The following is a 144179-nucleotide window of genomic DNA, read 5'->3' as shown; positions in this document are numbered from 1 at the left end:
TGTAGTCCTGTGGATGTTATGGTACAGTTGATGACCTGCTTTAAACATAATGGGTTTCCCATGATCCTGGTGCAGCACTCAGTCTAGGACTGCACCAGCTTCTTCTTGGTGGCAATGCAGAACATGTTCAACACAGTTTATGGAACATCCTGAGGAGTTCACCAAAGACACAGTAAACTCTGTGGCCTGATCCTTCTAGAGGATGGAAAAGAGCATGAGACAGAAGTGGATTCCACCTGTCTTGTTTCTGCAAGTCTTTCCCACGCTGCAGTTCTCTCAGCAACAGGACAGAAAGATGATCTCGTCTGCTGCAGGTAGGGACAGAAAGGGAAAGAATAGATGGCTTATGTGGCTAAAGACTTTGGATACCACTCTGCAACACTAACATGCCAAGCCAGAGCAGGCTTTGGCTTTTTGACTCTGTTCAACTCAGCTGAGGAGCCCTTCCGTGACTTTCAGAATGAGAAATACAGAAACGTGTTGCCTCTTTTGTTTCTGGTGAATCCCCAGTTTCCCTGGAGACTCTACCATATTACTTTTTTCCACTCCTTGACGGTAGCCCAAAGACTATGCACACCTGTCAACGCATAGTCCGTGTACTGTTGTCAGCTGGGTGTATTCTGGGTCCACTGTAGAACCAGCAGGAACTTGCTGTCTCGCACTGGGCAGCCCTGACCTCTCTTCACTGAGGCTACCCCTGCAGCCCCACCACTGCCAAAAGCTTGCCACCGACACCCGATACAACTGTATATTTTTAATGTTTTCAATGAAATGACAGTCAGAAAGACAAAGGAGGGGTGATGGAAAGGAAATCAAGCTGAACAATTCTTGGAGAAGGACTGAGGCAGACATGTAACCTTACAGTCATACTTGAGACCCAGCTTTCTCTTGCCTGTTCTTCAGTGCCGCCAGTGCTTCAGTACTGCTGTGGTCATGGGCTGACAGCCCATGGATAGTTCTTTTCTGTCAGTCTTACAATCTCGGAAGATCTGGACCTCCAGGATGCAACATGCCAGGCAGGAGGGAGCATTTTCAGCTAAAGACTGTAGTGAAATGAGGTATCTGACTAATGGCAGTGGGATAAAGTAGGACTACGGCAAGGAGCACAGATAAACCTGTGAAACAGTGCAAAGGAGAAGATGGGCAAGATGCTGTCATGGTCTTCTACTACAAAACCATTTGAGCAGAGCATCTAATCAAACATTGCAATTACATAGACACGTCCATGATAAAGTGGTATGAATTACTAATAATTTGGGATATGGTTCACAACTTAGTCCATAGAAACACTCCTATGGCCATCAGAGAGATTTTGATCAGCAGCAGTTTCTTGGTTCGGTTTGCCCAGAAGCCTAACTGTACATTATGTAAAATTCTGTATTTTACAAACAGTATTGCACTTTTGTTCCACTCCTGCACAAACTCCCAGGAACTTCTGGAACACGTTGTCTCCTATAGCACAAGGATCTGATGATATAATGCTCTGGGTTATGATGTATTTGCATGTTATTTTGCAAGCACAGTTGAGCTTGTTCTGAACTGATGGAAAGCCATGTGCTCCAGCTCCAACACTGGAATAGTAAGTCCTGCTGACAGTCAAAATTATTTAGCCCAGAGTCATCTCCTTCAAAACCACATTAACTATGGCTACGTCTCTACTAGAATTGCAACATTGCCAGGGCAGGCCCAGAGCAGAGGAGCTGATGTGTAACAATTCATACTATAAGACCAGTAGCCCACTCCCAGGTACAGTTTTGGCCCATGACTATTAGCAATCTCCCAGACAATTCCCTTGCATGACCCAAAGGTTAGCCTGGGCCAGGAACCTTTCTTCATAAGCAGCTTCAGTGCAGCCTCCTTTGTGAGATGTTCTGCGTGAGGGAACACAAGATGTGACATGTCACCTGGACTGAAGGCTGGAGAATGATCCCTGGTGGGGACTAATATAACTGGACTTTGTTCAGGAGAAAGAAGCTGTGTGCATGTCCAAAGCAATATGTCAGCATGTTGTTGGAAGGCCTCAAGCTATTGGTAGGTGAACACACCTGCATGATTCAGGCAGTTCAGGTCTCAAAGGAAGGGTGGCCATGCCAGCGGGGTGCTGTGCCTAAAATAATTACCTGGGTTATTACTGTGCTGCGTTGATGTGATGACCCTGCCCCTGTCCTGGAGATAGCTTGGTTGGCATTTAGCTCAGGTACAATGTGAGTTGTGCTCCCTGCTGCCATGTAGGATGCCCTCAGTTCTGTGGTAGGTCTCAGAAAGCACGGGAGTGGAAATACTGCATGAGCTAAATGCAAGTAACTGTGGGATAAAGCCTGTGAGGGAAGATGGGCCCAAGAAAGCTGGTTAATATTTGAAATCACCTCTTCCAAGATCAGGAACAATGCATCCTGACAAAGAGGATGTAAGGCAAAAATTCCAGGAGCCCCGTGTGGATGAACAAGGAGCTCGTGGACAAACTCAGACTCAAAAAGGAAGCCTACAGAGGGTGGAAGCAAAGAAGGTAGCCTGGGAAGGATACAGAGAAATTGTCCAAGCAGCCAGAGATCACATTAGGAAAGCTGAAGCCCTGATAGAATTAAATCTGGCCAGGGATGTCAAGGGCAACAAGAAAAGCTTCTACAGGTATGTCTGTGATGAAAGGAAGAATAGGGAAAATGTGGGCCTTCTCTGGAAGGAAATGGGAGACCTGGTCACCCGGGACACGGAAAAGGCTGAGGTACTCAATGGCTTTTTTGCCTGTCTTCACTGGCAGGCGCTCTAGCCACATTGCCCAAGTCACAGAAGGCAAAAGTAGGGACTGGGAGAATGAGGAACCACCCATGGTAGAAGACCAGGTTTGAGACCATCTAAGGAACCTAAAGGTACACAAGTCCATGGAACCTGATGAGATTCATTCACGGGTCCTGAGGGAACTGGCAGATGAAGTTGCCAAGTCACTATCCATCATATTTGAGAAGTCATGGCAGTCTAGTGAAGTTCCCACTGACTGGAAAAGAAGAAATATAACCCCCATTTTTATAAGGGGGAAAAGGGAAGACCCAAGGAACTACAGGCCAGTCAGTCTCACCTCTGTGTCTGGCAAGATCATGGGGCAGATCCTCCTGGAAGATCTAAGGCACATGGAAAATAAGGAGGTGATCGGTAACAGCCAACATGGCTTCACTAAAGGAAAATTGTGCAATTTTGTGGCCTTCTACAACAGCATTACAGTGTTTGTGGATAAGGGGAGAGCAACTAACATCATCTACCTGAACTTATGCACTGTCCCACAAGACACCCTTGTCTCTAAATTGGAGAGACATGGATTTGATGGATGGACCCCTCAGTGGATAAGGAATTGGCTGGATGACTGCACTCAAAAAGTTGCAGTTAACAGCTCGATATCCAAGTGGAGACAAGTGGTGTCGCTCAGGGGGTGGTACTGGCACCAGCTCTAACATCTTTGTTGATGATACGGACTGTGTGATTGAGTGCACTCTCAGCAAGTTTGCTGATGACACCAAGCTGTGTGGAGCGGTCAACACACTGGAGGGGAGGGATGCCATTCAGAGGAACCTGGACAGGCTTGAGAAGTGGGCCTCTAGGAACATCATGAGGTTCAAACAAGGCCAAGTGTAAGGTCCTGCATGTGGGTCAGGACAATCCCATGCACAAATACAGGCTGAGCAGAGAATGGATTGAGAACAGCCCTGAGGAGAAGGACTTGGGGGTGTTGGTGGATGAGAAGATCAACATGAGCTGGCAATATGCGCTCACAGCCCAGAAAGCCAACCGCATCCTGGGCTGCATCAAAAGAAGTGTGGCCAGCAGGCTGAGGGAGGTGACTCTGCCCCTCTACTCAGCTCTCATGAGACCCCCACCTGGAGTACTGCATCCAGCTCTGGAGCCCTCAACGTAAGAAGGACAGGGACCTGTTGGAGTGGGTCCAGAGGACGGCCACGAAGATGATCAGAAGGCTGGAGCACCTCTGCTTTGAAGACAGGCTGAGAGAGTTGGGGTTGTTCAGCCAGGAGAAGAGAAGGCTCCAGGGAGACCTTATAGTGGCCTTCCAGTATTTGTAGGGGGCCTACAGGAAAGATGGGGAGGGACTCTTTGTCAGGGAGTGTAGCAATAGGACGAGGGGTAATAGTTTTAAACTGAAAGAGGGTAGACTTAGATATTAGGAAGAAATTCTTTACTCTGAGGGGGGTGAGACACTGGAAGAGGTTTCCCGGGGAAGCTGTGGATGCCCCATCCCTGGAAGTGTTCAAGGCCCAGTTGGATGGGGCTTTGAGCAACCTGGTCTAGTGGAAGTTGTCCCTGCGCATGGCAGGGTGGGTTGGAACTAGATGATCTTCAGGATCCCTTCCAACTCTAATCATTCTATGACTTTATGATTCTAATTCTATCTTCAGCCCAGAAATTCATGCAGAAACATTTAGTCAGATTTGGTTGTGCAAAACAGACCATCCCCAGAAATCATGCTGCAGGTGTGTGTTTCCAGCACCATTTAAGCCCTACTTTTTTCTTTATCATTCTGGAATTAGTAGATCATTTAAAATTCCTGAATAAAGTTTTGGCAAATCACACATGCAATAGGACTGCTATTATATTAGTTTATTTATTTTTTTACCTTAGGAGGACAGCAGAAGTAAACCTAGGAAAATGCTAATCCTCTTGAGGAACTGACTCGTGAGCTCTTTTAGCTTGTGTTATCGTGAAAAATGTATTGGTCACAATATTAAACAATACTCAGTTGACCTCTCAGACCTGAGATATTCTGTAAGTCTTCTTCAGGATGTGCAGAATTCAGTTAGATGCAAATTTACCTTTCTCTTTACAGATATGAAAAATATCTCTTTGTACAGTAGGTTCTCTGGTAATGACCCTATGAGTCATTGTCATTTTACAAAATATACAGAAATTCAGTTTTCTTGGATAAACGTGGGAAGTAATCACACCAATTCTATCCCTTGAAACAGACATTTGTCATCTTGATTCTCTCTAGAGTCATCTATGTGAATTACTGCTTCAGAAGTGGACAGGGAAAAAATCCTTTGAGAACAGCCTCTGGTAGCACAGGCCGTGGACACTCTAGTTGGTTACATTGGTGGCAAGTGTCTTGGCAGCATAAATAGCCAAATATAAATGATTACCTGGGTAGTATTTTAATTACTTGTTTCTAAACAAGCCTAACTCCACAATATCAAAGCATTCTTATTCACATATTTCATGTTTCACCCCAAATATCCTTCACTACAGATTTCATAACTCATTACTTTTAAAATGAAGTTATTCTAGAGTGACATGGGAAGTGAATGCTGCACAAAAAAAAAAAATAATTCTGTGAGTGTTATGATGAAAGGCTTTTTCTCTTCTTGGTTCCTTTGCAAGTGTAGTACGAGACTGTAAGAATTTAATCTCATTTGCTAGGCTTTGATTGTTCTTGATTTCAAAGGCATGGATGCTCAGCTTTCCAATAGAAAGGCTATGGTTAACATGTTTGCACTTCAGTTTCTACTTTCACAAAATGAAGGCCATTAAGGATTCTCCACTTTGCAAGAATTCAGTTTTGCACAGCTAAATTGCCTAACAACTGTAGGATATGCTGTAAATTATGCTACACCATGGAAGAAACAGAAATAGAAAATAGAAATCTGCTGCTGTAGAAGATGCTATGCCATGGAAGCTGCAAAGTGGTATTATAATGCTTACAAATGCAGGGAAGAGGGAATGGGAACAGAATTGGCAGCCTGAGGGACAGGTTATCTGCAAACAGAATGTGAAGGAGAAGGACATCTTTGGGGAGTAATTTAATTCCCTGTCTGAAGATTTATACCTGCTGGTGACGCCAGCTGAATGTTTGTTCCATACGACAGTATGAGCTGTTCAACTGGAGACCTATACGATGATTTTGACATGTTTTTCATCTCATTATTTCAGATACAGACGGGATCTCGTTAATGTACACGCTGCTGTAGCAGGATGGGGATGTGCGTTTGGAATATGCCAGTTTAGGGCAATTGTATAGTGGCTGTGACAAGCACATTACTGTGGCATCACTGATAATGCTTGTCACAATAATGTGCCATCCCAGGTGGGATGTTCTGTGCTCTGTCACTGGGAATTTTCACCTGAGGCCACCAAAGGAAAACATCTCACTGCCTTGTCTGTTTTCTCTTAGAAAACAGCCATGAGCCATGGAATTCCCTATAGATTCACATAAAGGTGCATGTGGCTGCTATTCTGAATTTATTGACTGAAATATTATAATATATTGCATCAAATCCAGGACAGGTTTTTCATTAATAAAGATTTTTTTCTAATATTTAATTATATAGATTTTTTTAAAAAACACAAATTCTCAGAAAATTATAAATCAAAGTTAATGACAATGATACTGGTACCTTAATAATATCTTAGTAACTTCTCAAAGTTGTGGTAGAGTCTATGTTTTGCTGAAGAATATAAACTAATTTCTTATGATTCAGATGTCTCTGGGATAGACTATGCCATGAGAGCTGGCACAGCACTTTCTCAATTCCCGTGTAATGGAATCTCATTTGCTACCCTTCTGTGACTCTTATTATTATCTGAATCAATGAGATTGCTAATCAGATAATACAATTAATCTAATGTACAGAATTAGAATATTGTCTAGATGAGATTCAAACTCAAAACTCACTGGCAATTTAACATCTGTGCTGTTGTTTCCTCTCCTCCTGCTCTGATTTTTTGAGTCAGACCACTCCCAGAAATGTCAATACATACAAAGGAAGTGCACAAAAGTCAAGTGTGACATCCTCATGCTATTCAGAAAGTGTTGAGAAAAGATACTGGTTTATCACAGGAAGAGTATTATAAAGACATCTGTCATGATGAACATTAGTCATGTTGCCACACACATCACTCGAAGGTGTCGAAGTAACACCAGACCAGGTGCAGCGTAGAGCTCAGGGGGTGAGGCTGGATGGGGATAAACGGACAGGTGCTTTGCCCCAGTCTGTCACCTGAGGATACAACTGCAAAGGAGAGTTTTGAATTCTGTGTGAAACAAAGTCCTTCCTCAGAGTTGACACCTGAATCAAATCCCATACAGTTCAAGGTTAAGATACTGCTCAGGAGTGATACTGACCGGTGATACATAAGGTATCAAAAACACTAAAAATCGCAATTTGACTCAACTCAATCACTTTTCAGAAACCATGAAACCAAGTCACTTCATCACATGACAAATGCTGGTTCAGTTCCAGTATGGTCTGTGAAGCTGATGTCTTGTATTTCTGTGGTACCATGCTGGGGTTTCACAGTCCTTGTATGACTTATGAACCTATTTTCCCTTATTCCTGATCAATATCTTCATATTTAACTATCCTTATACTAAATGCCTCAATAGACATGCAGGCCTTAATCATAGCGCTCCAAATATCTGATTCAAGTGATAAATTCTAAAGGCTGTTTTTAATACAAGTCATTTCAGTGGACCACATCTTTTATGACCCAGACTACTACAGATGCTTCTTTTTGCACGTTGTGCCAGAGACCCCAAATATATTGCATTATGTCTGTTAAAAGCACCAGTAAACCAGCACAGAATGGATGGGGAAGTCATTAGAGGTGAGATTCACCTCAATCTCATTTAGAGATGTACGATGCAAGTTTCTCACCACCTGAAGCAGGCTTCCTTTTCAGTCAGTGGAGAGCGATGTTGTAGTGCGTGTCTGCTGTAGTCCAGCTCAGCAGGAAGAACGGGTGGATGAGGCCTTCTACTGACAGCTCAAAGCAGCCTCGTGTTTACCAGCCCTGGTCCTCATGCAGGACTTCAAACACCTGGTGTCAGCTGGAGGATCTACACAGCAGGGCTCTTACTGGAGAAACCAACCAGAGTTGCTACCTGGAGCTGGGCATGTTGGAGATCCCAAACTCCTACAAGGCACAGTGTCAATTGCTCCAAAGTGACAGAAAGAGTCTGGACTGCAGCAATCCCCTCCTCAGCTGCCATCACATTGCCAGAGTTGTGCTATTTTCACCTGTTAATCCCCACATTTTTCGTCATCAGCCTTCACACCTTGGCTCTGACCGGGCCAAAACCATCCTGGCTCTGCCTCAATCTTGTGCCCTGGCCCGGTGGGTCCCACTCGAGGACCTGAGGAGATCCCGGCTCATCTCCACCCCACGGACGTCACAGAAGGGAGCGCTCGGCTCCTGATGGAGAGGAGGATGGCGCGGGGAGTGCCCCCGCAGCCCGCCAGGACCCCGACATCCCCCAGGGCCTGCAGGCGGAGCCGGGTGGGTGGCTCCGGCCGGGCCCCGGGGCAGGGCAGTGGCTGGTGGCGGACCGAGCCCGCCCGTGCTTGCGGGGCTGTTCCCGGTGGCCGCTGGCAGCGGGGCGGGATGGCGGGGGCGGCCGCGCCGAGTTCGGGACCGTCCCGCTCCCGGCGCGGAGCGCTCGCCTCCGCCGTGAGCGCCTAAAATGTTCCTGGCATGCGAGGCCAGGGGAGATGCAGTGAGGAGCGGGGCACTTTTCCAACAGCTCCTCTGCCGAGAGAGCCAGTGGCACGGCGCGGCTCCGCAAGCCCGCCGCTCTCTTCGCCTTCCTCCAGCAGCCCGACCGCCATGCAGCGAGGCAGGGTAAGGGGCTGCGGGCCGGGCAGCGGGGAGCTCCCCGACCGGGGGGGCTCCGGGGCGCGGCGGCTGTGTGTGTGGGGGGGGGGGGGGGCGCCCGGTCCCAGCCCCGCTGACGGCGGCGTCGTTGCAGGTGCGGGAGGCGCTGCTGTGCGCGGCGCTGCTGTGCGCGGCGCTGCTCCCGCTGCGCCCGGAGGCCGTCAAGGTGCCGAAGCGGCCGGCGCGGACCCGAACCTGCGGCGAGCGGCCCGAGGAGCTGTTGGAGCAGCTGTACGGGCGGCTGGCGGCGGGAATGCTCAGCGCCTTCCACCACACCCTGCAGCCCGAGCCGCCGGGCCGCCAGCAGAACGCCAGCTGCCCCGCCGGGGGGCGGCCGGCCGGCGACAAGAGGTTCCGGCTCCCCGTCAACCTGCGCAGCGCCTCGCCGTGGGCCTACAGGTGACTCCGGGGCACCGGGGGTGAGGGGGAAGAAGGAGGGAGGTGCTTGAGGGGTGGCTCCAGCCGCCTCAAGGGGCGAAACGGTGCCGGGGTGGCGGCGGGCTGACGGGAGCCGGTTGCCCCGTGTGGGACCCTCTGTGCCACCGCGCCGTGGCCTGGAGGCGCCGCTGCTGAGGGACGGCTGCGGCAGCCAGCAGCAGCCGGACGGAAAGGTGTTAAAGTATACGTCTAAATAAGCAGGTATGAGGTAAATATGTTAAAAAAAAACAACCCACACCCCACCCTTGTGTGAGGTGCACGTCTAACGGTCAGAAAGAGGAGTGAAAAATGAACGAGGCGGAGCAAGCTGTGAGACGGGGCGCACGCACACACTCACACACACACTCACACACCCACCCACCCCCACACACACCCCCCCACACACACCCCCACACCCACACACCCACACCCACACACACACACACCCCTGCCCAGGATTACAGACCAGCCCTCACAAAGTCCCTTCGGCAGATTGGCTTCCCCGAGATGTGGCTCCAGACACAGTGCTCGCCGGTTTCTAAAACGCGTGAAAGTACAGCGTGTGTTCTGGTTACATACCTGCACAGCCATATCTTCACGTAACCCGCTACAAACGCTCCCGGGGGCTTGCTGTCCGGTTTGCTGTGGGAGCGCAGGCAGGGAATGAGTACCGTAATTTTCTACATCTGTGTTTTCAACCTACGCTTTGCAACACCACCACCCCCACCACCCCCCGAGGTGGAACAGGGGCTGACAGACTATTTTTAAGGGGGCATAAAAATAACTAAGTAAAGGCTGGTTAATACACAAAAAAAAAGGGTCTGCACTTCTGTAGGGAACTCTGGAAAAGTTTGGAAACCACTGATCTAGAACACTAAAACCAGCGTGTGATCACATGCTCACTATCAAGTCTTCTGGTAGTTTTTTCTGAATAAGACTGACAGAATTGCATTCTCTGTTTTCAGCTTTCAGTAAAGACACTGCAGACAATGGGAAACTAAAACATGCACAAACATAAAAGGAACTGGCTTTCTCGCTACTTCCTGTGCATTACCCTTCCTATATACCGTGATGCAGTTACTGTGTATTGAGCAAACTTAAATATCTCCTTGTTAGTGGTCTCCAATAAACATTCATTTTGTGGCATGGTTTTTGCCTACTCTTAGTTTAAGTAATCCTACTGAGAGAAAAATGGTTTATTTGCTCAATAAGCCTTTCATAAACACAGTATTTTTAGAAATAGTATTTTTAGTAATACATTTTCTGTGAGCAGACTGAGGATTTTGTAAGCTACTTAAGCGTGCAAAAAGCAAGTACAATGAACAGAACACCTACCATTAGGCTCACATATTTTTATGTTGGACTTGCCGAATACTAGTGCTATCAGAAAATTTTTCTCCTGGTCTTCCATGCTCACATCTTGTTGGGCAGGTACTTATTTTCAGTTGGAGCTCTTTATAGTCTTACTTCTTAACAGAGAACCAGCTGCTATTTGGGGCCCGGCTTACAAAAATTTGTTAAGAAATCCACTGTACTTTTCATCAAAATGTTTTCAAACAGATCACTAGCCATTCACGTACAAGTGACTTGATGACATCTCCAAGCTAGAAATTTTAAAAGATAGTGAAAAAAAAGGTATTACACTGTCAAAGGCAGAATCTAAAATTTTCTTTAGGGGGAAATTGTTTCTCTAGGGTGCGGAGGCCTGAGTACACAGTCTAGTTAACCCATCTCGTCTACAGCTTTTTTTCTCAATCCCATTTTTACTGTATTATTAGTGTACAGTGAGACAGCAACAGACATTGCAAGATGTGTAATGAAAGTGTACAATATAAAATTGCTCATTATGAACAGTACAGTGCCAGTGCTATTACAACCTGCTATTTCATAGATCTTGAAGCTGGCTAAAAGCATTATGGAGATCTGGTCTGATCCATGATGTTCACCTGGTTACCCTGGAAGCAACCTCATGAGTTGCTCCCCTTTACTCGTCTTGCCAGGATTCATTGCTGTGTCCTGAACTGCCTTTGAATCACCAGAGTTGTTCTAGTAGTGAATGCCCAGAAAGAAATTCACTGTGGGCAGACCCCATCTTATACACCCTGATAGGACACCCCTCAAAGCATGAATTTGACTATTTGAAACTTGAATCAAGATCCCTGCCCTGTTTCAGCATGTCTCACAGACATCTTGCTGTCCAACTTCTTTTCTGCCCCTAAAGAGTTACAGCACAATTGATTTCTGCTTTGTGCACAAAGGATCTTTTTTTCTTTTTGACCTGCATTTTAATGTCTGAGATACCTCATGCTGTTCTATGTCTTCAGTGGTGTTGCAGCATTTCCCATTGTTACCATCTGCAGATTTCATTAACATACTGTTTATACTCCCTATTCCAGGTCATTAATAATAAAGATATTAAGTCTGGCTCTACTTGCCTTCCCCTGCATATCTCCCTAGGCACCTGTTCCCAGCTGTTTAACACTGCTTCTTGTAATTCTTCTGCTCACAGGACCATGCAGTTCAAGTCAACTGATTTTTTTCATATCAGCATTTGTAAGAAAGACAAGTATTACTTAGAGATCTGTGTATAACGTTCACGCCAGTGCATCGCATATATCCAAGTTTGTCATTCTATTTAGTGTGGAAGAATTAGGTTTGATTGGCTCAAAGTACAGATGATCCCTTGTTTCCTTGTCTTTGTTCTGTGCTTACTATTTATTTTCTATTACTTGGTCTTTAATTTGGTTATACAAAAATCAAGACTTACATCATTTTTGGCTTGCTACAACCCAGAGATACAGGAGTTGCACGTGGATTGCACCACAGATCCATCTGGTCCACGATCCTGCTGCTGGCAGCAATCAACAGTTGGTATTTGAGGCAAAAGTTAGGGAAAAAATATTAGTTCATCTGCCTGATACTGAAATTCCATCCTGATGGCCACAGGAGATCAGTATATAACTCAGGGCACAAAGTTTAATCACAAGAATCTCTCTTTGCAGAGCTATAAAGAGACAGCAGAGTTCCCTGAAGTCAGTTGAGTGGAGTGAAATCTTGAGCATACTGGATTTGCTCAGCACTTCAGGAACTTGGTCTAAGAACTATCCAGATTTTTTAAAAAATAGACCCAGCACCAGAAACTTTGCTGTGAAATCATCATGCCCTGAAATCATCAGGCTGACTGTGTGCCAGTTTGTGACATCTATCCGGGAGCTGCTTGTCCTTCTTAGAAGTATTACATGGACAGTCAATGAAGTCCAGAAAGCTTGCTTGTACAAGGACGTACTGGCACGGGCCATGGTCCTTGAATACTGCTATGATTCATGGCTGCTTCACAAGAATTAGTGATACGGGTTGTCTGACCACCTACAGATCCCTGCCGACAGTGCAGGATGGGTGCTGCTGGTTAAATTTTACAGTAGCTGTAAGCATGGTGAATCTTTACCAATGCAAGTGCAGCTCCAGAGATGCATGCACAAGTTGCTCTTGGACAAGAGCCATTAGAAAAAGGATTAATTTAAAATGCATGCCTAAATGTTTGCAGGGTCTGATCATAAAGCCCAGAGTAATGGTTGAAAAATCTGATCCCACTAAAGTCAACAGCACGTTTACAGGTAGTCTTGATTTGTTATTCCATTGATGGTGCTGCAGAGCACAAGTGCCATTCGTGAATTGGCTGTATGCATCAGCTCTATTTTTATTCTCTGTTGTCTTAAGGTTATAATGGCATTCATAGCTAGTTTGTAGGAATACATTCAGATTCTTCTGCAAACACGCTTCTGAACAAATTTAGCAAAAAATTTTTATGTGTATTCAAGAAGTCATTCCTGTTTCTGAATTTCCAGATATCATGGCTTCTGTGTCTGTCTCAGGGGGGGCTAATCCTGCATTTACTAAGGGTTCATTTACAGAGATTCAACTTTTATTGTCAGCATTGATCTGATCATGAAATCCCATGTCAGCTAGTCCCTCTCTCAAACATTGTCCAGCTTGGTTTTTTGGCTTTACCAGTTTCAGTTTATAAGCATCCTTGGTTTAGTGCTCATCTACATAAAATCTTAGTAAAACTAATACAGGCAAGTTGGTCCTTATTGATAAAAGCCAAGCTTGTCTGCAGTGCTTTTGAAAAAAGTCATACAAGAGGGCTTTCCTTTAAACAAAACTCCAATGATTTTCAAGAACCTTATCCAAGACCTTTTCCAGGATTTAACATTACCATGTGGTACAGTGTGCATATCCCAAAGATGCAGCTGAGGCAAAAAATACAAGGGGATGCAGAACTACTGTCCTTTTTATTTGAGTACGTTTGTACAACTCTTCATAAAATCACTGTTAGCACTAGGCTATTTTACACAAGCTCTGTACTTACTACTTGTATATAAAACAAACTAAGCATAATGTGAACAAAAGAACACCTGCTATACAGAAATAAATGTCTTGCCAAGAGGGGAAAAAAAGTTGTTAGCTCTTAATCCTGTAAGTATTTCAGAGTGCGAAGTAAAGGGATGATGATCTGCTTATTAGACTTCTGATAACATCCAGCTGTTAGCCAAGTGCTAACAGTGATTTTCTGAAGAGTCAGCTGTATCTGCCTGCCCCAGCACAGCATCTGACCCACTGGATTTAGAAGCTTGGAAACTATGAAGTGATAATATTGTTAAAAATACTAAATAGGAAAGTTGCAATACAGGACAAGACAGATTAAGTCTTTGCAAGAGTTTTACTTCTGACAGAAATTTTTCTCATGAGTTTCCAGGCTTAGTACATAAACGGCAGGAAGTTTGTTTTTCACTGGGACCTCTCAAAGCACTCGTAAGGTCATAAGGAAAAGCAGCCTAGAACTAGTCACACTTCATTAGCAGTTCCAGTTCAGTACAAACCTGCTTCTTGTTCCAACAGATCGACACGCGGCATAGCTCACTGCTCCTGTCATTTTTAAATCAGGAGCACTGGCTAGGCAGAGCTAGCCTACATACCGGTAACCTGAGTTCACAGGACAAGGGCAACTCTCATCAAAATACCTGAGCTGCCCAGTTTGCAGCAGTGGCCGCAGCAAATGACACAAGGATGCAGGGGACACTTGGGTGCCAATGGAAAGTTGCACTTCTCTGGTTCTCCACCACTCTTCCCAGCTGCTTCTGTTGTATCCACCCCAGTTAGGTGAATCTTTCACCGTTTATAGAAAAGAGTCAGTGGGAACTCAGAGTGTGTGTTTTATCAAGTTAATTAACATGATCAAACATCTGTTTCCCTGTTCTAGGAGAAGACATAAAACCATGACTTGTAGTGCTTAGAGTAATGGAGATGCATCAAACTACAGCAACTGAGGCTGTGGTCATTACATGCACAGAGTGATTATGTCACCTCTCCTATGAAGACAGGCTGAGAGAGTTGGGGTTGTTCAGCCAGAAGAGAAGGCTCCAGGGAGACCTTATAGCAGCTTTCCAGTATCTGAAAGGGGCCTACAAGAAAGCTGGAGAGGGACATTTTACAAGGCTATGTCGTGATAGGATGAGGGGTAATGGCTTCAAACTGGAACAGGGTAGATTTAGATTAGCTATCGGGAAGAAATTTTTCACTATGAAGGTGGTGAGGCACTGGGAACAAATTGCCCAGAGCAGCTGTGGATGCCCCACCCCTAGAGGTGTTCAAGGCCCAGTTGGATGGGGCTTTGAGCAGCCTTGTCTAGTGGAAGGTGTCCCTGCCCATGGCAGGGGGATTGGAACTAGCCGATCTTTAAGGTCGCTTCCATCCTAAACCATTCTGTGATTCTATGATAAAACAGAGGAAGCAGGTCACACAACTGCATTTATACAGCTAGGTTACTGGTGTTGGCAGTTCAGACTGATATCAGGCTGGATTGCTTAGAACAATGAACATGAGCCTTTAGGTATATGGGTTTTCTTAACAGGTTTGAGCTGAAGATGCAGAACCTTGGATACGGATCCAAAGCTTAGTGACATTTGAGTTCAGCATTTAATTTCAGGAGTCATTACTTAGAGTCTTCAGCCTTCAAGTTCCAATCTGGATGCAAAAGCACATCTGTATTTTGGATCCATCTTTGGGTGTGGATCCTCTCTGATTCCTTCCAATCCTCACATGATTGGAGTAGGGGTATCTACAGCAAACATAGCAATACAAGAGTTTTTTTCTATAGAAAGTAGAAAACCACACCGTCCTTCCCCCAGAAAACCTCATTTATACCTGACTTTTGCCACATGGGAATTTGGAGGGGAAGCTTGTTGTAGACCACAATTCCAGTGACAGTGTTCTCTTGTTATTAGTGAATACTCTAATGTTTGCATCCAGAAGCATGTTCATGCTTTCCAGTAACATCATAAACCAGGTGCTAGAGATAATACAGTAGAGGAAATACCAATGACTTGACATATGGTGTGTTTAACAATCCACCACTGAAATTATTCACACTTGAGTTTGAAATGGGAATGTATCACGGGAGAAAAGCCTGTATTGCACTTTCTTCTCTTCTTCTGGCTACCAGACATTTTATTTCACATGGGTGTGAGATCCTGTAACATGAAGGTATTTCCTGGGGAAAGTAAGCAAGTATAAATGGGACAGACAAGCTTTGCAAAAAATATCTGCGACATCACAGATATCTGGCTATGAGAGAACTGGTGAGATTTTTCTGTGAGGAAAACAAATTCCTTAAAAAGACAAAGAATTCCGATGATGTGGCTGTTGGGGAAAAAACATAAAGTCTCTTTTCTTTGATGATAGAATAATCAAGTTTGTGCTTAGCTAAAGCTGTGATTCCAGATTTGTTTTAACCTTATAAACTGGTGTTGCTTCTCCTGAAAGGGAAGCTCCCTTCTGCCCCCACCTACAGCTGCTTGTTCACACTGGCTTGTTTGTGTAGGGCTCTGTGTATATGTGGCAAGACAGCTGAAGGACCAAAATCCAGCTTTTGATGAGGTTACTTTTGAGTTGGATGAATTCCCCAATCTATCCTGTGACCAGAAGAACATTAGCATCAACCCAGGGGCGGAGGCAAGAGGGAGAGCCAGGCTGCCTGTTTTGGCAAGCGCAGATTGTGTTGACTAGAAGTGACTGTGTAATCACAGCTCAAGGCAGACTTACACTGCCTCTTCCACAGCTGAAACCTCATCTCACCGACCACCTGAAAAGATAAAAGGTTAACGCTTTGATACCCAGAGAAGTGGTACAGACCCTGATGGGGTTCTGGGAAACAGAATTTAGGAATCACTTTAAGTCCATGGTGTTTTTCAAAATTGGTTATTTTGAAAACTTCTGTGGGAAGCGGGGCATTGTATACTCAGTTTGTATCATTCCGTAGATAATTATATTGATGACAGGTATTTAATTTGTTCATTTTTCTTATGTAGTTGCCCCACTTCATCTACTGTGTGGTGGTCCTATCCTGATCCCAAGTAGAGGATGGTTTAAAACCCAGTGCAAGAACTTTTACTGGTTTTGCAGCACTTCACAGTAAACATTACAGGCTTGAACATTCACTCTCATATCAAATTTTTAACTGTTAGGCTTTTAGCTTCAGCTGCTGTAATTTACCATCCAAATGGAGGAAATGATTGATTTAATTTGCAAGAAAAAAATGCTCCTTTGCACTGTTAGGAAGACTTACCAAGTAGAGAGATGGTGAAATACTGCAACAGAACCTCTGCGCAGGCTGGGGATCTCCTCTGGAGGTTTCTATGAACAGGCTGGACAAACATGGGCAAATACATCTGAGCTTGCCTCGTGGAGGCATTTTGACTAGATGACCTCCCAAATGTGTCTTCATGCTCTCTGCGTGCCAGTAAAAGCCTGTAGGATACATCTGCTGTGCACCGTGTGTAGGTGTAACCATCTATGGTGTGAAAGGAGGAGCTGGGGGAAAAGGCAGAAAAGGGTTTTCTGTTAGCTGACAGATGGGCAATTGCTTCTGATAATGTATGTGAGGTCAGCATCGTCCCAGAGCGGGGACGGGCTCTGTGGGAGGAGCACCGAGAGGCAGCTGGCAGTGTTTCTGGGCTGGACACTTCTCCAGCCAAAGAGCCGTCATCCCTCTCCAGCTAGACATGCAGCCAATGCTGAAGCAGGAGTAGTTTTCTAACTGTGTGAGAGGAGAAGGTGATCTGGAGGAGTCTTACACGTACAAATAGGACAGCTGGCATAGGTATTAAACATATTAAAAACCTGTCTTTTTCTTGAGGTGCAAACATGTTTTCTAGAATAATGACACAGAGTTGTAATGATGTATGAGTTACGGCCATCCCCAGCAATTACTTCCAGTATAAACAGGAAAAGTGGGTAAAGAACAAAGCAACAAATACATCACCACCACAATAAGCAGCATGGCTACACACTCCAGTATGTCTAATCCACTGTGTACTTAGTATTTTATTTAAAAAAAAACAGACTTTATCAGCTTTTACTCTCTTTGCTACAAATATAAAAAAACCAATGGCTATAGGTCATCCAGGATCTGTATGACTTGAGACCATAGTATCACATCTTTGTTTCTGCATCCAACAATATCCAGAAAGGAATGTTGGAACTTAGACTGTGTTGGTCCAATCTGTACTTAGGTTACCACCTCTCCAGCTCCTGCTAATCAGGAATTCCCAGGGACAGGGCATTAATAAGCAAAAAGAAAGGATCAAACAACAAACTGTAAGACAACAAAAAAGAGAGGCTATACTATTGAAGCTTTGAGGCAATGCTTTACTTTAAGATGTAGCAGGAGAGGGCAGAAAAAACATTAACTTCGCAGTTTATCTCAGTGTGGACATGCGAATGTTACTCTTCTCTGGTTAGAGGAAGAAACAGTGGAAGTGAATTAGAGAAAGAAATATAGAGTTCTGCTTTCAAGAGGAAGGCATCTCTATAACCCCAAGTATACTAGGGAGCAAAAACTATTGCAGAAATAATAGTGCAATGTAATTCTATTTAAATTATAAAATTTTGAAACATCATGTCATAGCTTCAACAATAACAATGTTAACAAGGATTTGTACCAATTTTTGAAGAATGTAAGGCAAATCAAAAGTTTGGAAATGCCCAAGTGTCCTTTTTAATGCTTTATTTACCCATTCAGTCAAAAATGCAAAACTTAGTCTGCTTAAACCCCTGACTCTCACATTTTAGAAAACCAGTCAGTTCATACTTCAGCGTGCACTGTAGGACCTGATTAGTTCTGCAAGTTCTTCGTGTTTTTTCTTTACACTTTACAAATAAGAAGCCAGGTAGCAGCAGTTACAGCTGTTTTTCCCTGGCAAAGCAATCAAAAACATTATATAAAAGTTTACGGTCAAATCACATTATAATAATGTTTTCCAGGTGAATATACCTGTTTTTAGAGACACTAATGAATCTTTATTATTTGCCTCCTTATAGAATTTCATATGATCCCACAAGATACCCTAAATACATTCCTGAAGCATACTGTCTGTGCAAAGGCTGCCTCATGGGGATCTTTGGCGAGGAGAATTTTCACTTCCGCAGCACCCCCGTGTACATGCCAACAGTCATCCTCCGTCGCACGTCGTCATGTGCTGGGGGCCGTTACGTCTACACAGAAGATTATGTCACTATCCCAGTGGGCTGCACTTGTGTACCTGAGCAAGAAAAAGAGATGGAAAGCGTAAATTCCAGCATAGATAAGCAAGAAATGAAGTTGCTGGTAAGCCAGAACAAGCCATCATCAGAATGAAGAACGTATAAAGAGTCACGTTAACAGTATTAACAGTATTAACATCATCATTTCACCACCTCAGGAAACTGCACCACAGCAGCAAACACATCAACATACCCTCTTTTTCTCCTTGCAGTTATTTCAGTTATAAGATTGAAACTTCTGTCCAATCGCTCAGATCATTAGAGATGACAATTCATATTAAGAACTTCTTTAGTTCATGTAGGTATTTGTTGCAAATTCCAGTGTAGCTTTTTTTTTTGTTAGAGCAGAACATTTTATCCTTGCTTATTCACGGTAAATTTTAGAAGACGATGCAACTGTAAGACATGGTAGCTATTACTATAGCAGACTACTGGTCGTTGATATTTTTAAGGAGTCTCTTATACTCTGCTTTTAAATAATCTTATATAAAAATCACATAGCTGCCATACATGTGCCAAATCAGCAGTTAAAAGGATAATTTCTCAGGCTGAGAGCGCCGTCCTTTATATTGCATATGTCAACCCCAAGTAGTATTCTTGGCCATTACATCTTTTATATGCTACAGCAAGGAAACCTTCACTGAATTTGAGTCATTCATGAGACAATATTCTATGAGTCTGCTATTTTTAAACTTGCCAAATTGCTAAGGGTACAAAAGTGTTGGGAAAAAAGCATGCTAGAATATTGTAAAACTGCAGTGGACTTTTCTGATGTGGACTAAGTCTAATTGCACAGAAATATCAATTAGGAAAAACAGTTTGGATCCCAAGAATTCTGTATTAGATTTCTTTCATCATTAACCATTTAACTGTTTCTTGTGACAAAACTGTGTTCTGTGCAGTTGAAAGGACAAAATCTTTTCCATGTTAGGAGAGATTCCCCGTTAAAAAAAAAAACAGTGTGAAGGGTAGGTTTCATCTTAGGTACACTGCAGATGAGTAAACAGGCTAGGTCTTAACTTCTAGATGCTACAGAGATCACTGAGGTTGCTAAATCCAACTGATTTATACAATTAATTAATTACTAATTATTATAATTAGTTGTTACTCATTTTTCTGTATGCTACATGTAACAGACAATAACCTGCAAAGATGCTAGTCTGCCAAAGAGCAGTCTTCCATCTTTGCAGCTTACAGGGACTTGATGGCAAGCCCTAATCAGAAACCCTAGATGATACACAAAAAACTTGCATTTCCAGAACAAGGGACTGAAAGTTGACTCAGTCTAGTGAATGATAATCAGGAATAACCAGGCATATCTTTGTTATGGTTCAAGAAACCCACAACAATGTATTATCATTTATACAATTATTCTATCACCCAATGACCCCGCCCCACCTGGGGAGGGGAATCAGGAAGAAACAAGAAAACCCAGGGGTTGAAATATAAGCAGATTTAATAGAAAAAGATTAGATAATTAGCATTAGTAGCACTAAAGAACCAATATTGATCCTGATACCAATATAAAATATATGAAGAGTATACTCAGCCAATTCTATCAGTAGGAAGCTGTGCACTCCCAGCGATGGAGACCAAGTGTTGGACACTGTGAGCACTACGGCTTCATGAGGAAGGGGTCCAGCACTGGGGCAAGAAGTTCTCTGGATCACAGCCATTAAGGGAGAGAGTGCATTTCGCAGCAAACTTTCTAATTTATATTGAATGTGATGTTCATGGTGTGAAATAATCCTGTTGGGCAGCTTGTGTCCAGTGCCTGGGTCTTGCTCCTACTCATCCCTTGCATCTGGCAAGCTCAAAAGCTTTCATCTGGCAAGCTCAAAAGCACTGAGACCTTGAAACCCACACACCATAGCTGGCTACAAATAAATATTTTCACAAATTCAGACACTAGAGTCTTCTAAAAATGCAGTCTTCCTAAGCATTAAAAGAGAAATTAGTCCTGTGTCGCTCAAACCAGGACAACCTTGCATGACCGTAACTCCTCGGAGGGCCACAGTCACCAAAGTTGGTAAGTCTCTGAATGAACAGCAGAGAATATCATTTACAGTTGAAGGATCATGACTGCAATATCATTAATAAAAAGAATAAACACTGTATGCAGCAATGTATTTGAGAATCTCAATCTATAGCGGAGAAAGTCCCTACACTAAGCAAACGCACACTCCTTTGGAGTGTCATTGGATGAAGAACAGAAAGACTATGAGCTAAAAAGAGTTAATGAGTTAAATAGAGAATGAAAATCATATGACCGCTCCTTGTCTTGGTGCATAATTATTGACTGTGCTCTTTATGACTCAGTCTAGTGTAACAGTATTTTTATAGTGCAATCTGTATAGCTTCTTACAAAGCCTAAAACAACCTTAAAACTCCAGAAACCAATAAAAGATTCCCATCACAACATCAGATTGAAGTTTATAACCACATTTCTTGTGCAGATGCTTTTCCACACTTAGACTTGTTTTTAGATCTTTGTTCCCTCAAATTGTGATGATTTTGTCTCAAGGGGATTCTCAAAGGATGGTTCAAAGAAGGTCATAAAATGTTGATACTACTCAGAGAACAGCTAATTGCCTAGCTCCTGCCAGCGATGAATAGCAGTTGTCTGTTCCCTGGAGAATGTAAATACTTGCAGCAATTACAGCCACTTTTCCTTCCTCCTAATGTGGAAGAACTTCTCACCCTCTGAGAAAAGGGAAATGGTAATCAAAGACAGACGGGCTCAAAAGGGAAGCAGACCCGCAAAACTGGAGAAGCACTGTATTAGATGATGCTTCAGTAGTCAAAGATCTTACAGTTTCAATATTAAATTGTGGGTTTTTTTCTCCACATACACACACTTCAGACAGGGTGAAGTTCTACCTTCAGACTCCACAGCATAGAAAGCAAAGTCTTCACAGTAAAAGGCAGTAAAACAACAACAACAAACTCCCAACCTGCACAGCCCTTAACACTTAGTAGAAAGGCCACCAGCTAAAGCTCTGGCTGAACACTGCCCTCCACCAAAACTCATCTGTCTGCCCACACACTTTTGTTTTACAAATTTGTCTGCAGCAAATTAGTTACTAGAGCACATGGGTTTATTTGCATGATGGGGGAGAAAAAAATCTCACTTTTTGTTGCAACTCTCTCATCCCGTAGGCATAAATCATGGAGTCACTTTGAGGTATTCAAATAACTAGAGCATGTTCTGGGAATTCCTGGAAGTCGCAGGCTAAGATCAGGTAAATGGAACACAAATTGGTTTCGCCAATCCAGAAAAAACAGATGCTTTAGCTTACATATAGCTTCAGGGATTGGATGACTGAAAGGAAAGTGTTAGAGAGAGCTGCAAAACCTCAGTGGACCAATAGATGATGTATGTTGGCAACCTCCTTCTTGTCATACTGCAACAAGTGCAGAAAGCTTCCTATGGTTACAGGCAACCTCATGTTATCATCTTACTCAGAAGCCCATTTTCCTTTTTTAATCCTCACCCTCTTCTGTGACAGACTTTTTAGCTGAGCCAGTTTGCTTCCTCTCCAACTTTCCAGTTAGGTGTCTCTTAAAAGCTATGTTTATGTTTCAACGTGAGCAACTGTTTGATAATAATTTGTTAGTGAACAACTGTTTGTAATACTTAACATCAAGAACTATTAGCTACACAAACATTTGTTAACCTTCAAAATATAAACCCTTCCATATATAAACCCTCTCCACATTACTCATGATGAAAAGGTTGAGTATTAAATGTAGTTCGCGTTTGTTTGGATTTTTTTTTTTTTAAAGATCATCACATCATGGATTTATATCAGTTTCACTTCAACTGTAGTGTGACATTTTCCAGCTTCTAACCCTCTGGTTACAGCTGCTGCAGCCGTGCCTTTAATTTGCATGGGGGGAGGGGAGGGTTCATTGGAGTTGCTTCAAGGCTCACAAACTGTTGACACAAGGCAGACATGAAATGCCTCATTGAACCAACTCCAGGCCCAATAAATGCAAACAATTCAAAGCTGAAACTATCTGGCAGCTGCGGCTGATTTGAGAAAATTTTTGTTGTGCCAGGAAAATCTTTTCCTTCAATGAGGTTGTCCCTGGAATACATTAGGAGCCCCAAAAGACAGAACAATATCCTTGGTAAAGAGATTATTTTCTTCTCTGTAGTATCACTTAAGATAGGTTGGAAAATTCGTATCATTCAGGAAGGTTGAGAAAAGGCTGAGATGATAGTTTTGGTTTACTAGCCAGTCATTACATGAAGGTGTTTGTCAGAACGCAGAGGTCTACAGCTGTAAGTAAACATGAAATCGCATGGGGGAAGGTGAACATTAAAGCAGCAAGGGAAAAAGGCTGTGATGTGCTTAGAAAGTATAAACACCCATTAATCTTGCCGGGATTAGGGAACAGCCATAACTACCTGGAGTAGGGCACCTGAGGGAGATCTGGTCAATCCTACGTTTTGCTGAGTAGCGGCACGAGCTACCACTCATTTTTGCTGTACTCCCATCTAAGGAGGCTGCAGGTCTGACACTGGCTGATGATGGGCTTCTGGAACCTGAACCCAGCCGCCCTGTTTCCCACCTCACTGCACAGCAATGGGGCTGTGCCCTGCAGGTAGCCAAGGGAGAGAGGCAAAACCAACCATCAGGTATTTCCCACTTGCTCTGGTACAGAGGGGCACGGGCAGCAGAAGGGAAGGCAACTGTGCAGTACCGGGATGAGCTAACAGCAGCATCAAGCTGAGAGCAACACCATTTTCAATGGGAAGTGCAGATTATATATTAATGGAAGCAATACCTTGGATTTCATGCAACAGCATTTCTAGAAATGTTTCATTTGTCATCTGGGGTGAGGCGCAGGCAGCTGCAGTCTAGTCCCTTCCACCTACAGCCATCAGCCTATGCACAAGACCCCAGGTTTCCTCTGACAAGTGCCACATTCATACCGACAGCAGGGCATTGAGATGTCCTGCTGCTGCACAGCGCCTGTTACTGCAGCCAAGAGGCTGTAGCACATACGCCTCTGCAATCATAAATGCCACTGGGAAAGCAGCATGGTGGTAATGCTTCACCACAGTCTGTTCCCATAGAAAAATCCATGTGACATGCAAAATAAAGCAAACCCATCACTACTTAACACTGAAGTTTTTTTGAATAATGCTATTACAGAAAAAAAGATTTTGCTGTCACATAATATTTCTTAAAGTCACTGTAATGGCACAAAGTACAAATTCACTACGAGTTTTTGTGACTTGAAGCCTTCTCAGAAACACAGCTACTTCCTTGGAAAGAAATACAACAAAAATAGTTTACCTCCTATCATTGATGAAGGCTGTGAATGCCACTAGTCAAGCTCTGCTTGGGCAGCTGCCTGCACTCCCCAGGCTTTTAAGAGGGAAGCCGGTGGACAACAGGCTGCTCTGTTGAGTGCATCTACACAGATTTACGTGTAAACTCATTTTCATAATCGTGAATCTTCACAGTGCCTCTTTTCAAAGCTGTCTGACCTACATGTGAGAAGTAGCAGTTGCTTGGTGAACTGAATTTCTTGGTACAACTGAATGTTGTACTTTTAGTTTTTTAAGAAAGGTGTCTGATGAGGTTAGCAAAGTTGTATTTTAATTCTGATGTTGAAAACCCAACAACACACATTTACCAAAATTAAGTAGACAGCTGAAGGAATTAATAGCAAAGCAGCAACATAGGTGAAGCTTGTATTTGAATAGCATGTTCTAATTGGGGGGGGGGGGGGGGAGGAGAAGAATATCATCACTTCTGGCAATCAATTGTACCTGTCTCACTTAAGTCTCTACATAGTTAAAGGTTCAGGAGTTACTTTGTTGTCTCCATCTGCTTGGTGTGCAAGACACTGAGGCAATAAACATAAACCAGTTTACAATTGTGAAGTATAGATTTGTGCCCATACCTGTGCATTTAACATTCTGGTTTGCTTTATTTTGAAACCAGCCACATAAAAGTAGTGGCATAGCTGCCCGGAGAACAGCTAAACCCAGCTGTATGTCACCTGTGGGCAGTCATTTTCAGGGGGGATTCTGCCTTTATTGGGCTCAGCAGCAAGGATGGCTGCTGGTTTAAAATGTGAAACTGTATCAGCTGTGGGCTCAGAGAGACCGTCGGAAGAGCCTGGTCTCCATTCTCCCTGCGAGCTCTTCCCCTGCTGCCCGTTTCTCATTAAAATGAGACAAACCCTATTACCAGTCTGATAGAAACCAAGGCATGTGAAAGAGAAAGAAAACTGGTATCATGAAACTTCAGGAAACAAAATATGGAGGGAGAGGGGGAAGGAAGCAGCAGATAAATAATGTGAGGGGGGAAAAAAGCCTTAGGAAGCGAACAGATCTCTTGGAAAGTGGGAAAGAGAGCAACAGTGGCTTGGACGGGTATTTATGAACCAGTGTTGTGTCCACCTCAGGAAGCATGATTCTCTGAGCACTGAGAGAGGATTATATTCCATTCCTGCTCATTTGTTTACTCCACCAGATGGGAAAGTCTATGTCCAAGCAGCACAAATGCACAGAAACACAAGTATTATCTTTACCTTATTAAAAGTCTTGTCTCACAAGCTTAATTAGGTAGATAGCTTAAATCCCCACCACAAAACACATTTCTTAATACTTCATGTTAGGTGCTTCATTTTGTAGACTCAGCATTTCTGTTTGTTTTTTACACAATCCAAATATATAAATATGGCACATAAAGACAAGTATTTATGTTTTGTATAGTGTATTTATAGCTGATAAAACTGATGAGTGCCTTGGAATAATTTATGAAACAGCTTTCACCCAAAAATACATCAGTAGTACAGTCAAAGGTTAGTCAAAACTGGCTTTAAAAATTTCCAGTTACCAAAAATCTCTACTATCCCAAAGAAAAGTTTTTCTAATGTATCATCTATTTTTATTGAAATTGATTGAAATATAGCACAAACCTTTTATATAAGATTTAACATTTTATACTGGAAACAGTGGGGAGTTTATCAATACATTATGTTATACCTCAGTGGTCTAACAAGATTCAATGATTTCTTAGAGGTTTCTAGTCTGCTCTGCTGCTGTCTGTGGAATAGGAGGCAAAGATAAAACTGGGCAATTGGAAAAAAAAGGACTGTTCTTGTAACTACAAACTTGACATACCAGTAAATCATCTCTACACTGATATTGAAATCTATTAAAAAGCAGGCACGGTATTTAATCAGATCCATTATGATTCAAGATTTAAGGGACTAAAATGTGTGGGTCACAAGTGTCTTGTAACCAACAGTAAGAGTTACTCAAAGTGAGAACCCACAAACACAGTCTGGAGCAGTAATGCAAGGACTGGCTGATGTATTGCATTTTTATTCAGTAATTGCTTTGTATTTCAGGTGATCTTGCCTCACTAATGTATAGGATTCTTAATGAAGTAAATCTCTCTCTAATGGGGAAATCCTTATTGTGCTTTTTTCAAGGAGACATCAGGTTATACAACCTCTGGAGATGAGCTTAAGTAGTAAATAGAAGAGCTTAGTTCTGTGGTTTTTAAATAGCTCATGATGTTTTGTTGCTCTAACACATAATCATCACAAAATAAATGTACCATACTTCTGCAGAGAGACGTTTAACAACTTACATTACTTTTTCTCTACTACAGCATACATACACAAGTTTATATGGTGGTAAGTGATGACAAAATAGATCTTATCTTTTACAAAAAGAAAGTCTGGGTTTGTGACAGGCTTTAGATAAAAGGTGAAACAATAACCACAAATTTTTAAAAAGCCAGTCTGGCAACAATAGTGGATAGTAGGTCTTATCTTACTTGGCAACTGGTAGGTAGTTCTGATTGTTATTAAAAGCAACTGCAAAGGCCTCCCCGGAAGGAGACGTATTGTCTCTTCTAGTTATCCTTTATAAAAACATCAGCCTGCTGGATAACGAATCCGAAAACATGACAATTTCAGAACAGACATCTCTCAATTATTTTACTAAGGGAGGATCTCTCAAGATTGAAAGGAGACCACTATTCATGCTCTTTCAACCATCCAGTAGCTACCAAGTCATCAATTGTGATGCAATAACAATTCTGATGTCTGTAAGGAAAGCACCAATGTGTTGTTATAAGCCAACCAGCTAAAATCACTTCAGAGAGGTCACTGAAGAGTCCTTGAATGCTAACAAAGAAGTTCCCATTATCCAGCACCTGCATTGTTTGGTCCCCATTTACCTAAAAGATAAGATACAAAGCATGGTAACTGCAAATGCTTACACATTTAAAAGAGAGAGGCTGTCACGCTGTGTTGACTAAAGCAAGAAAACAGCACTTGGAGCTGAATATTTCTATTTTCTGGCAAAAAACAGAAAGGAGCGTGACTGGAAAAGTTGTAGATCTTATCAGGATCAGTTCAGTCCGGAAGCATAGTTGACGTAACATCGAAATTCATTGGCTAAATTTCTTGAGTGTTTTGGAATAAACTTGCATATCTTCACACCAAGATGCTTTGCTGCCTGTTCCTCCATGATGGCACCTGCAGCAAAAATAATCAGTATTTGATGAGAAAAACAGAACAGAATGTTTGGGCTTTTTAAATAGCTCCTCCCAAACTCCCTCTTTAACAACTGAATCTATTAGGAAATTTAATATAAATCTGAGAGAATGGAAGACGCCCCAAGGAAATTGGGGAGAAGTTTCATAAAAACTTTGTCGGAGAAGTTTCATAAAAATAGGTAGAGGGTAAGATCAGTGCCCCTTTTATAGAAAACAGAAACTTGAACTCAATCTTCTTGCTACATGCCAAAGAAATTACATGGTAGGGAGCCATGGGAAATGCAAACAGATTACATATACTCTACCACTTAAATAAACCACAGTGCCATATTTACAGCTACACAATGAGAAATCACTTCCTTGAGCAGTATTTCTCAAACTTTGTAAACTGAAGGACCACCTATCCATTTTAGGGAAAAATATTCTGAGAACCATGCTTGTGCATGACTGCCATGTGCAATTAAACAAAGAAGTAGGCTTTCTTTGGCCATCTATTATCTTTATTTTGCCTGCTTGCTTGAATTCTCTCAAATTGTACGTATAGAGGGTTTTTGTCTTTTTTGCAAAAGTTTGCTGGATGTCTTCAGATAAACTGTAATCTTATTACAAGACAAGAAACACCATGACTAAGGCAGAAACTCATCGATTCTTAAACCAGCAAGTACGTCTTGATAAAGAAGGACCTGCAAGTACAGTTGGTAATCTCTCCAGTTTCACTGCTCTCATCACTGGTTTTTAATTCCTCCTGCTGCATTTCAGTGCCTAAGATGGGCAAGATCCAAGTGGCAGAATCCCCTCATATATTCATTCACATTACAATTTCTATGGTTGCCAGTAAGGAGAGGTAATATGAAAAAAAAAAAAAGTTGACTTTTATTTTGTTTTTCTTTTCAAGACTTAGCTAAAATCATCCCACTTTACTGAGTAAAGGCCATTCCAACCTATTTGTCATTCTTTCTACTTAGCTCACCTTAGATGCTAAGTAGTGTGTAGCAGCTGAAATCCTGCAGCTACTGACATGTTTAGAAAATCACAAATTCGTAAAGTAATTCAGTAAGACATTAACAATAAGGTGCACCTATGTTTGTCATAACCAGAATTCACTCATTGCAATTATAGAGCGACCCTTTTACAAGAAAAAAAAAAAAAAAAATCTGGAACTTTGCAGGATGATCTTAAAATTCCTCAAAAATTTAGTAAAACTTGTAATGCCATATGAAAAAAGTACTGAGTTTAACTATTAAAAACCCCATGTCTTCAGTTTATAATAAAGATTGAACAAAATATTACAATAAAAAGCTTAGGATACATATTCCTCCTTGAATTAACAATAAATTAGTATTACTGAGTTAGTATTTTTCTCACTTGAGTAAGTTTGTCTTTTGAGAGAGAGAAAAAGATGCTTATAGGTGACCTAATATTTTAATTAGTTATACCTGTGCAAAGCAGAATCTTTCCTTTTGTTAAGTATTTGATGGTCTCTGCAGTTTTTTGAAGACATTCCTCAGACAGATAGGGTGGATCTGCTATTACGATGTCAAAACTGTGTGGCAGGAGATTTTCAGGTAAGTCCAAAGGGTGGTTGTAATCATAGAAAATAAATTCTTCTCCATATACAGAAAACCTTCTGTCGTACTCCAGTATACATACTGAAAAATCTTTACCCTCCTGTTCTTTCAGTTTCTGGTACACACTTGGTGCACTAACACATGCTATCCTGAAAAAGAGACAATAACTTAGAATATTAATTTAAAAGGCAAACAACAACAAAACCCTGCAGCAGTCCTCAGAGCTGCTCTGGGAGAAGTTTTGAAACATTAGTCCCAAAAATGTCAGATATTCTTCCTCCATTTTCACCAATACTTACTTTAATAACAGAGTTCTAAGTATTAAAGCCATTACCTATTCAACGTCCGTGCTGCTCAAAGAGCTTAAGCTTAACTCCAGAGAAAATCTTGTTTCAGAACAGCAAGGAAATATACTTGAAAATTTAAAATTAAAAACAACTCCTTACAGAATAGGAAGACAACCCTGTCTTTCCATCTGTTCTACAGAAACATTGTATGAAAAAAGAATTACAAGTTATCAATATGCTCTGGACCGCTTTGTGTTTCTCAAAAAATAAAAAGATTCATAGTAAACTTTTACAAGGCAGAGCCTACAACATTCAATGAAATGCTAAATGGTCAGTATGAATTATTAATTAAATTACAGTAAAGCATTTCTGCAATATCTCAAAGAAAGATGGAGTACAATGAGTAATGAATTAAACTGCATGCTCAGTCTACATAGTAGAAACAAAATATTTACAGAAAGGACACGTTAAATCTACAATGTAATTATTAACGCCTACCTGCCACCTTTTCCAGCTGCCACAACTGCTTCGTTGGCCAGGCGTGATGCAGTTTCATCACTGTACCAAAACTGGCTCAGTTGCTGAGAAAGATAATGCACAATTACAAACAACATCAAATCTTCTGAGTGTGCTATGTACAGTTAGGTATGGTGAGTCATATTTGAAGGAAACCAAAATCCATAGCAACTCCTCAGTTCACAAACAGTAAAGCTGGAAAGCTGACTGCTTTCCCGAGAGCCTTTTTACTTCTGTAATCCAGCGACAAGCAGCAGGTAGCTTGCACTTTGTGTTTCCAAAGCATTTGCTGCAGTATCAGGAAAACCAAGTAACGCAAAATCACTGACAAGGTTAGTTCAAAACCAAAGTACAGATGCATAATATTTATGTGCTCTTGAGTTACTTTGGCTGACGAGGAAAAAGGAACTTGAAAAGTGAACAGTATAGAAGAAAATAAAGCATAAAAGTACTAAACCAGAAGAGATCAGAAGGAGAAAAAACAAACAAACAAAACCCAACCCAGAGACAAATAAAAAATCAGTTGGTCAGAAGAAAAAAAAGCAAGGCAGCCATCCACAAAACTGAAGAAATAAAACACAGAATGATGATGTGAAATGAAAGATCGCTTCATCTTGTTACGCTGTTTGCCTCAAACCCAGGTAGAATCTTCACTACCTTCACATGCCAGGCTGGAGTTAAAATTTCCAGAAGGGACAGATGCTTTATTCACTCTTTTCAGGTAGTTTCATTTTGTACGGCCCATGCACATGCAGAACAGACACCTATACCCAGTTTTAATATTAAAGCAAATATCCCTACAGTGTTACTGTCCATGAATAGTTTGATTTTGCCACTCTAGGAACTTCTCGAGTGTTCCCCTTTTTAATTGAATTTCATTATCCATCCACAAAAGAAACCCGGTAAAGGCTACTCTTCTAACTGTGCTTCATTCACTGAAGTTTCGTTTCTTACCCAGTCTTCTTCTATTGAGCCAATGGAATATTGATTAAACCCTTGGGAGGTCTTCATGCCCTCTCTCTGCTGCTGTTCCAAATAGAACTCCTGGAGGGCAGCCAACGTATGGGATGAAAGCTGGGGAATGTCATCATCATCCATTTTTCTAGACACCAACCAGAGAAAAAAAAGTTAATTATGTTAGCCCTTTTCAATGTTGAATGCTTTTAATAATAGCATACTCTTCTGAGTTAAAACAACCTCCATCAACACTGCAGACTTTGTCTAACAGCTAACTAGGAAAACCTCCTAACAAGACAAAACATATTCCCTCTACTTAGAAGCTCTTAAACCAGTGGGAGGCAGATTGGAAATAACATGTCTCCAGAGAGAATTCAGGAACAGCAGCAACACTGTTCCCTTTCTATACAAGACAGGTTTGGCTTGTATTTTTACAGGGAAGTTGTCATTACAGTTCTTGATTTCTTGAATCTGTACACCTTTTTTTTTTTTTGTATCAGCTTTCAGGAAAAACAGCTTTTGTGGATTTAGCAAATCCTATAGAAATTACTCCTTTCCCTCTCAGAAATAATGATAGCTACTGGCCATTCCTTCCCATGTTCAAAAGTCACACAATTCTGACTCAAAATGAAGTATACTAGTATTCTAGGATCAGCATCACCTGGCTTTTACTTCCACGCCATAAAAAGATTCCTCTGAATGCCAGAAACCTTCTATAAACAAAAAAAAAGTGGGCAAGAAGCTCAAGAAGATGTTTTTCTAAGATCACACTACTTGACCAAAAATTTGTGCATTTTGTGGGTAAGAACATGGACGTAACTCATATCAAAAAAGACACGGTATATACTAACGGGAAAGTCAAGACATTTTCAGAAAACTCTGTTAACTGGGTTACGCTGCACAGCACCGCTGAACCCTGCTCACCCCAGGCAGGTAAGCAGCATCTGCCCAGGGGGGGAAGCGTTGGTGTCCTTCCCAGAAGAGACAGTGCCACCTCGTGGAACGAAGGTGACGAAAACAGGAACCCAGCACGGGAAAAGGACTGGAGAAAACGAAAAAGATTCTTCTTGCAAGAAACCCATTTTCTCAGCATCTGATCTAAGAACTAGTCCACGTGCAATGACTTTAACAAAAGCCTGAAACGCAAGGAGGGCACTCCTTTGGGCAGGAGTCACCAAGAGAGCCGCGTGCTATCCGAATTGCGTGCAGCCTCAAAAGTTAAGTACAATTTGAAGTATAGGTGCTCACGGTTTTTCTTCTCCCTATTCTCTGTATTACAAGAACTCCCGAATATGTGGTCCCCTCGCCTTCCACCCTTCCCTCCATGCTGCTCACCCTTGCAGAGCTTTCAAGACATTTCCTAAAACTCAGCTTCCCCCTGCATGCTGGGAAAATGGCACCATTAACATGCCATTGCACAACAACTCATCAGTATTCACTAGAATAATTATTCTGCCTTTCCAGTGACACAGCATCCACCTACATGTGATAAGAGTAGAGCTTGTGGCTTTTCCATAGTGTCATTTATTGACTTGCTGGCTTCTCGGGCTGGGTTGGCCGAACAGGGGGTCCTTCAGAGCCTAAAGACCCACCTAGGCCATTGGCCTCATACAAGAGAATTCTGGAGTCAAGTTACCTAGTCAAAACAAAACGGCTAATTTTGCCCCTAGTTTTTCTTGAATAAACCATAAATGCTCTAAAATTATTTATTTTATTATGTCTTATTTAAATAATTTGCTACAAAATTAGCTGCAAGTTCACAAAGATAATATAGTTTCTAACAATACACAATGCTGCAATATATTTTAGGCCCTGTACAAGAACTTTTTTTCATTAGGACAGATGTTAGAAGTTTAAAATCACTTATCTCACAACTTTCTTTTTTATTAAGTGCATCATACACGTAGTAATCTGGTTTGCTATTACCCCCTAGGCAAGGATACATCTATGCTTTGACACTAAGAAACTGAAACAGATACAAACTTGCAGTTCTTAAGTCAAAAGCTGAAATTTTATGTTCAGTGAGCCCATATAAGCATTTGCAAGGACTAAATCCATGCCCATGAAATGAAACCCTCACAGATAAAATTGCTAATGAAGCATTGCCCATTGTTTCAGTAGTAAAGCACGCAGCCATAGACACCTTTTTTCTATAAATATTTTTTAGTTGACTTTTTAATAGTCTTTTCAGTTTGTAAATTAAAGCCTTAGGAACCACGCAGTAATTAACTGTGAGGTTGCAAGGAGAGGTACCTCAGAACATATGGTAGAAATACTATGTACATCTATTAAGAATACCTTCAAAATTCAAGATACTTTTCTGAACATACATATAGTGTCTACATATACTGACTTAGGTCATCAGCATGAAGACATTTTCATGCTCAAGAACTACAACTATTAAAGTGAGTTTATGTGAACAAGACTTGAAAATTCCTTTAGTTCCAGGAGAGTAGAGAGTTCTACTGTTTCAAAGCCCCTCTACACCCCTCCCAGAAAGCTCACTGCTCGCAAGTCCAGAAACAACCCCGAAAGCTTTAATGGGAAGAAGCAGAGAAACCCACAGTGCCTCTGGCACTTAGGGAACCTTTAAACTCTACTAAACCCCAAGCCCCTGAGCCCTGAGGCTCCAGCTAGCCCATCTGTTCATGCCCCAGGCCCTGGGTCCTGCCAGGAGCAGCGTGTGCCCTGCCTTCATGAAGACTCTACAAGAGCCATCCAGGGAGATGGGGTTGCATTTTAGGAATGCCCTGGGGTTCAGAGCGTTTGTAACACATACAGTACTGATACTGCCATACTACCTACATTAAACCCTTGTATTAACAGGAACACAGGGTTTAAAACTAGCAATGTGGCAGATCTTCTTTACTATTACTTCTTAGCTTGTGTTGCATTTGCACCTAATTAAAAAGCAAAGCAATAAAGAAATCGTATCTCCAAGAATAGCTCAAGAACACTGCATACAAGCTTTGTGCCACAAAACAGAATGGCCTCTGAACAAGATGGCCAAGCTGGGGGATGTCAGAAAAGCAGAACTGACAAACCTGCATGCAAACCTGAAGCAATTTTCTGATGTACTAGTGGAGTAGGGAAAGAGGGACAAGGCAGGATTTGTGGACCAGAAGCAGCTCACCTGCCACAGATCTAAGAACAGCTCCATTTCAGGAGTAAGTCTGATGAAATTTTTGTTAATGTCCAAATGGTTCAAGAGGAAAGCTGTACTAGTTCAGATCAAGGGCTGATACTGGTTATTCTTCTGTCTTGAAAACGGACAAAAGCAGCTTTCTCAGGAGCAAGATAAGGCAATATATGGGATACCTCCCCACACTATACTCTCCCAGACTTTAACCATTTTCCTCTAAGGGAGTTGTTTCTGCATCTAAGTGATTTATTCTGTGAATGCAGTTCTCTTAGAGACACTTGTCCAGTATCCCTTAAATTCACATGAAGTTTTTTAATTTATAATGTTAGCTTGTAATAAGTTTTACTTCGCAAATAACTACCCCTTGTTTCTGTGAACATGGCTACTGGCTTCATGTGATGCAAATACTTTGTGTATTGGAAGAGAAAGCAAATGGTTGAACCCTTATACACTCTCCACATGTCATTTCACAGACACCTGTAAGTTGTCCCCCTTCCCTCACTCCATAAGTTGGCTCTTTTCTGGCCTAAAGGGTCTTAACTCACTCCATTGACTGGTTGACAAAAGTCCCCAGGCACATTTGCTCATCCTTGTTAACTGCTTCTAATGTACCTTTTTAGAGATGAGACTAGAAGTCTATACAGTATCTAAGATATGCGTGATCACACATTCATGCTGTCATCTTATGATGTTTTCTGTTACAGTCAGTTTCTTTTCCTAAAAAAAAAATAAAATCTAATATTTGATGTGTTTTTCTGGCTGCCACCAAACACAGATGCTTTTGAAGAATCACATATCATAATCCCGAAGTCTCCTGCCTGAGTGGGAATGGTGTTTGATAAGAATACGATTAAATAGAATTTATGAAGAAATTTAAAAGCATCTGCCAAGAGCTCCAAGATACCAGCACATACAGAACAAAACTGAACAGCAGTTCTGGTGCCTTGATCTCAACAAAAAGCAAAGAAAATAACAAAGCTAGAAAAGGTTCAAGAAGGGTAGCGAGACATCCAAAAACTAGAATCACTTTTGCAGGGGAACAAGTATGAGAAGTAACCAAGAAGGGGTATGAGAGAGCCTGTAATCACGAGTGGCATGAACAGCATGGGAAGAGATCAACTGCTCTGTTTTCCAAGGCAAGAACTAGAAGACAACAAGTGTGAGCTGCAAGAGCCTGGTAAAAAAATAAATCAAAAAGTGCTGGTTCTTGACATGGTGTCCAGCTGAGCTACTGAGTCCCTGTTGGTGATGAAATTTCATAGTGCGTCAGAGTGAAACAAAGTTTATGGAAAAGAAACTCAGAGGATTACTAAATACATAGAAACTGCATTGGATTCAAACAGTAGGGTCTGGAGGCTGGGTGGCTACTAAAAGAGAAGGGAAGTATGACACATTTTAGCCCAATTCTCATCCCTTTTCATAAGCAGAGAGGGAGAGTCGGCTGGACCCAGAACCGTTCTCACCCTCCTACACATTACTGACCAGACACTGTCAGTGTCTGGCCAAGAAGGGCCTTTTTGCCCGTTCCCTCTTGCATTTGCTTGCTTTAAGCGCCCACTGCTGTGGGTAGGTAACCCCGGCGCCTCTCCCGCTGCGAGGGGTGGGCCCGCAAAGCGCGCTCCCGCCGAGACGGCCCCGCCGCCTCCCGGGGAGCAGCGGGGATCAGCGCCCAGCCGGCCGGCGAGAGGCTCCGCGCCGCCCCGGCGCTGCTGGGGCTTCCCCTCCCGCCGCCCGCCTCAGCAGCGCCCTCCGAGCTGCGAGCAGCGCGTCCCCGCCGCAGGGGCCGCGACACTCCCGCGCCTCCCCAGGCCCGTGGCACCGAAGGCCGCCCCGCCAGGAGCGGCCCCCCTCATGTCCACAAAGGCCCCCAGCGCGGGCCCCCCCGCTGCGGGAGACACGGACCAGCGGCAGAGCAGGCCCCGCCGCCCGTGCAGAGAGGAGCGCCGGCCGCCCCCGCAACGAGGAGAGACAAGCGGACGGACACACGCGCCCCCCGGCCGTGCTCAACGCTCCCCACACCGAGCCCGCCTCCTCGCTCCACTCACGGCCGCCGGATCCCTCCGCGCACGCGGGCCTCCCCCACCCCGCCCCAGCGCCCATTGGCTAGAACGGCCGCCACACTCTCGGGGAGGGCGGGGCGGTGGCCCCAGCGGTCCTTCCCCATTGGCTGGAATGACCGCCAGTGCGGTGGGCGGGACGAGGCGCTCCGGTGGGTTCCCGCTGACAGAGCGCCCGCGCTGAGGCGGCGCTGCGGCGACGCACCGATGGCGGCTCCGCCTGCTCCCGCCACACCCCTCCCGGCCGCTCACCTGCTCCGGCGCGCGTCTCGTCTGAGGCGGGGCCGGGGGCGCCTTCACTTCGTTGTGCCTTTCACCACTGCGATGGTTGGAGTGGCTTTGACGCGATCCGCAGAACGGTTTCCCTCTGAAACACGAGCTTCACGGAAACACACGGCCCACGCGGGGCGCCGCCGCCGCGAACTGCCCCAAGCGCTGCCGCCCGGCGCCGGTCCCTCACAGCCCGCAGCGCCGCCGCTGCCGGTTGTCGCCAGGCTCGCGCGTCCTTCCCGCCTTCCGCGGGGTTTGAAGAAGTTATCCCCACAGATGCAGAAATCTTGGATGGGACGTACCTCAACTTAGACATCCACAGGTAGTCAGTCATGTTAGACTTTGAAATCACGGCTACGTCTCGAGTCGGGTGCCAGGTGGTCACAGGCTGCCAGCTTTTGACCAGTCGAACTCCACGAACTGTTGCTTGATCTGGCCGGATCCGCACCAGTCTTCCCATTTGAATTAAGCATTATCAAGCTGGAACAAGCTCCCTTTCTTGCGTACAGACAGAAGTTGAGCTGCTTGTTAGTTTCAAAAGACAGCGAGTTTTAAAGTACTTTACTTGTTTCATTTAACTCACTGCATCTTTCCCTTTGGGCGTAACAACTTCTCATCTCCCTATTTCTCGTGTGCAGGCACAACGGATTTGCTTGGTACTTCTTGTCATCTCATATTGCCCCAAACAAAAAACTTAAGAACTTCCTCACCACCATTTTTTTTCCTTCCTTCTCTAAAAAGTCTGGTAATTTGTAAAAAGCATTTTCATAACATTGTCTTTCTATTGTTCAGTGACTCTCCTATAAACCAAATCACAGAAGGTTGCCCATCAGATTATTTATAATTAACCCAACAGCAGACGCTCCTCACATTCTCCGGAGCTTCTTCAGAGTTTCTATCAGCAATGAATCGAATAAGGAACTGCCATATTACCTACAACCTGTTGAATCTTTATCTGCTGCGACACTTCACCACAGCTGAATGGAAAATCCTGGGCTTGTGCCTACAAGGAGAGCAGAACTATTTCCTCAGACGACAGAAACACTAAATTCTGATTAAATATTTTTGCAGCACAGCTTACGTAGGCAGCAGAGAATCAAATTTTCTTGCCACCACAGGATGAAGGGATAGGCCGATTTTTCCTTCAGATCCCCCTCCTTTTTACCCCTCTCTCTCGCTCCCCCATTTAGAAACAAGGCTTTGCATGACAGCAGAGAACTGTGCGCCCTTCCATTTGGTTTTAACAGACTTGCAAGAAGTTTGGATCTGGCATGCAGTGCATTACCCCTTTGTCTTTGAAAGGTCTTGCCAAAAAACATCTTTATCCCAGCATGGAAGACTGTCCTACATGGAATGCACTCGTAGCCATTCACATTACCGCCAGTGCTGTAATTTAAAACAAAACAAAAAAAAAAAAACCCAAACACAAAACCCAAACCCTTTTCCCCACATTGCTGCAAAGTGACAGTTGCCTTACACCTACATAGTATTACTTAGTGCAGTAAGAAATCTGGCTTAGATTCTACAAAGAATTGGCACTTAAATAATTTTCCTATTTCATACATGTTCGTAAAGTATTTTAAATGACAAGTATTCTGCACAGGGCTGATAAGTAAAGGATAGAGGAGACTGTGCAGACACGTACTCTCAGTCCAGATTTCCCGGAGCAACAGTCCCCGCCGTGAGGAGCGATTTGTCCTCACCGGGAGGGTTACAGAGATCATGTAAGGGCACATGGCTGTGCGGGGGCTTGGGGGGGTGGGCAGAGCGACATTATTTAGGTTATGATATCAGACACTACTTGGCAGCAAACAGACAGCTCAAGACCTTGCTTAAGTCCATGTTACACGAAGGTTCTAGAAGGAAAGCTCAGGAGGAGGTGGAGTGGCCCTGTAGGAAGGAAAACAGGTTACCTCTTGCAATGTAACTTCTTTGGGATGTGAGGACAAACGAACCACAAATACGGGAACACCTGTGAAGCGCACCCTGCAAGAAATTTACTATTAATAATTAGGTTTTGTTTTTTTGTTTTTTTTTTTGTTTTTTTTTCAGAAAGGTATTTCTAGTTAAGCTGTCTCCCCTGTCCTTTCACTGACAGACTCGTGTCACACAGCAGTGACACCAGCATCTCCAAAACTTGAACCTGATGACATAGACTCCTGCGACTTTACTGATACATTTGCTGGTACTCTATGTCAGACCAGAGCAGGAACAGAGCATGAAACAGAGCTTTTAAAAACACAGTTCTATTCTGCTAAGTTATAGCAACTTGTTACTCATAAGGCTTTTGTGTGTTGGTAGTTTGAGGTTTTTCTTTTTATTTTATAGTCTGTTGTATTTTTTTCTGTACTAATGAAAGTCCTCTTGCTGTAGCACAAACCATAGCCATATGAAAAAGTATAATCAGTTTTAACTAATATGAAAATAATTATTAAATTCCAATTGTAGAATCTCTGCTGCTGCCATTAATTCTAAGAAATTTCTTAATAGCCCCCCCCAATTTTGTCATTTTTAGGGCTGGCAAACCATCTGCATGTTTCATTTGGAAGGCAGCCAAGCACAAAATGCTTTACAACCATACCAGAATTACTTCTAGCTAACTTCAACGTAATCCAACTTCTGAAGATGGAAAATAATAGAAGTGGAAACAACTCTACTTGCAGAACAACCTGCAACATCTCGTCTTCGTAAGAGAGGCTTTCGGTACTTTTTCTTTCAATACCAAGCTGTTCTCCTACAGACGCAGAATAAAACGTGCGTGAGAGGCCTGTGGGGTAGCTCCGTGGGCCAGGTGCATCACAGCTTCCTGAGACCTTGGGTCACATGGTAGGACAGATTATCAGTCAGCCTTTTAAAAGCTTGCAGTCATTCTCTGAATTCAAGTACAGCAGTACGTTTTCATCCTCCAAGTTTATGGACTCCCAACTCTTTCTCTATTGGAGATGCAAATCTTAGAAATATTACAGCAATACAGGATCACAGTGACTTCTTCCAATTTTGCCAGGCTTTGTGTATCCCTTGGAAGTAATTCAGGGACCACAGAGGGCTACAGACTTCAGATTGAAACGTTCCATTTAAGTGACCACTAGTCACTTAATACCATCCAGTGGTATTGACATTTTAAATGGATTTTAGAAATAATTAAAAAAAAAACAACCCACAACCCTGAAACAGAATTACCAGTATCCATACCTTTGTACATTCTAATATCCCCATTGATTTTACTATGCCATATTGCCCCTGATTTACGCCTTTCTCTCAAAAAATGCCCCGAGATACATGCTAACATACAAATTTGATGGGATCTTCTGGCCAGAACCTTCTCATGGTTGTGTTTTGCTTTCCCCCCCCAAAGATGTAAGCACTCTGCCATCACAAGAAGCAGGAAGGAAAATATATAAAATATATTTAGCAAAACCAGTAAAATTAAAGTGGAACAGAAAATGTAGTCAAGTAGCAAACATTATATACAGCAGCAGATTTTACAGTTTTTTCCTACACATACCTCGGCACTTATTTCACACACTCTTTTTAAGGAGGAAGAAAATAGAAATAAGCTAGTGTTAGAAAGAAAACTTTTTTTTTTCCCCAGGACAGTAAATGGGGTTTATCACTGTTGTTTGCTTTTGAAAGTCCAATTCAGACTATATATACCTCCAAGAAAAATAAGAGAAGGACACCACTTTCTCAGTCCCTAGAGTAAAATTACACTGTCCTCCTTTTACAGACTATACTGGTATCTTAAATAGTTACAGGATCTAGACATTATCTGGCCATCTTAAGGGATGTAGGTAACAAACATTTTAACCAAGATACAAAACAGGTATCCAATTTTTCTAGCTTTCCTGAGGCTGAGTGAATTGTTTAAATACATGTGCGCTTATCAAAATCCATGTTACAGTACATTTTTAACAGTAGTTTGTTAAGAAATCATGAAAGTGCATAACAGCCTAAAAGCAGGCAAAAAGTACTTCAGAAGAACAGTCTTTCCTTAAAGTGGCACAAGAATGTTAAGCCTTCCCCAAAGCAGTGCTGATCTTGTGTGAGGACATCAGTGATCTTCCTAAAGACTCCACAGTGTGGTGGTGGGGTTTTGGCTTTGGGGTTTTTTTTCTGAGTTACAACAATCATTTGAATGAATAAAAGACCATTAGAAGTATTGGTGCAGTTCTACAATTAAAGCAAATGTCCTGACAACTTATTAAACCAAGTTATGAACGAGGCTTTCAAATCAATACTTCTGTTGGGAGTCTAGTGATGACTTCCATCCAGTAAACGCTGAACACAGAAATTGGAAGCTGTTTGAATATGCTGCAAACCCAAACTGCATCATCCAAACCAGTAAGTTAAAGCAAATCAAACATGCACACCTTCGCGACCACGAACAGTAGGCCAGACACAGAGGGGAGGAAAAAGGGAAATACATCACACCCAAAACTCTGCCTTATTCGCAACGGCAACAGAGTATCAGAGAAATCAAATCCGGTAACATCTCATAGATGTTAAGGTGAAAGCAGTTGTTCCGTGAGATTCAAATAGAGATGGGAGAAAAAGTAGTAAAGAGTTATGCATCAGTCACAGTGGGTAACTTCAGTGTTCTATTCTGAGACGTAGATTTGTCTGGAACGTTTCCCAAAATAAAGATTTTATTATTTAATTAACAAAACTCACACCAGTAGTATCGCATTTCATACAATTCCAAAATAGAACTCTTCCCCCCCCCAAAAAAACCTGTGCTGATGGAACGGCAGACTTTTACTAATCCTTGTCAGGATGACAGGGGTTACCAATTTATGGAATAATACTTGTATTAGGGATTTCTTAGACTAGCTTATTTTTTTTTCTCCAAATAAAGTTGCAAACTTTTTACTATCTCCCTCTCCTCCTCCCCTCTTCTAGTTCCTGTACGACCTCCTCCACGGTTGACCTGCCAGACAAATTCCACTTGGAAGGCTGAGCTTTCCTACCTTTCTGCTCGTAATACATGGCAAATCAATGCAGGGGAAAAAGCCCACCTCCAATTCCACCACTCAGGATTGAAGCAAATGAAAGTTTCATAAAGGCAAAATTGATGGGTTTGGCATACACTTACACAAACAAGTGTGAATAAAGACTTTGTACCCAAATCATTCAAGTTTATTCCAGACCTCATATTTAAGGTAAAGCAGAATAGTTCAATCTTCTACATGAAAGGCTCTTGGATACGCTGCTGTTAATCTTACCATCTGCTTTCAGGAATTTGCTCAAAATTACCTTAAATGTTTCTGTCCTTCACCAAAATGCTCACTGAACTAAACCAGGCCAAAATAAATACATAATTGCAGTAATTTTACTTCTGAAACCAGTAAAATTCTAGTGACGCATATGGCCAAGATGTATAGCAAGCTGTCACCACCATAATTGTTGCGTAGTTTTACTTTCAGAATTTGTGAAGCTTCCCCCCCTCCCTTTTTTTTTTTTAAAGATGTGAGTGCATGAAAAAGGAGAAATAAAAACTAGCTGTAGTTTATCCAAATGTAATTGAAACGAGCTGTCCTTTATCCAAATGCAATTGTATTATAGCACATTAGGAACTGCTGCCTTTAACTGAACTTTTCTGACATACATGAAGTGACATACTGTTGGATGTCCCATACATGGGAAGAGATTACAAGCCTGGAGAACATTTCCGTGCTAGATATCATCAGAAGGTGTTTAGATTAAATCTACAAAAAAAAAAAAAAAATTGAGACCCAGAAATCAGTATTCCTTCTGGGTAGACAAACACCACCAATAATAGTGACCTGAAAAGTCACCATTAAACTTTTTTTTTGAGGATGGGGGAAAAGATTAAATTGATTATATATTCACAGCCACTTCTGGTAATTGCAGTCGAGTGTGAGATACTCCTGTCGCACACCTAATCACATTGTTTTTTTTTTTCTGTTGATGGACAAACTCCTGCCCTAAGTCATGTAAATTAAAGTTACCCCATCAACTTTAACTGAATTACTGCATGCATTCACAGTAGCCAAAGAGCACAACGTGTAGCCTGAGGTTTCATAACGTTCCTATTTTTGTTTCTACCATAAGGAGATAAAACAAATTCTATTTCAGAGATGCAACAGAGGTGAGATTTTCGGAAAATATTTAAAAAGAATACACACAAATCACACATGGCCAAAACAAAATAATAAAAGTCTTTAGTGGAAAACAATTTTATCCTCCTCCTGCTTATGGATCTTAATAATACAGAAAGTGTTCATTTCAAAATTGAAAATTCAGTTGTGATAAGGCTTGATTACACAGCCATTTCCCAAGTCTTATTGCAACAAATTGTGAAGTATTTCTACGCAACTTTGCATCATCTTCAACTGTACAGGTAAAACAATACTTGAAATCAACTAGCACTTCAATCCCTGTGTTTTTAATAGATAAACTCAACATAGTACTGAATTATACATTTAAAATATTTACACACTTGACCAACAGCAGTACTAGCATTTATTGCCTTAAAACTGCATGTTCACTGCATGGAGCTTCCTTATTTTGCACAAAGGGGACAAATAAAAAAGGATAATATTTTTTTCCTAATTATCAACTCTAGAATGGTTCAACGGGAGATTGAAACGTGCTGGGGAATGCTATTAGAAATTATTTTATCAATTTCAAGTATCAAGCTGTAATAGATTGGAAAAATCACATGGGTGGTACCTTTCCCTTGAGGTTGTAAGGGTCTTCCAAATCTTTTCTAAGAATGGCTTAAAAGGGAAAAAAAAAAGGAAAAGCAGGAAAGGGAAAGGGAAGAAATGGAAAAGCAGAATCTACTTTAATTCACTGAGGAGAAGGGAAAGCCAGGGATATCTTATATCTCAGCTGCTAGGGCCCCAAGAAAGCTCATACTGAAAAAAGGGTCTTGTAAGACAGCTAAGAGCTGAAGGCTCTAGAGCAAACCACACTTTGTGATTTGCTTCATGATTAGTGCTAGAAAGCATTAATCTCATTTGCTGCAAAGAGGGCACAATCTATTTGTATTAAAAACAATTTGGGGGGGAGGGGGATGGCTCTTTAAGTTTTAATCAATATCATTAGGCTTTGGTTACACTGAGTGACTGGAACAACTATGGGAGAAACGGATGGTGTTCATTCCTTGCAGAAAAGTGTAAAAAAAACTAAAACCAAACCAAACAAAAAACCCTACCACCACAAGTGGCACTTGTCAAAAGTAGAGGCACCAAAGCCTGAATAACTAGCAACTGTCCCCTCACTGTTTAGACCAGAACCGAGGCACACTGGTGGGGAATCTTATCTTTTTTCAGAAGAAGCCACCATTTCAAATTGGCTGTAATTGAAATAACTACAATTTACAGCAAGCATTACTGTACTGCTGTAGACCACTCTTGGGGAATACTGCACCACTGCTGCCTCTACTGGGCTCTGTAATTATGAAAATCTTCTGTTTTCATTATAGTAAATCTTACACCTCACAAAACTAAAATTAAAATATTTCATATTTACATAGCATCTCAGATCCTCAACGCATTGTATAAGCATAAGCTAATCCTCACAACATCCCTGTGAGGTAGGTAGGTATTACTGCTATTTTAATAACACCGTTCTAGCGACTTGCCAATGGCCACAGAGGATCCAGTGGAAAAACTGATACAAAATTAGAGGAGCCTGGCTCCTACTCCTGCGCTTATATTCATCAAGCTACTTCCATAAAAAACACCCCTTCTTATGTAATTATTTAAGCGAAACTGAAATTACTTGAAGTGTTTTACCAGAGAAATACTGCAATTTGTATTTTTTAATCGTTTCACAGATCACAAATCAGAATTTGCTTCACCTTTAAAGAATTAGACTTTAAATGGACAACTGACTGCTCTGAGCGAGCTTACTTTCTACAACTACATGGCTTAGATTTACCCAGGTAAATACTGGGGCCTTCGCGTGCACTACGCACTATCGAAGAGATGACTCTGATTCAACCCCCTCTCTTTCAACTAGTAGGATTCGGACATGCTGAGAAAACAAGTTTCTCATTCCTGAGGAAAACAGTGAGCCCTTTATCACTAAACAGTGAAACACAAACCTCTGGGCAATAAGTAGCAGATTCCAGCAGTAATTCAGTGAAGATAATTAATGCATAACGCACATGAAAGTGGAAGTTTCATGTAGTAGCAGTCCACTTCTCCCTGTCCATGTGTATCTGCGCTTTCAAGAAGGTCTTGAATTTCATGACCCAACTAGATGGTCACGCTTGCCAGCATCAAAAATGATAGGTTGAACAACAGAATATTATGCCAGCAACAGAACTAGCTATTACTATAGGGAAAGAGGTGGAAAAATGGGAAAAAAGTTACTTGGTTTCTAGTCTCAGAATGAAAACACTGGAGCAATAATCTGTTTTAACAAAAAAAGTCTACACAAATATATTTGTTCCAATTATATCATGCAGCATTTATCATTCAGTTGGAGTTGCCTTTTTTTCTTCAAACAAACCAGGTGCATTTTTAGAACCATTATTCACTTTGCACAGTGAACGGAAAAATCAATGCAGTGATACTATAAAAATTTCAGAACACTTACGTGGAGCCAACTCTCAATGTTCACTGAAAATGGTCTATGGGTCTTTCCTACGGACTTGAATGAGCTTTTGCATTTCGATTTACAGCAACTGGATGTGTAGAAGATCAGAAGATCACTGAAGGATTTTTATTTTTTTTTGGAAGAGATATAGAAGCCAAATAGTTTAGGTAGAAGCAGCCACCTAGCCAGCAGGAGTATGAATTAATAAAACTTATTGCCAGAACCTTTTGCAACAGCTTCATACATGTCACTAAGCAGAGACATCTTCTCATTTGCTCTAAAAGAAACATAAAATGGCATGGAAAGATCCCTGTTGAACATATGAGAATGGAAGAAAAATTAAGAAACAAGAAAGGAAGAATGTTGTCTGGCATAACATCAAGCAGGAAAATTACAAAAAAATCCCTTACCAGGACAGTTTCCCTTAAACATATAATATTAATTTTAAATGAATGGCAAAGAAAAGTTTTAAGCAACCTTCAAAACTAGTATTTGAAAATAAGTGTTCATACTTTAGCAAGTCTTAATAGTGAAAAGATGCTGTGCGTTTCTGCTTGTTACAACACAATGGGCCTGATTAAAAAAACAATGGGTATGCTTGTTACTTTGTCCTGAATGCTAACTCAATTTGTGCTCCCATTCATCAATCACTATATTCAAGAGGATTTCAAAATTTTAAAGTTAATAAATATTTTTAAATAGTGAGCCAACTTAAGGATTAAAAAACTGACAGCGACAGAGCTAGTTACAAAAGAAACGATGACTGAGAATACCAGTTATTCAGTCAGATCCAAAAAAATCGAAGGTATTTGCTATGATCTCTTTGAAGACTTTGGCCTAGATATTTGACATCGAGAACATCATGACAAACTAGCAGCTCCTGCTGCCACTTACGCTCCCAGACTTTAATGCCCTGCATCTGAAAAAAATGAGGTTTCAGAACTGCTACAATCCCTATCCAACGTACTAACTCAGATAAACTTCAGAAGCAGTTTCAGAAACGTAGCAAAACCCAGACAAATTTTAAAAATCAGTCATCAGAACAGTTTAAAAACAGAAGGATCTGCCAGGATCATTATCTTTTGTGCAAGAGCACAGTCAAGAAATCTTTTAAAGAAAAGCATTAGAGTTTAGAGAAAAATTGAGAGCAATACCCCTGTTTTAAAATACTATGCAAATGATCTTAGAAATAAAATACTAGCTGGGAAAGTGCTTTATCTAACAAGTTTTATGGTCACTTTTTAATGTGTAAATCTGCCCTGGCCCAGTTTTCACATAAATTAAAAAAAGAAAAGTATAATGAAGAGATGGCATTTTTGGCCTTGTGGATCTAAGCTTGAGACAGGTATGGATTTAACTAAAAAATAAAAAAGCCTTAGATCACTTATAGCACAGTATTATAGATTTATGTCTTTTAAAAATTCTGGCTATTTTGACTAATTTTGAGATGAATAGCTGAAGAATGGCACAGAGTTGCAAACATGATGCTATACACAGCCATGTAGAGGTGTATACTGTACACTTTATATAAATTCTAAAAACACATGGGAAATATTCAACAGCATAATCTAACAGAGTCTTAAACAAAAGGGCCCACTTCTGCCTCCACATATTTCCACAAAAATCAATGTTACTAGACATGCAGCATTTGCATTTGCTTCAGTTTTCTCTGGCTCACAACTGGAGACAAAGCAGGTTTTGCTTTTGTATTTGTGTGCTGCTCCCCCTTGTTGGTCCACTATACTCAGGGCACTATATTCTGCTGTCGCAATAGCTAAAGTGCTGATATAAAAAACCGAGCAAGAGCAGAGCAGCTGGGAGGGGCCTGCAGAAGTGGAACTAGAGTCAGCAAAACCAAAAAATCCCCCACAGCGTGACACATCCCAATTACCTTTCTCAACTCGAGTCAAACAAATACGGCCCTTGAGTAACAGGGTTTGATGCCCCTGTTCTCGCATAATTGTTTTAGCTAATGCCCCAACTTTAAAAAGTTTGCCAGTAATTTACACCTTTTGAGTTGTTATTGCTTAAGCAAACAGTTCAGTGTAGAAATACATTGCAGTTGCGTGCAACTTGGGTATGAATCAAAACAGATACTGAAAGTAAAACTACACATGAACCTTGCATTAGACACTCATTCCAAAATAACACGTCAACATGAAAGGCTGCAACAGGTACACAGCAGCTTAATGCCAACATCCAAAACCAACCTAAACTGAAGAGTCAAATCTTGCCTTAAATTTCTTATCTAAAGTATATGACCTTCTTTTTTTTTCTTTTAAATTAAGGCAATGAAATGGCTACAGTTCCTAAAGTTCATTTTAGGGGAACAAAAATATACACCTTTTTTTCTTCTGAACTTTAGGCAGCAGAACATAATGTAAAAACCTGCACTGCATTAAATATGCAATGTCAGGCCAATGTAGAAAAACAAAACTAAACACAAGTTAAAATACCATTTGGTTTTTCTTCCCCGTTGGAACACAAACTCAAACTTTAAGAGAGGAAAAATAAAGCTTAAAATCAGCTAAACTGTTTAGAGCTTTGTATGTATCTGCATCACACTCTAACATGATTTTGGGTAGAAAAGAAATCTGTATGTTTATCTGGCCAACTCATATTTTAAACTGCCGGGGGTGAGGGGGGCGGGGGGGGAAGGCACTGAATTTATTTTTCATTGTGCCCACATCTGTTTGCACATATATGGAAAAAATTTAAATTCAATTTTTCTGTTCATTCTGTCCCACACAAAAGTATGACAGATTGCAGCTAACACGTAATAGCAGAAGCTGATTCAAAGTTGACCTCTCCTATTCCATTGTGTTATGTTCAAACTTCCAGGCTCTCTAGAATCTGAGATGGCTGCAAAGAATCCAGAGACAGGTACAAGATTTAGTCAGCATTCAGCATTTCTCAGTGCATTTTGCAGAAAGGGTCTAAATTAGGCATAGAGTTTTGTTGTTTATTTTACACAGAGAAGTCCACCAACATTTGCCATAAATTCTTCTAAACTCTTTAAGAAGGCCATCTTCTGCTTACGGTCCAGTGTAGGAGGAGTGCTGCTTGCAGTAAGCTTGTTGAAGGCATCTGCTAACCGCTGGTAAATTACTGGATCTTGTTGAGTTGATAGCAGTGTTTCAACTAGCTCTGAATATTCAGCCTGTTAAATAAACAAGAATCTTATTGTATCTATTTTTTTTTAAAGTTAATATCTGCAACTTCTATCATCAGGACAAAATCCAGAATCAAGGCTTTGACAGAAAACTACCAGTACCTCTCCACCTGTTACCCAGTTTCATTGACTGAGGGACCAGAAGTGACTATGGACCTGCAGCCTTTCATCTACCTCTGAACCAGAGAAAGCCCTTCAATCAGATCAGGTTTTCTAGTAGGGCTAAAGGAGCCTTTAGAGCTAGGTACAGTGCACAGAGTAAGAAGAAACTTTAAGGCACACCCTTCAAAGTGTCTTCTGGCTCTTACTTAGCATAGGCTTACTCCTGCAAACCCCACTTCTCTTTCTTCACGTCTGCCCCACATTCGGCATGCCGTACCAACCATCACCTCCCACAGGTTTTCCCTTCTCTAGATTCCCTTCCCTGGGACAGAGCGCTTCGATTGCATCAGGAATAGTGTGGTGAGCCGGACTAGGGAAGTAATCATCCCCCTGTACTCGGCACTGGTGAGGCCTCACCTTGAGTACTGTGTTCAGTTTTGGGCCCCTCACTACAAGAAGGACATTGAGGTGTTGGAGCGTGTCCAGAGAAGGGCTACAAAGCTGGTGAAGGGTCTGGAGGACAAACCTTATGAGGAACGACCGAGGGATCTGGGGTTGTTTAGCCTGGAGAAGAGGAGGCTGAGGGGAGACCTTATCACCCTCTACAACTACCTGAAAGGAGGTTTTAGAGAGATGGGAGCTGACCTCTTCTCCCTGGTGACAAGTGATAGGACAAGAGGAAACGGGTTCAAGTTATGTCAGGGCAGGTTTAGATTGGATATTAGGAAGCATTTTTTCACTGAAAGGGTTATTAAACATTGGAATAGGCTGCCCAGAGAGGTGGTGGATTCACCATCCCTGGAGGTGTTTAAGAAAAGGGTAGATGAGGTGCTTAGGGACATGGTTTAGAAGTGGTGGTGTTTTTATCAGGGTAGGTTAATGGTTGGACTTGATGATCTTAAAGGTCCCTTCCAACCTCACTAATTCTATGATTCTATGATTCCTTTCTCAGTTTCCCACTTATTCTCATGCTTACTTTGACAGAAACAGAAGACAAAGTGTGTCAAACATGACTAAAAGGACAAGCAGGAGACTGTCGGGAGTTTTGAGCAAAGCAGCAAACTGACTGTAACAGGCGCCCGGCTCACCTGCGGTGGGGCTACCTGCCATGCAGCAGCACAGCTCCCGGGGACTATGGAAGCTCGTGTAGCAGGGGATGAGATGGGGCCCTAAAAGCCTGCTAGGGGCCAGGATCTGGGCTGTTATTATGGACAGACTGCTGAGGATCATCCTTGGCCCTCAGTCTATCACTGCTTGTTGTTCAGCCACACAGCCACCAATGACACTACCAAGGGGCACCTGGAGCAAGTCCAGAGTGACTCCTGAGCTCTGGGAGCAAGACAAAAGATAAGGCTGAAATACTCAATGCTTTCTGTGCCTTGATCTTCACTGACAGGTTTTCCCAGACCTTTATGATTAGAGACAGAGTTCAAGGAGGAGAGGAGCTACCAGTAGTTAAGAGGATCAACCCAGTGATCTCTTGAGAAATCTTGATGCACGCATGTTCATGAGACCTGACAGAATCTATCCAAGGGCTCAGAAAGCTGGCTCATGTCATTTACAAGGCTGCCTCTATCATCTTTGAATGACTAAGAAAATCAGGAAGCAAGTACGCCTTGGAAGCTATCTCTGGGCACGCAAAAGAGAAAAGGACTGAGAACAGCCAGCATGGATTTACCAAGGGTAAACCATGCTTTACCAACCTGTCTTCTGTGACGAAATGACTACATCTGTGTGTCCTGGTTTGAGGGGAGGAGAGCAGTGGATGCCTGATCTTAGCAAGTCTTTAGCAGTCTTGCACAGCATCCTTGTAACCAAGCTGGGATTTTATTTTCTAGATGGGTGGATTACTACACAGGTGAAAACACACCTGCATCATCAGCCTCCAAAGGATTGTGGTTAATGGCTCATATTCCACCTGGAACCTGGTTACAAGCGACACTGAGAGCTCTCATCTGGGCCTTGTCCTGTTAAGTATTTTAGTCAGTGACCTGGAGGAGGAGAGGAAATGCACTTTCCTCAAGTTTGTGAATGAAACCAAACTGGGGAGCACAGCCAACGCATTCAAGGGCAGGACTGACACTCAGAGACACCTAGTCAGGCTGGAGGAATGAATTTCATGAGGTTCCTGCCAGTTCAACAAGGACAAAGTTCTGTAGCTGAAACAGACTAACCCCCTGCAACTATACAGACTGGGAACCGACAGGTTGGGGAGCAGTTCTGCTGAATAAAGGACCTGAAGGTCCTGGTGGACAGCAGGCTAAAGTCAGCCATGTGCCTTGTCAGCAATGAACACTAGCAGTATACTGGGCTGTATTTACTATTTGTCTTTACACAGCACTTGTTAGATTAGATATCGAATAATGTGTCCAGTTTTGGGCTTCTTAACACAAGAAGGATATTGATGAACTTGAATGAGTCCAGTGGTGGGCCACCAAGACTGTCTAGCAGGTGCTGAAAGCACATGAATTATAAGGACAATAAAACATTCAACAGGCCACTCAAAGAGGCTTTGGAGTATTCATCTTGGAAGTTTTCAAGACACAGATGGAAAAAGTCCTGAGCAAACTGATCTGAATTCAGCATTGACCCCACTTTGAGCCAGGGGTTGGACTACAGATCTCCCGAGGGGCCCTTCCAACCTGAGCGATTCTATGATTTGCCAGATGCACAGTAACTAACCACTCTCCTTTAACAAATGACTGGTTTTCAGGACATAAGTGTCTACATGCCGTACCTGATGCAAACACACTAATGTGTAGAATGCTTCACCTGCTGCAGTTGTCATTTCTGTGTTGTGCTTCTGAAGTACCAGCATATCAAAGACCATCTGAAATCACAAACCAGAAGCAGTTATCGAAGTGTAAACTTAACTTTCTACTTTACCAACATTTGCTGGTGAACCTGATCGTCAATTCTGGTAATAATAATGAACATGTATTTGCAAACATCCTAGTTTGTTTTTCATTTGTTTTGCCTTTTTTTAAATTTAGGTATCAGTAATTGGATAGCCAAGTTCTTTTAGAAGTCAGGTCTTGACTTAACAGCACAAATTCACATCTCAAAGCACTGAAACCCATTGTTGACTTATACATGTTCTTCAGAGAGAAACAGCATCTTTTGTATTTTTCTCCAAAAGTTGCAGATATGCCAGAGAAATAACCAAAAAAGCCTTTGCTCTTCCAGAATAAAACAGGGAACTTTTTCCTCAAGTTTTGGAGATTCCCACAGCTCACAGAAAGCCAAAAAGGGAACAGATTAATAAGGACAGTATTATAATTTTAAGTGGAAATTTAGAGAAAAGGCAGAAAGCTATGTTAACTTAGAAAAAAATATAAAGACAAAGTCATTTAAGGTGTTTCTCATTCTCTCAGCTTGGCTGATGCATAGTTTTAATAAGCAATCCCCAGAAGTTCAAATGTCAGTTTGGTAAGAAAAGATGCCTTAAGAAAAAGAGAAGTCTTCACAAAATCAGAAGGCAAGCACACAAGTTCTCTGATTACTTTATTCCCAGTTAGCAAGAATCTGGTTGCTAACAGGTCACTCCAAAATTTGATGAGAGTGAATGATCCTAGAAGGAAAGTACTAAACATGATACTGGATTAAGAAAATGCATAATTCATTGGATACATTGAATAAATGACAGCATTTTCTTTCTAGTTCCCAATGATGCTCTTTTTTCTGCCTCTTGTTTTAGTACTCTATCCAGCCTCCAGTTCACACAATTCTGGAAGCTTCCTATTTCACAGCTTTCACAGTAAATGTAACTAATAACATTGTCAATCAGGTTCATTCTAGGGCTTGTGTGCAGAGTATGGATAAATATAAATTGCATTTTGAGAGGCTCAGGTCTTTGTTGATTGCCAATAAGTAACGTCCTGTCTCTATGCCTCCATCTTCCTTTGTACTGTAGTCCAGTATCTCCAGCCCTTCATGCTCTCTTTTTTCTTAAACCGCCAGATTTTTAGGTAACAGGCTGTTTCTTACTATATGCATGATCCTGATTAAGCTGGTCATGTATGGTCACTGTTTGGCCTCTTGATGCTGCCTGTATGCAAAAAAAAACCAAAGCAACACGAAACGCAGATGCCTTACCTTAAGAAAGTGCCTTGTTGCTAGGAAAAGGGTTGAATCTGTTTCTTGTGCTTTTGCACATTGTTCTGCTAATGGTGTTACAGCCTCCAGACAGAGCTGGCAAACCTCTGAACTCATCCTGATAATGGGTGTTAAAGAATTAAAGTCAGATTTCAATTGAATTGTGGTAAAACTTCCCAGTGGTGTCACTAGAAAATACTTTAAATGCTTGTATGTTCCAACATTTCTTTTTACTATAAAACTGTTAATTAAAAAAACAAATTAAAAAAGGGGGAAAAAGAATTTCAGCTTTGTTGCCTCCTCTTATTAGCTACACGCCTTAAGGTAACATAACCCGCTCTGACATAACATTTTCAGAAAGAGTCCCTTATGGTCAAGCTCATCTGTTTCTGACACGTGCCACAGATTAGTGAAAATGGTACTCCCATTAAGAGAGGGAGAGCCCATTGGCACCCTGACAGGAAATACTCTGGAGCCAGCCCAGTAGAACAGCAGCAGTGTTTCATATGACCAGCTGAGAAACTAATTCAGGAATGGCTTTGGGATACCAGCTGAAGGCTTATGGAGTTACACACTCTGAAGTGAAGTAATGGAGGAGGCAGGAATGGCTGCCAGAAAAAACTTACACGCTAAACCACTTAAAGGCTGCATTCAAGCAACACAAGTCAGAGGAAATTCAGCTGATACTAGAATCTCAATAGACACTGCAGTGAAACTCTCAGTCACCAGAAAGCAAGAGTTGATTACTGAAATATAATTATAGATACAAAGATTGCTAGAAAAGGAAAAAAATGCACAGAAAAATAAAATCAGATTTTTAACAGGTCCTCATAGAAGGAACTCAGATTTTTAAATGCTCCCAAGCTCTATAAAGGATACGATGACATCCCTAACTCCAACGAGTACATTAGGCTCTTAAAGAGGTCCTCTGGAAGTTGTGGAATTTTCTCTGGGAATATCTCGCAGATGAAAGTGATTAATTTGTAATATTGATTACACAGGGATGGAAACTGTCAAAAGAAAAACATGGTAATTTTAGAATCAATCACGTTACTATTGTGACATAATTTCCATCCGTACAGAGACAGGACTGACGCTTTCCACTGAAAAAGAAAAGACTCATTTAGTAGACAACTTCAGAGTCATTAGAATGCCTACAACTTTATTAACAAACACTGCAGTACAATAAAAAAAAGATTGCTAAAGCTAAACAGATAATGGTGGGAGTCTGGTATCTGCTCTATACAAATTCAAGGAGTTTTACTTCAGACACGAGCAAGTCTAGTCCTGTGGGGTAATGCCTCACAAGCATTTGAAGCACAGTAGAGGGGCTCCTAGGGTATACCCTTTGACTCAGTTTTACCTAAAATGGATGTAGCTCTCATGCTCAGTGAGCACTACCAGATGAGAAAGTATGTTAGAGGGAACAACCAAGATACACTCCAGAAGTGTTCCCCTGGTTCAAAGTAAAACATTAACACAGTACCACCCAATGAAACACTGCCACTCCATTCTTTCCTATTTTACTGTTCTACTGACAAGTTGCTGCTATGATATGAAAGCCAGCTGTATTGTGAAAATAATCAGAGTTACTGCTTGCTTCCAGATTTCTAATTTTTTTTTTTTTTTTTTTTTTTTTTACTAATATAATTGTTTATGCCTCCTATCACATTTCTGACATTAACAGAAAAAGGATTCCATGAGCTACATTTCAGGTTTGGCTAATTGTTGACCTGCACAGACTCACTTTTAGAAAAAAAAATAGATTGTTTAGGCCCTTCAAATATACATTTTTCTCAGCTTACAATACTTCTTTTCAAACGGTATCTAGAACTACAGAACAGTTATTTGCATTCTAAAAAGCCTAGAAAACTCAACTTATGGTGGTGGAATGCATATAGGAATGAATTCTAGGAATTCATTACTATAAAGATTCCATATTCTAGCAACTATGTGTAAAAACATACTTACCTTCAGCAGATCCTGGGACATTAGAGGCAGAACTAGATTAACCCCATATAAGACAACATCTGCTGCTGATACAGATCTATTTGTAGCTTGCCCAGGCTCATGTCCTCTAAATACTTCATCTGTAGAAAAGACAAAAAATGTTTTGTATAAAAGGAGGATTAAACATATTGAAGGAAGAGTCCCATTTCTTTATAATAAAGACATTTTTAAGAATAGGGCTATTCCCCTTTCCCCAAACAAAAACATGAGGCACTGTATTAAAATAGAAACTTAGTGAGTGGAGGCTGCCACATCACTCTATATTTATATTCATTAGGACTAAGCATTTCATAATCACGTGTACCAGATGGCATGCTAAAACAGAACGCTTCAGATAGACTGAGGGCTCCCTTCCATTACAGAGCATTGCATTTGTTTCTAGTGATAGCTGCTTCATGCCTGCACACATAAACAGACAGTGAGCAAAATATTACTGCATTTTTATACTTTGTATATACAATACATTTACATATGTTTACATATATTTTATAAACACAAGGAGAAAAAAATGCAAGAGTTAATGCAGAAAATTCTGTAGTTCAGACATTGCCAAGTTTTCTCCAGTTACAGGCAAGACCTACATTTCCCATCAAATGGCAGTGACCTTACTTTTACAATTCCTGCATTGAGTCAGCAACAGTATGCAGACAACTTTCAATACATTTGATCACTGAGCATTACATTTAGGTAGTATTCACATTCTTTAGTTTCATGGTAAGTATGTTACAGTGTTTTCCATGCAACTAATTTCCAATGTCTGACCTCAAAGAGAATATGTTACTTGGCACTGAGTTGTCCATTCAATGGACAAAGTCTAAACCTGGTTCTGTATTTGTGTTGTGCATGCGTGACAAAAAAAAAAAAAAAAAAATAGACAGGTGCACTGAATTTCAGAGCACAGTGTTTTCTCTTTAAAGATGTACCTCAGAAAAGCAACATCAAAACAACCAAGGCAGTTTGTTACTGAGCCTGTTTTACGTGCAAACTGCGTAAGACATGGTTAAGATCTGAATCATGCAAATATGTTTCAGCTTATTCAAAAGCAATGCAGCACAGCTAAGTTAGACATGGCAAATCATATTCAGGACTACTGCAATTTTAAGTGGCAAATATATGGAAGAAAGTAACAGGCTGGCATACAAAAAAGAACCCTTAGCTACCCCACATGCCATAAAGCATGCTCTGTGAATGAGGAATACAGAAAACCTTCAAACATGATGAGCTCAGCATTTCACAAAAGTTGGATCTTGTACTAAGAAGATAATCTATCTGTCCTCTTGCGGTAATTTAGTATTCCAATTTCTTTTTTTTTTTTTTTTTGTTATAAAACTGCTGCTACTATATGTTCAGACTTGCAACATTCAGATTTCAAGCTGTTTCATACATGCCCTATTTATTTTATGAGAGCAATAATAATTTCAGATGCTAGAATACTATGAAAAGTCCTTCCTCTGCTACTGGCATATTAAATAGTAATTTCCATATCCTGATCTAATCAGGCCTAAACTCCAGTTTTCACTTCACCTGGATTGAATGCATGCCCCACAGTGGTTTTTACAGTTTAGAACACAAGTTATATTTCAGCAATTACCAATTGCTTCATACCTGTATCACTGAAATCTATGAATTCTTTTGATAGAAGATTAGTGAGAAGCTCCATAATAAGAAGGAGATCCTGGTACTGGTCTTCTTCCGCTGTAACATCTATCCGTTGTCGACCTAGATTATTCTTGGAATACACCTGGAGCAGAGTTAAGCAGGCCTCATACAAGTTCATGGCTTTGGCCTATAAAACAATGTTAGACAATAAGAAAACTTCCACATGCTAGAAGTGCCACATTTTGTTTTAAGATGGCGTTACTTGGTTGAAGATACCTCAAGATTTTCATTTCAGTTATAGAACCACATTTGTAACAACTGCACACAAAATCATCATGGAAACAGCCACCTTAAATAGTAAGAACACTTACAGCCATATATTGATATGGTACCCGTTGAAACAGTAGAACATTACTTTTATCAATTCCTCCACCTTATCTTTTCTTTTTTGTTAAGAGTGGCTTGGGGCAGGCTGACATCTCAGTAATCTCACAAACTAGTTACCTTTGTTGGGGGACTCACTTCAGCTATCAAAGTTTGGAGCCATAATAAACTGTGCATATTCAGTTTGGAATAGGCAGGATCGCTTCTGGATGCAAAATCAAAATTGGCCAACAGTGCAAAAAAAGTAAGTGTACTGCACTGACTTGTTTTACCAGATAATATCTTGGTATTGATTATGCCTTGTTTAGGACCAAGGCAGTGTCTCTATGGTACACAATTGTCACGTAAAACAGTGCTGCAATTCTCCTAGACAAGCCTTCAGAGAAGTTTGATACAGTTAAAAAAAGTACTCAATACGGTCTGCACTCTTTTGCCACCCATGCATACAGTTAGATTAGTGATGAATTATGGCTAAATTTATTAGTATAAGAACAGTCTAGATTGTCCTGCTTTTAATCTTTGCAAGTGTATGTTTTTAAACAAAGGAATTCCTCTAACAGATGTGACCACATAGCCTTTCTTTCTCTACAGAATCTAGAAATCACTGTCTTTTATTTTGTTTAAGGGATAGCACTGCATACGCACACACATGCACATACGCACGCACACTCTTCCCCTCCCTCCCCTTTTGGTTCTATTTACCTCTCCAAGATAGCAAATTTGTTTATGTGCAACTTCAACAAACACTTCTATTATGAGATTAACAGTCTCTGGTGTGTTTTTGTATACTTCCATTAATCCAATGCAATTATTAAGGAAGTCCATTAGGAAATTGAAGAGAATTGCTACGTTATCAATCTGGGTAGCTTCAGCAATGCCACAGAGTGCTTCTAAAGTAGCAGTGATTTCCTGTTTCACTTCCTCCTCCTGACAGATCTGCTGAAAGTTTTCTTGGTTTATCACATTCAAGAATCGCTGCTGAAGTGGCTGAAGAACCTGAAAATTTTTTAGAAAAGTCACATTAAGATAAGCATACTATTACATGAGATGTGAGGTTTAACTAATTTAGCAAGTTCATGGGTTGCTTGTGGCACAGCAGTACAAGAATCAATCACTTCCAGTTTCCAACAGCTCAATTATCTTATTATCTGTCACATTAACGTAAGCTGAAGTGGTAGTGACTAGTGATTCTCATTATCCATCATCACCTGCAGGCTGGTTTCAAGAAGAGCACCTCTATAAATATTTTATGTTATTTTGTAGTCTTTAAACAAATGACAATGACTTTCTCTGGCTCACAGTATTTCATTCTCTTCCAAATTCAGTATTAGGGAAAAAAAAACCCTGTTATTACAGTTAATCAATGAAACCTTAAATTAAGATTAATGTTCACAATTATCTTTGTCATATTATGATTCTCAATAGTGCAATCTCTTTTGTAATCAGCTGTGTTTGTAACCAATTTAGAAACTTCCATAAAAATAGTTAAATGTTTTTCCCAGTTACTTCCTGTGCATTATAGTTTTACCTTCAATCACTAATTTCTCAGCTTCGCTAATAAAAGCAAGTTTCTCTCAGAAGGACAACGCTTTACACACTCACATGGTGCTCACATTTCAGCTACTTTCTAGTATTAAATATCCGAGCTTTAATGGAACCAGGGCACAAAAAGCTGGTCAAGGCTCTTCATTATGTTCCACATCAGTTTTTTACTTACTGTCATTACCATTAAGTGAATAACTGAATAATTTATAACATCACCAAATTAAAATAAAAGGAAGAAATTACAGAGTTCCAAGGGAATTTGTTAACCTTTTATAATAGTCCCTCAAGTGTACTGCTATACTGGCTGGTTCACGAATCCTCCAGACAGTTATTAGTTGTTTCTGTTTAGGTTGTGATGTTTTAAAGACAATTTTTGGCAGCTCATGGGTACCATACAACTACTGACCTTCAAAGAGAGAATAGTCTAAAAATTTACCAATATTAGATGTTCAAAATCCAAAGATTCTATACAAGTTGATTTTGTGTCACCACAAAATTCCCTAAACTTGTTTATACTACTTGCTAAAATGAAGGTAACAGAAGCATCAAAATAGCTTACCTCTGTCCAGTATTGTTGCTTTGTTTCTGTATCCATATGAGCAAAACCTCCTAAAACTAAAGCTTTCATTAGTGTTCTCTGCACAGAACTGGACAAATAGTGAAGAGGAGGGCTTCGCCTTGCAAATTGTTTAGCTAAATTCCACCAGTTTTCACACTGAATAACTAAGTTTGCCCTAGAAGAGGGAAAAACAGTTTTATTAAAGAAAAGACTTCACAAAATTGTATGAATAGAGCGCATCAGGTTGCTAGCAGTTGTCAGAAGATTTTTTTTTTAAATTTTAATTCCTTTATTCTAAGGCTAAATTGCCTTTTGACTTTCACCCTATTAACGTCCCACCTCCAAGATTTCTAAAGTATATACTCTGAAAATAGCTCAATTCATATGGAAGAAAAGCAGGGAAGTGCTTTAGTTTTACACACATAGACACACAGAGTTAATGGACATATTGCATGGATTAAAAGCTTAGTCTCATTATGTCATGATAAAATAAGCAGTTTATTCCAAAACTAGCTCCTGTGGGTTTATTTTTTTTTTAAAAGAAAATTCCTCAAGCATTTAAATCCTCAAACTTCAGAACAGTCTTTCACAACAGACTGTGAATGCATGATTGCGTGTATAATTGCGTGTCAATTCACATAAGTAAAACATTCAAGAATTTCCTGCTTCACAGTTTGTAATACCAAAGAAAACTCTGAAATTTGTCTGAATCCACCAAATCCTGGATTTTTAAAATTTTTTTTATATGTTTACACAACGCATTTTATACTGGCTTAGCCAGCATCTGAACTCTTAATCCGGAAGAACTTGTTCAACAAAAATAAACATCACCACAAAAATCCTTGCAATAAGAGTGGAGACCAGGAGAGTTTTCCTTTCTCACTGTTTAAGAGTGAGGCACAAATGTAGGGGAAGGAGAGTGCACTTCTAAACAATAATAAAAATTAGATTATGTTTTGTCAATCTAGGTCTCACTCCTCACTTTGTCAGACATTTTTTTTTTTCATTTATAGTATGTTACTAAAGTAATTTGACTTACAGAGACATGAATATGAAGTGCCCTATATCTGGATTACTTTGGCCAAAAAAAATTTAAAGGAAGCAAAAGAAATTTTTTGTCTTCCAGAGGTATAGCAACTTACCGCTCTCTCCTTTCCACTAATGTTACTAGCAGTTGTACAGTATCATTTGCAAGGTCCTGCTCTGAACTCCACACTGCCAGGTTACTGATCACTTTTTCTAAAAGGTAACCCACAATCCACTGGGAACCCTCTGTATCAGCACCAAATGCTGTACTAAATGGCAGACTTATCTATAAGAAAAGCATTAAAATGAGTGAGTTTTACAGAAGCCAGAACCCCAAAGTGTATGGCAATCAGTCAGCAAATTCTTTTCAGGCTGTCACTTCTTCCCTACTTAAAATACACAAATGTTACACAGACAAAGGCAAAGAACAACTCTAACAGAAAAATCTTTGCCAAATTTATCTTGCAATTTTAAGCACAACACCTAAAACAAAGAAAAGTTTCAACCTCATTACAAAATCAGGTTTAAGTATGTCTAGCTGTTAATGCAAATGAAAGTTCAAAAGCTTTAAAAATTAAAAAAAATAATCCCCAAATCATCTCCCAAAAGTGTTTCCATTAATTTATGACAAAATTAAAAATCAAAATTCAGTGAAATTTATTACAAATAAACCTAGCTGTTGATCTAGATTGAACCTTGTAAAAAAAAAAAACTTATTTTCATCGTAATTTTTCTACATCTGCTTTCTGCAGATTGTTCCTTCAATCTATACGGATTTTAGGAAAGATGCCACATTCTGGTCCTGGCACATTAAAATACACTTCCCTGAAGTTGCCTGTTCTCCTAACTTTTTTTAAAGTTCCTCAAAAGTGAAGTCCAAGGATTTTGTAATAATTGTACAGGGGCTTCCTGTTAGCACACCACTAACATTTCTAACTTTAAAACTCATAATGTATTTGCGACTGAGCATAAGGTTTAAATAGAGGTTCCAATCACTTTCACATGTCAACACAAAATAAACGTGTACATCTCCTAGACAATCTATTTTGTCTCTTCACATTGTTTCTTATGTGGATCTCCTTCTTACACGCTCTCCAAGTCTTCCCCAACTGGTACCTTTACAAATTCTTAGCTCTGCTGTAAGTACAAGGTGAAAAATATGACTCCAAATATTCACAAGTCTTTGGTATACCTATTTTTGTTAAGGAGGGGCCTCCTGAAGCGTTAGTATTCTTAGTTGCTTCAGTAGTGCAAATAAAGGGGAGGAGGAGGAGGCTTCCTTCTCAAAAGTTAGAGCCAACAGGACCTCCTCAGGATGAGTAGCCTCCATCAGCTAGCTGGATTACAGTTAGTTCTATAAGCAAAATCAGGATCAAGGTCTAATCGTGATTAGTGCTGTCCAAACATGAGAAGAAGTTGCCCTTTACAAAGAACGCACCATTGAAATCATGATATATACAATGAGAACATATGAGAACGGGGAGAGGAGAGGAAGTAGCATGACATTAGCTGATGTATACTACCTTGTGATGGTGTTAAACATCTAATTCAGAATCATGACCAGGTCACTCACTAAATCATCCATCAAGGGCAACCACTGCATTAGAGATGAACTGTAAGATCTGATGGATAGTGAGAAGTAGCTTATAAAATTGCTGTAGTGAGTTTCACCCACTAAGCAGCCTGAAAGAAGCGCACTATGATATCCTGCTATGGCAATGACTACCAGAAAAAAAAAAAAAAATCAACTTTCAAATTCCAAAATAAACCACAACCCATTTAACATTAAAAATGCTTTATCATTGCACTTAAAAATGGCTACACTGACATCTGCATTCACAGGATAATATTATTGCTAATACTCACCAATTAATTCATAAATGTTATATCCTTACCTGATCATACAGCTTTTCATCTACTAGGAGGTAAGTCTTTGCCCAACGCTTGAGGAACCATACAATATCTTTGCCCATCTGGGGGCTCAGGAGGTGCGTGAGATTTGCCCTTATTGCTCTAGATTCTACTTCTGACACTCTTAAAATAGCAGATAACAACCTGCAGATTTAAAATACAACGAGGATGCTGAAACTGGGTTCTGGAGAAGCAATACAACTACAAAACACTTCAATTTTCATGAAATATGACCGAAGGAACAGGATAACACAAAGTAGCTTGACTCCAATGAAGTAAAAAGCACCCAAATTTATTATTTCTTTAAATGCAAGGAGAGAGGGACAGGATGGACTGGCAAATATCCTCAAAAAAGTCAGAATATACATTAAAGGTTAAGGTGATTATCTTTGACATCAAAATTGCTGCAACAAAGAATCCTCACAAGCATTCTGACATCGAGAGAATGAAGACAAACGTACTGCTACTTGGAATGCTTGAAAAGCTTTTTCAAAAACCTGATTCTCCCTTCCTTGCACCATCAAGCTTAGTGACCAAGTGGGTCTTAATTGTGCAGCTTTTGCAGTGTGATGCATATTAAAGAACAAATACAGAAATAACCAGTTATGTCTCTTTTTCATTACTGCAGAGAAACAGTCTGAAATAGCAGATCACCCAGTGATTGCATTAATACAATCAGTCCATAAAAATACATTAAATATTAGCTTTTGTAGCATATCAATTAAATTTGCTAAGAATGCGACAGTGCACAAGGAATTCAGGAGTTGACAGTGGTCTTTCTTGAAGATGTTTCAGAGCTATTGTCAGAGAGCCTCAAATCTCCTTATTTGGATCTGATTTTATTCCCTTCACCACTGAGATACTGCATTAAAAAAAATCTTGTTTGGTGGCCACTTCTTGAAGCTCTCAACAGTATCAGTGAGCAGTATTCAGACTTCTAAACCTTAGGCCCATCATTGCTAATGAAGATCCATTTTTTTCTAGCCTCTTCCGGAAGACGAAACAACTACAACTAACTACACAACAACTAATCTTGGGTGAAGAATCTTCCATGTCAATTAAAAGCTGAATCCAATCTTCTGAAGTGTGAGGATTCAAATTAAGGATTCCTTTTTTAGCATCATCCTTCTTGCAAAAAGAGAACAGAAGTCTCCTCTCCTGCTCCTTTTATAGGCTAATAGTGATACACATACATAAGTGACAACAATTCCTCCTGCACCATGGACCAATTGAGCTGCTACTGCCAAGCTTGGGCAGTAACTCATGTTCAAAGTAGACAAGCTCACTGATGCTCTGAAAAGTATTTGCTTAAAGCTGTACATGTGCTGAATGAATTACAGAGTATATAGTATATTATCTAAAGATTTTGAAGTACCAACTTTTTAGTAATTTAATTCATTTTAAGGATTTTCTGTAACAAATAGATCACAAATGGGTTTTCAGTAGAGATATAAAAACATTTCTGTTTATTTCCAAGACTTTGGCTCATGTCCTCTGTTAAGACTATTTGATCAACCTAGTCATTTCAGCCTTCCCATCTTGACTCAGTTTTATCTGTTTTGATGTCTTATGTTCATGCTTCTTCGCAGTCCTCCCCTGGGTCATCCTGACTTGAAATATCATTTGTATTTACCCTGCCTTTCTTTAACCTAAAAAATCTAATAATCACTTCATCTTTTCTCTTCTCTTAATCTCTTTTACAGCACTGCCTTCATATGTCTGTTACAAAACCATTCTTATAAATTATTTGCCCTTACTTCAATACTAGTTAAAAGAGACATTTCTTTTCCAGCATTCAGTGTTTACATATTGCTTTTTTACTTTTCAAATTCACAGAAGTCCACTCATATTCTCACTTTTTTCTCTGAAAAAAGCATTTAACATACTTAATATCATGAGATGCATCCTTACCTAATTACAGAATCAGTTCTGTTGTACCCTGGGATGGAAGAGGCCTTTTCTCCTGGAGATCCCAGAATCTGAAGTGTTGTATTGATGTCAACCTCAGCTGAATGTTTAATGGAATATTCCATTACTTCTGGAGGTATTAGCGGAGTCTCTCCCTGAGTATCATTAGCCAAGAGGTAGCCTTACATTAAAAAAGAAAGAGTGATCACAACTTTCTACCCTAGATAAACTTACGGCTCTTTGATTAGAGAATCCATTGCCTTAACAGTAGACATCACACCAGAATCAAATGTTTGTACAAACCCTGACTAACACTGTTTAAATATGTATAAGTTCACTTCAGGTTCTTCTCTACTGAATGGCTTTAAGGATTCTAAAGTTACCAGGAACCAAGACTCAAAAAGAAACCAACAAATTAAAAAACAAATAAAAAAAAAAAGACAAGCTTTGCTTTACGTAAAAGTACTACAGTCAATTCAACTATTGAGGGTGGAAAAAACCACCCCAAACCAACATTTTTTGGTCACTTTTTTCATATTCTGTTATGTGATCAAAAAGCCTTAATTTTACAGCTTCCCCACCGAGTCCATCTCATTTGGGACTTCTGTTCTGCTAACATTTCAAATCTGTCAGAGGCTTTAAGACACCAAGTACATATGCTATAATAAAGTTTTCCTTGCATAGCAACTGCAGATCAGGTGAAGCATGGGTTTTTACAAAATACTCTGGTGTCCAGATAATTACTATTAATTCCAGCTTTAGTCATAGTTTTCAATGTCTGATCTCATAACCATCTGTGAGCTGCAAATACAAACTCTATCCCACAGTGATAGAGAGAGCAACTAAAACATCAGATGTTCAAAAAGATCCCGCAAAATATTTCATGAAGTATACATTTCTCCTAACAAAGTACAGACACTGCCTTGGTTATTATGTTTTGCAAACAGATGTAAGACAGTTCCATCTAAAAATCAAATCCAAAAAGTTTTTAAATTCAACTTCCCTGAAACAACAAAATGCCAGGACATGGATCATCAGCACTGACTGATTCTGGAACTTACTTGATTCTCTGCCACCACTGATTGATTCCCTTATAAAGTCATGTACCCCAGACAATACAACTGATATCATGAACAGACTAATTTCTTGAATAGGCTGACTGATAACATATCTCAAAAAATCTATAACAAAGTTGGTGGCGGGTATTTCCAAAGGACATTACCGCATGTAAAGATTTCATCCATCTTCTCGAGATAACATTCACGTTACTCAAGGCAGAGGAAAGTAAAACAAAGATTTTGAGCAGTGTATGTAAGATGAAAGCATCATAAGGGATAAAATTTATAGTCAATTAAGAATAGTTGATATACAGGGATTATTTTTTTTCCTGAGGTGCTCCATCTGCAATAAGAATACCAAAATAATACTTATTTAAAGCTGTTCACTAACCTGTGACTAAAATAAGCCAATGAATATCCTCATACAGGTCATCAAGCACTTTATTGTCAATTGAGCCTGACGCCGGTGAGGCAAGTAACTGCTGCTGATGTCTCTGCAACTGACCATGGAGCCTTGTCACTCGGTCTTCTAATAAACTGTGAACAAATAACAATAAAATAACTTCACTGTTTTTAAATTGTTTTGGCAAAGTCAGGCTTTTCATATGTGATGGCTTTAACTGAGTTGCATTCATGACTATTTTTTTTGTACCTTGTAAGAAGAGGTATACAGTGTTCTGCAGCAATTCTCCCCAGCATGCCTACACTGGCCAACTGGTCACAGAACTGGTCTCTGTCATCTTCCTGCAGTTCACTTATTTCTTCTTCTTCCCGAGAGGCCACACCATTGGCAGTCTGGTTATTTAAACAAATTAGAAGCAACCAGTTAGTGTTTTACCTGTTAAATTTTATCACCACCACAATTTTCTACATTGTTTTGGCTTTTTCTTTCAAGGTGTTTTGCATGGATGACCAGAGTCTTACTAAATTAGACACAGAAGAGTTAAACAGAGGAGTAAACATGGCTTCATATTGTTTTAAATCAGCATTTCACAAGCTTATTAGCAAAATGCCACATTCAGTTAATCGTATATTTGCTACCATTTCCAATAGTGCGCTCAAGTCAAAAGATTCACTCTTTGTGAAAACAGGCGAGCATAAGAATTATGAAAATTGATACTTGTTATTAATAGGATAAGCACAGGCTGGGCAATAGCAAAACAGCTTCTTTACATCACAGGGTATATAAATCAGCTCTGTTGAGCATCCACTACTAGAAGCACGATATAAGGCACTGAATCACAGAGATGGTCTGCAACCCCAGTGGTCAGAACATGACTGAGGTACACTTGCATTTCAAATCACACATATATCAGACGACGAACCATTTTAAATACTGATACTTCCATGCTTTTCCCTATTCATTAGTCAAAGATATTGTTCTCAGTTGTCTGAGATCTTACATACATCATGTAATAATTTTCATTTCATCATGAAAAATACTATCTCTTTCATTAAAGATTTTCCATAACCTGTTGTTTAAGGGGGAAAAAGCTTTAAAAAGTAAATGCTATAACCTCAGGAAAACAGAAATCTAATAATAATCATGATCATCATAATCTCAGTTTTATTTCTTGCTAATGTGGAAGTTTCACTCTTTGATTTCTCAAAGCTTATTTTGGCTGCATTATATGATCAGACTTTATTCCTTGAAGAAATGAACCATGATGTAGAAACTAAGTATCGATGTTAAATTTAAAAAAAAAATAAAAAAATCTCTTAAGGAATCATAAAATTTACTCAACTAACAAAGTAAAATACAAGTGACAGAAAGCTATCTGTCTGCTTTTTTCCTATAAAGGCTCTGGAAAACCAAATCCACACACAGCTCCTTATCCAAAGTGCTTTTAACCTTTTCTTTATGTAACCCAGCAAATTATTCTCTTTTGGCAACTTCAAAGTTGCAGCTGTTTACTGAAGGGTGAGCCTCTGCTCTCAAAGCAGAGACTGAAAGTTCCTGTTACTGCTTTGATATTGAACAAGAAGCATTCTAAAATGCCAGCTGTGGCTTTTAAAAGGTTACCCATGGGATAAATGACTTATCTCACAGAATGACATGAATTAACCTGTGTATACAAGTTATGTCAAGACTGCCTGATATGAATTCAAACTTCTCTTGTGAAATATTTCTGTTTTGGCACTGTTATTACCATCTGTTACATATCGAGATAGCAGAATTAAGTTTTATATAGTGCTTTTCAGAATGAGGTATCTCAGAGATCTTCGCACAGCAAATTAAAGAGAGATTTTATACAGTTATTGAATTGAATCTATGCAGTAATTAATTCATCCAACATCTGCATCCAACTTTCTGTACAAGAATCTATTTTAGTAAGATCCAGACTCCTGGCAAAGAGACTAACCTGCTTTCTTTCTCAATTCAAGAGATACTTGAGGTACTTCTAGGTTTTCTCTAGAACAGCCACCTCAAAAATTCAATTGGGAATTAATTTAATCCAAAAGAACCACATAATATTGCAAGTTTCTTCTAGCCTGAGCATAGTCATTCTACATTTTTTCAGATATTTATGCACGTCAATTATACTTCGAAAGTATACTTTGAAGATAATGTATGGGAGGTAACAACTGTGTACAAGACTTCCAATTTCATTGGGGATTTTAGCTAGGACCCTAGTCCAGAGAAGGATGGTCAAAAGTTTAGTCATTGCATCTGTGGGGAGAACAGTAAGATGCATGTTGATTTGAGTAACAGGTTTACCTTTTCCTATTTTTTTAAAAATTATTTCCAACTTTATATTTCTTTATTTCCTCTTCAGAGTGAGAGAAACAGACTGGAAAATGACCGCAGAGTAACAAATTCAGCAAATTTTTCATTTCCAAAGTCACAAATAGCAATTCTATACAAGCTCCCTTGAGCTACATAATACAGTACCCACCAAAAGACATGGGCTAGTAACTATATATCATCATCAAGAACTACTAGAAATGAGGACTTACCAAATTCCTTGTACCATCAGGAGCAGCTAGATGGCACTGGATGTAGGAATTGAAGACCTGAACAGCATGTTGGGTAAAGAAACCTTTATGGAAGTGCTTGTCATCTTGTACCAAAGTAAGCCAAGATTCCAGCAACTTATCATATGCTTCCATATATACCATGTCATCTTTGTCAAGCTGTAAGAGATGAAAGAAACAAAACAAAAAACTTATTCCTAAACTAAACCAGAGGAACATATTTATATTCATTATTATTTAACAAATGTTCTTCTAACGTTGAAACAATTAAAAAAAGTCAGTCACAAACCACATCTAAGAATAGCCAAAAAAATATCAAAATGAACTGAAGCAACTCATCAAAAAGGTCAGTACAGCTTTCATGCTTGCTAGGCTTTAAAAAAAAAAAAAATGACAGTGTTTAGCTATTTCTCTTCATCTGGTGTTCAAAACCAAACCAGTCTTAAATTAAGCCTTTAATGCATAATTACCTAAATACAGGAGCTACTGAGCTTTTACCCCGTAGATGCCAAGCATCTCAGCTCTTATTAGTAGCAACAAAGAATTGATCCATTTCTTTTTCATTAAATAGACAAATAGAACACGTGCATATAGATTTATATGTATTCCACTATTTCTGAAATAAAAAGAGAGAAACGATGATGATTTTTTGTTCCAGAGGAAATCATTGTAAGATTGCACGTGTTCAAGAAACCCTACTACAGGTAGCCAGATTTGATGATGAAACACAACTTTTTTTCAGTTTGTTCACAGAATGAGCAGAATTACACAGAATAAGCCCGCACCTCCAATTGCTTAGTGCATTTCAAGTGCTTCTTAGTTTTTGTTATTCATATGTGTTTCTATATAGTACATAAATTGCAAAAGGAAATAACACATCTGAAAAACAAAGTCATGGGTTACAAGCAAACTAAAGAACTGATAACAAAGAGGCCATCTCTTTTTAAAAGTATTTTCAAGGTATCTATCAGCTTTTTGATTGGATGCAAAAATTGAACTCTAGTAAATACATTAAACTTCAAGTAATTTAAGTGTGACTGTACAGATGTACACACTGCTAAAGCAGGACACTTCTCTCAGAAGTCTTCTCAAGTTTTAACCAACAGGATGGCTCACAAAAGTTACTTTTAAATAGCAGAGCTTAGTAAAATGATTCCTTGATGAAATAAAGAGATATTAAGGCCTTAATCGTGCTCCAGACAGAAGAATTCCTGACTTTCAGTGAAGTTACAAACACGGTTGGATGAACAGACAAGGAAAAGAAAACATTGGTTGGATGACTGATTAAGAGGAAAAACTGGTATCACTTGGAAGCATTTCAAGACAGCTTCATAGCATTATTTTAGAAGTGCAGAGTGCTCATATTTACAGAAGTTAAAATATGGGACATGTTGATGCAAGTGTGAAAACAAAAGTGAAGATCACAATGAGAGAGGCAAAACCGTATTCAACACTAACATAAGCCACAAAATTAGGATGGACACCACAACATGTCTTTTTAAAACTTGGCTAAAGGGCACACAAATCCATAGACAGTCATTCAATCCTGAAATATTCTGATGTGTGTGTATGTAATATATTTATGTAGATAACTTTTATGTAACTTTTAATGATTTATAAGATTCCAGAGCATAAACCAATACACAGACATGTCTTTTTATGAACAACAAAAGAACTCAAATCTACCCAATTTATTTATTTGAGAAAGTAATACAGAAGTTAATGCCATGGGAAAAAAATTTTTTTAACACTTTATGGTATTCTCATAAAGAAGCTAGGATTAATAAGTGCCTCCATAAAGCATGTACCCAAATAGTAGAAAGAGTTTATCCATATTGAACAAATTTGGTCACAAAGGAACCTTACTAAAAATCCCAATCCTATTTCAGATTAGCTACAGCTGGGCTACCAAAGAAACTAAGCAACATACTGTAGACTGGGAAGCTGCATTGTTCTGACCGATCCAACAGAAGCAATGGCAGAGCCCAGTTCAGAACTCAGATCTTCAGGAGAGGCAAGACACAACCAGGAAAGTCAAAGCCATCCAGAGGGACCTGGACAAGCTTGAAAATGGGCCCGTGTGAACCTCATGAGGTCCAACAAGGCCAAGCGCAGGGTCCTGCACCTGGGTCAGGGCAACCCCCAGTATCAGTACAGGCTGGGGGATGAAGGGATTGAGAACAGCCCTGCCAAGAAGGACTTGGGGGTACTGGTGGACAAGAAGCTGGACATGAGCTGACAATGTACGTTTGCAGCCCAGGTCAAATGCATCCTGGGCTGCATCAAAAGAAGTGTGGCCAGCAGGTCGAGGGAGGCGATTCTCCCCCTCTACTCTGCTCTGGTGAGACCCCACCTGGAGTACTGCATCCATCTCTGGGGCCTGCAACATAAGGAAGACATGGACCTGTTGGAGCGGGTCCAGAGGAGGGCCACAAAGATGATCAGAGGGCTGGAGCACCTCTCCTTTGAAGACAGGCTGAAAGAGTTGGGGTTGTTCAGCCTGGAGAAAAGAAGGCTCTGGGGAGACCTTGTTGTGGCCTTCCAGTACTTAAAGGGGGCCTACAGGAAAGATGATGACGAACTTTTTAGCAGACCCTGTTCCAATAGGACAAGGGGTAATGGTATTTAACTAAAAGAAGGTAGATTCAGATGAGATATAAGGAAAAAATTTTTGACAATGGGGGTGGTGAATCACCGCAACAGGTCGCCCAGAGAGGTGGTCAATGCCCCATTCCTGGAAACATTCAAGGTCAGGTTGGACAGGGCTCTGAGCAACCTGATCTAGCTGAAAATGTCCCTGCGTATTGCAGGGGGTTTTGACTAGATGACCTTTAAAAATCCCTTCCAATGCAAACGATTCTATGAAAGCAAAGATGCTTAATTTGTCTAGTATGTGAAATGCAAAGAAAAATTGCTAGATCCTCCTTCACAGTCTCCTGACCCTTTGAAGGAAGAACACTTGAAAATTTGTCAAGCAGCAGCAAGCTGGAAAAAGTTGGAAGCATAGCAAGAAGGACCAAATTCAGAAGGATCGCTCTCATAACATGATATTTTTTTAAAAAATTGTGAAACAGGAACAGTGCATTAAGATTCATTTTGGGAAAAAGAAGACTTTGGGATAATTTCTATTTCTATCTTAATTTTCATCCAACATTCTGTTTGTACACTTCCCTAATTCAGATGGACTACTTGATTTCTACTTCTGCATAAACACTTAAGCAAAGGGAAGCATAGCTGTGGACAAGCATCTTCTCTCAGACCCAGTAATCTCAACCTAAGTCAAAAGACTGTTTTCAGGGATGGAAAGCAGTATTTCTACAGGCATAGCACACAGTATCATTACACCATCCGGATTAAGTCAGCAATAACTTAAAAGTCTCGGTAGCACACCTTATCACTGACACACCGTTAAGGTATAAGAATTCTTTTTTTGAAGGCACATCACCACAGAATTCTGCATCATCCTGAAAACCAGAGGAACAAAGTTGATATATCTGTAAGAGCTATGACAGAATGGAAGGGATCAAAGTATAATGTTTCTCCTTCTACAGAAGGATTTAAAGATTCAAGGAAGGTGAGAAAATTCTCTCTTAAAACAAAAAAGTCTTGTATTCTGTCTTTCTGATATTGCTGAATCTAAGAACATTTAAGTTTAATACTGAAAAGACTTTCTTCAGCTAAAACTATGGGATTATATAAGTGTAGGCAGCCACAGTTTACTAGGTGTAACTGGCCAATCATTTCCAAAACAAACTTTGTACCAGATAGTGGTACGAGCCACCATAAGCTTTTGCTGAGAGATGAGGTGTTTTGAATGGCGTTGTTGAGCACTGTTTTCATTAAATGTGGTTGCATATTCTAGCTCTCAAGTAACAAGAGGCTAATTGAGGAAACAACATCCCTTTAATTTAAATGATAGGTGCTTATGGTTTTGCTGAATCTTTTCTATAAAGGCTTCAGGAGCCTTTATAGAAGCCTAAATGTGGAGCCTAAATGTGTTGGTGAGCACCAGAACGTATGGTCAATGTTCTACTAGAAAATCTCAAAAGCAGGGCAGGTTTTGACCAATAAGGTTTGGAAAGTAGCTGTATTTTAGATTCTAAATTTAATCACCGATTTTTTGATTAAGCCATGACCACACTTGAAAGTTTAGGTGAGCACTGGGCCAAATGTAATACATTTTAACTTTGCAGCAAAGACATGACCTAATGCTCTGTAATGAATGCTAATTAACATACCTGTGATCTCCGGTAAAGAAACACATCCATCAGCTTTATAACTAAATACTTCTATAATTAGTTCAAACTCAGGTAATTAAGCCCAGTCAAAATTGCAAAACTGGTAAAAATTCATACTTTTAATGATAATGGGGAAATATTGGCTAATATCTTGATAGTCTCATTTTAAATCGATAGCTACCACACATAAATAGCTCAAGTGCAAGATCGTTTGCCTTAATTCTTACGGGCTTTTTCCTAAAACTACATCTCCTTATTAGTCTTTTAGAAGCAGAAGACTTAAGACTGTCCCCACTACTCTTTAATGTTACAACTAAAAAATTTGAAAGAAGTAATCAAAATCCTCTGAATTCCTGTGCTACATTTGTACACAGAATTACCATTTAAACTGTGTCAGCAATGAAGGGATGATTTGAACAGCTTAGAAGTATGGGGTTAACAACAGATCTTAACAGCTACATTCACTTAAAACAGAAGTTCCTGACTCAGGACTCTTGATAGCAGTTAAGTTTCAGTCTGTCTGTATGTTCATGTAGTCATTTTAAGCTTTCAGGACTGTGGCTCATTCATTATCTACAACAGTTTTCAGAGAAGTCCTACAACAGCAAGTCAGCAATATTTAAAGAGTTTAATATTTTTAAACAAATCCATTATTTTAAAATGAAAATATGAGACAAGTGCTTTAAATCAAAACAAAGTCTGAAAGATGCACACAGTGAGTAATTATGTTCATTATACTGTTTGAAACAGAAAGTCCTCTCAGATGTGATTTTAGAAATATCTACAACAGAACCACTGAATTCACAACAGCTATTAATAAAACAGCCACATTCTTATGTCATTTATGCTTATCACAAAGAGAGAAACAAAAAAGACTACCTGCTATTTGAAAGCGGATACTTACCACTTCTTCCAAGGCAGCACTTCTTCCAAAAGAACAAGTGAGGTGTGCGAGGCAGTTAACAAATGAAGAGAAGAGTTCATTTGGAATGGCAGTTAAAATATTGCGAGGAAATACGGTTATCAGGTTGCTGATAATACTGGAAATTCCCACTGCTTCAGAGTCTTCTATTTCAATTCTATAGATAGAAATAGAAGTTAGTTTTTTTGCCATTAAGAAAAATGCTAGAAGTGAATTGATTTTGTCAATACATTTTCAATCAATAAATCTATTTCATATTGCTTAAGCACCACCTAATTTAAACTGCCGTTTGTTAAATTTCAGTGATCCAACAGTAAGCACAAATAATACCCAGAAATAAGCAAGCCATACCAGTTCTCCATGCAGATACGCTACACTCCAAACTAAAGAATAAAAGATGCCATCTAAATTTAGAAAGCAGGCATACATACCCATTGATAGTATTCAGTAATCCCTCAATGAAGTGTGCCAGGTAATCAACTTGTGAACCTTCATCAGGAAAGACTGGCCCGTGCAAAGACGCCAGCTGTGCCAGACACTGTAATGAATCTTGGGCCATATCTGTATCTTCTCTGATTTTTCGATGTACCTTTCAGGAAGTGAGATAGTTAATAATACACGGAAAATAGGGTGTTCTTACAACAGTCACATGGCTCTCAACCCAAAAGAGCACACACCAAAAAAAGCTTACTATAACTTCCATTCAGTCTGAAACGCAAGGGTTTCTACAACTCTCTAAACCATAGTAAATGTCAAGATCATGACTCAGCTCACAAAATCGCAAGCCTTGAATGAACTCACAGAAACTAACATTTAGTTAAGTCTCACCTACATGTTGAAAATTGAACTGTCTACTGAATGTTATGTCTTAAAGAGAGAAACAGATGCCAGCCAGTCAGACATACTGCTCCTTCTAAAAACAGCAATAATGACAGTCATCTCTATTATGCTAACTATGCCTAGGCTATGGAGTCTTGCTAAAGTCAGTCAACAAGTTCAATCAAGATTATGTAGATGCTTCTTTAGGAGAGGTAAACACTGAAGACACATACAAAAATGAATGCATCACTTCCTTGGCAACACCCTTAACATTATACAAGGCCAACAGTAATCTTCCCACATTTCTGCGAACTGTTATGTCATCACTTCTGCCAATGGACATTCTAGATTCAAATCTTCTAATACGTCAGTAAACATATCCTCACAGACAGACTTCAATTATCAAGTATGGATTTTAAGAATTTTCTTAGGCTCACGCCTCCTATTTTTTCACATAACATTTACAAATAAATAAATATAGGGTAGCTTTTTCTCCCAGAAGCAAGTTTAGTTAAAATTATTTCAAAAATATACATAAAAGTACAGTTAAAACACTAACCATTTCTCTGTGGCATTACAGTTGCAACTTCATGCAACTCATAACTAGTTGGGTTAGCTGCATGGTTAATTTTTGAAAGATCAAACTAGCAGGAGAAACAAACCCTGCAACAGAAATACCTCTCCTAATATACGTCCCACACTAGGCTGAGATTAGAACTGAAGGCTCTCTCTTTAACATGGCAGTCCTGCCAACTTTTGCAAGGTTATTAAAACTTCTTAGATCAGATAAATGAATATAAACTACTACCATTCACTTACATTACTTCAAATAGCAAACTAATACTACAAGCCTCAACCATTGCAAATCGGGAATCTAAACCCAAAACTGACAGCATACTGCCCTGGCTAGCATTCATTCGAATATAATCAAATACAGGCGGGTTTTGGTTACTATTAAGTAAAACGCAAATGTATTAAAACAAATCTGCATTTTATTAAAAACATTCTTACCATGAATAAGTAATTGTAAACCAACCAAAGACACAGATATCTAACACTGACAACCTCATACTATTAAACGAGGAAGGGTTAATATGTAAGCCAAAAAGTTATTTGCATGTGGAGGTTCACAGCTGACAGTAGCAACTGTCTGGATAGTCTAGACAGCTGTTCAGATTGTGTGTAGCTGCTAAGAGTTCTGCCAGTGATTTTTTTCACCTTTTCAAAACTGCTGGAACAGACAAAGTTGCATTAAAAAACCCTGAAAATAATTCTAATTTATCAAAAAATCCTATAAATAAGGACATGTATCCAAGCACGTATCAGACAACTCTCAAGCAGCACTGGAGAGTTACATTTACTTTGTCTAATAATAACTTTGTCCAAGTTTTGAGCACATTATTTCTCTGCTTTGCAAAAATGAAAATAGCCTGAGAATGCTGAATTTTCAGATCCCAAGAGAGGTAACATAAGATGTAATAGCATAATAAACAAATTTATAAGCCAATATATGTTGCTGCTGCAGTAACTCCTAGCTGATCAAAGACTACAAACTAATCCCCCAACAGTGGTAGAAATGCTAATTTTATCCAGTTTTAATATCACGGGGCTTTTTTAAGCTGTAGAAACTGAATATTACATTCCCTTCACCATCCCTCTTAACTTAATCTATTTTAACTTGTTTGGATTTACTTTGTGCTGAGGAAAGAGATGCAGAACTCTGTATGCTGAAACTGGCTAGAAAACTGCAATTACATTACTTATTTTCAGCTGTTCCATTGAGCAAATGCTCTAAGATCAGAAAACACACACTGTTCATTTGATCTTTTTTGAGAGCCGTTACACCTTATCTGAAAGACATACTTTGCTACTAATCACCATGCTTGGTTTCATTTGATAAATACACGTCCGAAAGTATTAAATGTATAAAAGTTTAGATAACTATTACACCTTTTTCTTTTGTTAATGGTCATCAATTTAAAGCAATTTACAGGCAAAATACATATTCGGTAACCTAGGAAAAATACAAACCTTCTGATTGCTTTGCTAAGCAAGCTGAAGTTAACGAGTCAGTCCTACCTGATGCAAAAGGAAGAGTCCAACAATACAGTTTTAGAACAGGAAGGAGCTGCTTTCCCTGTGGTCTGGACTATGAAAGTTGAAGAAAGAAACTTACTGTAAAGAAAAGCTCCATAACTCTGCTGTCCAGGAGGGTCTCACGCCAGGATTCTGTTGGCTTTAGCATCACATTTTGTGAGGATTCAAACATAGCTATATAATGTCTGCCCAGTTATCTGGTGTCAAGGTCAACAATAACATTCCTACTTGGCTTTAAAAAAATCCTAGATACAACAGGATCCATTCAGAAAGAATGTAATGGAAACAAACTTTAAGCCTCTTCACATACACAGCATAATTCATGCATGAGGCCAAGGAATAAAAGGTATTAAGTATTGAAAAAAAGAATGCTCCAGGAATGTTAGATAACAGTTTGATCATAATTATGAGACATACCATAGTGATACGATCACTTTGATAACCAGGGTGTCTAATGTGACACAGCGAGAAGGGAAAAAAGCAACCGCAATTAACAGGTGTTAAAATTTATGCAAAATAGGAAATAATTTTCTAAAAAATTTTCCTGGCAGCTTTTAAAAAGGCCTTATGATAGCTAAAGATAGCTCATTGAAATCTATATTTTATTTTTCTAAATAGCCAAATATGCATCACAGAATGCAGATATGTTAGCCCTGCATTAATCTACATTTTTTAATCACACTGTGAAGAACAAAAGCATAAGGCACCACATGGCATCGTCATATTAAACACGTTTGCAAGAGACGTTCATGAAAAACGCATAAACTGCGAAGCCATGATTTTGCTGTACTCATTTCAGTTCTGACCACGTGTTTTGGCATAACTTAATTCACAAAATTCTGCAAATGCTATAGTACAGAAAAAACAGAGACATGAGCAAAAACATTTAAACAAGCAGGTTATTTGTCAGTCTCATCACACAGAAGAGTCTTTCTAAAAGATTTTGGAAAGTGCTACCTTCTGTGACACCCCCCCCCCCCCCCCAATCCAAGCAGTAGGAAAACTGCTTTAACTCAGCAACTTACGTTTTCATTTATCTTTTTTTAAACCCTTTATCCTCTCTGATTCCTTTCTAACCCAACCATCAGAATAAGTAACAGCATGCTCAGCTGCATGTAATTTACTTATTGGTAATCAACTGCATTAACTTTTGTACTGTAAGTCACTAAGTATTATGAAAAATGTGTATCAAAAAGTATTTACATCTAGAAGAAAATAACTTTCACAATAGTATCATTCAAGAAAGCAGACCCCTTAACTTTTGATGGGTTTTGTTAAGAGAACAATATATAAAGCCAACATCTAGTTTAATATGAAGGATTGCAGCACAAGGCAGGATGCACAATTTTAGTTTATTTACACTTGTTTTCTGAGTTCTGCCAAAACCAGAAATTCCTAACGTCTGGCAAATCAAGCTATGCGTTTTTTCCTTTTCATCTGTAATGTTTTAGAAAAAAACAGTATTTTAAAATTGTTTATTTATAAGTGTCCTTTGCTGTAACTCTCCAATAAACGATTGGCTTGGGAATACATAAATATCAGAAGATGATCATAGATACATTATCAATCTCTGAAAAACAATTTGCTCTTCACTAGGTTGAGTCTAGAGAGGGGACCAGCTACATAACACTTTTCCCGTGGAATGAAAGAAGGGCTAGTTTGCTGTCACTATTTTAACAAGCCCCAGTATTTAGCAGCCCTATCCCGTTATTTTTAGTACTGTTTCTCACGCTAATGGACTGATGACACATCTGACAATAGCAGATTTGTGGGTAAAATATCTGTTCACTGAACAATACAAATTATGCCTATACCTATCATGGAGATCTTAAACGAATTTTCCATCACATAATAGATGTACACAAACATTAGCATAAGTTGGCTGGAGATGCTTGCTGCTGTGAAACACCTCAACTTATTCTGTGCTTATTAGCAGCAGCCCAGATATGCCAAACCTGAAAACAATGGTGCTATACTACCTAGTACGTGGGTGCACACAGGACAAATGCAGTCTTCATCATCAAAAATTAATTCCCAGTACTTACAAAGAAACAAAAAGTAGAGAACTAGCACACCACTTTTTTTTGTAAGCAATCAAGCTATAACATAGATTTATGATAAGCATAGGTCAGTCTACTATGACATCCTGGAGGGTTTCAGGTTATTTTTTATTTGTTTTCTTTAAAATGAAAAACGATTGTAAACCACCTCTGTTAGTAAATACAAATGTTTGTAACATTCCCAGTTCTGCTGAAGAATGAGTAACTCTCATTACAGTTCACTTTGAATGACATGGAAAAGCCAAGCTAAGAAACAGGTACTAGAAGCATGGCAACGTTTTACCCAGTTCACAAGACTTAGGGCACCAATTCCTACACAGACTAGAAACTTCTGCTTGAATCAGAACAGGTTATTCAATAACATGTATCAAGCTCTACTGAAAAGCATAAGAATATAACTAGATGCTTTTGTGTATGATAAGGCTCATATGCTCACTAATTAATGCCTAGAGAGGAAGAGAAGACCATAATGTTTAAGACAGACTTTCTTTTATCTTTGCCTAAGTTTACATATGTAGCTCTATTCACAAATTTGTCCACAGGAGTGAAGAACTCCTCAGAAACTGAGGGAAAACTCATGGAGTGCTAAGGCCCAAACATCTTTCTTAAAAGTTATTTCAATCACTTTAACTTTGTTGTTTGGATCCTTTCTGGAGAGCTTTGTGTCAGTCTTACATTTTACAAATAAAAAACTGCATTAGAAAGGTACCTGCTTGGAATAATGCTAACATACTGATTATATTTGGATTTTTAAGACCTCCTCTGGCTTGCCAGCTAATCAGCCAAGCACATGGAATGAGTCTAGCAGCAACTGTCTAAAACTGATGCAGAGGCTTGCTGCCCCCTATGGAGAAATGCTTCACAAACCTTTATATAACTTACACTCTCAGCAAACACATCCAGCATTCAGAAGAAGGAACGTATGCTTAAATATTGAATTATTAAACACAAGTATTCTTAACTGTCATGAGAATGAAACAACTACTCTGTGTTGGAGGCACTGGACTCAGATTGCAAGAACAGGCGTAGGAAGCGTAAGAAGACCCAAGCTAATTTTAAAACTGGCGAGTTCCGGAGCTGCTAGCGGTGTAGCCATGCCAGTACCAAGTCTCACGTTGACCACCCAAGCGGATTCTGCAGCTCCTGCTCCATTTTGCTGCTATGGTTATACAGCTAATAGTATGTAAGCTAATCACTTTAAGCTTAACTTACACTTAAAGTACCTATGCAGAAGTGACTGCCATGCAGATGCAGCTTGAGAGTCACATCTTTTCACCATATACTGGCCGCCATCTAGAAAGCTGATGACAAATTGCTGCGAAACTGGAAACTTAAAACCACTGGGGCAAGGGAGCAGAAAAGGACAAAAACCCCCTTATATATTTTATCAGTTCCCCTTTGTAAAAAGGGTCATTGCTGCTCTCTTTTCTTCTTCCAATATTAATGCTTTTAAGATGGTCTTACATTGCAAACCGATTTCAGAATTCATTCAGGAAAACCCAAATGATGAAACACTAATTGTTAAGAAGTGCAATATCAATACAAAGATGTTCAGTGCAGTTATGACCAAATTCGGGGTATCTGCCAATCTTCTTGGTTTTGCCCAACTTTGTCTTAAAAAGTTGCTAGAAAGAATTGTCAAAAAACCACATAGTACCCTAGAAATAATTTCTAAACATCAGGGATTTCAAAGTTAGGTCAGTTTTCATCTAGGAGTGATAGGTCAGATAAAAGTAAAATGCAGCTCTCTTTTGTACTTTCTTAAATACAGCTATTTTAGTTACATTGAATTTTTCTTTATATCCTAAACAATAGCCAGGATAGTACCCCAACCCTTCATTCTTTCAGATAAAGAGAGACTGCTGTAGTAAATTCAGGATAATCCCAGCCTGCTAACAAACACAGGACCTAAGGAAAGCAGCCCTGCTGCTGAAGAAAGGCTGTGCTGTCTCTCCTTGGTACAGGTTCAATCATTTCTCCAGCTGTGGAACAAATCGAACTGGGGACCTCAACCTGCTAAAAAAGTTTTCAGCCAGGTGGCTGCCTGCTCAGTATCACGCCCATGGGACACACTAGGGCAGGATGATTTTTCAGCAGCAATGACAACTGGAATCATTCCTCAAAACAAACCTTAAGTTTTCTGGACCATTCTGTATGTTTTCCATGCACTTCCATTATGCATAACAGATGCTACCAATCTGGGTTGGACTGAGTTCAAATCTTGAAAGTCTGCAGAACTATATGGTTCACAGGATCTCCCAGAAAGGTGTCTCATTCTGGCTTGTGGTTTAAAAGACATTTTCAAAACAGACATATGAAGAGCTTTGTTCCTTTAACTGTGTGGCCGAGGAACATACACACTTCAAAAAAAAAAAAAAGTGTTCAGATCAGACAAAAGCTTCAATCAGTTCATACAATTGTTGTTGCACCATTAATTTCAACAGAACAGCAACAATGCACATTAGTGAAGTGCATCCCATCAGGTTTACGTAACCTGTATTCTAAATCCAATCCCCTATTCCATGTTCACTTGAAAATTTGCCAGCTTGCCTCCAAACAAGAACTAAAGCTCAAGTTCCTCTTTATTCACATGCTATAATTCATATGTTAATAAATAAGGCATAAGTAGCTCTATGACAGCTCCTAATGACAGTTAATAGACACCTTTTTGTAGATGGGAGACAGTGGGACTCTGTTTAGGAACTTTTGCATTTGAGGACATTCAGACAAAGTCCATTAGAACGTAGCTGCTAAGAACAGATAAATCCCGAAGTCAAGAAGTGAGAAACATCTCTGGAGGTAAAAAAATATAAGCTATAATTACATCCTGACTCCGCAGAACATATTATACGTCCATGTCAAGGTGCATTAAAGTCCAGCAACATTCAGCTCCTTGACTTTGGACACTCACAATACACTAGGAGTGATATCCTTGAAGGCACTCTTGTAAAGGAGAAGGCTGTACCTCTTAGTACTCATCACCCACACTTCCTTAATAAGTCAAAACGTCAATTTAAGAAAGATGCAGTTAAAACTAGTTCCATCTGAGTAAACAATATAACAGTGCTGTAATAGCACTGAAAAAAGAAACCCTACAGAAGCCAACATGCCACAACAGACTGTCATACGTTCTTAGTGCAAAATAGGAATCCTATGTTATTGTCATTTCCAACAGTACAGCCAAAAACCTCTGAAGCATCCACAAACACCAATACCTTGAGGTAGCAGACAAAAATAACAATAGATGATTGCCTGTGTGTTAGAAAATGAAATGGAAGGAACTGCACACGACTGAAAGGAGGCCTCCTAGGTCATCATGCCCTGCCCTTCCTATTGCAGGCACTACATCCTAAGATACTCAAAAGTTACTGAGTTCCAAGTTAAAAGTAGGTAGGTCCCAGCCTCTCTTCTCCCATTGCTCCAATCAGATGGCTATTCCAGAATGCATCTTTCATGCCAGCTCTTCTTGCTAGCAATAGACAATACAGACTTACTACAGCTCTTCTGTTATAATTGGTGCCAGCTGTCCATTTAACAATGCAACACATACTAAACTATAACAGCACAAGAACTCTTAAGAAGTGATATGTTTTGATGCAATTCTCTCAACTTGGTGACTTAAATAACGTGCCTCTTGGCAATGGTCACTGTAGAGTTAATGCAAATTTTTGCTACTTCCTTTTTTGGAGATACAAGAATCTTGCTAAAGTTCATACACAAATACTGCAGATTACTGTTATGCTGTAGGGAATACCAAGAATCAATACTATCTTGCCAGGGCAAATACCAACTAAAGGAAAAAAGATATATCTGTAGATACAATGGATCGTTTTACTCCATGCTTCGAGTATTAAATTTATGCCCGTTGCTTCACACCATATGTACTGTCAAGATTTGGAAAGAGGATACCAAAAGGATACCAACTGATCAATCAACACAGCAATTCTTACGTTCTTATGTAATGTGCTACCTATTTAGAAACTGCAGCCAAGTTAAGTTTCACTGCCCATGAGCTACAATCAACAGTTACTTTTACACCAGTCTTCTTAAGGAAGAGATATTTATGCCACAATATAATCAACATGGTGCTGTAAACCCCAAAACTTATTGAATCTTCATCACCTAAGACCCCCATTTTTCGAGGATGGTTAAAGCCATTCCAACTTCTGTGAAAACAGGTTGCTACGTAAAAGAGGGAGGCCTAAGCTGGTGCTGTAATTCTTACAGCAAAATGAAATGTCCCATGGTAGAAAACAAAAAAATGGTATCAAGCGGAGCAGAAGTTATGAACAGATTTGAAATACAGCCATGTAAGGGCACTTGTGGTGGTTCAGACTAAAGGCCCATCTGATCTCCAGAAGCAGACAGAATTTGTTTAACAGCTGCAGTATCTCGAGTAGCTGCAGAGCCCAAGTAGCAGAAAACATTGTTAATTTTAAGCAGCAGTATGGCTGGCCTAGCTATTTCAATTAACACTTATTTACTAGCACCTATAGACTAAATCACTTCACATGATATAGAGCTATAAATGAAAGCTGGAGCTCCCAAGGCTTCACATCTTGCTTGTCTATATCTAGCTCCATCACTGCAAACCTTAGCCTAGGAGAAAGTGCTCATGAAGAACTAGAGCCTTCACTTCCAAACTGTAACAACATCAGTATTTGGGACTATATCAGAGGTTCACACAGAGCAAGACTAAAATTCAGAGGGAACCACCTCTATCCACCACTGCACAACACAGAGCATTTCCTTTCTATTTAAGATTACAGCTTAGGAAAAAAAAAAGTGTTCATACATTATTTGAATTCTTACAAATCTCAAATCCTCTTTCAAAAACTTTTAGAAGATGCAATAATTTAACTCCAGTCTTGGTCTTGCAGGTACATGCGCTAAATTCCTCTCTGGACCCCTACCAAATCACTCCAGTGATTAATAGGAGTGGGATATTTACTTTTAATCCATGGCACCTTCCATAAAGACAATATAACTGGCGTTCTGCTTTACAGGTGTGAACCAAGGAATAACCAGTTTCAAATAAGTTTCATTTTTGCTGCCCACTGCATAACAAACAGAATCAAAGACAACAGAAATATACAGATATCCCCTTTTGACAGTCAACAGGAAAGCAAATAAAATCCTTTACAGTGGATTTGAAGGCAACATCCAGATTCCTGCAGTATATGTAATTTAATAGCCATTTCAAAAGGTTTTTAAAAAAAAAACGTTTACAAGCCAGCTTAAAAATTTGGCTCTTGGAAAGTTTGCTGAGCATGTTGAAGACAGTCTAGCTATTAAAAGAGTCATTGTAATGTTTTACTGCAAGCGCTGTCTTAACCCTCTATTAAATAGAGAATGTGATTGATTATTTCTACAATAATCTTCTAGCCATTTTTTAGGCTGAACATTTTTCTACGTTTTTTCTTCTCTCCCTCACTAAGACTTTCTATTTGTGATTCCCATTTCCTCCTCTACTTTCCATCTCACCTTTCTCTGAACTTTCATAACCAGTACACATCACAAAGATGTCAAAATGGAAGCAATGGCACCTATATAGTGCCAAAAAAAATGAGATGCCATTTCTTCTCTCAGCTAGCAAATACTTTTTCTTCAAACCAAAGAGAACCTATTAAATGTTCTAGTACACGACTATGCTCTTTTATGGGGAGTAGGTTAAGCAGGCACATTCCTAGATGATGGGGCATTTATCTACCCCCTCCTCTTCTCTGAGAGAGAAAACTAGGACAGATCAGATCTCCACATAAAATTCAGTGCTTAGACTTCTTTACTACTTGGTTCTGCACAAAAGCAGCATATTGCATTTTTCCTCTCCTCTGCACCAACCAAACAGACAACCAGCCCATAACTGGGGCTGCTCTGCTGAACTAGTTTTGCCTGTTATATAAAATGCTTTAAAACTTTAATGAAGAGAAACAGCAGTTTCTGCACGTAAGCATCTGTTATCAAGCACAAGGGTGCCCAAGAGCACTAATGAAAGAAAATCGAAATCAAGGACTAAATATAAGGCTTATGAGTTCTACATTTTTCTCTCCTCACAAATACTTTACTTATCACCTGGTAGAGTGACCCAAGTCAGCTGAAAGGGCCTGACATTAAAAGGATATAATTTGGAGGAAGGAAGTTCCAGCTTAAGACCTGATTGGCTAGTGCAAGATAACGCTGAAACACTGAAGACATCTGAGCATTGAGGTTTTCGCGTCTGCTGAATTCCTGAAGTACCTCTACTGTGAGCATGAAGATCTGCCGCAGATCGTCCTCCTATAGTCAGGACGAACACAATATATTAATAGAGTCTCTCAGTCATTAATTAAAATATTGATTAAAAAGAAATACTTTTTTAAAGAGAAAATAATTTTCTGGTTTTACCCTATTTTTCATTAAAATACAGGAAATATTCTGAAATTGTCAGTCTGAACCCCTCCACTTTTGCCAAAATTAATAGATGATGTTTGCAAAGAATAAGAAAAAAATCTTCTCATAAATGCTAGTCATTAAAAGAAAAACTTAACAATATGTTTTTAACAACTGGTGGAGGAGAGGGTTGGTCTTTGGCATGAAAAAAAGTTGGTAAGTTGTTCCACAACAGTCAGTTTAAAGCAATGCCTTCACAAAAACATTTCTGCCTGGCCAAACAATACATCTGAGACAACCAGACTACACCATCTGCAATAATATTTTTAAATACATAGCTCTCCTTGGCTTTAAACCAAAGCTATATTTAAGACTATCATTGTTCCACAGAGTATTCGTTTTGTTTGCAATTGGTAGCCAAGGAATTAAAGAGTCCAACCGCATAAAGATCTGTAGCTCTACATTCATAAAATGAGCAAAAAGGGATTGCACCTTTTTGATATAAGTTTTTTACAACTACATTATCAACTTCCCTGAAGTAGCCAGTATCTACATTTATAATATCGTATTTGTCCTATTAAATGCTGTTAGGCACACACGGTAACCGAATACACCCGGCACAAGAAAGTACTTCTGCTTCTCAATGCTTAAATTTTAGAAAAACACATCGCATATATTGATACAGAACTAGTTTACCTGAAATATACGTTTACAGTTACCATGGAACTCCATGCTTAGTCCAATGTTGCTGGTTTTACTTGAACTTGAGAACTCGCTCAACAACGCCGTTAAAATGGAACAGGCCAAAGTTTGCTATAAAAAAAATAAGGGGGAATAATATAACTAAAAGATGTCCAATAATGTAATACCTACATTGTCCTTAAATTATTTTATTAGCATATTTCTACAACTATTACTTCAGTTTCTTCTAACACAAACAAGAACAACTCAGACTTTCAGGAGTATAGATCCTTAGGCAAACAATCACTGGAATCATCCAGGCTCCATCCTTACAAAAGAAATTCAAGTATTTGAGCAATATAAAAGCTAGCACCTCTACAACCATCACTACAAAACGGAAACAAACTTATCGCAATCCATTTCCCAGCCTTGCTGTTCACTTTCTCTCCCTGTGTACAGGGCTTTACAGGTATTAGTTTCAGAGAAGATTCAGTTTCCACTTATTTCTATTGATCTAATAGCTCAGGTCACTCTGAAGTTTGTTTTGGGCCACCTTTGTGTTTGCTACACTTACCGTGTTGGTATTTGATCATGATTAAATTTATACCACCAAAAGTGATAAAAGCTAGTAAAAAACAACACCTGCAATACACCGCCTACTACATCTTTTCTCTTCCCCCTATCATAAAAAAAAAAGAAGAGAGAAGTACGCAGAAAGCCCTGTGACTTGAAAGCTTGTGGATACTTCCCTCCAAAGCACAACATCCACAAGCCTCAGAAAGAACCTTTAAAACTACTCTATTAGAACAATGTCTCTGAAGTGATACACAAATTGGTGAGAAAAGGGCACATTAATTTTAGAGAAACAGATCCATGAAGACTGAAGGTTTAAGTGTCTCTTTCATTCTCAAAATTTAAGGTAATGTAAATCAAATGCTTATCCTAAAACACAAGTTAAAAGCCAACTTTCCTTTATGAAACACACTGCTCCAGCCTTTGTTGCTGTTTTATGACATAAAAAAAGCTTTTTTCCTGATGCCAAAGTCCAGTAACCATCATCACCAGTATTAATATTTTTTTAACTGATTTTTACATACAAAGGGGAGTAAATATTGTACAGAGGAGATGTAAGAAGTACTTCAGAAGTGTGCCATACACTACTATAGCAAGCACAATAGAAATTGTACACTGATGAAATGAAAACACTTGTTAAAGAGATGTTCTTAACAACAAAACTTCAAAATTACTGGCTATCCTCTCAGACTGTTTGGAGCCAAGGTGCCAGGGATGGACAGAGGGATAGGAATTGTTAAAGGGTCATGCATGCCAGCAAGTGTCCAGGGGTTAAACAGAAATATGCACACTACCTCTGAACACCCGAAAGATTAAAGTGGAGATGATACTATTTATGCAAGCTCATACAACAGCTGAGACCAGTGCCATCCACCCACCAACTGCAACATCTTTGTTCAGAAATGCCTCTGAAGTCAGTACCTTGACCCCCCAGAGAACTAGTTATCTTAGCCAGTATACACTAAATTAACATTCTTACTTGCTAAATAAGTTCCAGACAGATAGAACATAGTGGATTTGTGATAACATATGGGTTTTCTCTTCTATTGTATAACAAAGCTGTACAGTGGACCAGCAAACTGTTGTTCAGTTGCTAAATAGTTATTTCTTAAAAATGGCAAAGATCGGATTTATTTCAAGTGGACTATTTCTCATCTGCAGTCACCGCTGTTGCATATCACGTATGATAAAAGCAGCCTCTAGCCACTGAAAAAAACACCACCACACTTTAAACCTCTCCAGCAAAAGTGCAATTTTGCCAGTTCTATACTAGACTTAGAAATATTTGTAATTAGTTCAAACATTTCAGTATTTTATTTCCAAATGTCTGTGTAAGCTATTTAAACAATAAATATTTTTTGTTTAGAGGAAACCCAGATTTGATCCAATATAAAAAAAAATAGTGTAGGCTAACACTGAGTTTTAAATCCAACATTAAATGTTCCATATGAAAAGAATTAATCTCGAGGGGGGAAAAAAAATCTTTTAAAACTAGAAAAAAAAAAAACAAAAACCAAAAAAACCCAAAAAACAAACCCCTGAAGTTTGGCTCTAGAACAATGCTTCAGATAAGAATACATATTTTTAAAGACATAATCGAAGTTGCCAGAGAACACTGCCCGATTTCATTATGTGCCAGGAGATGGCGAAGTCTCACAAGGCTCTCTAAATACTTTAAAATGCAGGCTTTTATTTTTTGCTTGAATTACTGACACACTGATACTTTTCAGCTCAGAGAAGCCATGATGTAAGTTACAAATCTGTACAATCTGATGCTCTACAACATACCATGATTACTATGCGGTATTAAAGATTACAATAGTAGAACAGCCTGGCTAAAGTTAAGCAGCTTCTGCTTTATCACACAAAGATCTTCACACCAAGCCACCATCTAGACCACCACAGGACAAGCAGGGCAGTGATGCAGACTATCCATCACTTGCAGTTGGTTGCCAGTTATTGGAAAATAAATCAGTAAGTTCAAATGACAGATAAGAAGCAATAGTAAAAAATGTTTGTTCCCACTATGATTATAAATAGTTAATATTAACTGAGATAACAGACATTTTCTCCTTCCATTTTCTCTGCTTTGTTTATATGGTATATAATAATTTATCTCTTCTGTTTGGATTGTAATGCACTATTGCATGATAAAAGTGTGTTACAGATTTTTTTGTGTGCTTTTCTCCTGATTTTCAGGAGGAATTTAAAAGGAAGGTTAAATTTTATGATTGATGGTAAAGAAATCTTTTCAAAAGTGTAAAGAGCTGACTGAATCTGCTGAGAGCCTGATAAAGCGCTTTGAGCAGTGACCTGCCCGCCTGATTTCAGTAAGAGCTATTTCAGGTAGTTCTGACATCAGTACCTGCTTTGAGCATGAAAGAAGCATGACGTTACTAGAGATTTACACGCTTTACTCCCTCCAGCAGCCTAGCTCACAGTAAACACCAGGGCACGATGCATCCCTCACCTCTCCTCCCTCCCACTGAATTCCCAGAATCCCACCAACTCCTTCACCTTGGTATTTCAGTACCTGGGGTGCAAATCCTGCCCCATTCCCTCACCATCCCAAGGACACTGTGTGCACAATGGGTACATCCATGCCCTCCTGTCACTATCTGCATCTGTGCTTACCCCTTGCATCCACGAGGAATAGTAAGTACTCCCGTATATTCAGGTCATCAGAGCAGAAGACCAAAGATAAGATATTGGCCAGTAATTTAAAATTTACTGCAACAACAGGCTGAAAGGAGACTGCTTGAGATTGGTTTCCTAGAAGGTAGGTGCCAACCCCCAGGAGTTTGGCTTACAGGTAAGAGCAGAGGAACAAATCAAGACCTGTAACCTGTCCTGGCAGTCTCAGGCACTTGCATAGAGCTGCATACAAAAACACCACCACTTCCCAAAACTGCCATAAGACTATAGGAATTTACAAAGATCGTCATGCATAGCAGTAAGATTGCTATTTTCATATAAATATTAACAAACTAATTAATACAACAGAACATGTGCCCTGCCTTCTACTGAACTCTTCTGAATACACAGTAATATTTCAAAAACTCTGGAATACAGCTTAAGTAAACTTTACTAAAAGTAAAATTTTACTTTATGAAAAGTAACTCTACTGAAGGTTAACTACTAATATTTTTAAATACATTTTTAAAATGTTTAATTAATTTACATGTTTGTTGGGTGTGAAGACACTTTAAGTACCCTCCAAATAAATGCAGGCTATTAGAAGAAAGATTTCAAAAATCAGATAAACAACATAATTTCATATAAACCACAGTTGTGCTCTGTGAAATAAAATTACTTCCTCTTACACATAATAAAACTGAATGCACTTAATACATGTAAAGTTCTAGGGCCGAGGATTTTTCGGTTTATTTTGTAGCGTGGGGGATTTTAAGGCTTTTGCCTTGCCAAAGAGGAGATTAACAATCCAATTCAATAATACAATGCAGTAATAAGTAGAAAATGCACGTGATTCTGGCCATCATATTAAAAGTCAGATCTGAATGTCTAGTGCACAGTAATGCCATTAACTTCATACCAGTAAGAGTACACCTCTGAACCTAGTTTGACTTGCTCGCTAGCAATTGCACTAGTTCTGCCACAAGTACATACCCAAACAATAACCCCATCTAACAAAATAAAATACCTCTCTTGTTGAGAGCAGACTGCCTCTGAGAATAGCTTGGCACTCACCCCAGTTAGCTTTATTACCAGGAATAAACTTTATGAAAGATCGCTATACATAAAATAGACTCTCAGCTGCTCAAACAGAAGATCAATGGGACTTGTGATAAGAGATTAACTTGGCAATCAGACACCCAGTAGTAACACCATTTTAGTGATTTTCTTTTTAAACTACTCCAATAAAACACAGACACTACAGAAAGACCATGCGCCATTTTAACAGTAAACAACATTTATATACAATTCATAAAAATCAGATGCAGAGGGTAAATGCAACTTATTCCTCCAAATGGAATGTCCCCTATAACACAAGTTAAAGCCATAGTGTTTGAAGGGATTTCACACTTGTGCCTGGACTGCCCATGGAATAAGTGAACTGCTTCATTTGAGGGTAGTTAGGTTACAAAGCATCTGAAAGAAAGAAGAGTTTAAATACAGCTGAGGAAAAAATGGACATGTGGTACACCAGCTCCAAGCAGAAAAGCCAACAGACAAAGCAGAATTAACTACACCACTAAAAGTGTTTCCTCCATTATGAAATTCAGAGCAGAGACACAGCTAGGTTGTCAGGGACCTGATTAAATCATTCATTTTACTACAAAACCTGAACTATCAAGCACCCTCCCGCTGCTTTCTGTAAGTGTCATTTATAGCTACAGAAAAATAAGTATACTTAAAAGAACAGAGGTCTCACCAGAACAGAGAAAATCATAACATCTACCCTATTAGGTTAAATCACTGCCAGACCGAATATGCATTTAGAGGACTTTTTGTCTCCATTCATATAATGTCAACTCTGTTACTGGGGAAGCCACAAGAAGCATTTAATAATATCCCTAAACCAACTAATTTTAACTGGCACAAGAGCAGGAAGAATCAAAGAGTAAATCTATCGGAGGCAGAATTTGCTGTGCTGCTCCTAGGTGATAAAATTCTGTAGTGAGGATGTATCAAAAGCAAATTTACCAAATAATTTGTTTAAAGCAAGGCTTCCTTTATAAAGGTGGTAATATACGTCTTCCCTAACTTCCTTGAATAAGCACAGCTGTATTTGCTAACGTTTTCAGAGTATCTAAAACCCCAGAATGTAAGCTCCAACTCCAAATGGAAAGGTTAACAGGATGGCCACAGGACCAAATGAAATACTGAAGAAATGTAAGCAAGCACCAGGAAGAACCCCCTGGATTTTATCTGTTCCTTCCCAAATTAGCCAGCTGGTGGAAAAAAGCTGTAAAGCAGGGACAGGACTTTAGGAATAGGACCCACAGCTGCAGTTTTGTGTTGTCAGCAGTAAGGGACTGGCTGGGCAGCACATCCCTTTCCTCCCATTCCCCCTCTGCCACCATGCAAAGAAAGAGAAGCAGCACCAGGTTAACACACCACACCTACAGTGGCACAACAGGCGAGACCCTGCTTCCCTTCCTTGGGGGCAACCAGGCAAACCAAGCAAAGGAAATCCCCAAAGTTGAGCTCAGAAAGAGAAAACCAATTCCTCTGTGAATCACTGGGGGCCACAGGAAGATGGTCTTGTGGCATGTGAAGCATGCAGGCTTTGGCCAAAGAGAGAAGGGAAGTAGCAGCCTCTACTAATAGTGGAAGAGGTCCAGGCAAAGTTTGCTGGAGTTTAAGGTGTAAGACACGCTTTTCTTTGTTTCTCTGGGCATAGGCAAAACTGTGAAGCAGAAATCAGGAGGAGAAAAAAAACACACAACCACATAAAAAAAAAAAGTGAAGATCTGAAAACTATTTATCTAGAAGTAACATTCTTGTCTGAAGGTTCTTGTCTGAAAGGCACCAGTTGGATGTTCACACTTAGAGCAGCTCCATGAACAAATCCAAGACTTTCAATTAAATTCAAAATAGTAAGAGTAGCCATGCAGCTTGCGATCAGTATCACTGAGCTTTAAATATACATCATCCTGGCAAGTGCTCTTTGGTGGGCAGGTGTCCCCTCTCCCCCCGCTTTTCTTGGTCCTTCTTGCCCGCCTCTGCCTGCTGTACTGCCAGATAGGCCAAATGAGCTGCGTTACACGGCTGTGCTCCACAGCAGATCTGCTAAAAAAGCCAAAATCAAATCAAACCAAAAAACAGTTAGGAGGGAAAAAGCTGGTTGTTTTTAAGTAGACTCCTGCATAGATCCAGTTTATTACTGAACGTATATATTCAGAAGGGCAGTACCTCTGATAGGAAGTGGGACTAAAGACTGAGCAGCTAGGGTCAATAAGCTTCTTAAAGTGGGTTTTCCCCTCAAGCTTGTTGATTTGTGTGTCACCACAGTAATAAAAGAAATATAGGTATAACACATGGAAAGGCATCATTTCTTTCTTCCCAGTGAGTCTCTGAGCTCTTCAGGTGAGGGCCTCCACGTCTGTACATCTCATGAGACAGCAGAATTGAAGAAACAAAGAGTCCTGGATGCCCTACATAGTACAGGGGACACACATCTCTTCCCTGCATCATGCCTCCTCAATTTCCAGCCCAGTAACTGTAGCTCCGTTGTAAATAATAATAATGAGAGCTATCAATTTCTAATAATAAAGTTATTAAGCAACTAAGCCAGAGTCTTGCTCTACTGCATCTCTGGCAGAGTAGGCTCTCTTTCAAAAGAAACATCAGAAAACTTTAAAAGGTGTCCTGGTTAATACAACCACTAAAAAAATACTTATGTTTTAAACTTCTCTTACATTTCTATTACCGAATTTTAACCTCATATTTGGAGTAGTTTCTGGATCCCTAAAATTCCCAAACCAATCTTTAACACACTAACTTAGGCCTTTATAGAGCACTTGTGAGTGTGAAGGAAACAGCTTAAATATCCTGGTTTACCATCTGGTTTTTATACTCAACATGTCTCAAGGGCAGTAAGGTTCATAGGACAAGGTAATAATTTTATTAGACCAGGAGATATAACTGAGGGTAGAGGGGGGAAAAGTAATATACACGCTTTTGTCAAAATATAAGTCACAAGAGCCTCTCCAACTCCTAATCTACCACATGAGACAGCGACAGCTAGACAGAGATGCAGAAGTAAAATTCCTCTTAAAGAACAGAAATAAGAACGACAACTGCTAAATAAATGTTACTATTATCTACATAGCCATTATTATTGATAGATTAATTTCAATGAAGACGAATGCCTACAGATCTGCTCATTAATACTTCCCACTGTTCACATGAGATCCATCCATAGCACATTCCTGAGCAGTTTTAGGTAACCCGAAGCATCTGAATCTCCTGTCTAGCCCAACCATGAACACTGGGAAATAGACCAACAGATTTACAGATTTTTAAGAGAGAAGGAACTGTCAGGATTGCAGGGCTCTTCCAGTAAGTCTTGACAAGTCTTCTTGGACATACAGGGAAAATTAGGCTTCAGATATGGAGCTTTATGTTAGAATACATTCTACTGTATGCATTGTAGATATTAAAAAAAAGTTTCTGTTGCTTCCCAGACCTGTGTCTGGTCTACAGCAGTTGGACTCCCCATATTCTGGAATAAATCCAGGTGTGACCCATATCTTAGTCCACTTTTAAACAAAAGTCCATCTGATTTTGTTTACATGCAGACCAGTTCCTCCTCCTGGGAATCAGTCACCTTAGCTGCCAGGATTCCTGTCCCTCTGGCGAGGATGAAGGACAAAAGAAATCCTTCAGCTATGCAATAGCAGAATATTCTAACACAAAAAGAAAAAGCCAAGAAATTGAAGGCATTTATAGTTGAGAAGAACTTGGCCCATACAATTCTCAAAAATCTTGAAATCAGTGATAGAAAAGATGTATTTAGCATTTTAAGATTGGCCCATGATACCGTGTCTACTGCCAGAAGCTCTGCCCCCAGAGATGAAGATTTTGAAAAGAGATCCTGAAATTGCTATTGGAGGGAGATTACAGACTCTCCCTCATGAGCAGGAGGATGGCTTGTATCTGTGTTACAGGAGGAGCCAGGAAAAACAAAACCAGGAACTCCAAAGCTAATCCTTGTCCTCCCAGAGGATTACTACCTAAACTCATTTATAAATTAATAGGCAGCCAGACCCTCTGTAGTCTGCTTTTCCTTCTCAGACAGAGGTTTCTTGCGTGAGAATCATAAAGGTCCATACTGCAGAGAAGCAGCAGCAGGAGCCAATACCCCAGCTTCAAACCCTGTCTCTAACCCCACATCCTTCCATCCCTGTAGTATTACCTCTCCTTAGTGCCCTGTTATTTCCTTAACACGTACACCGTGTTCCACTATTAAGGAATTACTCAGCAGTAAAGCCATCTTCTTCATCTCCTGCCCACTTCCTCTTATCCCTTTTGCTCTCCTTCTCTTCCTTCCAATCTCGTTGGGTTTTTTTGTTTGTTTTTTTTTGTTTGTTTGTTTTTGTTTGTTTGTTTTTTTGTTTGTTTTTTGTTTTTTGTGTTTTTTTTTTTCATTCTCAACAGTTCTTCCATCAGTCTTGCTCCCATGTCAGTTTGCCACATTACTCAACATACCTTCAAGTTCCATCCTCAAAATGCATTCATTTCTAAAGATACTGTTAACTAATACTCGAGAAGTTAAGGTATTAAGCATACCAAATCCTCCAAAGGTATACATGCAGAAGACACAGTACCATCTTCGTTCGCTGCTGTCCTTACCACAGCAACCTTCAGGACTTGAACCTAACAATGTTACTGAAAAGTCCCAAAGATTTCATGGAGCAGGTGTGCCTAACAAACACAAAACTAGTACAGATGTCTGACAGGAACTGGATGGAGGGTTGCAGGGAACGAAAAAGATTAAGTACCTACTTTATTCTTGTAATATAAAGACGGGCCAGTAAACTTCAGAGCCAGCAGAGAGGAGAAAGCAAACGGGAAGCAAGCAAGAGACCACTTAGCTTTTTTAAAAAGGACTTTACAAACTGCTGTAGAAAGCCATGATCAACAACTAAAAGCCATGTTTGAGAGCTTTAAACATTTTTAAATATGAAGTGACCTGCTGAAGACTCCATATGCTATTTCTCGGCTGCTAGAGTGAACCTCAGGTAGGACACAAATGGGTGGGCAGTAGGTCAGAGGAAACATGGAGCAGAAGTCTGGGAAGAACATAGAAAAGGGACAAAGCGACTCAATAGGGAATTGGCTGTCAAAGGTATGACAGAATTCTGAAACTTGAGAGTACAAGGCTGAAGGCAAAAGTGCACATCACAGGAAAGATGTATTAAAGTGGAAGGAGTCAGGGAGGCACAGAGGGCCGGAAAATATCTGTTGATCTCTCCCAATACCTATATCCCAGCCTCCTCCCTGACTTGGATGGAGGCCTGTTTTTATAACTAACATAAACACGTCTCCAGTGAAGTGCGGAAACACCTGTGACACTGCCTGGCACTGTCCTGACAGCATATCTTGGATCTTGAAAGCAGTGCCGCTCACTTTAGCTTCATACTGTACCCTGAAGCACCCTTCACTGAGGCTCCACATGGCAGGAAAGCAGCTGCACTGTGGTTCCACACGGTCTGACGGGCATGGCTGAATGCTACAGGGACAATACTAAAAACACCCACCCATGTTTGAAAAGATAAGTGGCTAATTCATTGCATGAATTGTCTCATACAGCCTTCCAAAGTTATTATACATTTGCACAAGAGGTTTGCCCTGAAGCCACTCAGAGCTCGACTGTGGCAGGTACTGTGCTAACACAGTTTTATTACTGCTTATTATTGTGTATGCCAAGTCCTGGGTCACATGAAGCTATGCCGGCACCAGAGTTTTTCTTGCAGCAAACTCTCAGAAGGTTACAAAAACTTTTTTATGAATGAGAACTATTTTATAATATAAAACCTCATACGTACACAGGAACGTGTTTATAACCAGGCTGGCAAAGACTAACAAACATATACTGTGCCTTACAGAAAATATGTTCCAGCAGCATCATGTGTCATTTTTTGCTCGTACATTGTTTTCTATTCTGGTATGCTAATACATCTTTAGTATATAAAGACATGTTAAATGCCCTTCTTAAAAGGTAGATAAAGGGAAATGAAAAGGTGAGCCAAAAGCCGAGCCAAACTTGGTCTCTGTACGGTGGCAGCAAGTGAAACTTGGAGGAGAGTGAAATATTGTCCCTTCCCTCAGCCAGAGCTCCTCTGCAATGAGCTCTGTTGCACAGCAAGCCTGGGGTGATATACTTAGAGCAGGCAGTCTCAGACGGTGTATGCTGCAGGCAGTGCAGCCTGTCTGTATATCAGTGCACGCACAGAATACAGCTGTAGAAGCTGGATTATGCAAGAGTTAGTGAAGAGAGAATTTCTCTGTTAACATCCAGGTCGCTATTTACTCCACTTTTGTATCTTTATGGAAAGATCATATAAACTATATAAGCATACACACCAGCATGCAAAAAAACGAAAACCTCAGTTGTAACTCCATTTTAATAACAAGGCTATCTTTCACTGGAAAAAAGCATGAACTTAACATCGTTCTTCTAAACAAATACCTATTCCTATCCAAATTATGCACAACCAAAAAGGCTAAAATGTTCACTGTTATTTAGCGGAAGGAGAAATTAAGGTTTAGAAGTCTAACTGAGATTTCCATACCCTGAGGGGATATCACTCGTGTTCAGAGGTGACACACTATTTTTAGGACCATGACATGAGCTGCATTACTTCTGGCACATTTTGATCAAATTTTCAGAGTTAAACATTTGCCGCTCACGTATAGTACAACTGCTGCTCTAAATGCTCGGCAATGTTAGGAGTCCATTCCCTCAAGGTTTGTTTTGTTTGAGAAAAACTTCAGTTAAAAGTTGCAGCATGGAATCTATATAATCTTTGATTTGCATTTGGTAGGAGAAAAATCACCTCTCTTTAATCTCTAGTTGCATGCCTCTATTATGACCTATTCTAAACTTATCTCCTGGCATAGCAAACGGAATTTCACTAAATGCATAGATAGATATTGGACACCTTGTTTCCACTTTGAGCTCAGTATGGAAGGTAACACTTACCCTCAGTAGTATGACATTAAATCTAGAGTAAGTTTTGTATTTCCATTCCCCGTTTTACTTCCTCACACCCTTTTCTCTCCACCTACCCGTCTCCCAGAAAACAGCAGAGGCCTATGCCTCTTGCTGGGTAGCCTATTCCGACAGCTGAGCCACAGGAGGGTGCAGCATTGCACAGATGGAAGGCGAACAGAGTGTGTAGAGAACCTGCCAGCTAATGGAAAATCCATTTTAGATCATGCTGTTTTATTAAAGAAACCCAGAGAAACAAAAAAAAAAAAAAAACCCAACCCCATGGCACTTAAAGTGGCTATTCAGAAGAACCTATTTCCTAAAAAATACGGTGTACCAAAAAACTACACATACTATTACTAGTCCCAAAACATTCTTACTCAAAAATCTCAGATTTCGTAAAAAATTGCTTGAATAGATACCAACTTAATTACTAATTTTAAGTTTAGATGAGAAGCATATAAGATTTTATAGTCAATAAGTATATAACTTATGGTGATGATACAGATTGCTTATATTTTAAGAAAAAAAGAAAATACTTACTACAGTGGGGTTACCGCTGCTGATCAACTGGCTGACTTCATGAAAAATGCTTTTGCAGTCGATTGATTTGTCTAATGATCCCCGTTTCACTATGACCGCTACTGCTAATAGAATCTGCTCCCGAACGTACTTTTGAAGGCTGTAAACAACATCGCAAAAATATGATTGCAAATAATTTTGAACATCAACGCTCAGTAGAATTTTTAACTCATTCCTTTTTCAAACATTTTGTGTGAATTCATAAGGGAAAGCTGACAACTCTACAGAAGTCAACTAAGTGTTAATGGAAAATAAATTATTGTTGAAATGGTCTTCTACCACTACCCTTGGAAACAAAAGGATAACCCAGACTTTATGCAGAATCCTACATGTTCAGGGTTTTTTTTCCTATACTTACTTAGGCCTTTGTAAGACATAGGTTAGAAGGAATGTTCGCAGTGACTCAATGCTAGTTTTTTCCAAGAGAATCCATTCTCTTACAACTGCTTCCATTATCGCTGTAGCAGCTTGAAAAAGGACATAGTCCACTTTACTAGTTTCTGTGGGAAAAAACAAAGGTAATTAGAGTACCAGAAGGCATACATGCATCTATCTAGTATGTATTTCTAAGAAAAAAATTAATGGAATTTACTACAATTTAATTTATTATTAGTGGAATTATGTTGATATGAAATCAGACAAAGAATTTACACCTCAAAAGGTGGGGAAAAAAAAAATATCAATAACCCAATTATCAAATTGACCAATATTATTTGAGTCAGAGAGCCAGGGAAGAAAAGTTGCCTGCGCATGGACATTGGGCCAAAGATCAGGAATAAGAATGCTAACACAACTGTGGAACAACAACAATACACATTTAGTCCCAGTACATTAAGATATTAAAAATTTGACAGGCACATCAGAACTGAAGACTTTTCAATCATTCGGGTGCTTGCCTTTGGAACCAACAGTGCATGAAATTACAATTATTTTATGGATGGTAAAGAGATGCATCCTAGGGAAAACATTTGTGTTTAGCTATGAAAGCAAAAGTTTTATAGACTGGTGTATTTAAGGTTTTCTACATTATGTTCAAGTTTCCATGTTTATCTTGAGGTAATCAAAATATAACTTCCTACCAAAGCGTAGGAATCATTAGCCCATCTGACTGCTTTGCATATAGATGCACTAAAGAAACTAGAAAAAGGAAAAAGGTGACTGTTTGCATGACTACAAAGTATAATTTAAAGTGAAACCCCAGAATTTGAATTTAATTTATATGACAGTAGAAAGCTACAGAGAAATTTTTTTTTATTCCTTTGCTTTTACAAATTTTAACTTAGAAAAAGCAGGTAGTATCTCAGTAGCCAGTTTCAAACATTCTGAGCTCTCTAGAAAACAAAAAAAAACGGTCAAAAAAGGTGTAGCCACAGGTGACAAAAGCATAAAATATGAAATGGTGAAATAAAATTCCCAAATAAGAAGTGGAGTTTGAGCTATGGTGGGTGACCTGCCAGGACTAGAAAAACTGGGTATGTTTGAGAAAACCTTGGTCATGAGATGATGGGCTTTAAATGACTACAAAACAAACTTTTTTCCCCTGATCATTTACACACAAGTTTGCAATAAGTTTTTTTATATGCAAGTTCTATGTCCAAGATAGCAGCCAATTTGCTACAGTGGTTTTAAGTAATTTAATCAGGCTCCAAATCTAAACCTTACACAGGTAAACATGCTTAAATAAAAATAAACCACATTTAAATCTACTTAGCTTAATTTTGAAAACTAAGTAACCACTTAATTAAAAGATAAATGTTTACGTTTAGCACACATGGGAATTTTAATTCTGGCATTTTTAACTTCTGGGTCTTTGGCTTTTCAAACTGTACAAAGCCCCCACAAAAAGAGAACGCTATTAAAAAAAAGGGGATGGAATTTCTCTTTTGCGTCAAGTACCACAGATGCACAACTGCAATCATTAACAGCACAGACATCCAGCACTCAGTGTAAGCTTATAACTAGTCAGACCACCATTATCCTCCACATGAAGTTACTAAAGAAAGACAGGACAACTTTTGCTAGTACATTTAAGAGCTATAAGCTTACACCAGAAGAACGTAGAGCCTCATGCTTCCTGGGTTCAACTCCAGGTTTCTAAAGAAACTGTATGTATTGGCTGTTCCCTTTTTCCTTACCCTTATCTCTGTTGCTCTCCCTATATTACTTATACACTTTTCTTTCCATGAACACCATTGACATCCTTGCTATCTCTCCTCATCTCCATTCCAATTCATCTTGACCATTTTTTTCTGTTTCTTTTTAAACCCATCTACTCTGATCCTCCAGTTCCTGCCCATCCTTATCTGCACATATCCCATCAGTACACTTTTATTCTTCATTATGAACACCTTGTTTCCCTCTTCAGTTCCTTATTTCATAATCTCTACCTCTCCCTTCTCAGCTCCCAAGTGTTAACCAGCTGTTCTTTCTCTCCAGACTGCACAAACACTGACTCAAGCAGCATAAAGTTTTGGGAAAAGTCTCTCAGTTCCAGGTTTCAGCATCACAACAGCCTATTGGAGAAGCCACTGCCAGGAAAAACCTAACCCATGTGGAAACATGCTGGTTTCTCAATGGTGATAGCACATGAGCAGTTTAAGTGTCTAATATTTCTAGACATCCAAAAGGTGTTAAAACCAAGATCACATTCCTTCCAGCCAGCCACATTTCAGAAGGAAAAAAGAAGAAAAATGTCTGCGGTGATATTTAATTATTAATGCTAAATTGCATTCCCTTCTTTAAGAACAAGATGCAGTGATACATCCCTTAGCACAGACAGTACTGCTAGGTATTTATTTCATAAATTTCCATGATTTACTTCGGAGCAGTGCCAAACACTCCACTTACAAGAGATCAAAATGTTCCGCAAACAAAGTTAAGTTTGTTCTGTAGCACACCTAGAATTCTCTAAAAATCAATATGACAATAAAAAGCATCAATTTTGCTGACCCATAAAGCAAAAAGTGTGGTTAATGTCTTCAGGATCAGATGAAGTACTAATATAATATACTAAACCCAGAAGAAACTCATTTGTAGAAAAAATTTTGGTTGGGGAGTGGGTGTAGGAAAAGAACCACACCCTGCTCTATATCTCACAGTATAATTTAATAACACAGGAGTAAGCCTGCAATATTGACATCACAATATTAACGAACTGTACTTCTCTAATCCAGTAAATTTAGAAATAACTGTTAAAAAAAATACTGTGGAATGAATGAATTCTGAAAATAAGTCATATTTTAAACATAATTCTAATATTTCTCTGTTTATTCTGGCAAATTCTTTGAAAGAAAAGTTGCTTCCTGGGGGTTTGGCATATGTTCTTTTCCACAAATTTCCAAGTTTTCCTCACCAGGTTTCAGAGTCAGCTTTCACTGAAACTTCCCCCTCGCCTGCCTCCAACACTCCCATCTGGTCAGTACAGCGGTGCTGAGCAGGAATCTTACATGCTTACTGCTCCTGCAATTTTCAGATTACTTAGCTGTCAAACTCTAATAAGTCTCTATAGCGCCTGTAAAAACAGATTTGTTTTTAAAGACTTGTAACACAACCACATTTACATAATTTCCATTAAAACCCAATACATTTCTGATAAAAGGCAATACCTACCGGTCTCTTTCCTTTCTCCACAGGTATAATCCCACAAAACTTGGAATCAATACTCTATTGCTTCTACCAGCTGGACAGAAACTTTTCTAACTGTTTTGTTTTGGTTTTTTTACATAACAGTTGGACTGTTAACCGCAACTTAATAAAACATTCAACCTGAAAAACTCTCACCATGGAGATGTTCAGCATCAGCGCAAAACCTGGCAAAGCTATATAAAATTCTATTGCTGATTGATTTGATGGGAAGCACAATGGAATCACACTACAGGCAGCTCTACAAGATCCACAGATTAGACAGCATTACAAACTGCTTAATCCTCTAACAAATAAGCAGAGGAAACTTTAATCTATTAAATCAGTTTAGGAACTTAGCTACGTGAAGTTGCACCTTACAGCTTTAAAACTGCCAGAAACAAAACCAAAGGGCAGCAATAGGCTTCACCCTCTATCAAAAACTACCCCTCATCAAAATAAAAACTAATGTTCATATTCCCAGCTGTAGAACAACAGCACAGTTCCAGTTATAAAAACAGGTAGATGCTTAACTTCCTTTATTAGAACTTACCCAAAATGTGTTTGCAAACAGCAAATGGTGATTTTGATTTTCTAAATGATAAGAATATGTGCTCAGCATGTTGGCGCTGTTCATTATTGACCATGGAAGGTGGAGCCTGAAAGAAAAGAAAAAAAAAAAGTTGTCCAAGTACTAAAAACTGATCCCAGTTGCAAATATACATAGGCAATGTCATGAACTTACACATATTTACCTTGTTTAACATCAAACCCAAGCATCTCTTGGTAAAACTGCCTGTTCTTTCTCAGTCATGGCCTCCTCTTACATACCAATATTGTGTGCATATAAGTGTGAATATTGAGACATCAGGCAGAGAGTGAATAATTCTAAGTATTATGTTCCTAACGACGCTTCTGAAGATAAAAGTCAGATCTAAATTCAACTCAATGTTTTTCCTACTCAAACCAAAAGTAATATTGCACACCTCTAAACGCTGCAAAACACTCACAATCACAGAAACAAAGCACTATTTTTTCTTCAGTTCTACATTTGTTTTAAAAGATTGAATTGTATAATAAATTCTAGGGATTAAAAAAGTCGTAATTATGGATATGTTCTAAAATCGGCAGTAACATACTACCCTCTAGTGTTTCACATTAATGTTGACATCTTTAAGACTAAGTGAGGGCTTGAGTTTGAGAGAGAGGTCTGCTCATTTGGGGGTGGCCTCAGCGGTTTCCCAGCTGCCTACACTCATCCCCTTACATACCCACCCCCTTACACCACGGGCACCTTAACCACTCAGGTAGCACCTGCTGCTCCACCACTGCTTAAAGCCAGCTCCATGGCTGCTTCTACCTGAAAATCAACTATGGGTAAAGCATGAAACTACACGGTAACCTGGACCACTGCAAGGTGGGATATCGGCCTACGGAACACAGATGAGAGCTAACCACCTGCACTGCAGCATCACCTCACACAGCAACCCTGAGATCCCCCCTGCTGCCCCACAAGGTAAAAACAACCCTGCTGAAAACATCAGCTGTTCACACCACCACACTGCTCTCCACTTTTGCCATTAATACTCTCCTATTTCTGCTGTTTGAGATTTATCTAAACAAGCACATGGCACAAAATACTCTTATGGGTATCAGACTGCCCTCTTACACAGGGCAGCGTAAGCTGAACTGATGCATGTTTGAGAAAGGAACGTGCATGTGTAGAGAGACTGCGTACAAACTACAGAGCTCGGTCAAGGTGACAGAGTAGGTTATTGAACTTAGCTGAACTTCCAAACTCCAAATTAATGTCCTCTTCCTGGCAATCTGAGGAGAATGTGTGTGCCACATACCTTCTGGTTTTGATTTATACCCACTGCTTCAGGAATGAAAGCACAAAGATCTTAGCATAAAGACCAAGGTATTTAACTTAAGAAAAATATATTTCAGTAAATAAAATATATCAAATTTGATTTAATTCATCCATCCTTGACAAAACACAGACAACAGAAGATTCAAATGTGAGCTGATAACACTGCACATGAAAGCTGCTGCTCCTCAATCATTTCCTCAATAATCTGACTAAATGAAGCAAAGGAAAGCAGGCTGCTGATCCTCAAATCAAGGGGGTCCTAATAAACACCTGTGCACCTTCTTATACAGCAAATTTCTGACTCCCACAACTTTTCCTGTGCAGACATGAATGCCCTGGGAAGGGAGCAAAAAAGAGTAGGAAGGTAGCTGCCAAAAAGCCTTGTGGATGCAGAATAAATGCTCTGTACCTTCACAAATCTCCTCTGCTACAGCCAATTCAGGGCAGGACCTTCCTGGACAGTGATTTCAATGTATACAGGACAGCTCAACCTTACCAGCTCTGGGGACAAATCACAGTGTTTGTCCATACCCCCTTCTGGGCGGGAGGCAGTACAGAAGTAGTTGTGCACCCTTGTAGACAGCAGCATGCCTTCAGTTCAAGTCTGTCTTCCATGTGCTCAGAGCAGCATCTCAGGGTCTACGTTAGCAGGCTGCACACAGATGTGTGCACGGAAAAGCTTTTTGATATTTGGGGCACTACACACTGCTGAAAAACTGACACAGAAGCAAGCTCCATGGCAGTACCCGAATTGTTCCAGGACACTAACCTTCAGTGAACACCAACCCAACAGAGACACTCAAACTTTTAATAACTTTTTAAACAAATTTAAACTTGTAAAGAAGCAACCTCACTGAACCGGGGCACGTGACACTTCTACGATAAACCCTCAACTCTCCTGCACGCAGCCAGCCATCAGCAGGAGCTCTTCCCAACCACCCATGCCACCTGCAGTCTGAAGGGCAGTACTTCTGTGAACATCAGCTACATTCACTGCTGCACAGCCAGCTGTACTGAATGCCAGAATATTTGGAGCAAGTTACTAAAAACACAGGAATGACCTACAGAGCCGCAGCTTGACACACACTTCAGTCAGTGCTATCACAAATAAACCAAAGCAAACAAAGAAGCAGTCCCCATCTTTTTCCCACTGTATGGGCAAGCATTTCTGCAAACACCTAGACTGGGGAACTGGTCACCAAAGAGCATCCCACCAAAGGCAGAATATTTTCATCTGGATCTGTCCCCAAGCCTGATTCACCATAGGCCTTCTGTGCTGGCACAGCACAGGACATAACGGCTGGTGACACAGGCTGCTTTTTTCAGCACAATTACCATTTAAAGCGCATTTAACCTACGGCCTCTGTTGCCGTGCAATGACATGGGAATACTCTGAAGTCAAGAAACACATAGCTGTGGTCAATGACGTTTCGTGAGAACTAAGAATCAAATTTCTTGAGACAAGTGACTTGTTTTAAGTCTCTGCTACCAAAAGGAGAGGTCCCACTCCCTTCTTGCTCTCACCTGCATGGTCTTGTCACCTCCCTTGTATCAACTAGCCCACCAAAAAAAAAAAAAGGGGGAGGGGGAGGAGAGGTACAATGACACAAGGGGAATGAACACACTTTTATTACTTTAATAAGCACCAAGAAGTCAGAGAAGTGCCACAGCCAGCACAACTAAGGGGAGAAAAGGAGTGAAGTGGCATTGCCCTTTCAACAGTACTGACCTCACAGCTCACAGTGCTTAAGTCTCGTGAAGCCTCACTAATTATAGCCAAGTTAGAAGGAATCCTTTGCCTATGACAAAGCATAACTTTTTGCAAGTCTGGGGTCATTTATATTCACATTCTTAGAGCAAGAAGAGCAAATAGGGGCAACTTGATCCTGAACTAATTTTGCATTAACACAGCATATTTGAGTTTGTCATATACAGATCATACCTATTTTCAGTGTTCTGTAATACTTAAGGGCACTTTCAGGGACATCAGCAGCAAATTATGGCACCATTAAAAAAAGACGGAATTAAAGTTTTATGGGAAATACCCCCTTATGCTTACAATAACTAGAAGAGACCTCTAACTTTACATTATTTTAACTCTCTACTTCTCTAAAATCTCATTATAGAAGACCTTTGGCACTTTGCAAAGGCACACAGCAGATCATATTCCTGTATTAATTTTTAAAATCACAATAATTTGATAATACATTATGCACTTAGACTCAAAACTAAGCAGAACAGACAAGTGCAACAGGTAAATTTTAAACTGTACTATATAGCCACCAGAGGGAGCTTAAAACTCAGTCTACTGCCTTCACTACAATCAAACAGTATTTATCTGTACACTGAAAGTAAAGTCCACCTAATTTAAGACTTTAAAGGGAAGCCCAGCACATATATATTCTGTGTACAAATGTCACTTTACAAGTGACACTTAGGTGAGCCTGAGAGCCCTGGAAGCCAGTGCCCAGCATCCCCTCGGCACAACAGGGTTAGAAACATACCCCAAGTACACATCACGCTTGGAAGGTCCCCCCAAAATATGAACACATTCACTGTTTTCTTTCTAATTGCCTCCTTCAAACTTCTCTACCGTCCAGTTTATGGGGAATTAAAAAAAATCAGCGTGGCAATGATCAGACTCTTTTGTTAGGCATGTTAGAACTACTGCCATCGCTATACGACTTTCCTTTCTGCACTGCCTGATGTTATCACTAACACTCATCTGCTCCCTCTTTTGTCTTACAATTTACCTATAAAAAGTTCTCAAGGACAAGCATCATCTTTCCGGTTTTAGCATAGCAACACACTCCCCCATAAGAATAGAGTTCCTATATAACACAGTATTATAAATAAAATTACATCCTTTCAGCTACCAAGGCTGTCTGGATGCAGAACAGGAACAGCAACAGCAGCGCCTACTGATCAGATTCAGCAGGACTACTGACTCAAATGGTGATTAGTCACATAAAGGGAAGACAAACTGAAAAAAGACAAGACTGGAAACACTCTGGCAGACTAGCACTAATACTTTCAGGACCACTAAACTTACCTGAAAGCCTGGAAAACTAAGTAATGTAACTCCTTCCCTTTCATGTTCAACCAGTTTACAAAAAAAAAAAAAAAAAGAAACATAGTTTGTTCTAGTTCATTATGTCCTGCTATCACTAATGTAAACAAAAAAAAAAAAAAAAAGAGAGAGAAAGAGTGAAATTAAGGTAAGGTATTTGATGACAAAACTGTAACAAAGCCAAAAAGCATATGTTAGATTTAAATCCTGCATGTGCTCACAGAAATCACAGTTTCTCTGTGTGGTTGTGATAAACCTTTACTGTGTTTTTTCTGCTCAAGGAAAAAGCATGGAAAAGCCAAAAAGCCAAGGTGTTTGCTTCCCTTCTCACTCTTCTTCTTAGAACACAAATAATTGCAATGATTGTCCTCAACCCATCAACAGAGCAGAAACATTAAACTTTAGAAGAAAGTAAGAGTCTTTGAAGTCAAAAGTGGAAAACTCCTCTAACACCTCACAGTCAAAAATGAGGAGTGGGAAAAAAAGAGGAGATGGACATTGAGGTTCTCCATATTATGGTAAATACAGGACTGAAACCTCAGCAGTCAGCACCTTTCTAATATTTTGGGATACAGGGAGACAGATGCAGTTTGAAGGAAAGTGTTGGCACATATCAGCCAAACAGAAAAGCTGTCCAAATCACAGGCACAAACAAATTTTTCTGGTGTAGTATAAGCATGCTCCAACTTTCTTTACAAAGACTGAATGCACAGGCTACACAGTCATAAAGATCAGTTCTGTCAAGAGCGATTCCTTCTGTCTGCACCTCAGACGCAGGCAAGCAAGCCCTTCAAAAGTTGGGCAGTGCTTTTCAATGGTAGAAAGAAAGATCAGGCTCTTATATCCTTGATTAGATAGTTAATAGTTTCCTTTCACAGACACACACATCACCCTACGGTTGATTTTTCACTTCTTGTACATTAAAGAAAAACAATAAAATCAGCCCAGTCTCAGGACATAGCCTATTTCAGCTCACATGAGTGTCACAGCAACGAGACAATTACTTTGGAAGGCCAGGAACTGTCATGTAAAACTAATCCCAAGTCAGGTTTTGCCATCATTTACTATTAGACCAGATACTTTACAAAAATCTAAACATAACTTCCATGCAATTACCTTTCCTTTCCAGTGTGGAACCTGATAAAAACAAAACTGGATTCAGCTTTTCATCAGAAAAAAAAGTTTCTGCTCAATGAGTTCAAGGCGAGAACACCCACTTTAAATCCTCCTTCTCCCCTCTCTTACCGCTATGAGAAAGTTACAAGAAACCCTACCACAAATTAAGGTCCAGTGCTCTTCTCCCTACTAAAAAATAGGGGATGCCCAAATATTATTCATAACAACTGTCTAGCTCTGGCAATCTTACTATAAGCAATCCGCCAATCTGAAAAATGCAGAAGTCACAAATGCAACAGATTAACAGTATTAAACCTGACAAACAGCGCAGGGTCCTCAGCCGCTATGAGAGTACTGGTAGGTTTGTAACTAGCTTTTTAAAATTTAAACTATTTAAAAAAAAAAAAAAATATTTCCCATTCTTACTGCCTGCAATCATCCCTTTGTACTATGGGAAGATAAAGAGCACCTGATGCAGCATCATCATTTGATTCCTTAAGTTTACATATTGGCACTTACTTTTTTTTTTTTTCTCCAAAATAACCTGTCTTTGTTTCTGCCTTAAATAACACAGATTTCCCATTTCTAACTTTGATCATCTTTTTTTCTGTTCTTCCCTTGATGGGGGAAATTATTATTTCCCCCATCAAAATAAATATCAAAATCTAAATAACATCATATTATTCATTGATGCTAAAAGAAAGAACAGCATAAGTGGGAACAATTAAAAAGGCTAAAAATTTGGCATACGTTACTAGGCAGAAACTGATTAACACAGATATTACAAAAAAACCCAAATTAATTTATAGTGATACTTAGAACAGGAAAGCAGTAGATATGAAAAAGAATTAAAACAACTATCATTTGGAAAGTATACACATGACAAGGAAACATCTGGTGAAGGTACACATGGGAAATATAAGGTGTAAAAATAAGGGGCCTAGGTGTTTTATTTTAAATAGAAGTAGTAGGTAGATGCAGATAGAGGATCTGAAGCTACACATATGTGTACAGAACCACATACAAATATTTCTTACCTAAGTAACATACCTTTAATATATATATAGAATTACAACTTGTCATGATGGAGAATGCCAAGCAATGGAGGTAATAGAGACATGAGAAATGTACCAAATGGGTTGCAAGTATCAGGTGCCCTCTTCATAAGAGTAAAGTTGAAGTCACCATGTATTTGCCAATAACAGACTGAAGTAGTAACACCACATCCACATTTGAAGCAGCATCTGTTTTTTTAGCTCTTATTTCCTCTTATTTCTGAAAACTTGTTGCTTTTAAAAAAAAAAAATTATCAAATCCCCCACAAGAGATTCTGTTCAGCTAGTTTCATGTTGATCATCATAGACATACAAAATGCAACATTTTTTGATCGCATATTAGAAGTGATATAATTTTCTTTGTGATTTTAGATGCCAGAGAATATTACATATCAGTCACTTGTGGACAGTGACTATCTTAAAATTAACAACTTCTAACATTCAAGTGACAACATCATTATTAAAATTAATAATGGAATAGCTTTTTTTATTTAAGTATGATTTAGTTAACCACTTTGCACGGTTATCTCTGCATCCTGCACATGATTTTAGATGCCAGAGAATATTACATATCAGTCACTTGTGGACAGTGACAGTATCTTAAAATTAAAACTTCTAACATTCAAGTGACAACATCATTATTAAAATTAATAATGGAATAGTTTTTTTATTTAAGTATGATTTAGTTAACCACTTTGCACTGTTATCTCTGCATCCTGCACATGATCTTGTATAAAGATAATTAAAGACAGGATGAACAGTGTTCATCCCCTGCAGACAGAAAAGTTTGCTAGAGACAAATTCTGATTTTTCACAGACTTTTGCTATGGTAAGACAGCACTGAATACAACCAAATTCAGCGTCTTTCTACAATTACACTGGGGGAAATCTGCAAATTAGCATGTCACAAAGAACAGTCACGTACTCCTCCACATTTTGCTGCTTAAGAGAACATAGAGAGAGTGCACCGGAGTGTTTTAAGCTGACACCCACAGTATTCCCACCTACAAAAAAGGTCCCCTATGAACAGTACAGCCTAAACACTGGTAGGATTATAGAAAGGCAAACATGCCTACTAAGAGAATTTTCTTGGGTTTAAAAAAAAGATCAAATTGCTTGTACCTGCTACAACTCAAGCCAAGAAAGAACTTTCTTGCCAAAGGCAATGTTTATGTCTGCAAGTAAAGCACATTACAAACTTGACATGGGTAGAAATAAAAATCTGAGATTTCTACTGAAGTGTGACTTCATAAAATTCACCACAAACTCTCCAAACTGAGCTTCCCCAAACATGCAGGGGAATCTTGCCTTCCCTGCAGTCAAGAGGTAAAATAAAACTGTTCCCAACTTCTGGTCTGTGGGCTGTTATCGGCTTATGAAAAACCAATTAAACACGTTAGCTGTTCTTCAGAATGGTGTCTAGACTCTGTGCTGCAGGCAGCCTGGAAGCCTAACAGAGACACTAATAAGAAACCAAATCTCTATCAATATACAAGGATAAGCAAAAGCCACCACAGACTGCAATGGCACTACTGGGTCTGGACCTTGCTGACAGCCACCATCAGGCAAGACACTCAGAGAAGCGAGGAATAAAGGAAACCCAGATGGCTTGCCAACATGTCCCAGTAGGCAGGGAAGCCAAGTAACAGTGAGGCATATGCAAAGGAGAAAGATCATGAGTGAAATTGAGAAGCATGTGCAGGGAAACACCATGTGATAGTGATAATGTAGCCGAGGAGTACAGGCAAAAATAGAAGGAGAAAGAGAAAAACAAAGAAAGAAAAAAACATAATCAAACACAAGGACAAGCAATGATTTTTAACTAGTGCATACACTGCATTTAAGACAGCTAAATGTATTACCCTATCCATGTAAGCAATCATTATAGCTGCAACATACCTAAATAATCAAATCACATGAAATTTTAACTTCCTGTGCTCTTCTACAAAGATCCTCAAAACCCCCTAAAACCAGATTTCTGTATCTTCTATAACAAAAAACACCTTAAGAGAATTACTCCCCAGCACAGTTCTGCTATATAGGTGAGTTATACAAAAGAATCAGATTCTCAGAATAAGGAGATCCCAAGTTTAACTTTACCAGTCATGACAAGCAACATGCCTCAAGACTGCATTACCCTGACTTTTGTGGAGTCAAGCCATAACGAGTTTCCATCCCAGTCTTACCAGTAACACCTTTCAAGTGTTTTAAATAAGCTTTTTCCTACAGCATATCAAGGTATGTTCAGTAACTGTCCCTTGCCTTATTAAAATAGCTAATATAGGGGTCAGACACAGAGAGCTGGATGCTTAGACACACTTTTGTTCTCTGCTATTCACCTTACTTCTCCAGGAGATGCTGATACCTAACAATGCAGGGATGTCTCATCCACTCATGAAGCAAACGCCACCAGCCAACAATTCAGGCTACATGAAGATGCTCAGTTCTACAGCATTCCACAACTGCTTCACAGGTGGATGAGACGTTCCTGTCTCGGGCAGCAGGCCAGAAGGCAGTTTAGACAAGTGGTACCGATAGCAGCTTCTGCTGTCCAATTCAGATCTGTCGTTACATGACTGCCAGAGCCTTAAGTAATAGTTAAGTTACTACAGAAAACCTAGTTAGTGTATTAAACAAATCACTTCCTTTGCACTTGCTTTTTGGAATAATCATTTAAATTACAACAGTAACTCATCTTCCAATTTAAATGATACTGAAGATTATTTTTGAAGATTGGTAAGAAAGGTGCAATAGAGACAACACGATACAGATCTAAGACTTTCTGAACAAAAACTTTGTTTGATTTTAGAAAAAATTCTTCCCCAAAAGTAACTATGATTTGAATTATTTAAACACCAGACTGCCCAGTATTTTTTGGTATATATTTGGAACAAATGAGTGACTGCTGGAGGAATTACCTCCTACACATCTACTCACTCATGTCTTGCTTTCATGCAGAGGCTTAACAATAGGGGGGGGGGGGAAGACTTTTTTCTTCATATCAGATTTTGCTTTGTATTTTGGAGCTGAAGTACTTTACTAAGTCTTTTGCAAGTAAAACAGGAGATAAATTGTGATTTGTGATAAGATCTATTCTCAGTTTTGAAATGGTCTCATATAAGATACTATATATACACATTAATTGACTAGAGAGGCAATGTAAATCATTACCATCAATATCAAAATATTTTTCTGAGATACGACATCCTCTCCAAGACAAGCAACAAAAACTACTTTTTACTTCTCTGCTAAGAGCTCGACCCTCAAATATAGACTATTACAGGTTCTCCACTGAAATTACCATTCATTTATGTGCACAATACACTTCAGATACATGATTTGTGGTAACCAGTCTGCAGAGGAACTCGCTGCATGAGGACACGGCTTCCACTGTTTTTGTCTGCCTCTCAGCATCAAAACAGGTGCCCAAGACCTGCTGCTTGAAGAAGAGTGGGTATAGGACTTAAAAGGCAAAATGGAGGAAGGTGGAGCAGAGTCTTTGTTCAAGGAAGTGGGACCACAGAGGAGCACGGGAAAAGAATCGAGGATGATGAAGGCATGGCCCTCAGCTAGCTGGTGTAGCGCACTGAGAAATGGATGTCTGTAGCTGGTCTATGTATCTGTGGGAGCAGTTCATCCACTATCAGCTCTGACTGTTATTGGTCTCCTCACAGGATTCATTTAGGACTTTGTCTTTTCTGATCACTGCGCACATTGCTCAACAAGAAAATCCACAAATTCAACTAAACTAACTGTACATTGACTCATGCCAGCTTTCTGGAAGCATTAGGTGAACAGGATCAGCTCAGACTCCATCCACCCCATGGAGGATTGCTCCAGCAGAATTTGGAAAAATGACTAAATTCTGCATGGGAAATTCTGCCTATCCCAAGAGTTACAAGTCTAAACTTGTCAGTGCTAGTCCAAACTCGCAGAGCCCTGTATAAAGTAATCACCACAGCAGCACACAATTATCACAGACCTTTCATACACTATTATGAAGATTTGGTTTTCTTTTTAAATCTTAATGCTTTCTTTATAATCACTGGGTCAAGAAAATGTTTCAAATTTGTTCCAAGAAAATTCAGTGTAAACTTTAATAGTCTTTCACTTCTGTAAGTTTATGCAATGAAAACCAGGATACAGTGTAACACAGCAGTGAAGACAAAACGCTTTAGAAAATTATGAGTGTGCTTTATACATATTTGTTACTGTTTCTTCCGTAACTGCAGCTAGGACATCAGTTTAAGCACACTGAGAACAGATATATCTGAGAGACGTCCTATAATGGCTATTTAGTTTATGGTAGCCTGGCTGTAGACAGCCAGAGGATGAATGTTGACATGAGGTTAAAGCTCAGACCCTTAAATAAAACATTATTTCCTAATCTCCACATCCACTGTTCTAACGTTTCAAAGCACAAGCAAGGTTCAACGGGCCGTTCTATTTAGCAAAGCAATTTCTGTAAAATGCCTGGCTGATGGTAATTGGCAAATTCATGCACAGTCCTCTGAAGTCAGTAAGATCCTACAAAGCAACATAAAAACTCATGCAGACCAGAGAAAGCTCAGTCAGGACAGAACAAGTGTGACTCAACACAGAAGAGAAGGACAAAGATAAGAAAAACATCATAACTACGCAGAACAGTTATGGAAAACCTCTTTTTAAACCATTTAATGTTAGCAAATAAAATCAGATTGCTTTGACTTCAGCAGGAATGAAACATCACTACTGCAGTGGCACGGGAACCCTAAAAATATATACTACTAAAGGATACAAAAAGTCATAAAGAGCCCTTGCTACAACTGCACTTGCACTAGCCACTAGTCTTGCTCTCCTGCTTCCTTCCTCTGACCTCTCCTGACTTCTCCTGGAGCTGGAGTGAACTTGGCCTCCTCATCCTGCAGGGAGGAGGAAAAGGGTTGGTGGAAACGCACCAAACTTTTCCCTCACTTTCTACCAACTAGAGGCACTTCTCTTTTTTGCCCTTCAAGGAGGCATGGAAGATAAATGTGTCACAAGTTCAGGCCCTGAGTCTAGAGGGTGGGAAGGAGAGGAGCCTTAGCATCAACACACTCTGCAGCCTCCACTGCAGGGTGGAATATCCCCATGACAGGACTGGGTTCTCCAGCAAGAGATAGGACTCTAGCCTGCCCATAGGCCCTGAAATCACAATCACAACTCAATCACAAGATTCAAGTAGCTCATCTCAATATTTTCCATTTCTGTACCTATGAGACAGTATAGGCATGGCTCAACAAAAAATGCCAGGACTGTGACAGTGAATTTCAAGACAAAGTTTTACATCAAGGAAGAAACACTGTCACCCCTCTTCTACTAAACAGCAGATCTTAATAATGCTGGTAATAGCCATACTCATTTTCCAAAGCTCACAAGTTGAGATGTAGGTGATATGTAACCTATTTATCAGGCTCATTGTATGTCAAATATTGTCAACAACTCCTCTTCTATTGCAAAAGAAACTTTAATTTTACCCATATGTGAAGGGGTATCTTGTAGTATCTATTTTTTTCCTGTTGTCCAAATTAAACTTGCTGAAAATACAGCTATAACCACTCCTTGTTGCAGGGGTGGCATTACTTTTACTTACAAGTAGCTTTCTACAGTAAGCACATGAAGATGGAGTAGGACATCAGAGGGGTAACAGGACATCACATGGGTAACCCCCCATCTGCCTCACACACACGCACCCCCAACATAGAAGTTGAAAGTCATCACTCAATGAAAGATTTAAACTGAGATAATGATGCATTTTAGTTTCTGAGAGTTTTAAGCTTTGCCTCCGATCATGAAAGCATTTCCTCTTGCCAAGCTAATGAAGAAAGACAGGCACACAGGGCAAGTCAGCTTCCCTGCCAAAATTCAGGCTTCTGTACTTCTTCCTCTTGCTAAAATTTCAAAACCATTTTGTCCCAGCATAGTTATTTGGAAGGAGTTAATTAAAAGCGAGATAAACTTTGAAAACTTTAAAAAATTCCTTATCTAAATTTGGAAAACTCCTTTGGCTTAGTGTACTTTCAAAATGGCATGGTATAAACCACCTACCTTTATTAACAGCTTTTAGCTGTTAGCACATTAATGGAAACTTACAGACAGACACAAGTAAAATACACAAAAACACAATACCTGAATCATGTAAGCAAACAGGAACATAAGTACAGGGAACATGAAATCAAGATAGCAAAAAAAAGAGCAACAGAACAGAGGCCAGAGGAAGAAGCTCATCACCTAATCCAGCCTGCAGGGTAAGGAAGCCAAGATGAATTGCGAAACTGAAAATGATCTTCTCAAGTGAATAACTTCTTTCACTCAAAACCAGGAAAAATTCTGGACTTTCACTGAACACCCATTAAAAGCTCCTTTCCCTAACATTTTGCCCATTACAGGGAAACAGCAAAAATATGTCTAGAATTGTACATACTTGAGAAGGTAGGATGTAGTTTACTTTTACCTTGTTTCATTAACTTGTTTCGCTCTTACAAATACAGCCTGAACCACGTTATCAAAGTTACAGTTCACTCTAAGAACCTGCATAAATTAGCTAAGTCTCAAGCTCTCAACAGTCACAGGGCTCCACATACTGAAAAAGTAATGTGAAGAAATGTGGTCATAATTATATATTTTATTCTTAGTGCTGTTAGAGTGAACATTATTGTAACATGAACCAGAGAATAGCTCCAGAAACAATATTGCCATTTCTCTTGATACTAGAATTTAATATTAATATATTCCCTACTAAACAATTCATTATCCCAAAGCTACCCAACATCTGTTCTTAATCCCACTTAAAACAACCTCACAAAATAAAAGCTTTGCAGCTAAGGATCCCTAATTCTCTCAGGAAGAAGCATGTTTGTTTTTTGGGTTGGGCTTCTCTTGTTGTTGTTGACAGGTAAGGAAAGCACTATTCATGTTTTCCTCACCAAAGGAATGTATATGTTTTGTAAACCTATTTGCACATTTTCTCAATAAAGATGCAAGATTTCAGTCATCTGGAAAGCTACCAAAAAAGCATGGCTGATAGAAAAGTCAAATAGCAGCAACATTATCAGCAAAGCTAATAGTAGAAGTCAGTGACTGAAGAAACAATAGAGCTAAGCTAAATGCAAACGGTTAAGACCTTAACAAAAAAAAAAAAAAAAAAACAAACAAAAAAAAAAAAACAAAAAAACCAACCCAAAAAACCCCAAGCTCCTGTCAGTGCAGAAAACACCCAAAGCTCTGTTTGCGCATAAGATTGGTGAAGTTTTAAAGTAATGCTTTTCAGTCACTGCTTTAAAACCGCACAAACTCAGCTTTGATGCAGCTAATATCAAAACCAGCATCTATCTGCAGCTGCAAGGGGGAACTTTTTTTTCCTCCCAGGGCTGCAGTCCTGTCGCAAAAGAGACACAGATCCAGTCTCCCATTTGGGGATCTCCAGTTACTGTATATACGTATATACATACAGATGCTGTGGAAGAGTCCTCATGAAATCTACCAGTGACAAGCATGTAAAGCGTAGCTTTAAGAAGAGGGGTGTAACATAAGAAGAAACTAACTGAGCTGTAAGGTGAAACCCACAGCAGGCAGGCAGGTTCCACCAGAGCCAGCACCAACAATGCCAGGGTAAAATCATGGCAAGACAAATGAGGAACTGACTGAAGGGCCCATGGGATGCCAAGACCACTGACAGAAGCCCAATCTGTGGTAGATCAAGTCTGGGGAAGTTCATTCCAAAACCTTGAAGACCTTTGCAGAACCAGACAAAATCAGCAAAAAGAGAAGAAGACCCTGTCTTCACTGTGTGCCCAAGGCAGAGAAGCTACACATGTAGATCCTGGTCCAGAGAGCACCCCAGATTGATGATGCTTGCCCCCACATCACCTGTGTGGGAACTCTCCCCCACCCCCCGCCAGGCAGTGCACGGAGGTATGACTTCTCTTCTGCTGCCATGTGACAGAAAGGTGGCAGTTCTGCAGCAACTCATCAACGAGTGCGTAAACGAGCCAGTGTGGTTTGTGTTTATACAATTGTTTCTGCTGTTGTGTTAGCTTTGATACTGTTTGCATATCATCACTAATGCCACAATTAACAACAGTTGGAATATCGTTTTATAATAATAAAGGATGGTACAACCAAATGTTGGTAGTCATCCAATTGCACCATTGATCTCTGTACAAACCAATATTTAAGTCCCAGAGCTATAGATGCGCTGTGGCACAGGCCAATGCACTGGCCTCTGGAGTACACCCAACTACTGAATTTTCAGACTCTGTGTTAACAATGCTGCAACCTGTTTCGTGAATTCTATGAACTACCTCTGCCCTCCTTCACCTGTTGTTGGAACAAAAACCTCAGTGGCCAGGATATTTATTTGTGATGTGAAAAAGTCAAATTCAAGGTCCTTCCAAAGGAGCCTGAAGAACTGATAGAACATGGTCCAACCACCTTTTGGTGTCTTAAAAGCTATCAAGTTACTCATTTGTGAAAAACTGGAAACAAAGTCAAGGAATATACCACTCACTCCAGTACAGCTTTAATGGCATACTACAGCAATCCCCCTTCCCGCCCCTTGCAAACACCAGCAATCTAAGCACACATAGTCCACTCTTACCAGGAAAACTGAATAATTTAGTAAAGTACACAAAAGGACAAATATCGTGTAACTTTTCTGTGGCTCTTCCCGTGAACAGATTTAAAACACATTCATGAAGGATGCTGGTACTACTCTCTTCCTTTGTCACAACAAAGTTAACAATCTTAATAGTTAATAGTAGTGAATAGGGGCTGCCTCTCCAGAACTCCAAGGATATGGTTCTCAGAGAGGCAATGCAGTGATGGAGATCTTCCTCCACTCCTTCCAACCATGCCAATTCCTCTCCACTCCTAGACACACCTTATTAACATTATCTCGTGCTACCTTTGGCAATCAGCAGGTCCTTCCATAAGCCAGCCCAGCTCACTAAACTAGCAGATAATCAGCCCAGCAAAAAGACAAGCAACGGTTTTCCTCAGCCACTTAGTCTTAGGCTGGTTTAGGCTTCTGTGAAAACATAGCATATGTCTGCACCACGCTTATGAGCGTGGGACTGCAGATGTTCATCACCCTGGCCAAGCCTTTTGAAATCTCAGGGACTGCCATCATAAACAGTAAAATTCCATGGAAAAACACCCTTATGCACTTTATTGATTTCACAGACACAAATTAATTATACAAAGCCTTCAAAAGACCCTGGCATAAGGCTTATTTTCAACACTACTACAGCTGTGCCTCTACCATTTTGCACAGCTGCACATAACAGCTGGACTGCATGAGGATAAATACTGAAATTCATAATTTCAGCACAAACCATGATATATCTTTAGCCTTTCATCATATTCACTTTTATAGTTCTGTAAATTTTTTATTTGGTAGGCACCACTAAACCAAGTTATCTGACTTCTAGAGTAACGAAAGCAATAAAACTTCATTCGCTTGCTCTTATATTAATCTAAATAGCTTTAAGTGTATTTTTCATTCAAAAAAAAAATCAGTCTTGATCTGAAGATAGAGAGAATTCTATCTGCTACTTCCTAAGTGGTTTAACAGCATAATTTGACCAAAGTTTCTTTTAGGAGCTTAGGCAAGCTTTTTGATCGCAGTCAAGGTAGCAAACTTGTTTCTAATGCAACATAGTAAAAATTACCAGAATTAGAAAAACTTTTCCTCTTCTATCCGTTTGCCAATCCAGTTCACCATGCAGCCACCCAGGTGGGTGCGCTACCACTCCATGTTTTGGTAGAGCCAAAGATACCACTGTACAGCTGCCAGTCATCATTAAGTCTCAGAAGTAGGAAAGTTTAGGGGTTTCCTTTTTGGGAGGCAGAGAAGGGAAAGAATAGGGACTATTTAAAATATATCCTCCTGCCAGATTTCCCTCATTTCTCAAACTCCCTATTCAAACAACTACTCCCTATTCAACAGGATGTTTTAGACAGACTTTAAAGGGATTAAAAAAAACCAAAACCTGAAGACCACCATCAGTGTCTCCTACAGCTCAGATCTGACACCCTCCCTTCTATGCCACATCTCCCAGTACAGATGTGGTTTTATGCCACTCATACACCCCCACCATACACCCCACTATGCATCAAAAATTGCTCCAACTGTTACCACATTCCCTTTACCAGGTCACTGACCCAACACAGGCATCAATTACACTTTTTTGTTGTTCTGGGAAAGTCAAGAAAACCTGGAAAGCAGGAAAGGAGACAAATACGAACAATACATTTTCCCCTGGTAGAAAAGGACATAATCATCAAAATCCAGAATTCCACCCCTACATCAAGCCAGGACACAGAAGTGGAGATCTTACATATAGCTAATCCAGACAGACTTTTTAGTATCTAAACAGTGTCAGAAATTTATGAAAAGGAGTATGTTACTTAGCTACTTGTGACAGCATCAGCTCAACTTAATCAAGAGTATTTCTTTCACCCTTCCATATGGAAAGCTGTTAATTAACTAATGAATACAGATTAGAATAACAATGATAAGACTCTTAGGAAGCAGGTTAAAGGGAAGACAGCAGTAGGTAGTGCCCGAAGAAGAACTATCCAGATGGAGTTACAGACTAATGAAGCTCCCCAGCAGACAAATTTAGGAGCAAACACACAGTATTGTCATTGACGACTCAGAACAAAATATAGAAATACGCCAATGTAACAGTAACATGTCAACTGAGTGTGAAACATCATCTTCATTCCAAGATGAATATTCCCTCTGTGAAACAGTCATGGGAAATAAACTCTAAGCATGAAGAAGCCCGTTTCACTAGATTTTCATTTCATTAGATGCTATGTTTGCTTTTCAAAGATACCAGAATCTATATCAATTCTCGTATTCCTATTCTTAACTCCTCACCCTCAGTACCGTGTGCTTCAGGTATGTTCCAATGCACAGTTTTTCTCAGCTCCCAGGTAAGTTTCATTAGCATGCCACACACTGCACCTACTTATCTCCCAAGCTGTAATTTGAACCGTGTGCCTGTAAAATGCACCAACCATTCCAGTTCTTAAGCAAAAGGAAGAAAAACTATACATGCACATGATGAACTCTAAGTAACTTTGTACTGCTCCAGAAAAAGATCTGGACTGCTTGGGCATAGTCCTCTGAAAACATCACCCTGCTGCTCTGAAGTAATAAAGAAATGCACAGTGTTAAGTACTATTATGAAAGGAATACAGAACACCAAATATCTACAGCCATCTAAAATCCTCAAGTACCCACATCACAAAAGAATGCAGTTCTGGTTAGCCCATCTCAAAAACGGTATCATAAATCTAAAAAGCTACAGGAGAGTATAGGGATGATTAGATGTATGGGGAATCTCCCACTTGAAAAACTGGCAAGATCCTTCGGTTTAGCTAACAGATGACTGGAGGATGCAATACGACAGAGAACCATAAAAATCACAAAGGATACCATAGAAGAAAAATCACACCAATGATTGGGTATTTCTCATAATTCAAGAATTAAATCATCAAACAGCAGGCTTCTCTCAAATAACAATGTTGGGGTTTTTTTCAAAAAACACCTGTGAAAGTTATTACTACCAGACAAGTATAATATAAAAACTAAGAAAATAAAAAATACAAATGCATGCCAGAAACAACTGGAAGAAAAGTCGATCAACAATCGTTAAACACAACAATGCTATCTCCAGCTCTTGAAATTGCTAATTCAAATAAGGTTATAAGGTATACGAGTTAAAGGATTATCTTTAGCTTTTAGACCTTTTCTCTAAAGCAGCAGCTAGAGGCCATCACTGGAAACAGAACTCAGCTGGGCAGATGTTTGGTCTAATCCAGACATAATACAGCACACATCCAGCTTGCTTTGCTGGGTGATGACTTGGAGGACTTCAACAAATCTCAGCACTGGAATGACTCATTCGTCTGATTTCTTTCAACAGGTAACCTGCCATAACAAAATAAGAACTAGTCCATCTCTTCCTTTCACCCTTACTATTAGTCATGCTTCACAGTCTGAAAAAATGCCCTGCATTGAAGACAGGCTGCAAAGAGAAATTGAACTTCCTCATGGAAGGAGGATTGTCATGGTCTTAACTCAACAAAAGGCAGGTCAAAAAAAAGCCAACCATACAAACTGTTGGGGTAGACAATATAAACAATTTGTTCTGAATTTTAAGGATACTAATGTGCTCCCTTATGCTCGTATTCTATAAGCTTATTTCAACATCTGAAAGAGAAGTTTGTATGACCAGTGTCAGACTACCCAACTTCAGCTTGAAACCTCCCTCAGTAGGGCAGGATAAGCCACAATTTTAGTACCCTGATAAGATAGTAAAGTGTGAATCCCCCAACACCCCAGAACAGACCACAGTGAAATAAGAACATTTACAAACTTTTAAAGAAGGGAATTCTTCCGGAAAAGCCTTTGCTTAACTGTTCTTGAACCTGTTAATGCTATTCAGACTCATACTGCATAGAATACCATAGGATGACAGGGACCTCACTTCACTCAATCCCCTGCCCAAAATCGCTTCATTTCAAAGTTAGGTCAGGTTGTTCAGGGCCTTGTTCAGTCAAGTTTTAAATATCTCCAAAGCTCAGAAATCCCATAGCCTCTCCAGGTAGCCTGCTCCACTGCCTTCACCAACCACACTTGCTGTGACTTTTTTTTTTTTTTTTTCCTTCTCTCCAGCTGGAATTTCCCTTTCTGAAACTTGTGACTTCTTGTCTTTTCACTGCACCCCTCTGAGAAAAGTCTGGCATTCCTAATATCCAGACAGTTTGAGTTAGCAAGTAAATTGTACAGTGAAAGTATATGATACACTTGAGCCAACCTGACAGCTCACCACTGCTAATAGGGGCAGATCAGCCCTGTACATGTCCAACAATCTAATTTCACCCCCCTGTGCTAGCTCTGCAACTTAATGGCTGCACAGATAGCCAATTCGTCTTGCTAACTTGACAGAAATCCATTCCCTTGTTTAATTCCTGTGTCATCTCAGCAATATTAATATGTTCAGCACAGGGTCACAAGGGAGAAAGTGGAGCTGCAGGTAGGAACAGAGCACCCCTTTTTGGAGGGGGTTGGGGGGAACAAGCTATAACCTGTGAATTTAGATGTAGGTGTCACAGAACATCATATGCTAAAAAATTTGAACCTGCTTTAATAAACTCCCAGCAATAACTACACGGTTTTAAGCATACTTCCTACTTCATCCTCTCACCTACAGGGTGATGTTTACATTTCTTTCCTTTATAATACAACCTATGTCTTCTCTCATCCATGAAGGCAGTTATTAAAACGGTGCTTAACTGATACTAATTATATTTGACGTTAATTAACACCTCAGCTAAACAAAACATAATAGATAGGAACCAAACACATTTGGTTAGGGGATGCCATGCCAGTTGGAAATGCAGGAGCAATAAGTCCATTCGGTTGATACAGATCGTGGTGTATGGTCTTCACCAAGCCAAAGTCAGACAGGTAAAAGGTGTATATCAGCCTATGGCACTGAATGACTGCACAGCATTTTACATTTTAAGTTACAAGGCACTATGCGGACCTTACCATTATATTTGTTGGAAAGGAATTAAGTACCCAAACCCCACATACTGTTTAATATAGCAAATGCTCTTACACACACCAAAGAAAACTGTCACAAGACCAGCATTCAAAGTCATATTTGGCAGTTAATGACAACTCAAGCTTCATCTTTTATAACAACTCTTCAACTTATACCAAATTTCAATCATTTTCCAAACTAAGCCTTTGGAATGGGGGCTACCTAGAATCTGTTGAAAGGCGTTATTGGTAACAAAGGAAGAGCATTTCTATAGAGCTGTAGAGCTCTATAGAGCTTGGTGAGAGAGAGCTCTGTAGAGCTTGGCGAGAGAACAGATTGAATCTTTCCAGTTTTCATACACTGCACGCCATGTTTTGCAAAGTCCATAAAAATCAGCAATTTATGAGATCAGAACTAACATATCTCTTATCTGACACATAAAAAGTAGTTTTCCAAATGAAAACCCAACTAACCCAGACCAACAACAACAACAACAAAAAAAAGTACTATGAGAATACTTATCAAAGATTGAGAAAGCTCATGGTAATCCATACGTACCCTCAAGGAAAGTTAATTAAACACATACAGGTCTTTTTTATTAGCATGTCTGAATTCCTCTAGTCCATTATTCTCCCCCAAGGTTCAGTATTTCAGTTTGAAATGAAGACAAGTATCACATAAACCACCACTGCTCCCTGCTCCATCCTCGGATACATTGCACCACCTTTGATGCCTCCCTATCTGACTGTATTTTGCATGGATTGCTACTGTCTCAGCTGCCACAAGAAAACCTCGCTGAATCCCTCCACCACTACGTGCCCAGTTAAAATTTGCTGTCATCTATTGTCAGACCATTCGCAGCTCTGCCCTTTCCCATCGCTTTAGGTACGGCTCCACTGCAAGGTGCCAGCCTCTACTCGTGATCTCCATCACCACCCTGCCCCAAGTCCTCAGATTTTTACATAAATAACTTTCTAAGTGATCCCACCAGTTTGCTTGATCAGTTTACACTCCCCAACTGCCACACGCAGTTAATTCTTGCCCTCATCCCCAAGTACACATTTTACCAGGTTTTACCAAACAGCGTAGTCCTCTGGCTAAATTAAATCATCACTGTTCAGGTGCAGTCCTGAAACATGATTCAGCCCTTGTTTTTCCACAGTTGCTAGTGAGAAAGAACAGGAGAAGAGCGCATAACCCTTTCAGTCTCTCGGGTCTCACATCCACCTTTATAAAGCAGCAGACACAGTGAGCTGCACTCCTCTCCTTCATCGCTCCAAAGACCTGATGATTTTTGTGAAGAAGTAACACAGAACAATAGCTCTCAGCAGTTCTCACAGCTCTTCTAGAGCCAAACCAGCTTAAAGCCTGATTCCGGATCCTTAGCCTCATGGACAGCTTTAGTAAATCTCTCTGTTTTACGTGGCTTCCTCAGGAAGAGCCATCTAACTAATTCTTGTGAGTTCAGTGTTATCTATGAGACTTCCAAGAGCAGCTGTGGAAAAGAAAAAAGAAGAACAAGAAAAAGCTAATGACCACCACAAGTCAGTTTTCATACTGTCAGAGGCTGGAGGGAGAGAGGAAGCTAGAAATTCAACAAGGATCCTAACAACCACGTGCTTACAAACCCGAGACTTAGTTTTACCTGCAAGTTTAGCACCTATTCTTCAACAGCAGAATAAACATTACCATAAAAGGCTTGCATCTTTTCACTGTATTAACACTTATTTACTTAAACTCCCCATTAAGTTGCATTTCCCTCTCTACGGCAGCAGGACTAGGCTAGGGAAACTATGCCAACACAAGTAACGTGAAGTTTTCTAGCACAGATGCAAAACTCTGGACATGCCCCTCCATGTGTTATCAGTTTGATACTAAAAACTTCTGCCAGCTTCTTTCTACACGCGTGTTCTGTCTCATAATAACACTTATTACATATTTCCCCTACACAGTCAAACCCTTCTGGTAATTACAGCAACTACGTTATTTTTAAAACTGAGATACACAGACACGATGAGAACATCTAATAATCTACAGTTATGTTTTGCAAAGGCATGCATGAATCAAAAGCAACTCAAAGCTTACAATGCATCAGCATTTGCAGACTTCGAGAAGTTTTTGTTTGAAAGGGTAAGTGATTGTTGCTAAGCTATCTGCCTTTACTTTCCTGTTTGGAAACACAGTCAACATTTTTTAGGCTTTGACTTCACACGGCATAACACACAAGTATTTTGATGAGAACACCTGCAAGTAAAGCGGAACACCTGTCACTTTACAGTTGGGCCACTTTGGCTAGACATTAAACTTGCAATCATTCAGGCTCTGGTCACTGATCGATTATCCATACCAGGCAAACTTTCCTACTATTTGCTTAGTTCTTCTGAAATCCCTTTAGTATCGACAACTCACACACTTTATTTCCATTGGAATCACATTTTGGTACGACAAATTTTGTGGGGAAGGCTTTAAGCCAGCCATTTTTAGAAGATCTGCAAGTAAGACCTGAAAATGACACAGGCAAATACATTCAACTCTTCATTCAAAGGAACCAAAAACTTCTACAAGGATGTGCAACTAGGATGTTTTAACATCAACAGCCGCTACAGCCATTTAACTCCATCACAACGCGGATCTTTGCTGTGGGGACTTTCTTTTCCATGCAAATATGGAAAAATAACGCACAAGGCACTCACAGCCAGCACCAACAGTTAATAAACGGGTAATGAAGAGATAAGGGCACGGAAGCACCAACAAGCCCTCTGCTTCACGGCGGCAGCACCATGAGCCTCCGGCTTCCCCCTGCCCCTCCGCGGGAAGGAACACTCTGGAAGGCAGCGGCGCCCAGCCCGCGGTTCGCGGCACTTCTGAGGTGGCCTCCACGCTGCCGACGGTGGCCCACGGCCCCAGCTGGGCCGGGGACCGGGCACGACCTCCCTCCACCCCGCCGCTGCCGCGGGAGGCGCCCCGGGGCCCGGCCCCCGCCGCCGGGAAGGAGAGTTGCTCACCGGCAACTTCGGCGTGGGTTTCTGCGGCGGACAATGGCGGGGCGGGGGAGGGGGTGAAGTGGACAAGACGGGCCACCCCGCCGGGATCAGCCTGCCCGGGGCGGAGGAGAGCGGGCGGCACATGGAGGACCGGAGAGGCGTGCGCGGCGGGGGCCGAACCCGGCTGCGGGGTGACAGGGACGAGCCGGCGCGGCCGTCGCCCGCGGAGGGGAAGGAAGGAGAGAAGGAGGGGAGGAGGGAGGCCGGCCGGGGAGCGGGAGGAGGCGGGGAGGGGGCGGCGGAGGCGCCGCACCCCGGCGGGCTGCGCCCCGCGCCTGAGGGGCGAGGGCGGTGGGAGGCTCGGCGGGCGGCGGGAGCCGAAGCGGGGAGGAGGGAGAGAGGGAGGGGACCGGCGCGGGCGCTCCGGGCGCGGCGCCTGCTGCTGCTGCTGCCGCCGCCGCCCGCCTCACCATCAGGACTTTGGCCGCGTTCTCCAGCTGGGCGATCACCTCGGGTGCCCCCCCCACCGCCGCGGCGGCCGCGGCCGCCGCCGCCATCATGGTCTCTCTTCAATGACGCGCCATGCGCTGCATTCTGGGACGAGGCGGCGGCGCAGCCAATCCCGGGCGCGGCCCGGCCCGGCCCGGCCCGGCGCGGAGGCGAAGCAGCAGCAGCGGCGCCGCCGCCGCAGCAGCGTGACCGCCGGCCTCCAGCCAGGAGGGTGGCCGCGCCAGAGACAGGCCCTCCGCGCCGCGCACCTCCCAACCCGCCGACCCGCTCGAGCGACCGACCGCCTCCGGGGCGGGTCCGGCGCACGCGGCGGGACCTGCAGAGCCCTGGGGCGGGGCCCGCCGCCACCGCCCGCCGGCGGTTCGAGGCCGCCGCACCTGCCTGGCCCCGCGTGTGGGCGGAGGAGCGCTGCGAGGCCTCCCGGGCGGGGCCAGGCCGGGTCAGGGAGAGCGGGCTGAGGTGGTGGCGCCGCGAGTGGGCAGGGCGGGAGGAGCTCAGCGCAGCGCGAGGCTTGCTTGGGTGCTGCCCGCGTCAGCGGCGCGTGTCTGCATGGGCGGCGGTGGGCTCGGGGCGGCGGTGAGGTGGAGCGCGCTGGCGGCGGGGTTGTTCCTCCCCCTCAGCGGCACTGGTGGATTTTCAGTGGGATGGGAAGAACGGGTTTTTTAAAATACGGCTTAGAAGGTGGTGTGGGGAGCGGGGAAGGTGGCCAGCGGCTCTCCAAGTGGAACTGCTTTATGGCAGACAAAAAAAAAAAAAAAAAACCAAAAAACCAAAACCAAGCAAGGTTTAAAACTGATCTGAAATGCACTTTTTTTCTCATGTAACTCCATCTGGAGCTCACTTCACATTATTGGATGTGAGTTACAAGGCAGCGTCACCTCTGAAAAGTGTGCTGGAGAGAACATTGTACACCCGTGGGAGGGAAAGGACTCTGGGATTGTGCCTCCACTGGCGTCCCAGTTTGGTTTAGGAGTTTGCCTGTCAAACAAAGCTGATGATTTCCACTTCGCTTTGCACACTGGAGCAGGCTTGGAGGTTTGATACCTTCAGGTGAAACTACATTGGAAGGTCTGCAACTGCCAAGGAGCAGCCAGTGCGCAGGACCAGGCTTGGTCTCCTTGGGAGCGAGTCCATCGTGGTGCAGACCACTAAGCAGCATCGGCTGTTCCCTTCCCCCGTTCCCGCGAGACCACTCCACTCTTACAGCAGTCAGGTGTAGTAGAACCATAGTTCTCCCATCCTCCCAACCTTGAGAAGACCTTAGCTGACCTCTACTGTTGAACTTAGACAAAGTCTGGAACATATCAGCTAACTGAGCAGGCCGATACGAGCCTTGAACGCTCACAGGCTGTTCACGTAAACTGGGTGTAAATGAGCGATGTTTCTATGCAGGTGATACAATGTAATAGCCAAAGGCAGAAGAAAGGATCAAGGAAATGGGACGACAGCAAGATTCATCTTTCCTATTCAAAAGAGGAATGCAAGTATTTTTCTCCCAAGAAATGGCAGCTTTCACTGCTGAAGGGGGGATGGCAGCACTCATTACTGGACAAGCAGCAGTAGAACCATGTAAAAGGTTGATTTTGTGGTTTACCTAGGAGGTCATGTAATTCATGCTGAAACATTAAATGTATTTCAGGGTAACATTCAACTTCACAGTTGAAGCAAGTGGGGAGATCAGCAGGGCTGCACTGAAAGGAGAGACAAGCAGAAGGAAAATTGAACCAACAGTCAGAGATTGAGGAGTTCAAAGGTAGTGAATGTGTGACAACACACTTCAGTCCTGAAGCGTGTTTATTGGGCAAACAGTGCAATGTACAATGAGTACAATGAGTCTTATTCTAAAGAATAGCAATACAAGAGCTAAAGGCTTAGAAGTTTGTGTACAAGGAGGTAAAGTAAAAAAAAAACCCTGAAGAGTATGCAAAAAGCATTCTTATTTTTAAATAAAAAAATTCTGTGTTCAGTAAAGGACTACTTCAGTTGAGTGTTTCTGTACTTCTAGCTTGTATTCAAAATGAGATTCTTCAACAACTTCTTCAGAATGCTCAAAGGTCCTTCATTCTCATGTGGACTTGTGTGTTGAGCAGCACACTTCAGTAGCCATGGGAGCAATAGAAATAGAATAGTGTTGTTCAGGCTGGGGATGCTCAAGAGGTCTCTAGACCAACCTTCTGCTTCTTCAACTCTGACCAAGTTGCTAAGGGCTTTGTCCAGCAGGGTCTTGAAAACCTCCAGGAAAGGAGAGTGCACAACTTATCTGGACAACCTGTGGCAATTCTTGGTTACTGTCACAGTGAAGTTTTTTCCCCTTAAATCAGAACCTCCCCATATGACCGTTGCCTCTCATCCTGCTGCTGTGCACCTCAGTAGAAAGTTTTGCTCCATTTTCTTGATAATCTCAGGTACTGGAAGGAAGTTCTTGTGTTCCCCTTCAAATCTTTGGACTGAACGCAGTTCCCTCATCCTCTTCTTACAGGGCGTGTGCTCCCACCCCCGACCATCTTGATTGCCCTCAGCTACACTGACTGCAATTTATCAACTCATACTGGGGGGCCCAAAGTGTGATGTGGTTTTCCAGATGTGATCTAACAAGTGCTGAGTAAAGAGGACTAATAATTCTTTTGATCTACAGACTTCATGCCTGTAAAAACAACCTAGTATGTCTTTATGAAGATAGCTTTGCTCACTGCTGTGGCATTCTCCTCACTTATGTTTAGCTTGGTATCTGTCAGGGCCAAGTGAAGTGCACGACTGGGCCTTAATTGCCCTGACACCCTCTCCTGGGACTTTAACATGTGTGGTACTATAGGTTTACCTGTGCCAAGTCCTGTCTCCTGTTGTCTTGGCTTATCAGTTGGCCTTCCTGGATGGATCTATGTAATGTATAGTCTTGTCTCCAACCCTTGCTCCTGCATGGACTTTGTCTCTGCTGTCTTTTGCTGTTCCTGGCTGGACTTTCTGGCTGGAGCCTGGACCTGACTCATTATTTTGGCTTGTCTTGGACTCTCAAGAAGGCCTGTCACCAACCGAGCCCTGCCCAAATCCTGTGGGACTGCACCTTGGTTGGTGAGGACACTGCCGTGCCTGTCCTGTGGTCAGCCTCGGTTCCCAGCTTATCTGCCCTCATGGAGCGGCCCTGCTCGTGTCCATGACATGGTCCACCAGGACCTTCACATCCATTTTTCAGTCAGTCCTCAGTCTATACTGCTGTGGTGGTTATTCTATCTCAGGTAAGGTATGACACCTTAGGATCCATCCATCAGTTCCTTGAATAAGTATAGTGGTTTGATCAATCTGTAAATCCTTTCTTCCCCTGAAGTTGTCTGTCTATTTGAGCATACTTCAAAAGTAGCATGTTCATTAAATCCACTTTTTTTTTTTTCATAAATGTATACAATATGGCAGACAAAATCTTGCATTTTACCATATCCTCCTCAGCTGCACCTTGTCCTCATTTCCAGTGGAGAACTGAGTGGAGTAATATGCAGTAAAAATGAATGTGTTCAACTAGTCACATTTTCTCTCAGCTATATTACAATCTTAATGTTCTCTTGTCTAGTCTTAGAAAAGCTGATTGTTCATTTATCTTGTCAGAGTGAATGCTGAAGCTATTTCTGCTGTTGGCTAAAAAGGATGCATCACATTCTTCTTTAATGCTTCCCTCTTTTGTGGTGTTAATACTCTTAAAATAGTTCAAAGCTTTTGGACTCGATGCCAGAAAGAGTGTTGTCAGTAACGGAGCCTGCGCTTCCTGCTCTAGCAGTCTTTTTCTAGCTTGCTTTCTTCCACAGCTGAAAACATCCAAGTAGTGCCAATTTTGGCTAAAGATTAAAATGTTAAGGAAAGTGAGCCAACAGTTGGTTGTAAAACAGTCATGAATTAGGCTTTTTTGTTTCATTTTAAATATGTGTTAATCGGTCCTATGCATGCACACAATAACACTAGAAAAGATCTGTGGAAGTCAGGAACACCTGACAGTCTAAGGTAAGGAAATAGAAGTGACTGAGCACTAAGTTAGATGAGACAAGGAAGTCATAGTCAGTAGGGAAGCTGATCACTAGTAGGAAAGCGCAATGACAATTCCAAACTTGCAAGTGGCAAGCTTGGGAGGAATTAATCTTTCATCATTGGTTAGGTAGAAGCTTTTGAAACCATCCTCTCCTGTCAGGATGTGCATCTTGACTTATTTTCTAATCCTGAAGATTTCCTGGTGTTCTTAAGACCGTTTCCCTCCTGTTTCTCAAATGTGTTCAAGAGATCTCTTCCCACATAGCCTGCACTTATTTTTTCAGTAGACCTCATTTCTCTGGCCAGGACGTTCAGTTTACTGCCTTTCCCAGGCACCTTCTTCCTAACTTCTACATTTATTGCTGGATTTCTGCAACAAATCCAGTAATAAATTCTGCAATAAATCCCTGCAATACTTTCTGATTTGTTGGTGGGGTTTTACCAGGGCCTAGCAGAACTGGTAGTAGCTCCAGTACTAGCTGTTCCAGTTGTGGTATTCTGTGATGCTCATCTCCAGTGACAAAGGAGATCTCCCATCAGAGAGAACTACTTGACAGGGTCTCTTCAAACAATTCAGCTTAATTCCTTCAGACATCCTGCTAGATTTCCATACAAATGGCCTCAGTCAGGTTACACAGACACATAAGCCACTGTTCCCATCTTGAGCTTCTGCCAAAATTATTGTAAGCAGGTCTGGTAGCACCGCCCAGTGCTGTTGGTCAGTACTTCCTATTATGAACCCAGTTCTCAATTGCCTTTGAAGTTGGGCAAAGTTTAAAATTTTGGAAATATAGGTTTCCATGCAAGGTATCTGTTACAAGCTTAGAGAATACGTATATTTGTGCTAAAATAATAGTCACTTCTGAGAACAGAGCTAGGGAAAAATGGAGTTGAAAGATTGAATTGAGGCTTTTGCAGAAAGTGAATTATTTTTTTTTTGGAAAATGGGTTTAAAGTTTGAGGAAGCAAAACTGTGATTGGAAAGTGTCTCTTCCCATACCTGATACTTGGTTTGTGTTTGGCCACATTTGAACTAATAAACTGAGAAGGCTTGTACATACTTGATTTGATAAAGCAAATGTAGCCTGCAGATTTCCCTTCTCAATGACAATTCATCTTAATGATCGCAGACAATTTCAGAACAATCCTTTCCCTCACAACTTTCACACGTGACTGGACTGCACGTCTCATCCTCCAGTGCATGCTCTGGCTCCTCACAGCTCTTGCTTCTGGCTGAAGTCTGTACAATCACCATCCACTTCTCTCTTACTCCTTTTCTTCAGGATGCAGAGAATGGTATTCTTCCCGTTATCCCGCAAAATCTTTTTTCATTAATAAATTAAGATCCAATTCTAAATCAGAGGTCTGTGGTGGAAGCAACTTGTCCGTAGGAGGAACCTTACCTTTCTTGTTGAGGAAGTGCAGGGCGAATGAAAATGATTAAGCAGATTCGAGGAGTTCTGGGAGAGTACCTGTCTTTGCCTGCCTGTTGTTGCATTCCTCCTGTGAGGGGCTTAAATTAGGCTTCATATTTTTGCTGTGTGTCTTATCTTATGGGGCTTGGCTTGATTTCTGGGGTCTATCTGTAGCAACACTGAGGATCTACAACTGCAATTAAAGACAATGAGAGCTTCATTGGAGTAATTAAAAATAAACTTAGTTGGTATCTGACGAAGTGTTCCTTCAGGTTGCTCACACTCTGAATTAGACATTGGCTCTTCAGTTTATTTCTTACAAAGCAACAGTATACAATACTGCAACACTAGACTAGTCATTCGAGACATTAATTTCAAGTTCTTTATTTTTGTTAAGAATGAAGTTTGACTAGGAATGGAGTGTGTCCTAAGTGAGGTTAACTGGGAAGAGGTAAAACAGGTATTTAAGTGAGCAACCTCCACATTGTAAGACTGGGTCTTAATGGAAAGAAAGTATAAACCATAGCCACCAGTGGTATACAGATAGAGATACATGGGATAAGAATGAGGTTATAGAGACTGGTATCACTGGATCACTTTGTAGTTGGGTTTGTGCAGTACCTGAGACACTGTCAGAGCAGTGAGCAGTGACAGTGGCCGGGAGCAGTCACGGCACACCCAGAGCAGCAGTTGAGTTGTGACAACAGTGGGTCTGGTTTGCTCCCTCAGCAGCCTGCAGAAGGGGAATTCAGGAGGATGTCAGACACACAGATGACTGAGTCACACTCAGTATTTATTAAACTAATATTCTGCCCAAGAATTGAGACACGTGCCTGACAATTTGGCTTTTCACAGGCCAGGCATTACATTGGAGTAGATAAGATTGACACCAGGAGGCAAAATGTCAATAGAAGAAAAAGATTTAAGTTAGGTGGACAGTGTTACTAGATCTAGACTTTTGGCATCTTGTGACACTTATTCCTGTATTTGAAGCTGTAATAGTAAGAGCATAAGCATTGTTTAAAACAAGTGAGTGCATTAATTGTCTTACAGGAAACATTCTGTATTTGTTTTTGTATCTGCTTATGTTCCGTTTCTTCCTGGCTCTTCTTGTCTAGCAGCCACCGTGTCGGTTAGCACTTCAGTGTACTGAGAAAGGGGGAGCTGAACATAACAGTCACTAAGTTTAGCTATTTTGACCTTCAGAGTTATCTTTAGGATTTATGACTGGTTGACCAGAACATGTTGCTTATGATTCACACTTGGAAGTTTATCAGCAGTAACTTACACTAAGTATTTGGAAAACTTATATGCTTTCTTTCACACAGCTTCTGTGCTGCCTCTACCATGGTCTTCTGTGGTATTTGGGAACACTTTACTGGTACACTTAATGGTAGGTAGGGTGATAGTTTAAGCTAGCCTGTTTCAACAGGTCTGTAACAAACACTTAAAAGTCTTCATCCAGCAGATATCTATGTTCAAGCACACAAAATGCCAACTCCAATTACCAGCTTACTGCCTCTTTCATCTCAAGACTGTTGTGAAGGCAAACTTGCCAACCCAAAAGGGGTCAATGCAGCACTAGTGTATTTTAGGCTACTTTCTCTAGACACTTGTTTCATGTAATTGTCATTTACTCCAGATTAAGTCATTCTTTGATTAGCATAGACTACAGTAGTGACACTTTAGTCTCTCTGAAATCGTTCTATTCTGGACCCACTCTAAAGATGCCTGCAAAGGGCTTCCTGCTCCTAATAGGGCCATTTGCTTAGGTGGTGGCTTTTCTTCCTCTCAGTAGCTTACAGGTCACAGCCAAGTTCTCACTGGTCCTGCACAAAAAGCAAGGACTTAAGTGGAAGTCCTCAGAAAGACCCTTAGGTAAGATTTACTGTCTTAGTGCTAGGGGAATTCAAGGGCCTAATAGTTGGACAGGCTATCTAAAGGTGGTTAACCTCTGAAGTTACAGCAGAAATATGCAACAGGACTCGTTATTTAGTTTCTCTGTGTTTCTGTTCCATATACAGAAGAGGCTAGTAGTGTAATGCAACTGCCCTGCCAATTACAGATGCTGTAATAGCTGGGGGTACACAGACAGAATGGTCATTACATAGAACTAATCTGCTGTGTCAGCTTGGGTCTATAGCTTGCACAAGCTCCCTGAAAACCAAATGGCAGAGTACAGTCTGTACCCAAATTTATCCTAAGGACAAGGAGATTTTTCAGCTTTGGCAGTTCTGGAATAAACTAGGATTTTCAAAGGATTTCTTGTTTCCCTTCCTTGAGTTGTATGGAGGGAACGTAATAGTGTGCCTTAGAAGGAAATTCCTGGGCGATGGGTTAGTATGAACTGTGGGCATCATTCTTACCTGCCATGTTTCCAGGGTGGATAACCACTGTCACCATGGTTTTGAACCACGGAAAGTCTTGCCTCAATTTTGCAGCTCCCTGCTGGCTCCTGCAACACACTGCAACACTGCACTGTTAGAAATGAATTCTTCTTGTTAGTCTGAGGTGGATTTGACTTCTATTGAAAAAGTTAGTATTATTTTTTCTGGTGTGTTGGGACATTAGAAAGATCCTTTGGCAGCTCCAGTTATACCAGGTAGTCCAAACATTTGCTAGCCTTATGAGAGTTTAGTATTGCCCAGATCTGGTATGGCCAGATCTATGGCAGCCTGATGAAGTCAACCAGGAAAAAAAGTTGTATATCATCTATGAGAGGAACATGATAAATCAGAAGTGCCTTACAGTTCTAAGTTTAGGCCCCTCACATGGCAGTCATGTGCAGCCATGTATAAGTTTATAGTGTCTAAGGTGAGTTAAGTTTTTTGTCCTCATATCTCTTACTGAATACCTATTCCAGAGTTTGCTTTTAGAGAGCTGGAAATCCTTCTGACTTCCAGCGTATTTACTTTCACTGTATTTGCTGCTGGTTTGCTGGCACAGGGATAGATATTGTTCTTTATCCAAATTAGATTTTCTTCCTGCCTCGTGTTTAGTCTAGGTATATTTAGAAAGTTATGTTGCCCTTAGTCTTCATAGTGCGAGTTCATATAGAGTTAGAAGAATTTTCTTCCCATAGATAAGTTTCTTCCCATGAATAGTGCTTCTCCTGTTCTAACACAAGCTGATCTATCTCAAAAAAATAACCACCAGAATGGTGATACCCCAGACTATATTTTACAAGGGCATTGCTTTTTCCTTAGCTCTGTTGGAAATGCATAGACCAAGGTTGTAAAATTGCCTCCACTAGTTTCACATCTGCATCATTTTAGTGGCTTAATCATCCCAAAATCACCTGATATGCATAAATACATTACAGCAGGAATTTTAGGGTGTTAATCCCAGAAGCCTTGCAGTAAAAAACTTCATGCCATTTCTATTATTCCATGCATCAAAGTAATTTAGTTTTTCCTTTTACAGTACTTTTAATAATCTTTTTCTGAATGTGCCTGAATACTATTTGCAGATTTCATTAACGTGCTCTACTTTTTATTCTCAAGCCATTTGTAAAAGTATTAAAATGGGGTCTATTTATAGACTTTCCACCCCTCAACATACCCCTTTGCAGTGCCATCTATATGGCAGAAATACCATCTCTATTTTTCACCATGAGCACTTTAGGGACTTCCCTACAGCTTGTCTTAGTACTAGAATCAGCTCTGTGTAGGGCAATTCATATAAACAATGATAAAGAAGTTCCTAATCCTTCTAATAAATTTGGAAGAGGAATTCATTTTTTCTTGCAGGAGGGCCTTGGAAGACTCAAGCAGCTGTAGACAATGTTAGTTTAACCACTCTTTCCAAAGTTATACCCCCCATCCCATTTATGTACCCAACTCCCATTTATTTAACCAGCCCTTCCTAGTGGGAGCTCTCTGAGACACACACCTCCCCCAAGCCAGCCCCTCCATCCGCAGTTGAGAGCCCTGATCTTGCTTTGCTTTCTCTGGTTTGAGGTCTGGCAGGGTAGCAAATGAGTACTTTGGTGGCCAACTCTGTGACTTTAGCTGAAGAAACTGGTCAGCAAATCCTTTTAGTGCTACTCTACCTCTGGTATGTCAGCATGGGGGAACTAGGGGATAGATCTTTCAAGCTATTTTTCCTAGGTTAAGTTTTCCTTTGGTCCACCAGACTTGGTGTTTTAATTCTGGGAGGTCGATGGACAAGTCTCTCAGATTCTCTCTGATTTTCCAGGGGGGTATTGCAGGATCACAGTTCTTCCCATAGATAGCTTATTCCTGTTAGGGGTTTTCCCCTGGAAGTTCTCAAACAGTCCTGGGTGAGTGCAACTGCTTGCTTGCCAGTTACATGTTTCAGGTGCTGTCCACCCTTTTGATCGGTCCAGCTAGGGTACACTTACTCAACTGCTGAGACGCTAGACCTACTTCATGGCTACTGTAAGCTGCCACTGACGAGAATTGTAGAATCATTTGGGTTGGAAAAGACCTTTAAGATCACTGAGTTCAATCGTAAACCTGACACTGCCAAGTCCACCACTAAACCATATCCCCGAAAGCACCACATTTACACATCTTTTAAATACCTCCAGAGATGGTGACTCAACCACTTCCCTGGGCAGTCTGTTCCAGTGTTTGACAACCCTTTCAGTGAAGAAAGTTTTCTTAATATCCAATCTAAACCTCCCTTGGTGCAACTTGAGGCCTTTTCTTCTTGTCCTATCAAAATGGACAGAAAGTTATTAATGGATTGTTCTTTATGGCTCTAGAAGCTTTCAATCAAAATCCTCTCCTCCCATTTTCTTTCCAATACAATCCATTCTAGCTTTCTCCCTGATAGTTTCCATTCTAACAATCTTAAGCATCTCTAGTTTAACTAATAATTTTCTGTGGAACAATGGAATGACTGTTTTTCAATTCTAGAAAATTTAATCTGGAATAAAATAATGGTTTGACTCTGTAGTTTTTTTGGTTCTTCAGAATAAATGCATAAATACATAAGCTTTCCCGTTCTGGGCTAGACCTTATATAGATGTAATATTACAGCTTGTATCTAGGGGTGATGAGAATGAAATGCTGAAAAGGAAGGTGGAAGTAGATGAACAGCTGACAGATACAGACTCACTTGTCCTCAGTGTGTGCCACCCACATCTTCAATGGTTGAAGATAGACCTGGAATAAACTATCCTTTTCAAAGACATTTATTATCAACTTCTGGGTATAGAAATACACAACAGCACTTGTGAACTTTTACTATCCTTGCACAGAGTTAATCTTTTTGTGTTTCTTAAATTTTTGTCCTCAGAAATTTGCTTAGAGTTGTGCTACATAGTACTCTGTGCAAATATGGTTCCTGTTACTAGTGTAGCGTGTAGTCTCCCTCAAAAGTGCCCCCTCTCATTTTGCTCTTTCCACCTCCATTAAAAATGAAAAAATTGAGAGAGGCTGGGTGAAAGGTACCATCTGGAGATACTCCACAGATTTGCTTAATATTGTTATATATTCCCTGACCATTGTAACATTTTACATGCTTTCATGGCTATGTGGCATGTTTACCAGAGATATTCAATAAGCTGCCTATGTTCATGCACAGGTGCTTTTCTTGAGCTCATCAAATTAATTTAGACCCTTTGAAGGTGTCTGGATAGTTTATGGCTTTGTCTCCAGTGTTTATTGTATTTGTTACTATTAAATTTTCATTTGATATCATGTTGTACATTCATATGTTCTTATTAAATCTCTCTTAAGTACCATGGCCTGCTCCTGTTGTTTGGTTTTGTTTTTTTTTTTTTTAAATAATTAATTTACTTGTACAATCTGCAGATTTTTTTAACTAATATTTCCCTTTCCAGATGGTAGAATCTTAAACAATAATGGAATTAACACAACCTTGAAGCACCTGTTCTTAAATTTTATCAGTTACAGCATAAATCTCTTCTAGGATTTTGTATTTTTAACCAGTCCATTTTTATTATATTATATGAATTCTCATTTCAGGGCCACATAATTTATTAAAGTCTCCTGAAAGACTAAATAAATATAAATTACGTCCCCCTTTTCCATTATTTTATCACAATTTTTAAGTGATGCTGAGGTTGCTGGAACAGGATTGACTTGTACAGAAAGCATGCTAGTTAAATATTAGCATTGCATCTCATGATTTTCTAGGCATTTTTGCCTAGAAAATCAGATATGCATAATCAGATACATATGAAAGGTTTACTGATCTACTCTTTTCAGGACCCAACCTGGAGTTATTTTACAAAGCAGGCACAATCATCACAACCCCTTTAACCCTTCAGACCTACAGCTGGTTTAGGAGATAGATACACAGAATGGTTAAGGATGAGTACTTTGAGGAGTATGGCTAAGATGATTTTATGACCAATGCATCATCAGAATCTGTCTTCTTTCCCAGTTAGCAGAGTATTAAAAGAATGCATATTAAAACATTTCAGCAGTGATTTTGTTATTAGTTGTCCATCTATAATGTCAGCGAAGTTACATTCACTAGGTTATTCAAATAAATTCAGATAAAGTTGCATTCACTTGTTTCTTCAGATAAAGGCTTTGATTTATTTAATCACAGAGTTTTGTGATTATGTTTGTATTGACCAGGAAAGCAAATACTTAAAAATAGGGTTGGTCAGTCAGAAATAGACAAATTACATTATGATGTAAGGCATTGTATCTCTTAGATAAGCAGCCTTCACTATTAATTTCTCAAAGGAATATGTATAGTAAACAGCTCAAATTTGCTGCTTCCCATGGCTTCCCAAAGCTAAAAAAACTGCTAAAATTACAGTTTGCTTGCGAACATTTTGTGAATAAAGAAAACCATACTGTTGAATTTGTGAGACAGTCTTTTTTTCTTGGTGAGCCACTGGTCTCATGTGCGAAACTTCAGGACCTATTCTGGGAGTAATTCCCATAGCAGCATGGGCACAGGGCAGGATCAGAGGTGAAACCTGATGACCTGAAATCAATGTGTGATCTATTCCAAAAGAAAAACAGTAACATGGAGAATGATGACTCATGACAGGCCAGACTGTACTCATCAATTTTCCTGCGGTGATTAAAGCTAGTCTCATTACGGATGTTTTTCAGCAAGAGGGACACTTCAGGCAGTCCCCACCCAGCCCATCCTGACCCCGTCCTTCCAGCCCCCCCCAGTTCCCTGTGCTCCTTCACCATCTTGGCACTACTGTCCCTGTCACCAGGCACTGAAGTGGTTCAGAAAACCAATCCAGCTAAAATTAGGAGCCTTTGTTTTACTGGGTTGTTTTTTGGCCTAAGCTTTCTGCTCTAAGTTTGCTGCCCAGTTGCGCGATCACGCCAGCACAACCGAGAAGGCATCGCAGGGGCGGCAGGGAGCAGCAGCTTGCCATTAGCGTGTCAGCCTCACCTACACAAAGCCAACAAGCAACATTTTGATCCTGTCATTGCTCCTCAGCTGCCTCCTGCACTGTTCTAGCGCAAGCATTCACGAGGCTGTGCAGTGACCTGTGCTGGGGAAACTTTCCTAACCGGGAGAAAAAAAATAATCTAGCAGTTCTGTTGGCTTATTTTTCAGCAAGATTAATTCCCCAACCTGCAAAGTCCTATGGTGACACAAAGACCTGTCCTGGGAAGAGGGTGAGATGGGGCTGGAAAGTCAATGCAGTGTATTCAGCTAGTACAGATCCTGAATGTCAAATCATAGATTGGGTAGCCCAGCACGCTAATTATGTAGTCTAGTCTGCCTCCCAAAATTCTACCCATTGAGTAAAGAACAGTAACAATCTTATAATGGAGATATGTTTTGTATGTTTTGCATTTTGAAAATTCGCTTCCCAAATACCATGGGATGACAGAATTATTCTTACTCCTCAAGGCCTGGATTTGGTTTGGTTTGGGGATTTTGGGGACATTACCCTTATAATCATGCTTGATTATTTAATATATGAAAAACTACCAAGTTTAAACTCAGCTTAACCCTTAATAAAAAAAACATGGTGAGCAAACAAACAATGTCAAATTCAAATATTGAGAGTAATTGTCCTATACAATCGAAAATAGTAATGGTCCTGCTTGCGAGAAATGAAGGCAGCAATCCTAATTTATAATCAGTCTCTACACATCATTTGTAAATGCTCTGACAGTTTATTTTAAATTTTTTAATTTAAAAAGCAAATTGATAATTTATTGACAATTTGCCCTCAGGAAAATATTCCTAATTAGAATTTTAATTTAAGAAAACAATATTATCTACTGGATTACTCATCTTCATAAGTAAAAATTTTCCCTGTGCAAATCACCTGACTGCTTCATGTTATTCTTAGCTTTAGCATCTGCCAGCAAATTTTTCAGTAATTCTACATAATGTGCCATTTGAAAGTGAGCATCGGAGTAAACAGTCTGCCTAAATGACTAGAACTATTGAGATAAACAGTTTGGTTAGCCTCAAAGATAGTATTATTGATTATTTACTCAGAGAATGGTTTCACTCAGACTCCAATTGCTCAAGAGGCTGGAGGGGACAAGTTTTCACGGTGGCATAGTAAAATGCAGTGGAGCCAGTTGTTTCTAAGGCTTGGAAGTGTCATTTTCTGCTCAGAAATATTGACTAAAATTTGTCCTTTACCTTGTCTTAAAGAGAGAAAGTGTTATCATCCAAACGTGACTTTGGTATGAATAAAGGAGGGAGAAATGCCACATGTGTAACAAGAAGGTATTACATTGAATTAGGTTTGGTTTGTTTCTATTGGGCATTCAAAGGATGTACACGTTGAAAAAAATGCTGAAGGAGGTTTTCTGTTAGGATGTTGTGATGGTAAGTGTGACAGGAGTCAGACTATGACTGTGTTTGGTTTGTTCTATTGCTGCTGTTTTGACTCACTCCCGTCTTCAAAGTAGTTAGTACAGAACTTGATTTATTTGCTACCATAGATATAACTTATTTTCAGCAGCAGCGCTTAGGAACAGTCCATCAAGAATAAACTAAGTAAAATGTGTATTGGTGTTAATATGCTGAAAAATGGGACTAAACACAACACGACAGGCAATAGCAGGTCTGTAGGATCCAGCACAGGAACATTTAAACAGTTTAGGCAATGCCACTAGCAGTTGCTCCCTTTGCTGAGATCCAGCAGTGCAATGTCCTCCGTCCTGTTCCTTTGCATCAGGATGTCCCTAAAAAAATAATAAAAAAAAAAGAAATGCAACAGCATTGTTTTGGGCTGGATGAACTCTGAAGCGGAAGGCCAAGGTGATTAAGGCAAATAAACTCTGAGACCGTGTTTATTAGCCAGGAAGTGGTTATTACCAAATTGGCAGGAAATGCACTGGAGGCCGATGTACCAACTCCAACATAGCTATACATATCAGTCGTCTTTTCTCCATGTTGTTGAAGTCTTGGAATAATGATGGCAACTGCATTAGCTTTTGTCTGAGAACAGACAATTTCTTTTTTTTTCAGCCAATCCTGTAACTAAAGCCACCTTTATTTAGAAACAGTGCATCTAGTTTCTCTACTCCAAATATTTTGATAGTCCCCAGAATGATTGATCAAGTTTTCTCTGGCATGAAGATAAGATGGCCTTTCCAGGTGCTGTTTTCCTTCTTGCTTTGTACTGGAACTATTCTTCAAATATTTTGCTGTAACCAGTTATTTGAAGCAGAAGATTATCTTATAGTCAATTCAATGAATGGATGCTTTTCTGAAAACTGAGTATTAAAAAAACGGATAGGTAAGTGCCACTTGTTAGACATTGATATTAATTAAGCTGTAGGTAATGATCCAGCCTACAGCAAGAACAATATATGAGTAATACATAATTTAGTTCAATTTCAAGGCTGTATTAGCAAAAACCAATAAAGTAAAGCATAAAGAACTCTTCTTACTGGTTGTTTTTTTTTTAATATTTGGAAAATTCTAGAAGACAACCGTTTTACTGCTGTTTACAACACAATGTAACTTTGTTTTAAGCAGCTATTGAGGTGGCAGTTGTCTTGGTTCTGCTGCAAAGGAAGCCGAGCTGCACGTGTCCTGCTCTTTGGCCAGAATATGCACCAGCGGAGCATCTCCATCACAGTTTCCAAAGTTATTCAGGTCTGACACTATTTTCACTTTCTCGACTGGGCACATGACAGCCTGTGATATTCTGCTCTGTTGTGCAGATGATGGCCCTGACTGCGGCATCCTGGATGTCACACATTTGTTATAGCATTTCCGTGGAATTGTCATAACTATGGTATTTATTTTTATACGTTTTCTTGGACACTGTTTTCAAAACTGCCAGGCAATTAAATTTAAAACCTGAGAAGTTTCTAAAATCTACCTGAAAAAGATCAAATCCATTTTTCTTTCTAGTCCAGCTCAGCCTGTTGCCGGGGCCTGACTGCCGTTCAGCAGCACTTGCAGGCCCTCGCCCAGTCTGCATTTAATGTAAACCCTTATTTCAGAGTCTGTCACCTTCCTTTTCGGGTTCCTAAAATACTATCAGTAACGTAAAAATGTTGGGGGAGACTCAAATTACTCTTTATAACCTAACGGCATCTCCTTATGGACCATTTTAAAATGACTGTACGAGCGACTTACCACAAGATGGCCCCTACCAACCGCAGCTCACGGCTGCGTGGCAGTGCCTGGAAATGCTGACCATTGGCTTCTGCTTCTTACAGGGTCCAGGAATTATTACCATTACATGTTACTCTACTAAATGCTTTCCCAATGCATGAAGCCTGTGGGAAGCGATTACCCTTGGGCTCCAGTGACTACTCTAAACGCCGAGTACTCTTTGGCCAGTTCACGAGGTGATAAACATCACAAACACAAATTCTTTACACAGTTAACTTGGTTGTAGTTATGTGAAGAGTAGATGTCTAAATAGGTCAGATTTAGGATGAGATTTTAGCACTGTATCAGCAGGTCCCTCAAAGGTGGTGTCTGAGACGATCTGTGAAGAGATGCTCCGTCAGTGGGGATGAGGCTGCACATGGGACACTCGTCCTGAGAAGCTGAATTAAATTTCCAGAGCATTTTTCCTTGCCTTGGCTGCTGGAGTGGGAACATTCAGATCAGCAGTTATTAAGGTTAGTGCTTAATCTAGTGAGAGTGTGGGGTGCTCTCAGGTCTCATCAGCATCAGTGGTTGCTGAGGACATCCAGACCTCAGCCTTAAAGATCACCAAGAGTAGATCAACAAAAGGGACATAGGTGCCTGAACTTGTGGTTAAATTACATAACCAGGTCCCATAAATAATTTTTAGGGTGAGATGGGTACCTTATTAGAAGCTTATATGGTCCTTTGTCAACAGAGCCACCTGATACAGCCAAATGTGGTACAGAGGAAAAGAACAACACTTACGTCACACATTTGGTCCCTGTGGTCAGGGATCTGCATTTGTTCATGGGCAGTAGACACCCAAAGCCCACGTTCCTCACTTGCAAACAAATAGAAAGCTGCTTTCTCTTGAGCATAGTCAGTGGCCTCATGGCTGGAGGTGGGAGAGGGGTTCATGTTGGATCTCTGCCTCTCCTGGACCCAGAAGTTTCTCTTACCACTCTTGTGACAGTCCATCTCATCAGACCACTGGCTGTCATATCATGGAAGCTTTCTTGATTTCACGTTAAAGATTTTTTATTTTGTATAAATAGCAGTATTAAGCTAGAGAGGGACCAAGTCTAATTCCAGTTAATCAGACACTCCTTTAAAAGCTGAATACACACACTTACCCAAAAATCTCTTGCAAAACACCCCCCATATAAATTAGTACAGATTATACAGTAGCATCTGCTTTGAGATATGGAAGAAAGAAGTTGAAAAATCTTGCTCTGAAGCAGAAATTTCACCCTGTACCCCACTCCAGTGCCCTAATGAGCAAGACACAATTAGCCACCCTTTTGCCTTAGAGACCCCCAGAACATGTCTCACAAAATGGGCTCTGCTGGTCAGGTAAGAGCTCCCTTGCCTAGGCTGAGAATCTCACTTTGTGCCAACTTGGCCTCAGCTTGAAGAAGGACCCTCAACAGCTTGTAAGGACTGGGGCAATTTTCGGTGTTTGAGCATCTTTGTCCCATGAATTCATGGTCCCCATCGGATTTGGACTTTGGAGGGGCTTTTGTAGTACATGTGCAGCAACCTGAGAGTTGTCAGAGCTGTCTAAGAGTTGGCAAGAGGCAACTAAGACATCAGATGCATGTAAGCACCTTTTAGGAACTGGGTTTCAGTTCATTTCAAAGATATGACACATGAGACATCCATCTTTCAATCCATTGCTCAAGAGTCTGTTAGGGAGAGCCGTGATGGAGAAGGGAAAATAATCCCAGTGACAAGCCTTTGCATGACACATTGACACATGACAACACAATTTCTGAACCTGCATCTCCCCTCATTTCATTTTTTGTCCACTGACAGTAAATGTGAAAGACAAAGCAAAGTGTGCCACCCAGGGACAGGAACTTCCCAAAAAAGTCTCCACTGATTCCATACTGGTCACATCTTGCTTGTTCTCACGGGGGCTAATCAGCTATAGCTGCCTCGTGCAGGGACTCAAAGGGAAATGTTTCACCTTTGACTCATATCCAGGATTTAAAAATAAGCTAGAAGTTGATTTGCAAAGGCACAGGTGTTCTTTAATGTCTTTTTCCTGAGCTTTAAACATCCTTCTCTGCCTCTACATTTCTACTGCTTTTGTCCTGGGACATTTACCAGTATCTGCTCTGACAGATTCTGGTATCCCCCTAGTGACCACTTAACTGCTGTTATTCGCTTTTAAAATAAATAAGACACGAGGGGAAAGAGTCTTAATAGAAGCACAATATGTTCATTTTAATATAAGTACATATTAACTCTGGGCTTCCCAGTGCAAGAGAAAGCCATCTGAAAATCAGGCTACAGAGACTGGATAAACCTACGCTATTCTCCCTGGTATTCTGTAAGCAATTAAAACTCTTGCTGACAATATGAGTTTGTGATCCACAGTGTCCTGCAGCACAGAGGTGTTCGGTGCCCACAGGAACCACAGAAGAAGATCGGGGAGACACAGAAACCATCACTGACTGCAGAAGTCTTTCATAGGCAAGCCACTGTTGATTGTAAAGGAAGGTACAACCAGCACATGGAATTTGAGATATTGAAGGGTATCAGGCTCTGCACAAAACCATTGCATCACTGTGCTCCCAATGCTGAGACAATTCAGTATCTGTTGGTGGTAGAGTATCTCGACAGAGATGAGTAGTAATTATCCTACCCAAAAGAGGGCAGCAGTTAAACTTCTATTCTGTGTTATATCAAAAAATGATTTTTAGCAATGACAAATGTTTCAAGGAGCTCAATAACTGGGAACCGTGCCAGAGCCTGACAGTAGAAGCTGTTATTTTATTGATATTTCTCAAAAGGAAGTCAAGCCTGATTATGTATGTTGACACTCAGAAAATGCAAAGAAACATCCAAATTCATAATAAAGGGATGAGGAAGATTTATGTAAGAGTGAGGATGTTAATTATTTAATTCAAGTCAGTCATTTAGCTGTTAAGTGAATTTCAATGCATTAGAAAAGAGTGGAAAAATCAGAGATCTGCCATCTGCTTTGGAAAGTTTCCTCCCTGTCCCTTGAACTCCAGCTGGGGTTGGCCTGTCTGTGCTGCACCACAACTCCTCTTTAGCAGGGAACCACAAAGTTACTCCTAAGCCCACTAATCATCACTGTTTTCTTCTTCTTGATGGGTACAGCCGTGCTTCATTTTCACTGCTGGATCTTAGCTGCTGGAAAAGAGGATTTTTCCTTCCAGATAAACTGGTTTCCATCTTATTTATCGGTACTTTTTTCTGCTGCTGAGACTTCCACCCTCTGGCCAGGGGTGCCTCCGGCAGGTCCTGGCCATCCTTGATCCAGAGCCACAGCCTCCTCTGGGTTGGAAGGGGCCCCACAGGTCTCTAGTCCAACCTCCCGTGTGAATTCAGGCTGGGCTGCTTAGGGCAGTGTAAGGTCACCTCAAGGTGTCTTACAGCTGAGGTGGAGCAGGAACAAAAGCAGGAATGTGCTGGAAGCAATTCACTCTGCTTTGGCAAAACCACTTATTAAATCAGCTGATTCCCAAACCAGATGTTAAAAGTCCCTCCAAGCAATGTCCACACTGAGCAATTATAATTTTGCAGCTTGCCACCATGTTTCTCACCCTATATACAAGATTTTGAAGTATACTCAATTTAATAGAAACCGAACACAAGAGTAAAGCACTTTAGACACAGAGGCGCTGCAATCATGGTTGCTCAGCAGACTGCCTCGAGCACGTTGTCTCCAACCTGCCTGAGGTTCTTCATTTTACTGCAACTTTGAGTAATTAGGCTGCAAGGTCACGCGTGTATTAATTACCAGGGCCGAGTGCAAGGCTGTATGAAACATAGAACTGGCTTTGGCTAGGGAGCTACATATGGCAGGGATTGCTCTTGATTGCCATGATTCCGTGGGCTTTGTTTTCAGCCAAGGAACACCAGGATGCCCCTTTGTCAAACAGCAACAGTCTGTGGGGACAGGGAAGGTGGAGGTGCCCCAGAACGCACCTGGGGACATCTCTGCCAGGCACTCCATGTGCCATGCTCACCTGTATGAGAGTTACACGCGAGATGAGGTTGTCAATTAAGTTCATTTTAATGCCAGATATTACTTGGATTTGTTTGACCTCTTTTGTTATTTTTAGAGCTAGTTTAAATTGGCAGGTCCTGTTATGTGGGAAATTGAAAGCTAAAAAAAAAAAATAATCCTTTAGACCTAAATTGGAACACACAGTTGGAAATTTCCATGAAATTATATTTCCAAAATCTGTTCTGGAAACATCAAAATGACCTAGTCACAGCAGCTCATTTTTATTTTTATAATTTTGAACATAATGTGTTATAGACAATACAAGCCCTTGGCCTTTTTATTACTTTTTTTTTTTGCTTTGATTTTTTTTTGAAATAAAATATTTTTATCATTTTTTGGAAGTATGATTGTAAACACACCATTAAGTTCCCTCAAAATATTTCCATTTTGTCAAACCAACATTTTCCTATGAG

At 40.2% G+C, this 144179-nt stretch overlaps 3 protein-coding genes across 3 annotated transcripts; 1 reads left to right on the top strand and 2 right to left on the bottom strand.

Annotated features, from left to right (window-relative positions):
* Nucleotides 1-8601: 8601 nt before the first annotated feature.
* On the top strand, nucleotides 8602-18760 carry IL17D (interleukin 17D; the record flags this gene model as incomplete). The annotated part of the gene is made up of 3 exons (XM_082498286.1): nucleotides 8602-8616; nucleotides 8744-9048; nucleotides 18445-18760. The coding sequence occupies 3 exons, from the start codon at nucleotides 8602-8604 to the stop codon at nucleotides 18758-18760; spliced, it is 636 nt and encodes a 211-aa protein (XP_082354412.1).
* Nucleotides 18761-25470: 6710 nt separating this feature from the next.
* On the bottom strand, nucleotides 25471-35721 carry EEF1AKMT1 (EEF1A lysine methyltransferase 1). The gene is made up of 5 exons (XM_082498764.1): nucleotides 35696-35721; nucleotides 30532-30679; nucleotides 29560-29642; nucleotides 28643-28923; nucleotides 25471-27186 (listed from the first exon to the last, which is right to left on the bottom strand). Exons 2-5 carry the CDS (start codon nucleotides 30673-30675, stop codon nucleotides 27059-27061), a joined length of 636 nt encoding a protein of 211 aa, XP_082354890.1. The 5' UTR covers nucleotides 30676-30679; nucleotides 35696-35721; the 3' UTR covers nucleotides 25471-27058.
* Nucleotides 35722-47533: 11812 nt separating this feature from the next.
* On the bottom strand, nucleotides 47534-123800 carry XPO4 (exportin 4; the record flags this gene model as incomplete). The annotated part of the gene is made up of 23 exons (XM_082495972.1): nucleotides 47534-47734; nucleotides 50586-50678; nucleotides 51944-52061; nucleotides 52823-52953; nucleotides 53915-54033; nucleotides 55559-55739; nucleotides 56639-56932; nucleotides 58041-58215; nucleotides 59183-59352; nucleotides 60962-61121; nucleotides 62889-63066; nucleotides 64335-64480; nucleotides 64596-64738; nucleotides 66902-67078; nucleotides 72062-72236; nucleotides 72511-72668; nucleotides 75075-75180; nucleotides 83165-83331; nucleotides 84121-84237; nucleotides 95903-96041; nucleotides 96300-96441; nucleotides 100116-100221; nucleotides 123714-123800. 23 exons carry the CDS (start codon nucleotides 123798-123800, stop codon nucleotides 47537-47539), a joined length of 3480 nt encoding a protein of 1159 aa, XP_082352098.1. The 3' UTR covers nucleotides 47534-47536.
* Nucleotides 123801-144179: the final 20379 nt, after the last annotated feature.

This window comes from Vanellus vanellus (genome assembly GCF_965231255.1).
Source record: "Vanellus vanellus genome assembly, chromosome: 1".
Classification (NCBI taxonomy): domain Eukaryota; kingdom Metazoa; phylum Chordata; class Aves; order Charadriiformes; family Charadriidae; genus Vanellus; species Vanellus vanellus.
Note: the sequence above shows the minus strand (reverse complement) of the source record. Positions and strands in the feature narration are given on the sequence as shown.

Bases quoted from the DNA above. Each gene is read 5' to 3' on its own strand.
- EEF1AKMT1 (XM_082498764.1), bottom strand. From the start codon at position 30,675: ATGGATGATGATGACATTCCCCAGCTTTCATCCCATACGTTGGCTGCC. The intron at 29,643-30,531 runs GTAAGAAACGAA...TATCTTTCTCAG, and splicing joins GCTCAATAGAAGAAGACTGG to CAACTGAGCCAGTTTTGGTA. The intron at 28,924-29,559 runs GTAGGCGTTAAT...TCTCTTTTTCAG, and splicing joins GCAGCTGGAAAAGGTGGCAG to GATAGCATGTGTTAGTGCAC.